At 33.3% G+C, this 144,179-nt stretch overlaps 2 protein-coding genes across 2 annotated transcripts; both read right to left on the bottom strand.

Moving 5' to 3' along the window:
• Window positions 1–9,707: 9,707 nt before the first annotated feature.
• LOC134267584 (uncharacterized) lies at window positions 9,708–13,099 on the bottom strand. Its single transcript, XM_062749792.1, has 6 exons — window positions 12,901–13,099; window positions 12,712–12,819; window positions 12,022–12,091; window positions 11,170–11,312; window positions 10,744–10,803; window positions 9,708–9,802 (listed from the first exon to the last, which is right to left on the bottom strand). Exons 1-6 carry the CDS (start codon window positions 13,097–13,099, stop codon window positions 9,708–9,710), a joined length of 675 nt encoding a protein of 224 aa, XP_062605776.1.
• Window positions 13,100–47,121: 34,022 nt separating this feature from the next.
• On the bottom strand, window positions 47,122–106,873 carry LOC134267574 (uncharacterized; the record flags this gene model as incomplete). The annotated part of the gene is made up of 7 exons (XM_062749782.1): window positions 47,122–49,677; window positions 51,465–51,586; window positions 53,644–53,877; window positions 54,356–54,610; window positions 60,552–61,046; window positions 99,979–100,218; window positions 106,376–106,873. Coding segments are annotated over 7 exons (3,173 nt in total), but the record flags the coding sequence as incomplete, so codon positions are not given.
• Window positions 106,874–144,179: the final 37,306 nt, after the last annotated feature.

Below are 144,179 nucleotides of genomic sequence, written 5' to 3'. Positions count from 1 at the left end.
AAATTTCCAATTTCCTGGCAACCTAAATTCTTCCTTGAAAATTCACTTAACCTTCATTTAAATATCTTAACTGGTCTTAATTTCTTAGTTTTCAATAATATTAATTAAAAAAAGAATTTTTTTGTTGCAACTTCCACTAATTCAGTGTCCCTGCACTATTTAATCTTAAAAAAAAAAAACCAAATTATTGGTATTCTGAGGGGCCCAAATATAGGATTTGTGTTACCATGGCAACCGAATTGAAAAGTTGGACTTATACATCATTTTTATAAAAGATATGCCAATTGTAGTAAATGTTGTGAAAATCAGACAAATCGGAAACATGTCATGTCCACGACCCTATTTAATTTTTTGATTTTTATAGAGAATTGATATTACATGTAATGAGAAATATTTAAACTTAAATCCAGAAAAATCATTTTATTCATAGTAGAAATGTTAGAAAGCAAACTCCTTCACAAGTATCGGCATTTCGTTCTGAACAAAGTTAAGCAAATCGAGCACACTCGTGTTATGTACACATTTTTGTAAACAGGGCGCAAGCTCTGTTATTGTTTGGTGCTTACCATTCACCTGGTGCGTTCAATCGCCAAAGTCTGCTTACCACAACTGCACGGACTGACAATATATTGTGTGTTTGTCTTGCTTTCGAACATGTCTACTCTGAATTTTCTGGATCATAGTATTGATTTTTTTCATTAATACACAACAAGATTGCCACTTTTCCTAGAGATTAAAAATAGATTAAAATTTGTGAAAGTGCAAGGATGTGTCAAACCCGCCAAAAAATAAAAATTTTAATAACTTTTAAGAGCCAGTCCGCGAGAAAACCACGCAAAATTCAATAAATCGTCGAAATGGAAGGTTGCAACTTGAGAATTTTAAGTGGCTTAAAATTTTCTACTTAAAGGTAGAAGTCAGATTATCCACCAAAAAATGTCGACCCTGCATCTATTTTTAGTAACAGCTCATTTGCATATTTGTCGAAAATCACACAAAAGAGCCATAGCGCATTTGATAGTCACTTTCGCCTACACTAGAAGTGATATTTTAAATATGTTGTTTAACCAAAATTGTGTCATACAATGTTAGTTTATACATGCCTTAAAGCAACTCACCAAAAAATAATACTCAATTATTAATATTTTCCACTTATGATAGTTATAAAAATTGTTCAGTTTATATGGAGAATATAGTAAATACTGAGGTACCCAACTAAACAATGACAAACTGTAGGAAAAGACCACCCTTAACCAGAAAAACAACTTCTGAATAATTTTATTTGGATATGACTGAACTTCATTACGTTTAGATAATTTTGGTTAAAGGTGGTCTTCATATTGAAAATGTTGAAAATACGTATTTAATTTTTCTTCTAAAATAATTTCAAAATTCAACAATCTGTCTTAATTTTATCAATATGAATACTAAGACTTCGTGGCATGGTGGTATGATTGGTGGAATGAAGACATAATGATCATGAGTTCAAGTCTCACAATGCGTGTTACGATTTTTTTTTCTCTGTGTGGATTTTCCTGTGTTTTCTTTAATTATTTTAAAATACATACATGTGTAAATAATTTTTAAAAGAGATATATATTATATACAACACTACACATTGAAAGTATCTTAAGAAAAAAACAGTCTTAAACTATTTTAATGAACCAAAGTCATAGCTGATAGACTGTTTTATTTTTAAAATTTTCAATCAATCTCGTTTAGAATAAGAGTATTGAACAAGTAAAATTATTGTCATGCAACAAACTTGCAACAATGAAAATATAACACTGGTTCACAAATGATTAGATACATGTGGATAGATTTTGATTTGAAAAGGTACATGTATCTATAAATAGTAACAGGTGATTTCCTTTTAAATACTTGTGTAGGCCGAGTCGTCGGTAAGGCAGCTATGGCTCTTTAATGGAAAATGTATACAAATTGATCAATTCAAAAAGTTACCATTTGTCATCAGTTTACTCTCAAATTTTGTTTGCTTTATTTTTAAAGTCATGGTCCAGTTAACACAATTAATGAGGAAAAACTTAATTCAAATAAATAATTTATTTTTGGCACATCTATTTATAGATCCTAAATAAATGAGCATGATTTTCAAGCCGTTTTTAGATGCTCATTTCTTTCAAGACCAAGGCTGAAAATAAATTAAATTAATTGTTACTTTAAGAATGATCTAAGGTCTACTCTGTATTAAAATATTGAGATTGGGAAGTAATATCTACATGATGTAAATTAACTTTGAAATACCATATTTTGCTACAATTTCACATATTTTAAATAACAGACTTTTACCATATTTTTGGATTATTTCTATGATATTTGAATGAAAAAAAGAAGATTCTTAATCTAATATAATTTTTAGAAGAGGAATAACTGAATTGAATACTCCATATAACTTTCTTTTGCTTATTTTAGCCCCTTGTTACCAATTTGCTGGGGTTAAATTGTTATCTCCCCTTGTATGAACTCTTTTGTATTATTCGGTAAAAAGTGACAGGTATGTCAATATGGAAAGAAGTCATGTATGAGCATTTTTTCTTCACCTAGGAAGTTGTTGTGGAGCATTATTGCACTATGAAAGAGGAAAACATTATTTTAAGATATTTGAATGTAAGAAAGAAACAACAACTTAGCTTGAATAAACAAATATACAGGCCCGGAGGAAGCAATTTCAGTGTGGGGGAGGGGGACAACCTAGATTATCAACTACCAAGATTTCCATAGAAATTAAAAAAAAAATAAAAGGTCATCTAAGTTTTTTTTTATTTTGGGCATTATACATGTAGTAGCTATGTTTTCTATAGGGTTCTGTCCTCGGGGAATCTACATGTATTTCATGGTAATTATAGGAAATTAAATCAAACAGAAACACATTTTTAATCAAAATATACATTTGACAGTTTGTTTAAGGCACCTGGAGCCGTTCAAGTTTGAGATCATTTTATTCACTCAAACCATTTCAGGTCAATGAGGACAATGAAGAATATACTTACAACATTTAAAGTCAGGTCAGAGGTACAAGTATATGATATACATAATCAAAATATGAAAAGGAAAAGAAAACAAAACACATATGAAACATGTAATAATGAAATAAGTGAGGGGAAAATAATGGAGGACTCACTAATTAAAATCATATATTTTCAATATAAACGTATATATTTTTCTTAGTGTCTTACCAACTTGTTTTGTCATCAATTGAGAAAATATAAGAATACAAACAGGTACCAGTATTTGATTGCATACTCTCAACAAATTCAAAAATAATTGGTAATTTCAATCTACATGTAAATTGTTTACGTTTCATAAATTTAGTGTATTTTTGAATTAAAGCCACATATGGCGTATGCACAATGAACATTATAAGACTAAACTTATGAGAACTTATTATTTGTATCATTACTTTATATAAAGATAAAACTTTTCCGTAAATTACGAAATCTAAGTCATTTGCGTTATAAAGATATTATAATTTAATTTGGATTCTCGGAATTTTCTACGACTCGGAAGAAAATACAAAAGATTTAAATAACACAATACATAGAAGATAAAATCGTATTATCAGATGTAACGAGGTATTGTCCGCGTTCAGAATTGTATGAAAAGCTTTAATTTAAATGTACGACTATATTTCTTTACTTAATTTGCATTTTTCAAAAATATATTTTTTTCGATCAGTTACGCCATATATGGCTTTAACCAAACACCGTCATTCCTCGGCATATTTTTAATTTTGCATTACATGTGTTACGTAACATTCGTATACTATTGTTTGCAGCGAACTGTAAAGTTTCACATTACTTCACGATCTTTGTCAGATGCATCCATCGTAAACAATTCACGTGATTGATCGACTCAGATTATCAACAGTGACAAGGATATAGTCTATTGCACGAGCAACCAATCAGGGATAGGAAGAGAGTTCCAGTCGTAAAGCTTGCGGTTAGGAGGCGTGTACAATTTACCTTGAGAGCAGCTGTAAACTAGATCGTGACGTAATGTAAAACTTTTCCGTAGACTGCAAACAATAGTGTTGATAAAGTCAGATCTCCCATAAAAATCATCAGCTCAAAAGGATATACCACCGATTTAGGTACCTCATCGATATAGGACTCTTCACAATAAATATTGGCAAAATTATTCGGGGGAGGGTACTATCCCCCCTCCCCCAAGAAAACATGAGTCGTTACTGCAGCCAAAACTTTGCTAGTTTGCAGTAAAAAAGTTAAAACTGGCGACAAACATGATAAAAGACTGAATTCATATTCAGTCATTTAGGGTATTTCGAATCACCCCGCAATTCGCGTCACTCGGTAGTTTACCGTAATTAATTCGTTAATTTGCTATCCTTCTCGTGGAAAATTTCCGTGTTTAAACGTTGAAGAATATTTTTCATCGATGTTGTGGCGTTGTTGGTGGATGAAATCTAGCATAATATAGGGATTGATAGAAAGGCAATTTTATGAGCTTTCGTGAGCAATAATAATTCTTTATTACATCTCAAAAATGTACATGTTACAACTGCATTTGTAGCCCTCTTCAGTTTAGGGTTTTTTGAATCACGTACATGTATCATGTTCATGACCGCAACTGAAAAAATTGCACACTTGCATACTTGTTATATGCCCGATATTTTTTTTTTATAAAATCGGTTTTCTTTTCATGCAAGTGACATATGATAATTATGAAATGGAAAAGCTGTGAAGAGTTAATGAGTAGCTTGACCAGTGTTGATCCTTTTATCATACATGTGTTAATATGGACTTGCACGCATATATACATGTACACATATATTTACACTGTGCACGCATGCAGTGATTTATGTTATATTTAATAATTGTGATACATATATCTAAACAGGAGCTAGTTATTATTCCTTTTCACACATTTCTTTAATTATCATCATAATTACATGTATATGATTTTTTTTTTGGTAGCCGATTCGTAGAATTATGATATTTTCAATGTTAATTGTTTTGCAGCGAAAAAAAAATCACAGGGGCAAAAAGTGACATAATTATATTTACAGATTAACAATTTACAGTTATGTAATTTCTAAAAACCCCTTTTGTCTTGGTAATAATTGCTTTTCTGCATGATCCGCTTTTGAAAAGATGTTTTATAGTGCGAATAAAGAGGGGGGTATTGATAACTTTTAAATAAACAAGAGCAATAAAGAAAATTTTAATTCTTTTTATTCTTGGAGCATTTTATAAACAATACTTACTAGTTCATCAATTATGATGATGTTTTCTGACCGTTTTCATCACCCATTTACCTGGTGATTCAAAATACCCGGAAGTGATTCGAAGTACTCTAAAAAGGTGATCCAAATATAACCACCGTCAAGGTTGCTGTATCGATTGATTGATTGTATGTTATTTAACGTCCCTCTCGAGTATTTTTCGCTCATATGGAGACGCCACCACTTGCTGATGGAAGGCTATAAATTTTGTCCTATGCTCGGCACTCTGGGGCATTGAGCAGTGAGGGATCTTTTTCGTGCCAGCACCTACTGCAACACGGGGCCTCAGTTTATTCGGTCTCATCCGAAGGACTGGTCTCCATGTCCCACAGTGGGATTCGAACACTCGACGTGAGGGTTGACTCCTTACTTCGCGACTCTAGAGCAGACGCTCTAACCACTGCGCAACGCGGGCGACCGCTGTATCGAAGATGGACTCGTTCTATAAAGTAGATGTGATTTTTCACTAATTGTTTCTTTTTATACCAAACAACCATGTGAAAAATTTTTAATAAACTCATCTGCAGTCAAAATGTAAAAGGTGATTCAGAATACCCTGAATGATTGTTCATTCAAATTGGGGGGTATCAACTTCTGTTGAGTGTATCTAGTACCCAATCTTTAATCCCATTCATATCCCCACAATTTACATGGATTAAATAACGAAAAATGATAAGGGTTCTGGAGGGGTGTTGCTAAACCGATGATCGGAAAACGGAAAGAAAAACATTTTTTTAATAGATTAAATCATCTTAAATACACAAATTTATAAACAATATATATTTCATAAATTCAATCCCCCGTTATTTAATTCAAGTTGATCAATACATAATCATTAAATCTCTTACATGTATGCACGAAAATCGCAGTCATAGCAGTGATGGAGAAACGATTTTGAAAGGGTTGGAGTGGTGGTTAAAATCAAACTTACCTGAAAAGAATTTACCAAGTGAAAAAAAGATAATTGTTTGATGCGGGAGGTGGGATAAAAGTAAACTCCAGCATCTTTCATTTTCTTAAACTCCTTTATGGAGTTTTTTGTATAACATCTCCTGTCAGTATTTTCATAATTTGGCAGAAAGCAAACAACTTACGGAAGGCTCATATTTTATATGTTCAAGTTTCAAAATTTATATGAATGATACTGAAATAGAGTCCGTTTGAATTTAAATACTTGTAATTTCACTTTTATTAATTAAAAAGAAAGTAACTTACAAAACGTTAGGAACATATATATATTCACATGATTGTTAAAAAAAAATGCAAGTTAGCCAATGCAAGTTATTATGCTTTGCCCTTTTTTTCATTTCTAAACAAATGGCAAAATACTAATCCTCATATAAGGGGTAATTTCTGACAATTTAGTTTTATTTAATTTTTAATTTTAATATTTTTCAATCTTAATTATTATTTCAAAGAAAATTGTCACATGTTTCAATATATAACAACAATTTCTTATAATTTAAAGTACTATATTTGACTTTGTAACCCATTTGAATTTGAGGATTTTTTTCAAAAATTGGCAATTTGTAAATCCCCATATCTCAATTATTTAATATTTCCCAAGCTCAATATTTTGCAAAGATAATGTTAAGAGTTATATTTTGACAACAAATTAAAAAAAAATAGTTTCAAAGATTGGTCTTGGAAGATTTCGGGCATTAAATTTGTTATACTTTTGGCAATTCTTGAAAATTGGCATCACGCCAATTTTCAAGAGTTGTCTGCCCTTTGATATATTGCATATTTGATAATGATAAATGTCAATTTTGGAAGAACATAGTCTTATGTTACTTAAAAATACCTTAATGGAAATGCAAGTTTAATTTTGAGTAAAATAAATCAAATGTGAATTTTACCAATTTTCTTGAATTTTTTAAGTGCATTTGCACTTAAATGTGCAAAAAGGAAGTGGCGCTGCCTACGGCTCCATTTTGAATGATGGGAATTTTTTTGTCATTTTTTAATAACATAAGGATATGGAAATAACGAACAGTATTCAATCTCAACGTCCATTAAACAAATATCATATCATAAAGTCTAACTACCCACCAAATTTCATTAAGATAGGACAACCTTCGATTTGGACAGTTCTGCATGGTTTTCTCGTGAACTGGCTCTTGAAATGAAATATGATTTTTATTTAATCTTTGTGTGAAATGCTATTAAAATAAATAAGTCGTAATATTAAAGAAAAAAATTAACTTAAAATCTGTGTCCAAGTACCTTAAAAGGAATTGACGCAAGTGATATGTCATATTCTTATACACAAAAGAATCCATTCCGTTATTTTCTTATCATGACAAAGAAAACATTGCGAGCTGTGACCGGTCGACAGAGGATGCTCATTTCTTCATGGCACCTGATCCCATCTCTAATGTTTTGGGGGTCTGTATTTGCCCTGTTCCTATTTGGTACTGTTTTATGGACTTTTGATCCTGAATACTGTTGTTATCTCCATATTTTTCATATAGTTAGTAATGGGAACCTTAAATCACAAACTGTGAAAGTCGTAAATATAGGGAACCCAAATCATTCAACTCAGATCATTCATTCCGTCGGAATTTCATAAATATTATTGATTCTGTAGAGGTTTACGCTAGGCGACAAGTCAGATATGAAAAAGGAGACGTTGACACCTTGGCAGAATGGATTAAAGATTGAGGGGCAATATGAAACCCATCTATCTATCTGTATTCGATAATCCAGACGTGAGAAAAGAATTAAATAGGGTATATGATCAGTACGTACCGGGCCCTGCTGACAAAGCAGGTAACAACAGTATTTTTGTTTCTAAAGACATTATATAAAATGTATTTTAGAAGAACTTTAGAAGGTTTCATTCTACAAGTGGTAATCTGACATATACTCACTGCCCCCTTTCTAAGGAAGAAATTCTTTAAAATTATGTAATGTATGTAAGTTTTCAACATCAAAGACAACAAGAATGAATACGAATTATAACCTATTAAATTCTAAAACTATATAATAAACCTTACGAACAAAGATATAGTGGGTTCCTGTAAATGTTGTTCATGCAAACCTCCTTAAGATATTTACATTAGTGAAGGAAAAGAACTTTATTCGGTAATAACCAATATTTGCCCCCCAAATCAAACTTTGATGGATATATATTTAATTAAGTTCTTAAACAGGGGAGTATATGCTGACTTCAAAGCACTGAATATTTTCATACGTAACGATTGCATATGTATGTATTGACGTCACAAACGTGACGTTGATTTCAGTTTTTTTTATGAATTTTTACAGAAAAATATACATATTTCGTCGATATTTTGAGTAAAAGTCACCGAGCGCATGTGTGTTCAGGATCAATATTTTGATATAATGTGTAGCATGATAATATCAATGTAATATGTCAATATTGTTCCTGAACAAAATTGTGCTCTATAAATTTTAAAGCTAAAATTGTTGAAATGTTGACCATTTTGTCCTCTTTCTGAAAAAGGATATAAATCGGACTAGTTTGTTACGTCATAAAAACAAAAATTGTGAATACACTGCTTTGACACTATAATATTTTCTGTTGATTTATATTTTTAATACAATTTATTGAATTCAGCACATTTCAGGAAGTTTTAAGAATTTGCATTTTATGGGGGCAAATATATGCAATATACCGCATAAAATTATAGATCTTTCAATTAGCACTGTACAACAATATATTAAAGAAGTGGTGTAAATCAGATTCTGATGCTAAAAAATTCCTTGGAATTTTTGAAAAATTAAAAATAAAAAATATTTACCAAAATTATTCGGTAAACTTGTTATTCACCTCTATAAGAAGAAGGTATAGTTTCAATAAAAATTAGGCCCTATATTTTTCTAAAATATGAAAATGATATAAGAATCGAAATTCATTCTTTCCGAAACACAGGAATATTACCGGCAGTAAGAATCTACAAATCGTTTTTTCTCATTTTACCTCCTAAATGCTATTTGTGACTTCAATAACTTGATCATTTTTCCCATATTCTCTTAAAAAATTGCAGAAGACATCAATATTCAGTGGAATTTTCTTTCAGAAAAACATAATCTGCCACCGTCGCCCAGAAAGATTTTGAGATATGTGATTTTCCATAGCAGTTTATATAATTTAAGTTATAAAAATTAAAGTGGGCAACAGTGGCAGACACTATTTCCTGATGTAAAATAAGCACAAAAATGGGTCATTTTGAGGTTTTTCTGGATTAAACCTAGAAATGAATCAAATTAATGACGTCATATTTCCAGAAATGTCCTCCTTTATCCCATATTCATTAATAATATATCGTATCCATCTAGTCAACTATAATTATTAAAGCCAATTTCAAAACATTTGAAGAAAATTAAATTTTAAAGACACAATAAAGCTCAAGCGGTACCTTCTTCTTTTAAAGAGTGTAATCAGTAAAGGAATGCAAAATTTGAATAATTGTATATACTACATTGTATGTGTTAGTGCGTAAAAAAACGTACCAGTATTCATTGAAATTAAACTCTGTAACTCTTCGTTGGTGCTTTCCATTTTGCTTGGATCTATAACAAATTCTAATTTTTTAGTTTCTAAATTACAATATTAAAACAAACTGAAATTAAATTAAGAGTAGTTTTTATTGTTAAACACCCCCAACCCCCAAACCCCTTACCCCAACCCCCCGACTAAAAACATATACATGTAGTCAGCGCAGGTGTATTTTGAAAATCATTAACTTGTGAATTTTCTCTTTTTTTCTTTAAAAGTTGCAGAAGACATCAATTTTCAGTAGAATTTTATTTCAGAAAACACACTCTGCCACGGTAGCACAGAAAGATTTTGAGATAAGTGATTTTTCATAGCAGTTTACATAATATAAATTACAATATTAAAACAAACTGAAATTAAATTGAAAGTAGTTTTTATTGTTTAACACCCACCACCAACACCCCCACCACCCCCGAAAAAAAAACATATTCATGTAGTTAGCCTAGGTGTTATTTGAAAATCATTAACTTGTGTATTTTCCCGTTTTTTTTCATAAAAAGTTGCAGAAGACATCAATTTTCAGTGGAATTGTATTTCAGAAAACATACTCTGCCACCGTCGCCCAGAAAGATTTTGAGATAAGTGATTTTTCATAGCAGTTTACATAATATAAATTAAACAAAAATTAAAGTGGGCTACTGTGGCAGACACTATTTCCTAATTGAAAATAAGCACAGAAATAGGTCATTTTGAGGTTTTTCCTGAATGAACCAATTTAATGACGTCATATTTCCAGAAATGTTCTCCTTAATGTCATATTCATTAATGATATATCGTATCTACATGTATCTAGTCAACTATTATCAAAGTCAATTTCAAACATTTGAAGAAAATTGAATTATAAGGGCACAATAAACCTCAAACCGTATCTTCTTCTTTAAAAAGTGTAATCAGTAAAGAAATGTAAACTTTGAATAATTGCATACACTATGTGTTAGTGCATTAACAAATGTACCAGTATTCATTGAAATTAAATTCTGTGACTCTTCGTTGGTTCCTTCCATTTTGATTGGATCTATAAAGAATTCTAATTTTTAATTTTTATCATATTTCGAACTAGTTTTCTTTATAGTTGTAAACGTTTGTGATATATGTAGTTACAATGGTCCTAGTTATATAGTTTATTAACTGTTTCTCTTGTAGATTCTGTATATATAAAGGGCTTTAGCAAGTCAACAAACAGATAACAAGATATCAAGAGATGCCTAAATTACTATTTAAAGAGTGTTTGAAAATGCTGATTTGTTTTTACACTTTGTTAATTATGTTCAAACGTAAAAAAGCAATTAAGCAGTCAAGGTACAAATAACAGAATAATGATATGTCCTAGAGGATTACTTTTATATATCTGAAGAAATGGAATTGAATTAAGAAAGATTACCTTTGCTGCCTTTTTGTCTCCTTTTTACCAACAGGAATATCACTAAAACTACAGCCAAAATGACACTAACTACTCCTATAATTATTCCTGCTACAGACGCCGTGTGTAATGTTCTATTCTCAAAGGGTTTTTTAGGGTGTTGCCTAGAAAATAGGACAAAGTGTTACAGAAAGGTTTGAAAAATTACAATATCAAAACAAACGGAAATTAAATTTATAGTTGTTTTTTTTTTTTTTTAAACCCCCCCCCCCCCGAAAAAAAACATATAGTTAGGCCAAGTGTACTTTGAAAATCAAAGATTTCCCTTACCTATAATTGTTTGATTGCATATTCTTTAACGCCCCTCTTTCGAATTTTACACTCATATGTAGACGACCTTATATATGAAAGTGTATTTTGATTTGCTAATTTTATTCCAATATTGGGTATGTTAAAAATATGTATTTTATATTAAAAAATGAGAAGCACAGTTTTAAACGTGTATAAAATAAGAACCTGCTTTTTTAAATATTTTTTTTAATATTTTTTTTTAATAAATGTAAGTCTTATTTTACTCGGATCCTATAGGCTGTAACATTCTTTAAAATGCATAAAAATCCAAGCTGATAAAATGGACTTCGAAGTTTGTTATGTTCATACCTCAAAATGTTGGAAAAATTTGAAAAGTGCAGAAGATATGAAATGAAATTAGTGATTTGTCAATTTACATTCGAACTAAAGCTTTTCTTGTGTGAATGCTTTTACTCTCTCTCTCTCTCTCTCTCTCTCTCTCTCTCTCTCTCTCTCTCTCTCTCTCTCTCTCTCTCTCTCTCTCTCTCTCTCTCTCTCTCTCTCTCGTCAATGTTCGCTTACGTGATGTTGGGACATGTAGGTTCTGCAAAAAAGCACCTTTCCAAAGGATTTATTCTGTGACAATGTGGGACTGTAAAAACAATATACAAATGCACCATTTTTTTCATATCCATTATTTATAATCTATGCGACAGAAACAAATATCTCCATTGTTTTTCTTTTTATCTTTTATTAGTCAGTTCCCAGCAATACCCACTTACAACTAAAAGTTAACCCGTGTAGTTAGAATAAACAGCATCAAAACGACATAGAAAATGAAAAGGTATAAAATATGGCATTATAACAAATCTGTCAAAAGTTTAACTTCGTCTCAAATGTTTTTGATTTGTTGGGTATCTAGCTAGACCTTACTTTTATTTAAAAATAATTTGATGCAATTCTATATGCATATATAATGGAGAATAGCACTTCACATATCATCTTGAATCAGTCAGAAAATATAGCACCACATGGTACACATTTACAACAAATAAACTAATAATTATTAAAAAGAAAATGAAAAGTTAAAAGTATTTAACTCCCTAAATCCCCCCCCCGGCCAATATTTTCAAGAATTTCATTTTAATTTTTGAACATTAATTATCTATATTTTGAAATACATTGTATGGATTACAAACATATAAGCTAGTAGCTCTGTGAGTAAGGGTGTATATTAATCATTTGTTTAATAGTGATTAATTTGAAACTTACATCTGTACAGGTCTGAGAGAAAGAAATGGTTATCAGGGCATCCATCTGTGAAATTATGACAGTTTGTTTGATCCAAGTTCCCACTTTCATATACCTCTATACAATTTTCTATGGAGAAAAATACATAAAAAATGAATGCACATTTAGCATATTTCTAAATTTCGAAACTACATACATCGAGGTAAATACCTTTTTGATAAAATGGAACTGTTGACTTATAACAGAACTCCACCAGACTTGACCTCTGGTGATTGGGAACACAGACGTACTGAATCCGACCATTCTCATCCACACCACACCCCAGTCTGGTAGCCGAGGTCGTGTACTCTGTCTTGTTACCGGGACAGGAGTCCACAGTGTAACCAAATAAACCAAACGTCTTTGCCATTGCTCTTAAATAAAAATTCTATTGAAGATTAAAGGAAGTATTTATTGTTAGGTCAATATTTCTCTGAAAAAAATATGAACTACTTGTCTCTTGTTATAAGAATGCTCAAAATAGATTCCATGAAATTGGATTAAAGGCTTTTAGAAAGCTGATGGTTTCAATTAACAAATTCAGAAATGAATATATCAAGAGTCATTTTACACAAGACACTTTGCATGAAGGAGGGGTATTAAGCTCCCTTTTTTTTAAAAAAAAAAATGGTACACCAAAATAGTTCAGGTTATGTATTTTTATACCCTTTATCTTTTTTTCTTACATACTCTACAATACCTCATTCTTTAAACACCCTTTTTATCTCTTAATCTAATGTTTAAAAACTTTTATACATCACTGCATCCATAATATGAATTCATACACTTTATACCCGAGTCAACCAAGTACATAATGGCCTATATAGTTTGACATAGTATTGGGTTGTATTCTACCTAAGAAAACAGACTGTAATATTTTCAGTACTCTTCATTTAAAGAGAAAGAGACGTAATTTAAGAAGGCAATGTAACTTAATAATTGCTAAATTTTGTTATTTAGCTTTAAAATCTGCTCATCACACAAGGTAATAAATTTGAGATCTTCTGAGGACAATACTGCATTCTTTACTCCCCATACTGAGGAAGGAAAGAAGGGTATCAAATGTTGTAACCTTGTGAAAATATATGACTTTTAGAAGATTCTATTATGAATGATCATCCCTACCATCTAATAGTTGTAAATTTATTTGTAGCGAGAAGAAAAATGAAAAAATACTAAATGGAATTTGTCGAATTAGAATATATGAAGAATAAGATTTTGTCGAAAATAGTATTTCAAAAAAATTAAAGAATTGATATGGAATAAAAATAGATAAAAATGATCATTGCTTCTATTTTAACTATTTTAATGTAGAGGGAGGAAAAAAACGCACAGTTATCGAATTCATGACTGTAAACAAGTACAAATAGGTTGCGAGGGCAGACAGAAAACTAAAGAAATTAATTGTTTTGGTTCAGGTGCCTATGAGAAGTAAGGATTCCCTGCTTACTGGTCACTTCCGCCGTGTACCTATTGTGGTATTGATCAGGTATCCCAATTATTTCGTAAATAAACTCGGTAAAAAAAGCGGAATAATGTCATTTATATCAAACAATTAAGTAAAAATAATGTCCAGTGATAGGTTATATTTGCACACATGGTCATAGAATCTATTTAGTTTTGAATAAAGTAATCTAACAAATCCAAATAATCCCGATGGAAAAATATGGGAATCGTGACATCAGTAGTTTCCATATAGTTTCCATTTTATGGAAACCACATAGTGGTTTCCACATAGATTCCCGACACGGAAACAATAAACCTGTGGTTCCCCGTAAGTTTCCCAAGATAGGAAACCATGGAAACATACACCGGTGGTTTCCACATAGATTCCCGACATGGAAACAATCAACCTGTGGTTTCCCGTAAGTTTCCTAAGATAGGAAACCATGGAAACATGCCCCGGTGGTTTCCACGTAGATTCCCGACATGGAAACAATCAACCTGTGGTTTCCCGTAAGTTTCCCAAGATAGGAAACCATGTAAACATGCCTCGGTGGTTTCCAAACAGATTCCCGACATGGAAGCCACCAATGTGTAGTTTTCCCCATGTTTCCCAGGCAGGGAAACTTTGAAAGTATATCTCAATACTAACCACCTACCTTTTATTTTACAAAAAGTAAAATATTTAATTATGTTACCATATTTTTACCAATTATAGAAATATTTCAAACGTGTTTACATGCTGTATCAAAATAATTAACTTCAAACAGTTAAAATAACTAGATGTGTATTTCTGTGTGATTAATTTAATATTTCAGCACCGAGAATGCAATTCAATTTTAATTTAACTTATTGAACTGAATTTTATTTAATTTAATTTTTAATTTGATTTATCACATAAGTTATGGTAAACTCGTATAGAATGCGTGAAGTGGAATAGAAAAAAGTAAGTGCATGCAGTTATGTAGAAATCAATCATTTCCGTTCCCACTTTCTTGAAGCTGTCTATGATGAATGTTTCTTTGAAAAAATGGAAGAGCTAAGGAAGGGTACATTTAATGAAATTATTTACAGAAAAGGTTTAATTAAAATATCGATTAAAAAGTAAATAAAGAAATGTGTCAAGTTACGATTACTGATTAAGGACAGGTGAGACGTCACTCAATAAAATAATTAATTTTTTCCCAATATTTTGCAATTGACATTGAAGAATTATTTTTACATAATTACATGTTTTCACAAGACATCACCAGGCATTTGTGTTATATACCAGAGGTTGGCATTTCTTATATACCGGGGTAATCCGTCAGGAAAAAAAATACTTCAGTTGGTTTGTCAAAATTACTTTTTTAGTGTTTGAAGTTTTTAAATACATATGTACAAGTTTAGAAAGTTATAAAAATTTTGTTTTAATATGAATTAATATATTAATATAAACTGGTCAGATAAGAATCATTCATCGAATTGACTGGGGGTTGAGTATTAGCATACTAGTATTTTACATAAGAATGATTCATCGAATTGGCTGGGGGTTGAGTATTAGCATACTAGTATTTTACTATTTATAGTGAATAATGTTTTTTTTAAATATATTAAATTATCATTTTTATTATTGGGGGTGGGTGCTTTTCATTTTTTCCTTGAGAAGCCACCCCCCCCCCAAAAAAACGCTTTTAAAAAGTCACTATGGTCGCCCTGTGTAATTAGGGACACCTGTCATCACGTGCCATTCCAGGTGGAGACACGTGCCGCGAAGACACCTGTCACTGTGTATTTTTTGTATATTCTATGTGAATTGAGACGGTTTTGTACCTAAAGGGAACAATAGGCTGTTGTCGAGCATGTACACACACAGTCTCCGTCCGAAAATTCTTTTGAATTAAGATGATGATTCGTGTTTCTTTTATCATTTAAAAAATTGTATATTCCATAAATAAAGTTATACAAGAGAACATATTTATAAAATAACCTTCATTTAAGAAGTTCAATGAAAGAACAAACTATTTAGAATTTTTATTTCAATTTTCATTACTGATTTAAAATAAAACTATCCTCTTTAGAAATTAAATAATTTTCTATAGGTATTGAAAAGATCTTAATTCTCGTCGTGTATAATTATATTAAATCAGAATGACGTTAATAGATCAATGTGAAATCAAAACTGTATTTAATATTGTTGATGAGTTTTTGTGTGAAATCTGTAATCTAACGTACTAGAAAGACATTTATTAGATAAATGTTTATAATATAATTCATCACATAACTTTTTCTATATCCTTTTTTTTGTTTAAATATGTACGCATATCCCCGTGTAGTAAACGCCTGCACTTTTCGCATGAAATTACAATGTAGGGTCCTAAATGCACATACATTATATTTAACAAATTTAAAATTTTCAGCCATTTTTTTTTCTCCAAAGGCCATTGCTTTAGATAAAGGAAAGTCTATAATATTTTGCATGATTTTGTTTTCCTTAAGAACAATGGCTTTTAAAGTAGTACATGCTAAGGCAATCTATTAAAAGAATTAATTGTTTAATTAATTCATTGTATAATTGTCACAATTGTATTTTTGTTCAGTTTTTGTTTATTTCATTCTATAAAGGTATGAAGTTTTTCAATACTTCAACAAACATTTCTTTTTCTATGTTGTACACTACTTTATTTTTATTTGCCGACATGCTACTCTTTTAAAAAAAAAACTTGGGTGACTAAATAAACTCGATCTTCAGGCCTGTAGGAAAGTAATTCCCGTTAGAGTAATAAACTAACCGGGGTTTTATTCTTACTAACATACCTTACCATATTTCTTAACGAAAAAAAAAACATTAAAGAAACACAGGGCGGGACCAGCTAAAGCTGTATGCATAAGTACAGTCCTGCACATCAACGAGTATAGAAGACTTTCGACATAATCTTTTCCATGACTACTCCTATACCAATCACGACTAAATTACTGAATTAAAATACTGTTATATTTTCCTGCCTTTGATAAGATGTTAGTTTTGTTCCACCTAGAGATATAACTCTCCTAAGAAAAAGGTTTTCAACATTCTGATTCATTTATCAATTTTGCGTGTTAAAATGATGTGGGAATTTTTTAAAAGCTTTTTTTACGTGTTAAAATGATGTGGGATTTTTTTTTAGCTTAAGGCCAATGAGTTTAAAGTACAATGTACATTTGGCAATTAGAGAAAAGTCTAGCAGGTCCAACAGTAATATTGATAGCAGGCGCAAAATCTAATTAAACCCCGAAAAGGAGGGAGTTCAATTAGTAATTTAACCCCCCCCCCCCAAAAAAAAACCCAACAATTTATTAGCAATGAATTATTAATCACCGAACTTTTCAATCATCACTATTGAAAAAAAAATTGTTCTTAATAATCATATTATAATTGTAGCTCATTGTCATGCCTTTTAGGATTCCTGTGGAAAGTTCACAATAAAAAAAAAATGAGCTATAAAAGAATTTTTTAAAGTTTTTTTACGTGTTAAAATGATGTGGGATTTTTTCTTTTTAGCTTAAAGCCAATGAGTTTAAAGTACAATGTACATATAGCAATTAGAGAAAAGTCTAGCAGGTCCACCAGTAATATTGATAGCAGGCGCAAAATTTAATTAAACCCCGAAAAGCGAAAAGGAGGGAGTTCAATTAGTAATTTACCCCACCCCCCAAAAAAATTATTAGCAATGAATTATTTATCACAAAGCTTTTCAATCATCACTATTGAAATAAAAAAAATTGTTCTTGATAATCATATAATTGTAGCTCATTTTCATGCCTTCGACACGATATATCCTGGTGAGCTTGAGATAAAAGATACCACAGAGTCCGACACTTCTGCTTCATACTTGGATATTTAACTTGAAAAAGACACTAATGGTAATCTAACAACAAAGCTATATGATAAACGTGATGACTTTATTAGGCAACTAGAATAAAAAATTTTATTAAAATTTGAAATGCATTTGTTTATAAAGCAAAATGTAATATGAATTCAACGTGATTTCAACCAAATATCAACGTTTGTACATCCGAAAAATTTCAACCAAATATCCACCTAATTCCAACCAATGTTCACTTTTGTTCAATGTTGATATTTGACGTTGAAACAACGTTGAAGCTTCAACGTTGCCTCAACTTTCATTTGCAACCAAAATTCAACCATAAATCAACCAAAAATTCAACCCATTTTCAACGTTTATTCAACGTTGAAGATTGACGTTGAAACAACATTATGTCTCAACGTTGCCCCAACTTTCATATGCAACCAAAATTCAACGTTGATTACACGTTGAAGTGCAACGTTGATTCAACGTTGAATCAACGTTGAAATGCCTGCTGGGAATTTTCTCTTTTTCCGGAGCGTGTTTATCTAAAATTTTTCTGAGTTCTGAATTGTAAAACTTTGATGTATCTTCTAAATTTTCATATTTGGTGGCACTTTCGTTGAATTGCGTTTCATCTATGTCCTTTAGTTTTCTAACTATTTCTAACCCTTGTTACCTTAGGCTGAGGAAGAGATATATATGCATGAATGAAACAGTGGTCACTTATCTGAAAATTTGCACTCGGTTCGCACAACACCATTTTATCGTTATTTCGGATCATGATCAGATCAAGAATGTTTCCAGATCGATGCGTTTGGTAGTTGACAAGTTGCACTAAACCCATGTCATTGCACATTTCATTTAAAGCGATCGTGCATAAGTCATTACTTGTATTATAATGAATGTTAAAGTCTCAAGTCCTGTAATTATAACCGTATGATGGGTTGACAATATTTCTTCAAGAAAGGGTGTAAATTCGTCAAAGAATTTCTCCGTAGACACTGGATTAGATTTCGAGTATGGGGGACGATATACAACCTAAATGTGTATAGTCGTGGAATTAAAAGCTAGTTCAAACAAAGAGGGTTTGAATGAATGTTTTTGACAAGAGTCAGTTACTTTGATTTGAAGTGTGTCTTTAAATAGAATTCCAGTTCCGCCACCAGATCGGGATTTTCGGAGTACATCAATAAAAGTATATCCAGTTATATTTAGATCGGATCTCACAATTTTGTGTTTCGGATTACTGTCGTTTGAGGGGGATGTACAAGCCATATTGGATCTAGTGTGGTGTAAACTAAGAAATACCAAGAATGCGCTTGATACTCTTCTAAAGTAGCCCAAAGTTACTCAAAGTGCTAATGCACTAATTACCTACTGTTAGAGACCAAAATCAGTAAACAGTTAAGTTTATTTTGTCTTAATTAGAAGAAAATTAATCATGTTAGAACTGCGCAGCTATAGCATTCACGGGATGAAAAATGCATTGAAAATGGAGTTAGTTTGCTTCATTGATAATATGGCTACAACCATTTGTTTGGTTTTTTTTTTCTTGTCATTATCCATAATTCTTGAAAATTTGATTTTTTATATGGGTGTCTTGCTGAGGCCATGATTTATTTTGGTCCGCCATTCCTCTGCCACACAGAGTTTGAATAACAATGATTTTAGAATAAATATGACCATAATAACATCAAGACAAGAAATTACTAAGTAATTATCATTAGGTTACATGTATATTACTTACTACTTTTATTGTTGCATTGCATCGTCTGATTAATGAAAACATGCGATTTTAACCTCACTCCAGCAAATCGGGAAAAACTGTTCTGTTTTCAACTCGAAATTCCTTGTTAATATTGTTCCACTAAGCACATGGTTGGCATGTGCATATATCTTCTGTGGATAAATCCGTTGATTACCATGAGTATATTTAATTTTTATGCAACAAGTCTTGATAATTTGTTGGTTTCTTTAAAACTGAAGAAAAAAAGAGAAAATTGTCCTAAACATATGTGTTTTCGGTGGGTCTTTTTTCTGTGGTGATAGAAGTTATTTTCAAATGGGGCACTGCAAGGAGGATGCTCAGCATTTAATTTGAAAATGTTAAACAATATGCAGTGCATGAAAAATAAATTGTAATTACATGTCTTACATTCGAAAAGTTGGTACATATGTCTATTTTGTTTAGAAGTTAGATAGAAAAAAATAGGCAGTTATAGGATATCCTTCAGGCACCTCACATAAATAGCTAGAATGTTTGCAATGACCCGCACATTGTATGGAGTAATGTTTGGACACAAAAACGCATCATGTCTCATTATGTTGACAACGTTGTTAGCTCTCGCTCATTGAACATATACGAAGCTTGAAAAAATATAATGAGTTGGTTCTATGAAATTTAGAAGCGAGCACAATGTTTGCAAAGAAAGGTCTATTGCATATATGCTATGTCTATCGTCGCAAAAAAGTGAGTGCTAACCCCCCCCCCCAACCCCTCCCCCGAAAATCCTATGTTTGTTTTTCAAAATAGTGTCAAAGATTTAAAAAAAATTGCATTACTAAGTATGTGATGGAACATGTACTAGCCTTATAATACCACTTGTTATAAAAATATTTGGTTGCCCTCTCTCACGATCTACTGCCTAGAAATGGCTCGACTCATTTTTTTTAACATTCCATTACACGATATTTTTTTCTTTTTCTTCCGTCAACAATTCTGTTTAAATTTTAAAGATTTTTTTCTCACCTATAAATACGGACCCAATTATTTTTCCCTGAGTTGGGAGGACCACCAAACATTATTTTAAAGATGTTTATAGGTTGATTTTTTTCTCTTTACTTTGTACAATTGAAATTTTGAAAATATGGGCAAATAGAAAAAAAATATTCATTAAATCTCCTAACCCACTCTGAATGATTTCATGCCTTTTCAACTGTTGCTCCTTTGTGATGAAAATTATAGATGCATGTTTATTTGACACAGTATACGAGAGGTGAAAATTAAACATTCAATATCTTAGGTATTTGATATTTATATTATTGTTGAAATGTTCAAGTATTTTTCAAAGTGTAAAATTTTTATTGAAGGTCTTTGATAGCATATTGCTTTATTAAGAACACATCACTTTTCAAAGTTGCTTTCACCGGGCAACATATTTAACCATCTGCCTTCCTTCACTAAAATGAACAAATTCTTATACGCTACTTCAAAGGCATTTCAAAGATATAAATGTGACACGAGTTCCACTGAGACAACCATTTTTCATCAAAAGTACCTGAATAATGACGTCATTTTCAGATTGTGACATCACAAACAAGGATCAAAACTTCAGCATATGCTATTTATAGAACTTGTGTTTGGCTATCTAATCTGAACTGTTGTTTTGTAGATATAGAGATATTTCGCGAAATTTTTGAAAACGCTTCGTACTAGTAGGTACTTAAACAAGGTCATTTGTATCAATTTCATGTGTCTCATTTCTTTGTGTTTTATTGTAGATAATTAAATTTTAATAGATAATATAATTTATCTGTGGCAAACTTACAAACTCTTAATTTTTAACTTTGATGGTGCTCATTTTCCTTGCCTGGAATCAATTAGTTTGAATATTTTTTATATCAATACGTAAACTATATAACAGCTATTCCATGCCAAGAAATCTCCGATTTCGACAGCGATGGAGTCAATAAAAGTGTAATTGATGCAAATCAGCCATATTCCCAAAACGCCAGCAAGACAATTTTACGTCAGCAAACTTTTTTTTTTGGGGGGGGGGGGGGTGGATCAGAGGTTTTAAGCTTTCTTAGTTAAAGAAAAAATAAACTTCTACCCCAGGAAGTAGTACAAATACCCTAAAAAGTTATTGTCAAATATCTTTATTTTCAAAAAACCTCTATTTAAAAAAAATATTGGACTGAAAAAATAAGAGAAAAAAATCAATCAAAAGAAAAAATTCACTTTTAAATGAAAATTTACACATAGCCAATCGGGTAACGTCTACCCATTTAGTACTCGTCTCCATCTTGTTCAACCAGGAAATGATGTAAACTTCCGGAAATTTGGTACTCATTTATCTGTATTTCGACGCGGTACTTTTATTTGTACTGAGAAAAAATATTTTGAAATTGAATTACGTAAAAAAAATTAAAAGGCAGCTTATTTATTTAAGAATTACTTTACTATAATTATTTTCACCCCCACCCGAAAAAGACAGAGGGGGGCAAAGGCTTCTAAATAACTAATATTCTACTTATAATTTTAACCCAGTAAATTTTAAGATCCTTTCCTCAAACCTGCAGACATTAATTGTTACCGCGCGTCTCCCAGGAGAAGAATCACAGATTAATGTTAATTCAGCTTTTATTGAGTTTGCTATACGGAGACAATGCTAAGGTTTTCTTGGCATGGATAATAATACTAAATAAATTACTTCAAGCCACACTTTAACACTTTTCCTCTTTTAAAAGTGTTCATATTATTTGAAATATTTTGCAACTGTAATTCTCTTCTTCATTTAAAGATTGTTATGCCCCTCCATATTAAGAAGAGGTCTGGAAAAAAGATTATGTGCTAAAAATAGACCACGTGCTGCTTTCCATGAACTACTTTCATGGTTCTTTACACTCTTTTTGAAGACAATGGTACCTTGTTTTGAACTTGAAATTATCATTTTAAAGTGCAAAATTTAGACATTTTCTTAACAAATGGTTGTAGAGAGAATATTGATGCACAGTTGGCATATTTTTTTGGATTTTTTAAGGCTCTGCTGAATTCTGTAGCTGCGCAGTTCTAAGGAGCATATCAAAAGCATTTTTCTTCAAAAGTATAGATTATATATGCACAACATGCATTCTGTTATGCATATTTAATTGTATATTTATTAAAAAGACTTAAAATTGATCAAAATATAATGTATTTTAGCCATTTGAAGAAATGTTTACATTTTGCTCTCACTGCACTAAAAGTGGCCGTACACCCCCCTTAACCAAGTTTCAGTAACACAACAAATATTTAGTTTGTTTTTTATAATGTGATGAATGAATTTCTTCGACTTTATTACATATTGATTGTGTGTTCACAACCGCGAATGAGAGATTTCTGTCTATTGAGTAATCAATTAGCATTGTTAAAGCTGAACATGACTCGTAAATAGGCATACGCCATTTTTGATAGCATTATCTACGATATATCAATACTAGGGTATACTCGTCGCTTTCGTTACACCTGAATGCTTTATTGTCACAGGTATCGGCGTGGAATGGCGATCCGTGTTCGTGCTGGTTATCTTGCATTACCTTTGTTTATATTTTATTGCAGTTACGTTTATCTATGTTGTTTGTATACTGCACTGACGTATGTATCTATAATTGTAAATTTATTTGGTATCTTACTTTCCTGCATTAGACGAAGTATTACGTTATAATTCCCGTGACCAAGTCCTGTATAGCATATGTCCGTCTACACCGATGTCCAGTGATTAAACTGAACAGTCTCTAATTCTTGCCCTATTTATATGGGTCTTCAGGGTAGCGAGTCTCGGGAACAAAAATGGTGGATACATTTCTTTAATGAATCGTGTTCAGCTTTAAGAGGTCTTAACAAATCTAAATGAACTCCCGTACTCCAGTCTTTTTGTTTCGGTTTCCTTTGTCTTGATCTGTGACCACGGTAGCGCCGTTTAATTCCAAATAGTTTTATTTTATGCATTACATTTTCATTAAGTCTGACAGACGACATGGTATTGTTATACCTGAGGGACTTTAGCTCGGCAGGGGTGTAAACAATAGGAGTTACGGTCAGCACCTTCCATGATTTCAACTCATCCTGGTTCACCGAAAAAAGTTTGAATATAAATCCATAAAATATGCACCAGAATGCTAAAATATCTGCAAACGAACAATTGAATCATGTTCTTGAAATCTCAACCAACATGCTGATATCAAAATCCACAGAATTGCACGCAGAAATATCACCAAAACAAAAACACAAAAAGAGCAAAAATATGCGTCCATTCACGTGGCGCACTATTGCTACTTTTTAAATTAAGAGTGTCATGAAAACATTTATTGCCAGATAAAAATTTTATAAACATTTACTGGATCCATATCACCAGTTTACTTCAAATCAGTGGTATCATTGGTAACAAGTTGCAAGCGCGGATCCAGAAATTCTCCAAATAGGGGGAAGGGGGAGTTAAGAAGAAAAAAAAAGTTGTAAAAAGAAAAAAAAAATAAATTTAATCAAATGGAAATCCTAATCTGTAAGGGATACCGGTGCATTTTCTTTTAAAGGACAATTGCATTTCTTCATTTTTACTACATGTAGCTTTCACAAGCATTTTCTATAATAACATTACCACAGAAACCTGGGGCTCTATTTAATCTCTCTTTTAAAAATCCATTTTTTTTGGACAACCCCCGTAATATGGCTTCCTAGATCCGCTACTTATTCATCTGACATAATACAGGTACTTATGAAAGAAAAGCTAATTGCATTTTAAAAGCGGAAGTATTAGACAGTCTTTTAGTAAAGAAAATCGTTTTTAAACTTACCCAATTAACTAGTTTATCACTGTTTCATGTTCCTGAATTCCATGAATATTCACTTTAAGGGAATTGTCTACAATCATAACTTGAAAGTGCACACCGCCAAGACAACGCCTATCTAGCAAACGAAGCGGATAGAAACACCTATAGTAAGCAACTAATTAGACCATGACTGAATTCTTATTCGGGTTTCTTGAGGATTTATTATACTTGAAAAAAAAATAACTTAACAAGAGGCCCTTGTTTCACATCGTCACCTGAGCAATGTTGCTAGGGGAATAAAAAGCAGAAATCAGTTCATTGAAAATTTAAACCCAATAGTGGTCCCCATCAACCCTTTAAGAGGAGAGAGTACAATTTGAAAGAACTTGAATATACACTAAGGATGCTTGAATATTTCTTTGACTACCTGTGGCTTTATTGCACTTTACATTTGAACTTACATTGGCCCCTCCCTACCCCAAAGGGTCATGATTTGAACAAACTTAAATCTACACTTCCTGATGATATGACATCAATTTGTATTTCTGTGTAAAACTTTGATCAGCCATTGTGGCGCTACCCTTCGCCAAGAGGTCATGATTTGAATAAATCTGAATCTTAACTACCTGAGAATTACTTCTATATAGATATGATCATTCTTGCCATTGCTATTCCTGAAAAGAAGTCTTTAAGGAATTCCCCTATATATTTACATGTATATTTGAGAAGGATATGGAAATAACGAACAGTATTCAATCTCAACGTCCATTAAACAATATACAAAATGAGAGCAGAGCAAACACGGACCTCCGAAACATCAGAGGTGGGACCATGTAAAATTTGATCTGTCATTTTGGTCCTGCCATACCCCTCGAGGGTCATGATTTGAACCAACTTTAATCTGCACTATCTGAGGAATAATCGGATGCTTTCGTATAAATTTCATTTTTTTTGGCCAAGTGGTTCTTAAAAAGATTTTTAAATAATGTTCCTATATAATTCTATGTTAAACTTTTATCGGCCATGTTGACACTAACTTTACCCAGGGGACATGATTTGAACAAACTTGTTACCTGAAGATGCTTTCAAATAGAGTTCATCACTTTTCCTGAGATTTTTATAACAAACCACAGGCTCGGTCGCTATCACTTTCTGTGTCTTCGGTCAATATCAATTGTCATGATTCTTTATAACCACATATCGACCTACACTGAAGTCCATATTTGTATAATATATTGACGCTTTATTGAACACTAACTGTGTATTACGAATAATTATGAGTATGTCCGAAACACTCCGAATACGAGCGTTCAATATTGAACGCCCCGTTGTAAACAAAAAAGCCGTCTTGTCAAATTTTCAGAGCTTAATTAAAGAAAGGATTTGGCATCTAGAAAAGATGTGTTTATTTTTCACACAAAAATGAAATTATTTATTAAAATATAGTACGTATAAGTCCAATTAAAATCTAAATAAGCAAATCATATCGCTCGGTATGGTTAATTATCGGAATGATGCGATATTGAACGCTAACAGGACAGGCGTTAATTTAAGAAACCTCTCTACACTGCACACAAAAGAGTTCTGATTCTAAGGTATTTTTCTGCAGTTAGAGTGATCTGCCCTTAGAACTAAATTCTAAAAAATATACATTTACACAATATTAATCGATTTGTAATCAGTTCAAGTATTCTCAACATTTCAAAAGGCCAGGATAAATTAACTGAACATGTTATTTACATGTATTTTCTCCATTGAAGTAATTAACAACGATATCTATTCACTGATACTGTGTTGTCTTTGAACATTTTTCCCGGGGGTAAATGCCACGCTCCATACATTGAAAACTAGATAGATAAGCACAATATTAGCTTCTTTATGCAATTAATTTTTTTCAATGTCCAAAAAATATTGAGAACTGGTGTAGAGAGGGTCCTTAAATACCGATACTATAAAAGATAATTTGAGGTTTTTTATTTGGAATAATTGTTATAAATTATCTTGAATTTTTTAACTATATAATAAAGGAGTTATTGAACTTATATTGGTGAATATTGACACGAGTTGGGTGTTCAATTGTACGAGCTTGCGATATACAATAAATCACAATACTGCTAGGAGCGTTATGAGCATTTCACATTATTTTGTGCATTATTCGTATCTTAAATTTTACATCTTGTGTGGTAGTGAATTAAAATCTAAATGAAATATTTTCACTCATGTATATAATTAACTCAGTTTTGACTAACGTAAAATATTTTTTTTAATCTTTTAAGTAAGTAATGTTAGTACATATACATGTACTAACATGCTGTTCTCATTATGATACATTGTTAATTCTTATAATTAACTTAACCAGCTTTTAAAAGATTTGTTAAAGGTGATGAATAAAAAACTTAATTTTTTACGTCCCTAATACTGATGGAAAGGTATCCTTTATGTTTAACTGTTCCGTCCGGAAATAGCGATCTTAATGCTAGCTGTATCTGTGGATATCTGATCATATATCCTCAGTAGAGGGTTTTTTTCATTATTTTGTAAAGGTATACTGAGACGGCATAAGAAAATTTAATCTTTTTGAAACGCATTGAAATGCACTGTTTTTGAAGAATCTGATCATTGGACTCTTTTTTGATATGTTTTAAATTACATTGTATATATTCAAATACTGGCTTGTATCACGTTTTATTGACATGTTTGTAAAACTAAATGTAGACAAACATTCCTGAAGATTATCTTAAGTCCTCTGTGAAGACTGATGGTAAGGTTTCATTTACCTTACCATCAGTCTTCACAGAGGACTTAAGATAATCTTCAGGAATGTTTGTCTGCCATTTAGTTTTACAAACATGTCAATAAAACGTGATACAAGCCAGTATTAAATGAAGGAAATTCCTGCATATTTGTATATTACGTTTATTTGCAGTGAATACACATAAAGCGTAAATTACCTGTACTCTAATAAATTATCTGGGTCAAGAGATAAAGAGTACACGGGAGAAAATGCAATATAATACGCCAAAAAGAAAAAAAAAGGTGCATCAGCATTTCTGTATTGAAATCATTTGCCTTGGGAATTTCAAATATTTTTGTGTCGCCTGCAAAACAAAGCGACAGGGATATCATTTTACCCTACGTCTATCTGTCCGTCAGTTCTTTTGTTTGCCCACCTCCTCGAGAACTGTTAGAAGTATGGATTTGATATTTTGCACATATATAGCATTGCCGAATGGTTTCTTTATTTTACCACATTAGAAGGATTGTTAAAAATCACGTATTCACAATAAATTGATTAATTCATATATGCTTGTTATAATTTAAACTTTATTAAAATCACTTTTATCTCTGAGGTGTGGGGATTTTTCAGATGCACCCTCTGGAAACAAGATGGTACAATTTTGTGTTCTTGTATATGATGTACATTATTGTATTACTCATATATATTATAATTTGACCAGAAAGTCGTGGTATATGAATTTTTGCTTTAAAGTGTAAATGAATGTCACTTTTCTATGTAACCATAATTATAGTACGAGGGTTCCATTAAATAGTTGTTTCATTTTTTACATATGCAAATTTTCAGCAAACACAAAGCACAGATAGTTAAATTTTATCAGATACGAAAAAAGAAACACCCTCATACCCGGAGCACTAAAACGAAAATCGTTGACCTTTCCCGACGTCAAAAGCTAAAATACATGTATTTTTTCTCAACACGTTCACCGTTAAACTCAATTTCTCATGTCGATATAAGGTCAGATGTCATGTTCCTAAATATATCTAATTTTTCTTAAGAATTTATTATTGATGTAAAGGAATTTAAACAAGTTTCCACACAAAAAATTAGGGTATATTACCAGGCATTAGGCCTAGATACCATATGGTCATATTTCTTATATAACCCTTACGGATAATCTTCTTGGTGTACTTATATTTAAAAACATTTTTAAAACAGTGTAGAGATCAGAAGAAAATGACAAATATGAATAATTTTGATATAATACCAAGAGATAAAAAACATATATTTGAGGAACGTGTCGTCTGACCTTAAGCAGTCATCGACAATGTGTACAGACTGTTAAGATTTCAAATGTAAAATACTTTACACTTCTTGTCTCACATCCTGCAAATGAACAAACCTTTGTCAGCGTAATAAGGACTAATTTACGGAAATACGATAAAGTCACGTCACGAAATTCATTTTTACAGCACTAAAATCTCGGAATGATGGTCTTCTTTTACGCATGTGCATGTCATCCTGTAAACTGTTCCTTCCGTCCGAATATTTTATATTCCAGTTTAATACTCAAAAATGGATTCTTTTACTATATCTAACGATTGTTTACGGCATTCATGAGTGTCTATTGGTGTTTTTCTGATGTCTACGCAGAATTTCAACACTGTTGCTCTCTGTTCCGCCTTTTCCGAAAACGTCCCTTTTTTGATGAATAGCCTTTTTTGGTTAAAATTTTGCGGTGCTCTGGGTCATCATCCAAAGCCCTTTGATGAAGCCATAATTGTAATAATATATTTTAAGGGGATGAAGGATGTATGGTCACGTGACTCAGTTGATTTACGTCATAATCTCTGATAAAACATGTACAAAACGAGATTGAAACCACAGTACTTGTATAATTTATTTGACTGTTTGTTTGCGTTCACTATCTAGTATAAAAATATCTGAAAACATTCAAAATTTCTTGCAAATATTATCAAATTACGGAATAGATTAATCCACTCTGCCGTTTCCCTAATCTGCGCGTCCAGTGCGTCTTTGACGTCATAGTGGAACTCTTATGCCTAGGTCACATTTAAGCCGATGGTCGGGCAACTAAATATTTCTGGTCTTGTCGGCTAAAAGTACAGGATCGGCCGACACAGTATCGGGCGACACGGAGCAGTCACATTATTTCCTAGGGACACCGATGAATTGGATGGATAACACAAAAAATCTTTTTTCCTTAGAAATCAGCAATATTTTTTCATAGATCTATATTCAAATAGGTGACGTGACTAATGTTTGCAATGCAAAGTTGCAGAATCTTATAAAATTATGACTCAATGTTGAAAATTTGTGTAAAATTTGTATGGAATTGCATAAAAACGACAAATGGTGTATATCTAAGCAGCGAAGAATACTTAGATTTCTTTATACCTTACTGATTAACTATTTATGTTATTTCTGTTCAAAACAATTATATCAATCTATGCATCAAAATTTTGTTTGTGTTGTGTATCCTCAATAGTTTAAATATTCACAAGTCGGCCAATCGTCGACTGATCATCGAGCTCTGGGCTACAGTTTGATTTTAACCGTCGGCCGAAATTTTCAACACCCTTATTGTCCAACGACAGACGACCGACTTAATAAAGTGACAGCCGATGGTCGGACGATTATCGAAGGTTGGTCGACGGATAACTGCACTTGAAGAATCGGCCACCGACGCATGAAATATTATAACTTGGACCGATGGACACAAAATTGGTCGGCCGACGAAAAATTAGGTCAAAATCGGCCAAGACAACGGCCGATGAACTGACGACTGTCACCCGAAGAATCCCATTTTTGCTCCAAAACCCGTCGGCCGTTGATCGTTTTTTGAAATGTGACTGGGGTTTTAGTTCAGTAAGATCATACACGGTAAAAAAGGGTAGTGTAAAATCATAAAAACGGGCCATAATATGTACATGGTAGGGTATTTTGTAAATTTCAGAACACAAAAAATATTTTTACATGGTTGTTGACGGAAAAGTTTTGTGGGTTTGTCTTATTTCGCTTATTTCAGGAATGTGTGACGTCATAGTTGAGTTTTCCCATTCTCGAGAAATGTAAACATGACACGTTTTTCTCATGATCATGACTCGTTTAACTTTGCCCCGTGCAATATTGAGCTCAGCTTCACCAATCGATATTTTTACAGTTAATCAATACAATGACGACCTTGAACTTCGACGTAAATATTCAAATATTGAATGATAGGATTTTTTGCAAATTAATTTTTTTATGGTTTAAGTTGTCCTAAAAAAGTCGTAGATTTCCGTCTCCAGATGTGGGGTTACAAAAGAATCTTGCTTTTTCGAATTTTTAACCCTATTCATACTCTAAAATATTTTAAAAGACACATTTCCGCTGGTATATTTTTTATCTATGGTGAAAAATTTCAATTCTCGACCGAGTAATGGACCCAGAAAAACGGAGAATAGAAGCTCCGCTCAGACACTGTGGGGTATGGTATTTGTCACTCAATATCTCAGAAATAAGTCTAAAAACCTATTGATATGTCTGCTTTATAGTATGTAGGACATGCTAAATAAGATATATACAAAATATGAAAAAAAATAAATGACAGGTATTTTTTCAGCTAAAGGTCCGCGGCCTTCATCCCCTTAAATTGAATATGATTTTAAATATTGTAATTCAAATCTTATTATTATTTATGGGTTAATGGTAAATATCAATGACACAATTGACACAATTTATATTCAAATTTTATCTTGACTACGAACTTCACGGACAACTCTCGTAAATGTATCTTTATTTTGCGACGGTCCCTTAAAAAACCAGGACAGTATAATTTCTCCAAGACTGTATTTATATTCTACTGCTATTTATTTGGGAAAAAGGAAAATTAGACTGCGATTGAATTTAGCAATCAAATAGAAATACAAGAAATACAAATCCTCAGCTCTTCAAAGGTAAAAATGATCTTAACAATAATTGAAAATTTCTTCTTTAGATGTTTAACAAGTTCTGACCCGAAATAGCCTTTTAAATGCTAGCTGTATCTGTGGATATATGATCCATGTTTCCAGTAAATGGTATTCTAGGCAATGACAATGTTTTAAATTATATTTTATATCCATTAAAATCAAAACAAATCTATAATTGGAAGATATGAAACGAAGAGTGAGTGGAAAAATAAACTTCTTTTGCTTTATAGTCTAATTGCAGACAAAATGATTATTCATTCTTTGAACTAACTTACATGTATGTACATATAATTTTGTCGTTGCTATATGTACATATATGTCGTTTTTTAAATATTGCACTCTTTTTAGTTGAAGGAGTCTGTCTCACAATATTATTTTGAAAATGTCCTTTGAAGCTGCATATAAATGTTTTATCTTTTAAATATTACATATCATGTAAAAAAAGACCCTGATCATTTGTGTTTCTTTTAGATCTCTCTCAAATAATTCTTTAATGTCTATATCATCAGTCTTCACAGAAAAACGTATTACTACCTACGAGATTGTTTTTCGCCAATTTAATTAAAAAAAAAATGTCCTTAAGTTGTCCTTCAAAATGACACTCGCAAGCAACAGAATAAAAAACCTACAGATTTGGATATAAAGTTTCATTATTGTAGATGCAACTGAAGTTAAATCGGTCGTACAATAATCTAGGTCAGCAGTTTTACAACATACAGATGACAATTTAATATTATACACCAAGTAAAAGATATGTGTCGGTTTTCATAAAATTTACCTCGGGAATTTTAAATATATAGTTTTATGTATCTCAGAATGATAAGATATTTTTTTTCGCAGATGATGGGCATGTGTCAAAACAGTGCATAAAAGATCGTTTTAAATCATTTATTAAATGTCCATAAAATATGCATGCCTTATAAACTATACAATTTTCGTCCTTTACATTCTAAAACAAGTATGAAATATTGCGACTAAGACAATTACATCTTAGAATGTTCTATGTCATGCAATGTTACAATGTATTAAAATAATCTTTGTGAAAGAAGTATTTAGAGATCTTAACCATTTCAAACTTTGGACTCTTGATGTCTTCTTTTCATTTCTGAAATGCAAGAAAATCTTCTCTGAAAGATGACATTATATAAATGGTGCCTGTTTTGGAGGTGCTGAACCGTACGCGCATAATTTCCACGCATGTGGCATTACCGTTGTGTTACCCGTTGTCACGTGTGTTGATAAGGCTGAAGGTAATAGGACAGATTAAACCAATCAGATTTTAGTATTTAATATGAAAGTATAAAAAGATTAAATATGCATCAACGAGTATACTAGTATAAAGCACATTCCTTAAAAACGGAAGATATTCTATCTGTGTTGTTCGTAATTGTTTTAACTTTTATATTTATTTGTTTGTTTGTATTTTGCTTTGGGTCATTCTTGAGAATTTTTCATTCTTATGTAGACTCCACCATTTGCCGATGGAGAGCTACAAAATTTTGTCCTGTCTTCGGTACTTAATTCAATTAAACAGTGAGGGATCTTCCCTGTGTCATCATCTACTGCAACACGGTACCTCGGTTTCTAGGTCTCATTTTAGGGCACAGTCTCCAAGTCTCACAGTGGTATTTGAACCCGCAACCTAAGGATAAACTCCTTACTTTGCGACTCTAGCAAATACGCTCCAACCACTCTAATATTTGAGATATTTGGTTAGATAAATTGCAAAGTTATTATTGTGTTGTTCAAATTAACTTTTCATATCATCTTGTCTGTAATATATATCGCTTGTCAGTTGTTGTTTGTTTGTTTATAAATACTTTACAGAATCAGAACTTTTTCTATTTTCTTTGGTTTATGTAGTAATATCCTGCTTTCACCTGAGTATGAATTTCCCACAACTAATTCAATACAATGTACCCAAAAGCATATTCCATATAGGTTCTAAAACGAAGCAGGCTACTGGTATTCATATATCCCAACAAGCCCGATAAAACGTTTTTTTTTACTTGTACGGTCGTTAATATAATAACATTTAAATTAGAATATATTATTAACTTTGGATCATATTTTAACAGAAGTTTTAAAACAATTTTCTCATACTGAATTTTATTACTTAATAGCCCATGATTAATGAATAGGCGTGATCGGTCGGTAAGGATTCTTACTCCTTTTAGACAACTGGTTCCCCCTTTGGAAAATCAAGGGGTCGGTTTTATGCTTTCCTTTTTCACAGGTTTGTTATGTTTTTATTATATCTATTTGTGTTTTACATATTACTCACTTTGTTAAAAAGTGTTAACCAATGGCAAGACATGTAAATTTTTAATTCGTCTTCAAAACTTACCTTGTTTTGGTATTTATATTCAAAATGTCTCCAATAACTGCCATTTTTGCCGCAGCTTGGCTGCTACATTTTGCTATAAAACGGTCTATTATATAACCGGAATCTGAAGAGACCGAGGTAACATAAGATCATTTTGATAATTATATCTGAGATGAAAAAGGTCTATTGTTACGTGTGAAATTCTGAAAATCGTAATTTCACATTTGAAATGATAATTCAAATATTGGGACAGAATAATACTTGTTTATTATTAAAAGCTCTAAGTTACAGGTGAACATTGACATTAAGAAAATTTCACCTTTATGTCATTTTACTCATACGATTAATACTATACATGTATCATTGGTGAATTAAGCTATGCTATGGTTGAACATTATCATAATTCAAAAACTATAAAATGGAGAATGAAACTGGGGATGAGATACATATGTTTTGATAAGGAACAGTACTGTAGATTCCTTATTTTTCGCGAGTACTTTTTATCGCTATCTTGCTCTTAAACGTCAAATCGCGAGAATTATAATTCGCGAATAGACGGTTCATCAATAGATTGTACATAGATTTCAGCACTATAAAATAAAAGCGAGTAACATGTTTTCGCGAGTGATCCTTCTCGCGAAATTACAAGGAAATTCATTCCTCGCGTTTAATTAGGTATCTACATGTACAGTATTTGAGCTCAAAGGCAAACATGAACCTCCAAAGCAGCAGAGGTAGCATTAGGTTCTATGATACCCGTTTACGTGTAAAATAAGGAACACAATTTTATATTAGATCTTTTTAAAGTCCTCGGTATCACTTATCATTCATAATTTTGAATTAAAATAAAGTAAAAATTTGTAAATAAAACTATTGTATTCATCTATATTTTTACTCTTTTACCTTAAGTTTATTTTTTTTTTAAGTATATATAATTGTATTGCATTGAAAACAATAAATCAATAGTTTTACTTTTACGAACACATCAAAATTGATCCAAAACACAAACAGCGGAGAACATAACATGGATAAATGAAATTCGAAACCCTAATTTTCTTTACATAAAATTATAAAAGTCGACTTTAATGATATAATCTTCCCTATGTAAGTGTAGCAAAGAGTAATACATAGACATTCTTTATTTCCTCTGGATTTCTATCAACACGTGCAGTTTATGCAAATTACTTCTATTTTGAGGGGGGGAGGGGGCAATTATTTTTAAGTTACTGAAAAAATATATATAAAGTATTAAAGACCCTAATCAAAACAACATATCACACACGCATCTTAACAAAAATTTATTCAAATGGAATGATGTCTGTTATACAAGGTGACTTGTAAACAAGTTATAATTTAACTTTATATTTAAGAACATTGAAGAAATATTTATTCCTTTATTTTAATTAGAATATATTTTATAGGACCTAATTTTTTTTTATAAATCAATAAAAAAAATCTATAGAAAGAATTAAGATTTTTTTAGATATACAATATATCACTCACCTACATACAAATACTGACCAAATGATTTTTAAATGAGTACTATGTAGATGTTTATGAGAGGTGCGTTACAGATTTTCCACCAATTGAGTAAAGCGTCTTCCTAACAAGAAGTAAATTATAATTGTGATTGTTAAACCTTTAAAGGTCTGTTCTTATATAAATCTATACGAATAAAGTTTTACATTTCTAATGTTTTACTGAGCAGGTATAAAAAATGATATTTGACCGCTGAGTAAGATGTTGGACTGGTCGATGAAACGTAGGATCGCTTGCGTCAGAGAATGGGCGGAGCCTTATATCATTTTCAATCAATGGTGTTCAACAGTGATTGACCTGAAGATAATTCACAGAAGACAACCTACAAAATAAATGTATCAGGTATGTCAAGAAAAGAAGAATTAGAATGAGAGGTATAAGAAACATCTACTGAATATGTTCCCGAACAAAACGCATATTGCCCTCGAAGTCAGTCAATAAATGTATTTTATTATACCTCATTATAAATATTCTACACAACGCGTTATCTGATTGGTTCTACGTTATCACGTGATCGGGCCGTAAAACTTCATATTTCCCGTCGTCGGCACGCTTTTCATCATATTCCACCCCTTCGGAACACCTAGTGAATTTTCCCGCAATATAGTTCTCGTTCGTTGAAGGAAAACTCCTGAGAGTAGTAGACGTCACAATAGCCTGATTTACGTCACAAAACTTTACGTTATAAATGAAAGTGGATTTGAGAGCGGTGCCGAATTTGAAAGTTTATGTTTATTTCAAAGGTTTTGCTTGTTTCGGTATAATAAACAATTCATTGCATGAATGTTCGGGAAACATGAAGACTTATTCAGCCAAGAAATATCATATTCCCCTCGGGCAAAGCCCTCGGGGAATATGATTTTTCTTGGCTGAATAAGTCTTCATATTTCCCTCACTATCATGCAATAAATGTATATTATTGCATTGTTCTATACTTATGCTTTTGTGTACATTTTGTATTTGTGTATATATGTCTATATACATGACTATAGATATTATAAAAACATTGATGAAGATATAACTTTACTGGGTTAAAAAAAATTGATAAAGTTGTATTTGTATTTTCCGAGAGCCCGGTTACTCGATGGAAAAAACGACCGAGTAACCGATTATGAAATATTTACTGTTTTTAACATCCCGAGTAATCTTACGACTTGTTAATGATTTGATGCAAACTTTGTTTATAGCATTTCATTACTATATTCCCAATGATTTTTGATTTTTGTACCGTTTAACTGCATGTTAAACGTCCCTTAAATGTATCGAATCACACATTCAGAAATCTATAAAAGTTAATGAAAACACAAAAGTAGCCACACCATTTTTCTGTTAGAAGTGGGTCCTAATTTATTTTTACATTAAGAAGATGTTGAAAGCCTATCCCGCCGAGAATTAGATAATATTGCACTTACGTTCAAAAGAAACTAACGGAAGGTCGAATCGATGGTCCAAGGGAATTTCTAGAGCACTGCCGAAAAACAAAATCAACGTTTGCTCAACAGTTTCCGACTGATTGATTCGATGGTGGTTCTAATGGCTCTTCTCCGCGGCAGGTTAATTTTCCATGGTTAAACATCTTAATGAATCGTGCTTCAATTTATTTCCCCCTGCCATTGTTGAATTAACATCAATAATTCACCCTCGTGTGGAAACTGTTGAAGACGTTTTTTATTCTGTTGTGGGATTATGTTCTGATTTGATTTAATTGACACTATAAAGAACATTTCAACGTATTGTCTTATATAAATTGGTAAGTGTAAATCTGAAACCTTTTTAAATTATTTTTTTTTTATTTTTTAAAGACCATTTTTGTTGTTTCTATTTTTTTTAAATGGCTAAGTGTTATTTTTACAATTTTTGGAGAATTTAGGAAAAATATCTCTATCTCAAAATTTTACTACATAAGTATTTATAATATTATTTTAACTTTTTTTCAATAATAACTAAGTGATTTTTATTAATCACACATTTTAACTTTGTTCAAACATTTATTAAGGATGTATTTATATGCACATTGCATCTATATGTATATGTACGATGTAGTTTGGATAGAAAAGTAAAATTGTTAAAACTGTAAAGAATATAAAGTTCATCTAAATATGTATGAGTTCATGCAATAAAATTACTAAAATATATAATGTATTCACTGAGTTAAGAATCTAATTATAGTTGAAATAAAAAGTTATTTTGATATTATTTCCAAGCAAAATTTTCAATAATTTTAAAGCTATTAATGGACATTATTTTTTGAAAAAGAAAAAGCGTATTTTTCAATCAATCAATTTATTTTCATCAAGATTCTAATTCAGTTTAAATGTCTTAATTTCTTGAATTTCGTTTTTTATGAGAGAGAAAAAAAATGGTCAAGAGAATAGCTCAGACATTCAAACCAGTTCAAACAAGAACAGAAAAGAAAATTTATGAAATTCATTCAATACATTTCTATAGATAGACAATATTTATATTGTATAATACGCTATCGTCTATGCTTTTATTAAAACTAACACCTTTTTATTAATATCATCTCTTAAAAACACACGAATTACTAATTAATACTTTTTTTATCTAATCATCAAAATCCCAGTATAATATATAACAGTATTCAATTAAAGTGCACCATACAAATACACAAAATACATCAAAGCTTGCAAGATGTAATTTATCAAGAAGATAATTCTGAAATTTCCCTACTTTCACTTTCATTTTTAGAGGTCCCCGCAGACAGACGCATTTTGCCGGAAAACGAATCTGACATGCCACCTCCTCGAGATTTTAACCAAGGAAAGACAAGTTGATGTGCTTTGATTTGAGGGGTCACTCACTTCTTAACGAAAATTAGGGACATGGCTATGAGAAGAAACGTTAACATTGTCGCCTAAGGGAAAACAATTAGTGGACTGTACCTATATAGATAGTTACCAATTGCTTGTAACTGTGATCTCTGAAATTATTTATACGATGGGTGATCAAAATATCTCAATATTTACAATACCAAAATACAGATCAGAATGAAACTTGGCACACCTATAGTCATGCTCATGTTCTATAAATAATATATGAAAAGTACTTATTTTCTCCATCATTGTGACGTTACAATGTGAAAATGACGTCAATATGTAGGTGACTCGTGAAGAAAAATGGTTGCCCAACTTTGACTCGATTGATTGATTGATTGTATATTGTTTTACGTCCCTTTTGAGAATTTTTCACTAATATGGAGACGTCACCGTATGCCGGTGAAGGGCTTCAAATTTAGACCTATACTCGGTACTTAGGGCCATTGAGCAGTGAGGGTTCTTTATCGTGCCAACACCTACTGTGACACGGGACCTACGTTTTTAAGGTCATATCCGAAAGACTCGTGACTTTCACTTCTGATGCCGAGCGCTTGGCGAAGGAACAGTCGCTACCTATTTTTACGTCTTAGGTATGACGCAGCACCGGGAACGAGAATCGAACCCGGGCCTCCCGATCACGAAGCGAACGCTCTACCACAAGGCTACCGTGAACGGTAACTTTTACTCGAGGAAAAAACGGCTGTAAAGTTTAAAGTATAACTTACAAATTCATTTCATGTACTTGGTAATTTATAATGATTTGTACAAGGTTTATGAAGACAATTTACTTTCTAGACGTTCATTTTAAATTTGAGTGATTGTTTAAGTGGAGGGTGGGAGATGGTTTAAAATTTAGAACTGAATTAACGAAGGATTTCTCCGTTATTTCCTGATCATGATAAGAAGCACACGGCAGGTGTGACCGCTCAGCAGGGGATGCTTACTCCTACATGGCACCAGATCCCACCTCTGATGTTTCTGAGCTAGGTACGTGTTTTCTCTGTCCCTATTTCGTATTGTTTATGGACTTTGAGATTGATTACTGTTCATTATCTCGATTTCCTTCATCCCTAGAATATTGTGCTCTTAAGACTTTAAATATATATTAAAAATGATTTTTTTTTTAAAAAAAACGCCCCCATGCTATACTGTGTTCAGGGTTATTTTCGCCCCGTGTAATTTTCGCCCTTTCACACATGCAAACAAATTTGCTTCGTTTTAAATTCGCCCACTCATTATTTTATATAAGAAATTATGCTGTATTCATTTAATTCGCCTCGTTTACAATTCGCCCAAATGAGTATAGGGCGAAAGATGTAAAAATAAAACGGGGGCGAAGATGTTGGGGTTTATTGTTGTTTTGTCGTGTCTGCTGTCCTTCTTTCTGTCTGTATGTCTGTCTGTTTGTCCGCAAGAATTTGAACCTTGCCCGTAACTTTTTATTTAGTGGAGATATGACTTTCTTATTTTATATGTGTATTCTTTGGGACAGGTCCTTCTTTAGTTACCACCAAATTTGATCCTGACCTTTGAGTTTTACCCATTTTTACAAAAAATCCAAATAATTACTTTGTATCTCTTATGATAACATCTTATATTGGATATCAACAACTTTGACCTTTCGTATCGAATCAATTGATGTACACTGTATATAAACTCCGTATGCAGGTGATGAAGGTATATTGCTGCATAAGTAAGGGAAATTGACGATAAAAAAGTTAAAGTCCTCATGTTTATCATGGAGGCTGGTGACAAGATTGCATGTACCAGTAACATTTTTTTTTCAAGTAAAATTTCAAATTTGAAAAAGAGCTAGATTTGTCAGTCTAGAAAAGTTTTATCTTCTCTATGTTTGCATTCGGCGGCATTAGAGTGTTTCACAAATACATACATTGTTTAAATGTTGAATTGATACAATTTAACAGAAAACTCTTTACATTTACGGCCTGAAACTGTGTACTTTTGCAGTAAAATGATACTTTCATGATGCTAGATTTCTGAAAGTAATTCAAATTTTTCACAAGGAAAGCAGTCGATTGTTATTATCTTGCGCTTAAGGGTCATGATGAGAAATGACAGAAGTGACATCAACTACAATGTTACTGTGTCTAAGCAAATGCACAGGACTGCTTTAAAAAGAACGGATACAGAGACGATGATCTATTGGACTTATTTTAAAAATTCCGTTTTGGAGCCAATTTTGTTCCTTGGAGCCTCTACCTTTTTGGCAGAAAATATTACATAGATTTTCATCCTGATCTCAGTCATTGTAGGATATATTCCTTATCCAACACGCACAAAACGGTCAAAGGATGACTGTACACTTCAGATATATCACAGGAAGTCTTATTTTAACATTTTTGGGGATTTCTAAGACGGGTTTTCTTGTCATGGGTACAAAGACCTGTGACATGTGTAAATACTAGTATTTTGAGGGATTGACACGATTAAAAATCTGTTGTTTTTTAATGAATTTTGCTTTATTCATTGTGCATCAATGAAAGACCCTCATATAATATAGAGTTTGTTTATTCATTATTGAAATTATTATGCAAAATATACTTTCTTTGCCTTTAAAACATGCTAAAAATGCGTGTCATTTACTCAATTTACAGATACACGTTTTAAACTAATTTTAAAAACCTTTACCTTATGGCTTTCAACAAAATCTGATAATGCAAGACGATTTTAATAACCTTACTCCGGATATAGAAATTTAATTTATTCACACGCAAAACGTTTGAAAATCATTTAAAACTAATGAAACAGTTGACCATTTAGTTCTGAAAATTATTTTCCGTCTGGACGAATCTTTTCCCACTTTAATGACCAATATCTCTTGAACTCAATGGTAACGATGATATGTCGATAATTGACTGAATACAAGGGGCAAATCATTTTGCAATCTTCATTCGGAATCCTTGTTTCCGATAAAAAAATGATTTTCGATATCAATTGGCCCGCTTGGCGCAGTGGTTAGAGCGTCAGCTCTAGAGTCGTGAAGTAAAGAGTCAATCCTTACGTCGCGGGTTCGAATCCCACTGTGGGACGTGGAGACCGGTCCTTCGGATGGGACCGTATAAACCGAGGTCCCGTGTAGCAGTAGGTGGTGGCACGAAAAGATCCCTCACTGCACAATGGCCCTAAGTGCCAAGTATAGGAAAAAAATTGCTATATTCCACCGGCAAGTGGTGGCGTGTCCATATGAGTGAAAAATTCTCGAGAGGGACGTTAAACAATATACAATCAATCAATAAATCGATATCAATTGCAATTGTTTCTACTTTTCCATTTAACATATGAATTAAAACCTCTAACAGCCTGTATTTTTCCGTCAAATGTTCCAGCTATATTAATAGTCACATATCGTTGAAACCGGAGGGGACTATAGTTTTCCTCTGTGTCTGTCCGTTCGTCCGTCTGTTTGTCCCCGTCTCTCTGTCCCGGTCTGTCTGTCAGTCTGTCCCACTTGGTTTTCCGCACCTTTTTTCACAACGCTGGTAGATGTTGAGCTGAGTTTTGGTATGTGGCTGTATCTTGATTAGTTACAGATCAACTTTGAATATCGTTCCGATTCAATGATATTTTACAGAATTGCGGCCTTTCCAATTTTTCAGGGTTTTCCACACTTTTCTCCTAAACGCTTGCAGAGATTGAGCTGGTTTTTAGTATTAGAATTACCTTAATTGTTATTGATCAAGTTTGCATTTCGTTCTGCTTAATTTATTTTTGAAAGAATTATGGTATTTTAATTTTTTTTAATTTTATAATTGGGTTGAATATTGGGTTCGTGATACATACATTTATTTAGTGATGCACTCAATTTATGTTCTACACGAGATTAATTGTCATGAGTTGAAACTTCCTGGATAGCTTTTATAAATTGATTAGTTATAGATCAACTTTGCATTTCGTTCTATTTCATTGATTTCTGAGTGGTATATATTTTTTTTCATCATAATTGGGTTCACATTAGGGTTTTTGATGCACTAAATTAATGTCTTGATGCAATACTGGATTAATGTTCTAAACGAGATTATCATGATTTGAAACTTGCTTAATACCTTTATAGCGACAAATATTGATCAAGTTTTGGGGTATGAAATTGTTGTTGTTCAACCATGTAAAAAAAAAAGCTGTAACAGTTCTGATCAAAGCATTTGTGTGTGTCAAATGACATTCAAAGACGTCACCAGGTCACGAGTCTTTTTTTGTAAGGAATATCCAATACATTTCATTCATCTTCAAGTAATAACTGAAGTTCCATATTTAAGTATCAATTTTTCATACACAGGATCTGATAAAATGACAACCCAAAGGGGAACCCAGTAGGGGACTTGTATTGCTAATGCAATACTCTCAGAATCTCTTCTATCCTTCCTTGAATTCTGCATGTGTGTGCTCTTTCCCTAAGTATCCTGCAATTAATCGGATGAAATACATGGGGTTGTATAGAATTTTATTGACGAATAAAACGATATTGTACTCACTTTACATATAAAATCAGCATTTCTGTAGAGGCAACGTGTGCTATTGGAGTTTTATGAAGACACTTACTTTAACAATCGACGACTGACTTTTACAATTTATACATAGACCAACTCCATTACTTATAATGTAAAAGTCAGCTGTCGAATGTAAAAGAAAGTCTCTTCATGAAACTTCATTATTTCCAGTTCTTTCCAACCTTATTCTTCCATAAACGCAAGAACAAGGCAAAAAAAAAATTAAAAAAATTTTTAAAAAAATGCGGAAAACAAGTACAGATGATGTACTTTTTGATTTGTTTATGAGACCGAATAGTTCTATATATAAATCCACTGACAATAGTTTTACTCTGATTGATACGAAGAAACAAAAATAAGATTATTTCAATTAAAAATTGCCATTTATTTACATTATAAATGACTATATGAAAAACACAAAATGTCATGCATATAAACATATAATGCAGAATTAGAAAAATTGAACAATTGAGAGATATAATAATATTTTGTTTCAATAGATAGATATCAAAGGTTGGGTACAAATACAATAAATATTGCATGCAGTTGAGCGTCAAATTGAAAATTTTCACCCCCAAAAAACCAGTGTCAACCTATACATTGACAGAAAGGCTGCGCTCGGGATGTTTTTCTTGGGGGGGGGGACATTTGCAATGTTACAACCAACAGCATGCAGTATTTATTTAATGTCAGAGAAACTGCCAAATTTTTAAATTTATGGTTTTCACTAAAACAAAAATATTTTTATCAGACAAATAAACGTCGATCATGCCTGCTATCTTTAAATGATTATGAAATAATATACATTGTTAAAGTGACATGAAAGTCCATTGGGCCGAGTGAAATGTATATACGTACTTTTTTATTGTATTTATTAGTCGTGGAAAAGTATACACATGTCTTTATGATGCATTTTTTACGTATTTACCTATTAGTGTCTTTTGGAATCCCTAAAGATGAGTAGCTTAGGATTTCTTGTCACGGGTTCAAAAACGAAAGGAGTGTGTGAAGGGTAACATGGGATACTAATAGAATCATACTATGAGGGATTACAGTAAATATTTTATATGTATATTTTTTAATCAAAAGACCTTAAGCACATTTATTGAACTTTTTTTATATAATATATCGTATGTGTATCTATCATATAGCTTATATATGATCTATAAAAAAAACAACTACATAAAATCTAGAGAATTTTAGAGTTTCATATTCCTGTTTGTATTACGTATTTCTTTTTTTATTTATGCAAATGTTTTACACAAGTAAAAGTGAATGGGATTTGGCAGAAGGTAAATCCCATTAAAGCCCTCTCACTTATGCTAGTGTATTACATGTATGTAATGTCTTTCGAATACTCAATTATTACGTATATGTGTATGCCCGAAACATTCCCAAAACGAGGTAATATTAAACGCCCCATTTTAAACCCAAAAAATATTTGTCTGTTCAACTCCTCTTAAGTACATATATGATAGGTTGTAGCAGCAAAGGTTTATTTTTTTTTTACACAAATTGAAAGTAAAAAAAAAACCTCTATAACAAAACATTGCGCTACCTAGTGTAATTAGAGTTGTGCTATGTTGAACGCATACAGGACAGAGATAAATGAAGACATCAATAATAAAAAGTTCCTCTTAATTTGAGTTATTGAATTAAAATAATTAATATTAATCATTGGGATATTTTTCAGACATATAAAAGAGAAGTATTTTAATAAATATTAGTAATTATTGCCACTCTTTGACTTGCTTTTTAAAATAGTTCAAAATACAAAAAATGTGTCATTAAATCGAATGAAAAAAAAAAACATTGTGAACCAGTCCTTATAAGCGTATCCTCGTGTCTTTAAAAATATTAATCATTAAAGCCCCAGTTATTTAAGACCTTACTGCAGATAGAAATTTTTTTATTCATTCAAGTGTTTAACATTTATTTAGATAATTTCAATCAAATTCAACTTCTCAAAATTTTCTAGCAATTTTTTCTAGCAAATGATGGATTTTATTTGCTGTCTGTAGGATTTGTTTCCTTGTTTAATACCCAATATCTAGTTAACTCGGTGATATCGATGATATGACGATCAGTTACGGAATGTAAAGGGCAATTCATTTTGCAATCCTCTTTCGGAATTTTTGTTTTGGGATCGTCTTTCGGAATCTTTGATTCAGGTAGGAAATGCTTTTCGATATCAATTGCAATTGCTTTTGTGTCGTCTGTTCGACATCTAAAACCTTTAACAAACTGTATTCTTTTGTAAATTGATCCTGACAGATTTCCCAGTATTTCTTCTATTCTTTTTTGGATTGTGCATACTTGATCTCTTTCCAACACGTATCCTGCCATCGGATGAAATAATTGAAGTTGTATGGAATCTTTAGTGACAGATAAAACGATATTATAATCACCATTCAAAAACAAAGCAGCATTTTTGTAGAGGCAAGATGTACCATCATTTTCGAGTACTGTCCAGCCAACTTCTTGCATACAAGCAACAACAAGACGATATAATCTTCAATAACCAATATCTCTTGAACTCAATGGTAACGATGATATGTCGATAATTGACTGAATACAAGGGGCAAATCATTTTGCAATCTTCATTCGGAATCTATGTTTCCGATTAAAAAAATTATTTTCGATATCAATTGGCCCGTTTGGATCAGTGGTTAGAGCGTATGTTTGTCCCCGTCTGTCTGTCCCGGTCTGTCCGTCAGTCGGTCCCATTTGGTTTTCCGCACCTTGGTAGATGTTGAGCTGAGTTTTGGTATGTGGCTGTATCTTGATTAGTTACAGATTAACTTTGAATATCGTTCCGATTCAATGATTTTGTACAGAATTGCGGCCTTTTCAATTTTCAGGGTTTTCCACACTTTTCTCCTAATCGCTTGCAGAGATTGAGCTGGTTTTTAGTATTACATATTACCTTAATTGTTATAGATCAAGTTTGCATTTCGTTCTGCTTAATTTATTTTTGAAAAAACTATGGTATTTTAATTTCTTTTAATTTTATAATTGGGTTGAATATTGGGTTCGTGATGCATACATTTATTTCGTGATGCACGCAATTTATGTTCTAATTGTCATGAGTTGAAACTTGCTGGATAGCTTTTATAAATTGATTAGTTATAGATCAACCTTGCATTTCGTTTTATTTCATTGATTTCTGAGTGGTATTTTTTTTTTCATCATGATTGGGTTCACATTAGGGTTTTTGATGCACTAAATTAATGTCTTGATGCAATACTGGATTAATGTTCTAAACGAGATTATCATGAATTGAAACTTGCTTGATACCCTTTTAGCGACAAATAAAAGTTTGATTTTTTTGGGGGGGTATGAAATTGTTGTTGTTCAACCATGTAAAAAAAAAGCTGTAACAGTTCTGATCAAAGCATTTGTGTGTGTCAAATGGCATTCAAAGACGTCATCAGGTCACGAATCTTTTTTTGTAAGGAATATCCAATAAATTTCATTCATCTTCAAGTAATTATAACTAAAGTTCCATATTTAAGTATCAATTTTTCATACACAGGATCTGGTAAAATGACAACCCAAAGGGGAACCCAGTAGGGGACTTGTATTGCTTATGCAATACTCTCGGAATCTCTTCTATCCTTCCTTGAATTCTGCATGTGTGTGCTCTTTCCCTAAGTATCCTGCAATTAATCGGATGAAATACATGGCGTTGTATAGAATTTTATTGACGAATAAAACGATATTGTACTGACTTTACATATAAAATCAGCATGTGCTATTGGAGTTTATGAAGACACTTACTTGAACAATCGACGACTGATTTTTACAATTTATTCATCAAGATCGTCAAGATCTATATAGCCGTCCCCCTCCCATTAACATCTATCCTAAGCGCAACATGACGTATACATTTTTCAAATATCATTAAGATTTCGTAATAGTATAATCGGGTTTGTCTGTAGATATAATTATGAAAAACAATTTATTCATAGACCAACTCCATTACTTATAATGTAAAAGTCAGCTGTCGAATGTAAAAGAAAGTCTCTTCATGAAACTTCATTATTTCCAGTTCTTTCCAACCTTATTCTTCCATAAGCGCAAGAACAAGACAAAAAAAAAATAAATAAATAAAAAAATTTTAAAAGGGCGGAAAACAAGTATAGATGATGTACTTTTTGATTTGTTTATGAGACCGAATAGTTCTATATATAAATCCAATGACAATAGTTTTATTCTGATTGATACGAAGAAACAAAAATAAGATTATGTCAATTAAAAATGCCATTTATTTACATTATAAATGACTATATGAAAAACATAAAATGTCATGCATATAAACATATAATGCAGAATTAGAAAAATTGAACAATTGAGAGATATAATAATATTTTGTTTCAATAGATAGATATTAGATAGATATCAAAGGTTGGGTACAAATACAATAAATATTGCATGTAGTTGAGCGTCAAATTGAAAATTTTCACCCCCCAAAAACTAGTGTCAACCTATATATTGACAGAAAGGCTGCGCTCGGGATGTTTTTCTTAGGGGGGAAACATTTGCAATGTAACAACCAACAGCATGCAGTATTTATTTAATGTCAGAGAAACTGCCAAATTTTTTTAATTTATGGTTTTCACTAAATCATATTTTTATCAGACAAATAAACGTTGATCATGCCTGCTATCTTTAAATGATTATGAAATAATATACATTGTTAAAGTGACATGAAAGTCCATTGGGCCCAGTGAAATGTATATACGTACTTTTATATTGTATTTATTAGTCGTGGAAAAGTATACACATTTCTTTATGATGCATTTTTTTACGTATTTACCTACTAGTGTCTTTTGGAATCTTTAAAGATGAGTAGCTTAGGATTTCTTGTCACGGGTTAAAAAACAAAAGGCGTGTGTGAAGGGTAACATGGGATACTAATAGAATCATACTATGAGGGATTACAGTAAATATTTTGTATGTATATTTTTTAATAAAAGACCTTAAGCACATTTATTGAACTTTTCTTATATTATATATCGTATGTGTATCTATCATATAGCTTATATATGATCTATATAATAAAAAAAACAACTACATAAAATCTGGAGAATATTAGGGTTTCATATTCCTGTTTGTATTACGTATTTTTTTATTTATGCAAATGTTTTACACAAGTAAAAGTGAATGGGATTTGGCAGAAGGTAAATCCTATTAAAGCCCTCTCACTTATGCTAGTGTATTACATGTATGTAATGTCTTTCGAATACTCAATTATTACGTATATGTGTATGCCCGAAACTTTCCCAAAACGAGGTAATATTAAACGCCCCATTTTAAACCAAAAAATGATTTGTCTGTTCAACTCCTCTTAATTACATTTATGATAGGTTGTAGCAGCAAAGGTTTATTTTTTTTTTACACAAATTGAAAGTAAAATAAAACCTCTATAACAAAACATTGCGCTACCTAGTGTAATTAGAGTTGTGCTATGTTGAACGCATACAGGACAGAGATAATTGAAGACATCGATAATGAAAAATTCCTCTTAATTTGAGTTATTGAATTAAAATAATTAATATAAATCATTGGGATATTTTTTAGACATATGAAAGAGAAGTATTTGAATAAATATTAGTAATTATTGCCACTCTTTGACTTGCTTTTTAAAATAGTTCAAAATACAAAAAAATGTGTCATTAAATCGATTTTTAAAAAAAAAAACATTGTGAACCAGTCCTTATAAGCGTATCCTCGTGTCTTTAAAAATATTAATCATTAAAGTCCCAGTTATTTAAGACCTTACTGCAGATAGAAATTTTTGATTCATTCAAGTGTTAAACATTTATTTAGATAATTTCAAACAAAATCAACATCTCAAAATTTTTCTAGCAAATTTTTCTAGCAAATGGTGAATTTTATTTGCTGTCTGTAGGATTTGTTTCCTTCTTCAATACCCAATATCTAGTTAACTCGGTGATATCGATGATATGACGATCAGTTACGGAATGTAAAGGGCATATCATTTTGCAATCCTCTTTCGGATTTTTTGTTTTGCGATCGTCTTTCGGAATCTTTGATTCTGGTAAGAAATGCTTCTCGATATCAAGTGCAATTGCTTTTGTGTCGTCTGTTCGACATCTAAAACCTTTAACAAACTGTATTCTTTTGTAAATTGATCCTGACAGATTTTCCAATATTTCTTCTATTCTTTTTTGGATTGTGCATACTTGATCTCTTTCCAACACGTATCCTGCTATCGGATGAAATAATTGAAGTTGTATGGAATCTTTAGTGACAGATAAAACGATATTATATTTACCATTCGAAAACAAAGCAGTGTTTTTGTAGAGGCAAGATGTACCATCATTTTCGAGTACTGTCCAGCCATCTTCTTGCATACAAGCAACAACAAGACGGTAAAACAAGAAAAATGGCAGAAACTCAAATTGATAAACAAGCACAGATGATTTACTCTCCGATTTTGTGATGATATCTAGAAGTTCATTTTCTATTTCTTTACGATTCATGCACGGAACATAGTGAGATATCGAACCAACAGCCAATAAACCGAGTCTTTGCATAAAATTGATGAGTGATTCTTTATGACATTGAAGATATTGTCCATCTTCCTCATACGATCCACCTCTAATTTGGTAGTTCTTGTCCTTTTCCTTTAGCTTGTCAAATAGCTCTTTATCTTTATGTCTCCAGATCTCTACTAGAAGCCGGTCTCGCAAATTTCCAGTTTTATAATATTCTTGCCAGTCCCCTTGGCTGACAGGAATACCTTTGAAATGAAGCTTGTCTGTGATAATATGCTTGAAGGCGTCAATAAACCATTGGACGTCTATAATCACTTCTTTATTGAGACCATTTTCATTGAAATATAAGACTTTTCCGGCATCATGATAATACCGCAGCATATCTTGGATTCCCTTTTCAGCTTTAACTGAATCCTCTTGTTCTTTGGTATTAGTCTCTGGTACTTCTGTTGTTATTTCTGTAATCTTCAAGATCCGCTTTGAGTGTTTTTTCTGGTTGATTTCTAATCCAAAGAAAGACCATTCTTTTGGAATGCTTTCTCTCCATCGTTGATTGGAAGCTATTTCGAAGAAGCAAGTTTCCAGATCATGAAGAGGTAAAGTAAAATCTGCACAATACACGTTATCATTTCTGATGTACTGTGATAAATTAGATGTCTTTGGAAATTGATGATACAAGCTCTCAATCAGTTCCTGTGTATCCTACATTGATATAAAATATTATCAAAATAAATTATGGGTGGTGATATAATTCTGACATTTTTCCTTTTCTGTTAAGACATTAACTGACACTGTTTCTAGTCATGTTCCCTATAAATCTTTCCCAACTTACACAAAAAGATCCTTAAGTTGTTGATTTGAAAGTCTTCATAATATGTAACTTGGAGGGGAATCTAAATTCATGAAAATGATTTTAGCATTGACTTTCTAATAATTATCATCATCATTTGCAAATAATCCAAACATGCATGCAAACGTGCATGTACATAACATCGATATTATCTGTATCATGATGGGTAGTATTTTTTTTAATAAAGACTATTACTTTTTTCTGTATTGTTCGAACTATCTAATAGGCTCCAACTAGATCACATGATCAAGTACAAAAGTGGTATGGACTGGATGTTTCTATTTTAAAAAATTATAAACCTGCTGTTTCTAAAATTGGAAACGTTCTTCTGTGAAGCAACAATAGTGCTGACGTCACAATAGTATTTATAAACTTATGTTTCTAAATACAGAAACGCATATGACATAACAATGCCTTATATGAGAAGGTACTGAAAAGAATTTTAAGACAGTTCTTATTAACTGATAAAAAAATAATAAAAAAAAAATTAGCCTTTTGATTCAGTACAATCCCTAAATATGTAGACCATAGAGAAAGCATATCGACCGAGCACTAGGGATTGACCTCATCAAAAGACTATAATTGTTTTATTATTTTTTATCAAAAGGCTACAATTGTAAAGTACAGATCACTAAAGATTATAGCGAGCGCAGCGAGCTAAATAGACTAACGTATACGAACGGAGGAAATTCGTGTTGAAATCTGCACATTGTTCCAAGAAATTTTTAACTCACCGCGTGATAAAATTCCAAACTCCCAATAATTCTTTGCGGTGCATAGCAACATGGTGGCTAAAACATAGCAACAACGTACTTGAAAAAAAATACAAACAACAATTTAATGCAATCTCCATGCCACAAACTATCGTTTGCGTTCAGAGTCAACAAGGACTTTTTATTTGACGTCATACATTCATCACTGAAACGGCTCGGGTATTTCCGATTTTGTCGGAAACTTCCGAAAGTTCGGAATCTCGATCCCGATGTCTAGGAAGTGATTTCTTTTAATTCTCTTCTTCTTTTTAATGAACTGAGGATAGGCAGTGCAAGTAAAAGCTTTGTAAAGGTTTTTGATAGTAAATAACTGCGCTCGCCCCAACGGTCGCACCGTCGAACATATAGCTATATGTTTAAGATTTAAGAATTAAAAACAAGATGTGTTTGTAAAACACTATGCACCCGGCGGCAAAAAAGTTCTTAAAAGTACTTTTAGCATATAGGTCACAGACAAAGTCAAACTATCATTGACCTTGGTGTTATTTGAAGGCACTTAATTAGCGTAGTATGCTTACCAAATATAAAGTGTCTCTCTCCTATGGTTCAAAAGTTATGACAAAAGTTCGAAAAAGTTATTTTTAGCATAGGGGTCGCAGTTAAGGTCACAAGTTCATTGACCTTGGTGTCAGTTGAAAGTGCTTGATAAGTAGAGTATGCATACTAAATATGAAGTCTACCCCTCACGGTTGAAAAGTCATGGCGAAGGTTAAAGTTGACAACAGACAGACAAGGGATAATCAGACAGATAAACGGATAAACAGACAGAAAAACGGATAAACAGACATACAGGACAAATAAATTTGGGCGCATAAAAACTGGTATTAGCGTGTATATGAAAAGTTCATTAGATAAAAATAGCTCACCCTAAACTGTCTGCTTCCTTCTTTCCAGTGTGTTGCAACAATTAGAACTACAGGTTTTGGATCTTTTTCGTTGTCAGAACCACAGTAGGTATGTATAGACTTTATCCAGAACACAAAGTATTCTGCAATAAAGAGATGAAAATGTTCCTTTTTAAAATCATATAAGGAGAAAAATATTTTTCAAAAATCAATTTTGCGGCTTTATCAGAAGTTTTCAGGTAGGAAAAACTTTTTTAACCCATTTCTTAAAAAGTACTGGGGAGAAAAAAGAATAATATTACTATATTGACAACAATGGATGATCCCGGAAAGAAAAACTGTAGGTTTTGGCAGGTTAGCGTCATATTTTTTCTTGGAATGAGTTAACGCTATCTAAGTGCAATGAACAAGCATAAAATGCCGTGTTACTTTTGTTCAATAAATAGTAGAGGACTGATAATTTGACACATATATATAAAGAGTCTCCATTTATGTACTACAAAGGTCAAGGTCATACCAAGAGGTTAAAGGTCAAATATTGTGACGTCATCCACTGAATCTTTTAGTTTTGTTGCCATTGATTTTTTTAATCGCCAAATTATCTGAAACCACTGGTTCAATGTTCTTTATTTTTACACATTTAGTTCTAGGACTCATTTGAATCATTCTGATGATTTTTTGTTAAAATTAAATTTTACATTTAAAATAACTTTACCTGCCGGATATCAACATTTGAATTTTCAATTCCAACGCTACGTATGTTCTTTTTTTACTTTTACTGTTTGCCGGTGGAGATTGATTGTATATTGTTTAACGTCCCTCACCAGGAAATATCACTGATATGGAGACGTCACCAATGCCGGTGAAGGGCTTCAAATTTAGGCCTATGCTCTGCACTTACGGCCTTTGAGCAGGGAGAGATCTTTATCGTGCCACAACTGCTGTGACACGGGGCCTCGGTTTATACACTCTCATCCGAAGGACCGCCCTATTTAATCGCCTTTTACGACAAGCAAGGGGGTACTGAGGACTTATTCTAACCCGGATCCCAACGGGGCTAGCCGGTGGAGACGTACGTTAAACCGCTGCAAAGCCGATTGTTGTACACTAAATGCAGTTGTAACACGTTAGCGGTGTTTTTCTTTTGAGTTTACTATTCTGTATTAGAAGTACAGAACGGGACAGTGGTGGGCGGAGCTACTTTCAAAGGTAGAACACAAGAATATGAAAACAAAGAATGAATGCATTTAAGGATATGCGAAAAATGCGTCAAAATAAATCTTCAAAACAGATATTTTTCTTTTAAATACTGGAATGATCAATACCGGAATCTAATTTACAACTTTACTTAATTACAATAAGTGTATATTTACGATGTACGAGTCTGTTTTTAAGGCGATGGTCATCACAATTTCTTCAATCTTCTTCGATAATAAGAAGGCCCATTTATTTACTTGCTTTATACACAGTCAGCGCATTATAGTCTATTACAGTACAAATGTAGGTGTATATTTGCATTAGAAATGTTGTATTAAAAGGAGATTAATAGACAGATATGAGCTCATGGTTAAAGAAGAAAAAAAAACTGCTTCTCCTTTTATGTACACTCGCGCTCTTTGTTGTAAACAAGGGCTGTTACACGCGTTGAACAGGTCGACATGTTGTATAGATGGGCTCATACGTTTTAAAACTTTGTAAAAACAATGTACATTTACGATACAGAATAAATAGAAAGATAGAAAATAGTGATCTCCTATTTTTTCATGCCATTGTTATTCATCCAGCCTTTAGATCCATTCTGACGATGTTAGCTCCTCCTCCCATACATACATTATGTTTTATCAAGGGCAGGTAAGTGTAAATACTATATATAAAAAAACTTAAGGACAAAAACATGAAACCAATTATTGCATTATAGTTTAAACTCAAATTTGATATTATAAATTAAATAGACACACTTCTGTATTAAATATATAAAAATGTGAAATTAGTTTAAGATCTATAATCAATAAAAGCGACTGAAAAAGACCCAAAACACAACGTAAAGTGCAGTCATCATTAATGAACTGATCTGTCATATAAGTGCATGGCCAATCGTAAATACAACTCTCCAGGTTTTTGTCCGGTGCACATAGACATTAGAACAAAAGAATAAAAAAAAAAATAAAACATCTTCAATGAGGACAGAATTTTCTTATACCTCCATAGGTCCATCCAGAGAACACACTACCATCTTGATCACACACTGCCTTATCCACCTTTTGGTCCAGACGTTTAGAAGCGTCCACCACCACAACATAGAAAGCTCTCCTGGTCAGGTAAATCTGGTGACAGGCGTAGTACGCACACTGCCCTCCAAAGTCAAAGAAAGTCAGAGTCTTAGAGTCCACATTTGAAGTTTTTACTTTCTCATGATTCTCCTGGCTTTTTCTTGCTAAAAAGAGTCATCAGATATCTAACATTCTATTTTTTTTTTCAAAATATAATACATGATAGAAGCAATAAAATGGTATTTTTTGACATGTTTTTTTTTAATTCATAGCATTAAAGACTAATTTATGTTTTTTTTTAATTTACCAAAAGTGCTAAAATTACAATGCTGAAAGTAATTTATGTGTATGATTACGCACAAAGCATCATTTCAGCTGTCGACAAAACTGTCCACTTAGATTAAAAATGTAATTCTAGTTGTTTAAAAATCAGTTTTACATTGATTTGCAATGTCTTTAAAACAAAACATATTGCACAAATAAAAAGAGAAGTTTAAGTTGTTTTTTTAAGACAATCATGGGTGTTTAGTTTTATTACAAAAAATTGAGGGAGAAAGTAAGTAAAAGGAATGTCATATTTTTTGTGTGCAAGAAATATTTTTCTCACTTTCCTCTCACTTTAGCATATCTTATATTTATTACCTTTCAATGATCTTGTTTTATCACATATATCAAATATTTCCTCATGCACCTCCAATCCTTCAGTAGATTTTACTTCATAAATCTCTTCTTCACTACACCCGAGAAGACGTTGAAGTAGCGTGGTTTTCCCCGCCCCAGCACATCCTACAATCATCCCCCGGGCGTGGTGGACTGTCTGTGTTCCTCTCTTAGCGTACTCCACATACCGCTCTCTGGCCTCCTGGTCCCACCTTAGTATTTCTCCAGGGACTCCCACTATATCATGTTAAAGAAAAACAATTCACAACAAGAAAGCTACGCATTTCTTTTTACTTTAGTTTCATGGGAAAAAACTGAATTTTGACAGACCTGTACCTTCTAAATGGAGGTGGTCCTTCGGATGAGACCGTATAAACCGAGGCCCCGTGTCGCAGTAAGTGCTGGCACGAAAAAGACCCCCCTGTTAAAGGCCCCAAGTGTCAAGTATAGGAGAAAATTTGCAGCTCTCCACCGGCAAATGGTGGCGTCTCCATATGAGTGAAAATTCTCGAGAGGGGCATTAAATAATATACAATCAATCAATTATTAAATGTAAATGGAGGTAATATTATTAGAACCTCGAAAAAATAATATACCAGGGATGGGGTAATCGTAATCAGTAATCGTAATCAGCTGTAATCGATTACAGTTTGCCAAGTAATCATGAGTAATCAGTAATCACCAATTTTTCTGATTACAAGTAATCGTAATTTAATCAATTACTCTGAAAAAAGTCCTGTAATCATGATTACTTTTTGATTACTTTATGATTACAATTATTAAAACAAATTTCATTTATTAATGATTTTTGATGATATTCAGTGAGCAAAAGTTGTTATAAAATTATAAGCTATTTTAATTAGGTGTCTTCTTCTAATGCATCTAGAAATGCTTATAATCAGGTCCATTGTCTAGTCAATTAGTAAATTCTATCAGTTCCTAGCTTTATTCAGTAGTAATTTCAAAATACTTATTCTATATTTTGACTTGATATATATATAATTAAAATGGAAGAAAATTACTTTAGGATCATTTTAAAAGTTTATTTTTTTATTTTTGGTTTCAATCTATTTACAAATATGTGAAATGCAGCATTTTGTTTTCCCTATAAAATATTTTTGAATAAACATGTTTTTTTTTCAAATATTCCTTTATTGTATTCTAAAAATCACTTCGTTTGATTTTCTGTGTACATAAAAAGATATGTGAATTAATTACCGGTAGTAATAAAACACTGGTATACTAAAGTTTGGTCAGCTTGGGTTATAACAATTATTGAACTATCCATGCTTGTCCAGTCAAAGTGTTAATTCTTGTAAAAACATCTAGTAATTGGCAGCTTAATTGAAAAGCTCATCACTCATCAAGAAGGTCAATTACCGGGGTACTTGTGTAACAGTTCTCTATCGAATCCCTTTATGCATAACTATAATTATGTCAAGTTTGATAAATAAATTCTTTTTATTTCTATCTCAAAAATAACACAGATATTGCTTGTACTTAAGATAGAAAACATGAACTTGAAAAATTTTATGCATCTATATTAAGAAATGTACCACCAAGAATTTCTGGATTCTACTTTATATATACCTAAAATATTAATAATACTTAAAAAGTAAATACTGAATTAAAACATCCTGTTGTTTTTGAACATTAAACAAACAAAAACTAAATGTAATCTAAAGTAATCATAAGTAATCACGATTACATGAATGAAAAGTAATCAGATGTAATTGATTACTTCAAAAAATGTCTGTAATCAGCTTGTAATCGATTACATTTAAAATCCAAAGTAATTGTAATTTAATCGATTACTTTTGAAAGTAATCGACCCCATCCCTGTAATATACAGGTATTGACTTCCTTTAACATTCTTGATAACTTCATTTTTATTGTGTTCTGATCGATTCATTTACATCTACATGAATTCAACTAAATTGTAACATCATTTTACTAAAACTTATACATAGATACGCATTGCTTTCAGTAGTGTTTTATATATACAATACATGGTTACTGTCTTGCAATATATGCGATATTTGGGTGAGGGTAAGAAAACGTGATAAAGGGCGAGGCTTGTCGACCCCTCTTATGTTTTCGACCCGAGGCCAAATATCGCTTATTCTTCAAGACAGTTATCATGCATTTTGTTTATCCTGCAACAAAATTTAATATTTGAACGTCCAAAACAAGCTATTTCCGACAGTCTTAGGCACATCTCTGCAGTTGAAACTATGATGCCATGGCGTAAACATAGCAATATTCATGAACACGTCTGTGTTTTTTAAAATCAAGTTTTCAATTTCATTTTATAAGGCCTACTGTTAAACGCCTGTAGTTATCCGTAAACTCTTTAATTTGACGTTTTACATAATTTTATACACCATGTACTGGTTTGCTAAATGAAAAAAAATTAACAATGACACATAAAGTGAGACAAAATAAAAAAATAACTATAACAAATAAATTGAGACAAAAAAATTGTTTAACATTTAAAAAAAAATTATGTCAGTCGAGAAAAGCTAGACGACCGTCGTGTTATAAAATAATCCAATTTTACCTGATGGATATTAATTTATCTAATAATCTATATATTTTTATACTAAACATAATAAGTGAAAACGCCATAATGTTGTTTATCTGATTTAAAGTACAATTCACATTGACCTATTTATACATATGAACAGCTCACCTCTTGAGAAAATCATTTTATGCATTTAAGAAAGAAATAATAAAAAAGAAAAACATGACATAGTTTCATGTATTTTAAAACTTTTGAGTAGGAAAAATTAAACAAATTCTTATTATCTTAGAGTGTGCTGCAATTTTAAACATGATTATCGTTTTATGAAATGATTCAACACGTATGTTAAATCACTTAGGAAAATAAAAAAAAAGGGAAGTTTAGCCGTGCATGAGCATTAAACAGACTTGGTGCATGTTCTTCAAACCAGTCCTTGCTTTACGAAAAACATCTTTAACCTTTAAAAATAATGAATTAATAATATCACATAGGAATAAGTTTTAAAATAAATACACATGTATAAGTAACTTAAAACTTCAACCGCGTTTCTCTCAAAGGAATCAAAAAAAAAAAAATGGAGGAAATTGAAGTAATTTCAATTTTAATTCATAAGGTCTAGATTTATCGTAATACCGGTATAATATAAGCGTCGGGAGCAATTAACCTGATATTGAAAAGGAAAAAAGGCAGTGGAAGTTGACACTTTAAATATATCAATGATTTTCTTGATCAAACTTTAATAATATTGTAATCATGTGCATGTATCCCTTTAGAAATTTAGACAAAAAATATTCACAATGACAGATGTAGACGTGTGGGGCCTGGAAGAGATTTTGTCGTCATTCATAAATTGTGTTTAACGCCCATTGCACAAAGATGTTTTTTTATGTGAAAAAATAGGAAAAGGGATAAGTTGTATGTTTCACTTATAATAAAAGGGGAGGATTAGTTGTCAACTCGACCCTTTTAAAAATATTCTGTAGTTGTTCGTTGCCAATACCGCAGGAGGACACATGTATAATTCCTTATACATGTATTTACATTTCCAATAAATTTCCATTGAGATTCTTTACAATTTAAAATGCAGATCATTTTCTCGATACGCAAGAGCATGCTCTACGTATGAACAATTTCTTAAACGAGGTAAATTATTGACAAGCAAGTTGATGAAACAAGAATATCAACAGTCTCGTTAAAAGTCATCATTTCGTAAATATATGGTCGATACAATGACCTTGTCAGCAAATACAATTTATCAATGAATGAAATGCTGACTGACGTTTTTCATACCAATTGTTAGTCCATTATTTATACACTGAATTGACCACGAATTTTTTCCGTTAGTTCCTGATTATGACAACGAGCACACGGCGGGTGTGACCGGTCGGCAGGGGATGCTCACTCCTCCATGGCACCTGATCTCACCTCTGATGTTTCGGAGGTCCGCGTTTGCTCTGCTCTTATTTTGTATATTTGTTTAATGGACGTTGAGATTGAATACTGTTCGTTATTTCCATATCCTTCTTCTCAGGAATTACATAACGTATGTACCATGAATAAGCATGAATATCTCCATTGTTATGTCATATTACCGCTCTTGACGTTAAAAAAAAATAGTGCACACAGATTTGCTATAAAAATGGCCATTGAATGGCGTAAATTTAAGGCAAGTCTTCAAAAAAAAAATAATGCAAATGAAGGATATGGAGATAACGAACAGTATTCAATCTCAAAGTCCATTAAACAATATACAAAATAAGAGCAGAGCAAACACGGACCTCCGAAACATCAGAGGTGGGATCAGGTGCCATGGAGGTGTGAGCATTCCCTGCCGACTATAGTCACACCTGCCATGTGTTCGTTGTCATGATCAAGAAATAACTGAAAAAAATCCGTCGTCAATTTAAGAAATATTACGCTCTTCGTGAAATATGCCGGCCTGAAGCATCGTTATTCATAACCTCATGAATCTTCAAAAATTAAATTCATTTCTTAAATATATCACCTATAACGTATTAATGAACTTAGTGGAAAAAAATCATTTCAAAAATTGAAACATGAATTGTAAAGGTTTAAGTCGTACATTTGTTTGTATTTGTAAGCTAATATCTATTTTCCAAAACGGCTTTACAAATCTCTCTGAGTCTCTCTCACTGTGTAAAAGATATGACATTCTTACTTATATACGTTTTGCCTTTTAATCTTGCTAAAATCTATTTCAAAGAAAATCCAGCGTGATATTTATCAAACCTCCGAAATAAGGATGAAATATAAGCATCTGGGCCTTAAACAATAACAATAAATGCCTCTGTGTTAAAAATAGAAATATGTAATACAATAACTACTAATAAAATAAAAAGGGGCGGGTGACAATGAGAAGGGTTAGAGAGGTCCAAGGGAGTTTTGGTATAAAATTACATTACAAAAGCTCAAAATCTTCTTGAAATATCGTCCGGAAACGATAGTGTTACACACACAGACAGAATATATAAATTTACGACCTTTGAACTTTCATCTTCTTTTGCCCTCAAAATCTATAGGGGTCTTCCTTAGGACAAAGGGTGTTGTTTAAATGTAAAATTTCATTACAAAACCTCAATGGGTTCTCGAGATATTGCGCGGAAACGAAAGTGTTATTACAGACATAATATGCAAATTTATGACCTTGACCTTTGACCTTTTGACTTCAAAATCAATAAGCTTCTTTTTTAGTCCATAGGGATTTGCTTTGTAAAATTTCATTGCAAAAGCTCCAAGGGTTTTCGGAATATCGTGTGGAAACGAAAGCGTTACATGCAGACAGAAAGACGGAAGGAAGAAAAGACCAAAAATAATATCCCCCGATTTTCAAACGGGGGACAAATAAAATTTAGTCTATGGTTTATTATTTACAGCATTATGTTACAAACAAGAAAACGATTATAAGAGATTTTTTGAAACTTATATTACAATTATGGATTTTCAAGGAACAAAACGTGATGGATAATACAAATAATTTACAATCACAAAATAATACAGAAACTTTCTGTATTCCAGTGGCTGAGTGACACCCATTTTTTTTTTTAAAAGCTAACATTGTGATCTGTAGCTCTCTACTTGAGAAAATTCGGACAGATAATGCAGAGAGCTACAGATCCAAGCGTTGTAAAAACCTTCGATTTTCGCCGACGATTTTTCGTCGCTATGTTAGGTATTTATTTCGTGTAGTTTAAGCTTTCTCTGACTTTTAGAATGGTATCCTATAATTATTCAGATATTTAACACTGATATTTCATACTTTATTTGCCTTTTAACGGTTCAAAACAGTCCTGTATAGAGTTTTTTAATGTCGGTTTAAAACAGTTCCCTTTCGACGTCCGTGACCACAAACAGTCATTTGTTAGCATTTAGAGGTAAGTAAATTAACAGGAATTGAGGTTTAATGTATGATTAATTATTAAGTACAATTTATAATTAATTTCAAAGCTATGGAAAGTATAAAATACAAGATAAAATAACTGTAGTGAGCGACGAAAAATCGTCGGCGTAAATCGAAGGTTTTTACAACGCTTGGATCTGTAGCTCTCTGCTTTATCTGTCCGAATTTTCTCAATCAGAGAGCTACATGTACAGTTCTGCAGCTAATTTAAGGTTTAATACAGAAATAATACTCACAACGTTTACTGATGCTGTCATGAATACCCCCGTCAGACACGGTACAGTGTGTGATGATGTCCAGCTGTAGTTTGTCTATGAAGAAGTCGTACATCTTCTTTGGATAGTCAGATACATACAGACATCTCTCTCCCTCACTCCTCTCATAATACCAGGACCTGCAGTATTCTGATATCACGTCACGTGACGCCGTGGTCAGGAAAAACTCCAGATCACTGTCCTGCACCAGACACTCCGTAACAAAGGCGTACATGACGTCATGTCGTGTGTCGTCTGATATAAACGTTACCTCACCATACTGGGTTTCCTTAACTTCATCTTGAAGGGATGTCACATCAACATCATCAGACGGAGAAATCCTTTGAAAATACCGTTCTCGTACCTTTATTAATATTGACTTGAAAGCCACCCCATTTACAGCACTCGTGTACTTGTCACACAAGAGTAAACTGTAAAGAATACTTCTGTCCAATTCTGAATATTTATGATGTTCACCTAAAATGAACGAAATCAAAGAGTTAAAAAGGATTACATGTATAACCGATTACAGGTCTGCGTATTCATAGATTTATCAAAGTATACTTTTCTTAAACAGTTCTATTAGATACGTTTTTGATTTTTAGACGAAAAGCACAATTTTAATAAAACAGAGTCTTTCTGGGATTGCCTTCATCAAAATATTATTTTATACGTACAGAAATGATAACTGATATTTTTTGTTTATGTAAAAAGAGTTTAAATAGATTCTCCCCAGCCTGGGAGTATGTAAGATATGAAAGGAAATTGTCACGACCCTCTGGATAATGATGACGTGGTAATAGTGCATTGTCAAAAAAGAAACGTTTTTCAACTATTAAAAATTGTTTTTAATATGTTCTACAGCTGCAAATGACACAAATATATATTTTGTACATTCTGAACCGCGGCTTGCAGCATAGCCTATTCTACCATTGGCATTATTACGTGACCAAGATGGAGGGTATAAGCAGGTGGTTCATTTCGACAGTCCTACATCTTCATTTTAATGACAATTAATTCTTATCATTCATTAATGATCATGGGTATTTTTTTGGTACATCGACGAATCTATTAAGGAGCAAATACAGTTAATGTTTATTTTAATTCTTTAAAATTATTTGTTTTGCCTTGAAGACTGAAATAAATGATTCAACTATTTTACCTTTTAATATCTTAACGTACTTTTCTTGCATGGACGCTTTTAAAAATTGTAAAAGATTTTTTTAATGCTTAATTTTGTTTGCATCTGATGTGATGCTTTGCATCAATTTAACTTGTATGGGTCTGAATTGAACCAAAGTACTGCAAACATTAATTTTCATGATTCATCAATGGTATCATGTATTCTCGGACAATCCGTACTAGTATGCCTTTTTGACTTTACCGGTCAATAAATCTTCAAATAATTTAATATGTGGATAGGGACCATAAATCTGGGCATTCTTAAATTTGCATTGAAAAAGTAGAATTAATTATAACTTTTAATACAACTTGGTTAGTAACACAAACAGTGCAGTGCTACTATACTAGTCAAAGAATGACAACTCACTCGTGGATGACAACAACTCGTACATGTAGATTTTGTCTTTCATTTGTTGTATTTTTACCTTTGTTAAAAATGCTCTTTGTATGATCCGATAAATCCTTTCTTTATTTATTTCCTTGTGAATTTTCCATTTTAAAAGGATCAGACCTTTCTCATTATGAGATAACTGAGTCTGGTCAATAAAGATAAAGACATATCTTTCATCAATAAGTTCATCGATGCAAATTGGTTTCAGACTTTTAATTTGGATGATAAACCTCTTACTATTAAAAAATCTGTTACGTACTTCACATATCAGACTATTTAACCCCACATTGCAAGGATTAAGGTTTTAATTAAATGAGAAGGATGAGAAATTTCTTTTTCTTTTACAAATGGCGGGTAAGGTGCACGCCTCTCTAACATACTATCCGTTTATCCTTGAAAATCAAATGTCAATGTTTTTTTTTTTCCTTTCGAGTCTTGATTTCTGCCATCAAATCTAATAAATGTAAGTTATTATACATCTAACAGGTGCACAGGATATTTCAAATGAAGAATAATCAAACTTCTCTTCGTTGATTTTCACTTTAAAGGTATCACAACTCACGGAATATAGAAGTAATCTTAGTGACGTAGCATCCTTTTTGATGGGAGGTATTGGGGGGGGGGGCATTGCATGATAGTGAGGGAAATATGAAGACTTATTCAGCCAAGAAAAATCATATATTGATATGGAATATGATATTTCTTGGCTGAATAAGTCTTCATGTTTCCCGAACATTCATGCAATGAATTGTTTATTATAAGAAGTATAAACCGTCTGGATGGGGGGTCAACTGAGTGCAGTTTGGGGGCTGGGGGATAGGGGGTTCAACTGAGTGCACTTTTGGAGCTGTTTGGGAGATAGCCAGGTCAAGCGAGTGCAGCCCCTGGGGGGATAGCTGGGTAAATATTTAGGACATGGCCCCTGGGGGATAGCCGGGTCAAGAGAGTGCAGCCCCTGGGGGGATAAGTGGGTCAATGCAGTACATAGAGCCCCCTAAATACTGGGGGTGTGTTTACATTGGTACACTGCTACTACCATTCATAACCTTGCTACTACGCTTTTTGGCAACGATTCAAGATTATGACGTCACGCATTCATTCACAGTCTAGGCGGTCTAGCCAGCCAGCCTGTTCAAACTGGATTTCCTCAAAAACAATAACAAATAACACACAAGACAGATGAGAACAAGGCAATTTCATTCAAGTGAAAAAATACATCCAATTACATTTTCTTTTGCTTTTTTCCCTTTTCTGTCATCAGGGGTAGTTTCCACTTGGGTTCCTGAGGCTTTTTCTCCAGTTTTTGTATTTCTTTGACGAATTGTTGATCCTCCTCAACCTCTGTACACTGATTAGCCCAATGACCAGATTTACCGCACTTGTAGCACGAATCCTGTTTTTTTCGGGGACAATCTGGGGCCCAATGCAATAACTCTTTGCAGATGTAGCATGGATCCGTCTGTCTAGTTTTCTTAGTCTCTCCAGACCCCCCTTGTTTTTTCTGGTAAGTGCTTCCTCCTTTCATTTTAGTGATGTAAATTTTCAGATGATTCAGCTGGTTTTGCACATCACTCACCTTGTTGTTCATATCATTCATCTTGTTGTCAAGACCAGACAGCATGTTAACAATTCCATCCAGAGATGTATTCAAGATCCCCATATCGTCTTTATTCGCATATTCTGGAAGATTATACATGCCCAAATCTAATCCCACTGCATCCGGTGACTCTGGCATGGGGGCTCCTACATACCCTTGAGGTGTCACATAGCTGGGGTTGTCTGGAGTATTCATCATTGCTTCTGCCATAATATTTTTTCACGTCTGTCAAGTTCGAAATGTCAAGCAAGACTGATCCTCAAATCCCAGCTCCCCTTTATATACCTGCTGTGTGCCGTGTGCAAAAATACCTGGGCTTTTATACCTGTTGCATCATCTTTTTATATCTGTTGCATCATCTTTTTGATACCTGTTGCATCATCTTTTTTTATACCTGTTGCATTACCTGTAAGGGGGTCTTGTGCAAAAAAAAAAAATACCTTTCACCTACGTTTTATACGGAGGGGTATAAATGAGAAGAAAAGTCTGATCCTTTCTTCACAATCGACTATCATGTCAACCCTGATACACACTCACTCTCTGATTTTAGATGGGTATGATTGTTTAGTACGATGGGCACAAAACCACCAAGAATCTCTACCCCCGGAGACAGAACAAGTATTTCAGGAAGCGAGCACTATCATGGAAACCCTTCAGGATTTGTGGTTACAATGCCTAACCTTATCACATCATGCGACGACCATGGGGAGACTAGCTACCATACATTTTCTATGTCGACATATGAAAACAATTCTGCCCCAGAAATGGTACGGACTGAACCTGACCCGTTATTTCGGAAAGCCTTACAGTTTCCTGACCCATTCCCAACCGGCCAAAGTGATTTTACTATGGCAGAACATAGATGCGATGGAGAAAGTATGTATTCAATACGGAATGAAATACCCAGAAATTTCACACAGGCTAGGAAATCCGTGACTTTTAATACCAGCCTCAATCAAATCTACGAATTACCCCCCGAGGACCGGAGAAGTCCCTGGATGACCCTAGTAGCGGATCGAATACGATTTCGGAGGAGAATTCTACAGTTAGAAGCTTTGTTAGTTTTTAAGAAATAAAATAAAAAAATCATGTAATACTATATCAGTGTTATGTTATTGTATGACGTCATAGATACACTCGGGTTCGGGATCGGGTTCCCTGAATTCCCCTTTGTCACTGTTAATGTAGTCGATAAATTTAGCATCGAATGTTGATGATTTGATATGGTCTATAATTGGATAAAACATTGTGTATGATTGAAATTAATGATTGAAAGTTGTTTAATATATATAGTATTCGATGTTTTAACTGTTATCTTATTTTATATTGTACGTTTTCTTGTTTTACACGTTAGGTGGCGCTATTTTCAAAAGCATTTTTTTGTGTTAGCCTATCACATGTCAAGATTTTTAATCACATGATTGATTATCGATGTTGCCACCATATTGAACTGTCGTTTGCTTTTTGCAAAAGCGATTTTTTTGTGATAGCCTATCACAGGTCAGGATTTTTAATCACATGATGGATTATCGATGTTTGCCGCGATATTGGACTATCGTCTGCAATTGTCAATAAATACAGACCCTCCGTGTATTCAGTATCATTCCTTCGTAGCTGATATCACAGTACGGAAAGAAAAAAGAAGATGAGTGGAACCTTTTACTATGAGGAATTATACCTCATCCCTGGTGTGGTTGTCGAGTTTCAAATGGTGGTCAGAAGGCAAGATAATGGGCAGGAGCTCATGAGATGCAACATGTCCAGGGTTCAAGTTAACAACGGTGGAGGGAGGAGAGCCCACCCCTATCGGAGGGAAGCACCCCGCTCACCACCACCGCCGCCACCCCGATCCCCCAGAGACAAGCCAGGAACGAGGGAAGAGTACCGTCCTGGGGGTTTGCCGTTTCCACCCGAGACATCTTCTGCACCCTCTGCATGGCGGACGCGGAAGCAAGTAATTTTTTATGTAGTCGCTGCCTGCAGCGCCCAGTCTGTATTCTGTGTGCTGCTCGCATAATAGAGCGGGGACTCCCTTGTCCTCTTTACCGGAATTCGCAGCCCGTGATCAACCCGGTGATTCATCCAGTGAGCAGAAGATCAGACGGAGACGGGGGGATAGTGATTCCGATGAGGATCCCGTCTGCTGGCACAGTAAGAACCTACCGGGGGGAGCCAACCAGAAAACAAAATCATAAAAAACCACAAAAAAATTACTAAACAACAAAAATAACAAAAAAGCCCTTTTAAGGGCTGCCCAATTGTTTCGAAAAGATGCTTACTTAAACAGTCGATTAAATAAGAAACGTTCTGTGTGTGTCTCTTAGAAAAAAAGATTTTCTTTTTTTTCCAAAATACAGTCAAAGAAACGATTGTATCTTAGGAAAAAAACATGATCTTTTTTAAAAATACAGTCAAAGAAACGAAACGTTTGTGTGTGTTCAAAAAAAGAAAAAGAGTACCTTATACAGTCAAAACAAGAAACATTGTGTGTGTTTCTCTCAAGTTATAACACCAGGTCACTTTTTAAAAAAAAAAATTATGTGTTAAAGTACGACTTAATTTTCTATGTAAATTAGGCGGCCATGATGAATCTCGGCAAAGATTTTACCTCAGTGAAAAAGGCTTGTAATCCACCTTGTAGGACTTTTAAAGTTGTTTCACATTGTTTATGAATGTGAATATTATGTTATCCCTCACCTATATGTTTAATGTCAGCTTTGCTAAATAACCCAGTTCTGTATAATTTGAAGGAATGTTTTTGTCATGTGCTTAAAGTATGGCCTGCTATTCATGTCATCATTTAAAAGTAGATCCTAAATAAATCTTTCTTTTAAAAAAAATACATTTTACAAATGACATTTAATATGATTAGAGTATATATATATATATATATATATATATATATATATATATATATATATATATATATATATATATATATATATATATAACACATACACATACACATATATATATATATATATATATATATATATATATATATATATATATATATATATAACACACACATAATCTAATCTAATCCTACAATAAGAGATATAATTTTGTATTACATTTATAAGAGGCATTGTCTCATGTAATTTAAAAACAAAAATGGGTTTTATTTTTCTATACAGTCTCAAACCTGGAAGATATGTTTTGTTCCTTACCATCTCTATGAAGTGAAGCCTGGGTGCTGGTCTTCCTTGGAAATACACAGTGAATCAATTATGATAAAAACAAAACTTGAATCTAAAAAAGTTTTCAATGAGATATCAGTTTAATTTATTTCATTATTATTAAGATAATTATTTAAATGTTTATATTTTAAAATGGAAAAAAAATAAATCTGATAATTGAAATCAGTACTATAAAGATAACAAGTTTTGACTCCAATTACTGATGAATTTCTGAATTTTCCATTAAATATTGACATTATATCACAGGGGAAAGAAAAAAACTACTTGAGTGTTTCTACTGACCCCCCAGAGATCTGCTTATGAGTGCATGGAGACTGCGGTGGACCTTCTCTCCTGTTTAAAACAGACTTTAGAGTATGACAGATAAAAAGGTACTTTTTTTTCTTCTTTATTTTACATCACAAGAAAACACACGATTAATGATTAATGATGATGAAGAATGTACACATGTTTTTCATAAGTGTGTACAAATTGTTCAATATAATGTCTATAATGAATCCAATTTCCATGGGCTAGTCCACAGCCAATCTTGTAAGGAAAAGCATGAGTCTGGTAAGGTAAACTACCCATTTCTTGTAAACAAGCTTGAAACCATTGCTCTTTGTTTTGTGGGGTATCCTGATAAGTGGAAATTCTTTTAGGTCGGTGACTTGCTTTTCCATAATCCCATTGAGCTAGTAAACAAATGACCACAGGGGTTTGTGAGGGAAACACTTTAATAGTGCCTGGAATTCCTCTATCTTCTTTTACGGCTAAATTTCTAGACCCTAAAGGTCTGCGAGTGGCATAGAGATTAGCTTGTGGGAATTTCTCTGCAATACTTTGATTCAATCCATGAGCTTTTACAGTTAAACAATTACATTGATGAACATTTGCTTCTACCTCACAGTTGAGTAAATCACCTTGTATCTTCTGGAGACTCATGATGTAAAATGGATCTATTTTTAAAATCAACCTTGTTTTTATAGAACAACAACTACAACACAATAAAAACAAGGTTTTCTTTATTATTCAGGTAAATCTACAATCTCTTGGAACTAATTCTTTGTTTCTCACATCAGGTTTTAGAACTCCATATTCGTCATAGTCAGCTTGTCTATAAAAGGTTCTTTCCAATTCTGGGGTGCTGTAAGACATCTCAAAACAGGTTAATTCATGAATCTTTCTGTACATGTATCTCCCTTGAACTTTGTTTTTCATTTGTATGAATCCTCTCACATGATGAAGTTTTCCAGTTTCTGGATGCCTTTCTTTTTGTAAGATCAAGTATTGATAATCACCTCAAATGATTTGATCTACATCTTCCTGTCGGCACCCAGTTAAATTAAATAGCCAATTGTTGGCTAATTTACCTCTGTCTTGTTTTAAGTAAGCAATATATCCATTGCCTGTATCTTCTTTCTGTTTGTTTTGATAATGAGCCTTAATATCCTCCAAGAGTTTGTTTGGTCTTTTGTTTTCTTTTTCCTCCTGAGGTATAGATTCTACAGGATGTTCTTCCATCAAGGGAGGTGGTATAAATACTGCAGGATGTTCTACCATCAAGGGAGGTGGTATGATATCTTTTCCTCCCTCCTATATAAGTAACCCTTCAGTTTCCTTTAATCTAGTGTTCTGACTCATTTCTTTACTGGAGGTGTTACCCATAATGAAACCAGTCCACAACTGAGGTGTGTTCTGTACCATCTTTACTATTTATACTTTTTTTTAATTGTATCTATTTTTTCCCCCAATCTTTAAAAGAACCCTCAACATTTTTTTTTGTTTTGTGTTTTTGAAAAAAATCTATGGTTAAAGGGAGATAACCTACAGTACCGACCAGACCCAACCTGACACAAAGCAGTCCCAGAGCAGTCCCGGGAAATGCTTTCTGGGACTGCTAAAGCAGTCCCACAGCGGTCCCAGAGCAGTCCCACAGCGGTCCCAGAGCAGTCCCACAGCAGTCCCAGAGCGGTCCCAGCAGTCCCAGCGGTCCCAGAGAGCAGTCCGAGCAGTCCCAGAAAGCAGTCCCAGCAGTCCCAGTGGGCGGGGTTTATTAATTTGAGGGGCGGAGCTAACTCAGAAATGAGATTTCCAATAAACAATGGGACAAAGGCAGTAGAAATTGATTCTGGGTAGTATGCCAGGAATCCTTACATGTACGCGAAGGTCATTTATGAACAGAACATGTACGCGCATGAAAATTGAAATAATTATTAATATTTATTGGGGGAAGAAGGCTTTCACACTTACATGTACATATATGAATTACACTGAACATGAATATTTAATCACAATTCTTTGGTATATTGATAATTTTATTTTGTTTGATACTGGTTCCCATATTTATTTTTATACAGAAAATAAATATTTTCCACCAGAAGAAGCTTTAAATAGATCTTATCATTATATGGCTAATTAAGACTATCGGGATACTCTAAAGTTAGAGTTTTCTTAAGTATTGGGGCTTTTAAAAAAATTTTTTGTTAATTTTGCCAAGTATTATTTTTCAATCATGATTATTTTTTCTGACTTGTCAATTTAATTATCATTAATGCCTAGTTCTATAAAACTCAGTTTTAAGTGTTTTATTTGTAAATGTTAGAGTGTACATCAGTAAATCACCAGAATGGAAGCTTCAGATTATGTTCAAAATTAATTAATCCCGAAAGAAATTTATACACATTTCATTCATTACTTTTTTTTCCCATTAAATAAATTGAAATTAGAGTCATTATTTACCAGCATGTTCAATGATGTGTAACACTGATACAAATACCCAAATAACATGTATCGATTTTTCTGCCCAAAGGCGATTGAAAGTCAAACAATGAGTGTTGATACCATCTTATAAACATTAATCGGCCAGGTAAACACTACCAAAACAAAAAAGAAATAAATCATAATTCCCGGTATTTTCATTTTTTAAAAATAAATATACATGTACTCTTTTAATAACTTATTTATCAATTAAAAGCTACCGGTAATTCATTAATCCCCCAGTGATTCACGTAGTTTATGTTACGGGAGAATAGTAGAATAGTAGAATAATTTTATTTCATGGTACGTCATTTAATAAATTGTTGGGTTTTATTTGAGGGTTACACGGAATACTCTTTTTTAGCGTGGTCTTTATAAAATGTGTAGCATTTTTAATAAAAAAAAATCTTATATCTAACTGTAATGATTATTTTTAAATAGTACCAATGCAAATTCCGAGTACAAATTAAAATTTAACATTAAATAATTAAAAAAGGCCCACATGTTGCTATTTTTTTCTCATAATCTTGTAGTTTATTTTTAGGGAAAAATTTTCTCATGAATTCCTTATTTATCAACTTTAGTTTTTTAATTTATTCTAAATACACATTAATTTGTGTAAATATACAGTTCCTGAAAAAATCAATTAACTATAAAAATCTCTACTTATTAAAAGAATGTAAGAAATCCTTGCTTATTAAACAGTTTAAACTCCTCTCTGCTGTAAGTAAACAAAACAACAGGGAGCTTGCAAATTCAGAATACACAAGGGGCGGAGCTATCATGTCACTCAGAACCTTTTTCACACATGAGTGAACAAAGCAGTCCCAGAAAGCAGTCCCAGGGGCAGCTGGGACTGCTGGGACTGTTTTTCATAGCAGTCCCAGAGCAGTCCCATAGCGGTCCCAGAGCAGTCCCACAGCGGTCCCAGAGCAGTCCCACAGCAGTCCCAGAGCGGTCCCAGAGCAGTCCCACAGCAGTCCCAGAGCGGTCCCAAAGCAGTCCCCGGGACTGCTTTCTGGGACTGCTTGGGTGTCAGGTTGGGTCTGGTCGGTACTGTATTTTGTTCAAAATGACAAAAACATACAATTTTTTTTCTTTAATTTTATTTGTAACAACAACAAACAACAAACAACTCATTTACATTACATTTTGATAAGAATATTGACACTTTTGTCCATGACCCGTAGGTAATTTATGATAAGTGTTTTTAAACCAATTCGCCACATATCTGTCCCTTTGTAAAGCCGTACTCTGTTCAAAGGGGAATAGCCACTCGTCGGTTTTCTTTCTTTTCTTGTCTCTTTGATGTAAATAATACACACAATATTGTCCACACACATCGGTATTCCAGTCTTGATAGCGATACGGATTATAAATCCATTGCTGAGCATGACGCTGGATAAAATCTTGAATTTCTTTTTGTAAGGGAGAAAATCCATAAGAATCAAAATATTCCACCACGGGATTGCTCACATACAGACACACCGAATGTTCTCAGGTCGTTCTTGAGGATCCATATTGACCACGACAGCTATTTCTCCAGGTCTTAATTGATCCGGTAATAAATCTACAGGATACACGCCTCCAAAAGAACTCTTGAATTCTCCGGATAAGACTTCTCTCAATTTTCCCGTATCCATTTTTTTTAGTAATCAGTGCTCACTTCTCTCTGTTTGTTAATTTCTAATAAGTTATCAAATTCTGCATACACCACACAATTGATAGTGGTAGCCGTATTGTTGGTAAACTGCACTTCTACTCTCAGATTTCCTGTTTCTATGATGTGGAATTTATCCGATTGCGCCTCTTGATCTTTAGTGAAATCCCATTCCCATAGAGTGTAGCCGATTTTATACTCTTCTAGGATAATGTCCGGAGCCCAATCTTCTCCCAATTTCCCTAGTGCTTGATACAGACTGAGATAAGATCTCAGATATATATCGTCGTTGAAATTAGGCTCAAAACAACGAGTACTCGTGGTCTCTCCGTTGATACTGACATCTAATTTCTTGATCCCAAAGTTTTGGAAATGAAAGGGATTTTTAGTTTGATCTCCGTTAAAGGCCGCATTCTCCACAAAGCCTTTAATGAGACGTTTAGGCATCTAGCCTTGAAACAGATGATCCGTAATCTTAGACTGAGTTCCTGTAGGGATGGTAAAGGTTTTCACTTCCACTCTTCTCAAGGGATATTTAGCTCTGTGAGTATTCAGATTTTGATTAATGGCATTCATCATGACTGCTGTGGGTTTGACTTTTCTCACCCACAAGATCATACTCAATATTTTCACTTTTCCTGTACTTCCTCTTTTGATCATCATGTAGAAAGCAGGTCTAGCTCGATTAAATCGCAAACGGACGTCCACTCTATTAGGTAGAAATCGATCTTGTTGAAACAAATCCAAATGTAAAGTATCCAGCAAACTGATTTTCTTACTGTCAGCAATAGCTTGGTGTCTTTTTCGGAATCCTTTGTTTTTAGAATTGGCCGGTAACGCTGTGAGGATGGGTTCGTCAATGGTCACCGTGTCTTTATTTGAACCTTTAGTTACATCAAAGGTCTTACTTTGAGCTACACCAAGAGCCTCTAACCCCACTTCGTCCATGTGTCCTGCCGTATCTTTTTCCCACAGACTACAGGCCCTTGTCTGTGTCTTTAAAGTTCTGGGTCGGTAAAACAATAAATTCTCCAGATAAGCTTTGTAAGGATAAGTATCCGCCCCCGGAGTCACTATTTTCCCATTCAGACTGACATCGATTTCCGTAAACATGGAATGTAAGATATTATTCACGGGACTAGAAGTGCTGTTCGCCCCAGTTAGATTACTTCCATCGTCTTTGGTAAATTTACATAACATTTGAACATAGGTTTGAGGTTTGAGATAAATCCAGATAGTGATCTCCTTGTCCTTTGATTTCAATTTCGATGGGAGCGGTGTCAGAATCTAAAGTACTGGAAATGGGGTAATATTCTTCCCATTTCGAGTCTTCTAAAGCAATATTAGTCGGAGGGACTTGAAACAATTGTAAATTGTTCATCCCACACGCACAGGAATCGGGTTGTAACATGATGTGTCTACTAGGATTCAGTTTTCACAAATGAACCTTTTGTTCCCTGGACTGGCCTATTTATACTCTCTCTCTCTCTCAGTCAAACACATCTAAAGGACGTTTTCTTTTAGGAATTCCTCCTTGTTTTTTCCTTTTTCTCTTAGGACCTCTTCGGGCTAACATAGGGGTCTTTTTCTTCTGTGGTTAGTACCTCCTAGATTCATTCTTTGTTTAGCCATTCCCGAAGTATTTTTTAGAGCTTGTACTCCGTGAGTTTTGACTGCGTCTTTTAAAGATCTCTTATTTTCTAATACGTCTAACCCCGTTCTAGCAGCAGCAGTCAAGGCGTGTTTAGCTCCGGTTTTCAGTAAATCAGTAAAAAATCCTCGGCCTCTCTGTCGTCTTCTTTTTTTTCTTGTTATTTTAATCACCATTCCCGATCCCCTCTGTTTTTTCATTTCTTTTCTTCTTCTGTTCTTAGTACCTCCTAGATTCATTCTTTGTTTAGCCATTCCCGAAGTATTTTTTAGAGCTTGTACTCCGTGAGTTTTGACTGCGTCTTTAAAAGATCTCTTATTTTCTAATAGGTCTAATCCCGTTCTAGCAGCAGCAGTCAAGGCGTGTTTAGCTCCAGTTTTCAGTAAATCAGTAAAAAATCCTTAACCTCTTTGATAGTTTTTGGGTGGATAATAGGCTGGTGGTGGTGGGGGTTGCTGTTGACCCAATAATCCTCATACTAGATTGCTGACTAAAAGAGCTGCTACTTTAAATAGGGATCCTAAAAACCGTGTCCTTTTTGACGTAATAATCCTTTATGATAGACAAACTGTCCGTGTCCTCTTTGGAACACAATAACGGTAACTCATCTCAGTAGACTTTTCTGAAATGAAGTTTCACCACCGATTTACCACGTACAAAGGGCATGGGCTGTCCTAAAGGAGTCATGATGTGAATCTCAATGGTGTCGAAATGTTTTTTACTTGGTTTCAAATATTCCACTCGAATGGGTTCCCATTTGGCTTGTTTTGAATCCTCCAAATGAAATGTACAAGGCACCACTCTTAATAATTTCAAGGCATTGGATCCTACCGTCTGGGGTTGAATCAAGTCACAATAGACATACATGGATTTCAGATTTTCATATAAATCCACAGTACTGTTTCACAAGTAACTAATGTTGATTCATTTGATCATGTTTTCTGTATCCTTCTGAAGAATGACTTTCTGACTGTCCATGCCTAGCTTATAAGCTAGGGATGTGGGGAAACGAATGCATAAGGGAGTAAGCATTTTTTCATTGATTTCATACATCACTCGATCATAGGTTTCGTAATATACTAATTTCATAGATTTTTCTTCATCTCCATCACTAAGGGTTTTCCATATTTTTTTTCATTGATCTCTGTAGTCCTAGACTTATTTCCTCTGTTAAAGCCTTTAGGTGAACATAGGGCCCGGGTCTGAAGTGAATTCTTCTAATTTCCATCTTGCTATCTAGTTCAACGAGTTTAGGCCGTTTAGCATGGGCCCAATCGAGCAGTACAGGACATTGACGTAATGGCATTGGGTCTAAAGTTTTCATTTTAAATCTGCCATAAACATTGGGGTTTTTGATATAGCGAGCAAAAGCCTCAGGAACCAGTATGTCAAAATAAGCTTCCTCTTCTGTAATGTTTTTCAATGAATTGGGATACATCATTTCTGTTAAAGCCACTTCCCATTCTCCGTCGGTTAAATCCACTGTTTGTGGTAATAAGGTTTTAAATTGAGCGGTCGTATTGCTAGAAAAAGAGGTCATAGACCCATCACTGGTTAAAGTCATGTAAAAACCCACTGCTCTCGGCCATGTTCAATCTAAGACTGAGACCCTAGACCTTAAGACCTTTGTATTTATAACAACACTTTTTTTTTTAAATTAAAAAAAAAATTATTCAAAAAATTTACACATCTATTTCTTCTTCTTCATCTGATGATCGGTCTTCAATCACTCGAGTCAACAAAAGTCCTTTCTTTTCCATCGAGTCTTTAATCTGGGAAAAGGGGATGCGACAATACAAGTACTCTGTAGGACAATAATGAGGTGGAAACGTCAGTCCTTTTTTCTCCATCTTGAAATAATATTTCAGACAATTTCCAATGTCCGAGTACCATGAACTTTCATTCTGAATGGTGTTGATGGGTGTCAGACGATTCCTTTGAGTACAAGTGACCCATTTGTATTGCTGATAATGTTGGTTGATTTTCACCCTCACTCTAGATCCTGTTAGAGGATAGGGGATTTTCATTCTTTTTTCCAACAACACATTCTCCAGGGAATAGCCTGGATGATTTTCATAGAAATCCATGATGGCTCCTATTTTAGTTTTCATCCACCCTCCTTGCATGTACATACACTGACTAATGGGACTCTCACAATACCAACGATACTGCATCTTTTGAAACAAAAACACGTCTGACTTGTTCAGTGTCCTTTTTCAGAATGAGAGAGGGTTTGTTATATACTTCTTGATAAAACCTTTCATTTTTTTAGAGAGCACTTAGTTGTATGTGTATATAGGGAAAAATAACTAACAACACTAGAATTTTTTGGGTTTTTTTTCTGTTTATTTTATTGATTCATAACATCAACAACAACAAGAACATTATAATAACAAACATGCAAAACTTCTGTTCAGTTCTTTTTGTATGGGAAAAAGTCTCCTCATGTACAGATAGTCTGTTTCACAAGCACAGTCCATGATATCGTATCCTTTTACGACCACTTCTATCAAATAGTCTTCTATACAATCTCTGGCTTTTTTCATCCATTTTCCATAAATCCAAGTCTTCTCGGGTCCCTGTGTTCGGTGAGCCAAGACGTAATTGACTTTCCATTTGAATTCTCCATATTTAGGTGATCTGGCCCCTATTAAGAGCATATGTTTGCTTCTTTTGCGGTGCGGTAACTTGAATCTCTTATACAGGTAGATTTCATTGAGACCTGTTTGTCCTGGATTCTGATCAAAGAAATCTTGAATACATGTCTCTTTGTTTTTCATCCATTCTCCTTTGTGACTAGTCCCTTCAGGTTCTACTATTTTCCAACGATACTCTGAGCTTAAAAATTCCATGATGTGTGCTCTGTCCCTCACTCAGATCAGAAATGATCCTCTTGGGCTTTAGGTTTCTCCTTTTTATATAGATTTGTATAGATTGTGTATCTATTTTTAGATTCCGGGACTTGGTGAATTCGTCTTCTTGACCCTAGGGGTATGATGCATCATAGTAGGACTAGGCATGATGTAACCGACCGAAGAACTCACACAGACCATCCAATATTCTCGATTAGAATCGTGTAAAGCTAACATGACCACACTGGTGATGATGAGGGAAATACAAATGAATAATTGGGCAAAATACACAATTTCTTCTCAAGGAATATTCTCTCCACAACATTTCCAATGAGGTGTTATTTGATGAGATCCGTTTGGGGAATCCATGAATCGAAACTAGGGGGATATCCTTTCCACCGGACTTTGACTTCTTGAATGATTTTCTTCCCGACTTGTCGCTTTTTATACCCCAAGATTTCCTCCACTTCGTACACGTCGTCTTTTTTAATGATCTGTTGTAATTCTTTCTCGTAAAAAGTCCCTTCTAATTCCTCTTGGTTATAATATTGTACTCGATACACGTAAGGATACCGACCGGGGACTCGTTGAGCAATGGTAAATATTTCCGTGGTCCAGGTCGGTAAATATCCTTTTTCAAAAGTGCGTTTAGCTTAACAGATTCGCACTTTATCTCCTGTTTTAAACTTGGGGTTTTTTTTTGGTTTTAGGTGATGGTTCCCCATATAAAGTTTTCCAGACTTTTAACACATTCGAGGGTTTCACTTGAGCTGGAGCTCTTTGGATACTGCGATGATACGTATGATTGTAAGCATACACTAAATCCGGTAAGACCTCTAAATACCGTCTGGTCTTATTCCGAGTGAAATAACGCCACATGCGTGCTTTGAGGGTTCTCTGAATCGTTCCACGATACTGGCTTTGGTGTCCGTATTGCGAGTGGTAAAGAAATGAATGGATTTAAATGCCTGTAAGAATTCTCGATTGGTAAATTCTTTGCCTTGATCCGATTGAATGCGGACGGGGCGTCGACCGTCTTGTTGGAAAATCTCTTGTAATCCTCGAATCATTTCTTTTCCCGTTTTCTGTTTTAAAGGCACCACCCATGCATATTTAGATAAGACGTCAATGGCACACAATAAAAAAGTATAGCCGTCATTGTATTTCTTTAAACTGGACACATCGGCTAAATCTAATTGCCATTGTTCGTCCATGTCCGTCACTCTCGTCTGTTGTCTCAAGAATTTTCTATGAATGGGTTTATGTAAGGTATAGGTATCTTGCTCTTTTAACCATTCTCGTATGGTGTTTAAGGAAATCTTATGCCCTAGATTTTTGACCTGACGATACAAAGTCTGTATGCCTCCACTGTATGCCTCCATACCCTCACTAGATCGTAATAAATATCTGTTAAAATGTCCCCCACTTCCTTCTTCTTCTGCTTCTTCTTCTTCATGTCTTAGACAAAGGAAGCCAATTTTCCTCGATTTGTTGTAATCTCTTTTGAAATGGATCTGCTCTGGCTTTCTTTTTCTTCTGGAGGGCCCCCTCTAACCTTAAAATAGGGGAAGGCTTGGATTTTATAGATCGTCTAATAGGGGTCAAAAAAGAAGAGAAAGCATCATGAAATCCGCTCTCTTCCTCTTCGTCGTCGTCACTCAAAGCCCCTTTAGGTGTACTGATTTTTCCTGGTTTCTGCATGGCTTTTATAAGGTCTCGATTTTGCAAGTAAACCATGGGAGTACGGGTCTCTTTTAAAGCTTGAGCAAATTGTTCTATTCCTTTAGGCACCGGTTGACTTTTGAGAGGTTTAGATCTCATGCTATCAGCCATTAAATCCACAATGTTAGAATCGGGCACTTTTTGACCTCGATAACTGATTTCTCCGTCTTTATCCCAAGTCAAGACTTTGGTTGTCTTTAAATGATTTAATAATAATTCAGCTTTTCTTTGCATGGGTTTATTCACGCTTTGAATGATTTGTTGATCGATCTCGGACTCTGGAACTGCTGCTGCTGCTACTGCTGGAGCTGCTGCTGCTGCTGGGGCTAAGGGTGCAGGGGTTTTTTTTGGTAGTCGTTGACTCTCTCGCTTGTTGTAAATAATTCCAATACCGATGAAGTTCTTGACCGTATAAAGCCACTTTTTCTTCTGGAGTTAAATCTTCACGTCTGGTAATCTGGTCCAATTCTTGACCTATACTCAGCGTACAGACACTGAGACGTGCTACTACCCCACACGCTCGCTGCACGAACGGTACACGAACGCTACACGGTTTGCATGAAACGCTGCACGGTTTACACGAAACGCTACACGGTTTGCACGAAACGCTACACGGTTTACACGAAACGCTTTGCACGAAAGGCTGCACGGTTTACACGAAAGGCTGCACGAAACGCTCTGTACACGTTTCTCACACGCTATGTACACGATTCTCGCACGTTTTGGCCTCGGTTTGGATTTTCTTCTCGGAATATCTTGGACATTATTAGGTTTAATCATTAATTAAATGGAAATATTTCACAAAGCCACATTTAGCGGTCGTTTAAATTAAAATTTAGTACATTAGTATCATATAAACCAATAGAAATATTTAATATTCTGACAGTTGTAATTATTTAATAAATAATTGTCGGTTCGTATTTATTTATTTATTTATCCAAATGTTTAAAAACGAAATGCCGATATCATGAATGACTGTTTCATAAAATACATTTTTATATATATATATATATTAATCATTCATTACAATGTATTTCTTGCATTTAAATGTGTTTACGAGTATAGTTTGATAAATTAAACAATACTTCGATTTCTTACTGCAGAAATATGAACTCATTGATTTTAAATAATATTGATTATATTGTGTTTGATTTCCGTAGGCGGATTATTTTTCTTGATTTTGATTTAGTAATTAAATGTGCCTTTATACTCTACTAACGATTATTGATTTATTTTAAAAGAGTTCTTTTTATCTTACGCAAGCATTATCTATAGGAGGGAAACCGGTAGGAGGGGGGGGGGGGGGGGTTAAATGTGATGTCTTTATCTAATATTATTTTCTTTCTCTTTTTACATGAAGCTTATCAAATAACACCAGTATGTCCATCATACTGTAAAATCCTTCATTTCAAAACCTGACTAGACGTATGTAAATATGTCTACATTAATTAATAGTCGCGGCATTTGACTATACATTGTGCATGCAAAGTAGATCGATCTTTACACGGCATTCAAGTATATTCTGTACTAGAAAACTGAAATATCTTAGATAAAAAAGTACGTGATTATAAAACAAATAATATACAATTATTCAAGATTTACTCCTAAACTTTTCTTTCATAATATCCATGAAAGGACTACCAAATCAGTTCTGTTTATTTTACTATTTACGGCTAGAAATTTGGATTTACAAATAAAAGATAATTATATAAGTTGTACCCATATATATTTATAGAATTATTTTATTTCAAAAAATGTAATCCAGTCGTAATTTTCAGGTGTCATTAAGCCGTGAACTCAACATGTATATATGTCAAAACAGGTTTTCAGTTGCATGCACTTGGAGCCAGTGATCACTGTTGTAAACGATCTTGATCACAGTTGAATGAACGACGGAAAGAAGATTCCAATATATTTTAAGGGGTGTATATGTGCACACATTTAACAAAGGGTTTTAAAAAGAATAAAAAATGAACAATTATTCAAATACTTAAAAGTTACAACAACAAAAAAATGAAAGACTCTATTAGTAATTTAATTTAACAGCCCTCCCCCCCCCCCGTTTCTAAACATGTCGTTGTCATGGCATGTGAATTACAATTATAATCCATTTATTTGACAATAATGAGCAATAAATTTTATGTATTAAAAGGTATTGAATTACACATCGTTTCAAATCTTTCATTCACGTACTTTAAGTGTAAAGACAAGAGCGGAGTCCTGATATATTTGTGCTTTAAATTAAAGAATTTAAGTACAAATTTAAGAATTTGAGAAAAAAAATATTTAAGAGTCTATGATCGCTTTGATAGTATATTGAATTCAATGTCCTTCAAATTGTTGTACAAAGTTGATTAATTTGGACACATTTTCCTTAGAAAGACAAGAAAACAAACAAATATATATTATACATTACCGTGTAATTTCGTTTTGTTGTTCCATTTTATTTTTAATCCAAAAATATCACAATCATAACTAATTCAATAATAAAATACTAATACAGTTTGACATTATGACCCATCGATAGCCAGATTTAAAATGAAATGACTTCCGAATGAATCTTACACGATTCTTGCACGAAAGTCACACGTTTCTCACACGATTCTTACACGGAAGTCGCACGTTTCTCACACGGTTGTCGCACGCTCGCAACACGGTTTGCACGAAACGCTTTGGAGCTTACACGAAACGCTGCACGGTTTACACGAAACACTACACGGTTTGCACGAAATGCTGCACGGTTTACACGAAACGCTACACGGTTTGCACGAAACGCTACACGGTTTGCACGAAACGGAAAGCGCACGAAAGTTACACGCTTTTTTGGGGTAGTAGCACGTCTCAGGGTCTGTAGATTGAAATTCCGGAGGTTTGGGGAGTTTACCTTTGAGTTCATTCAACAGAACTTCAGGTACTAACACCATTTTACGACTCATTTTAGAAGGTCCAACAGTAAAGGAGCGGCTGCTGCGAATAAAAAAGGAAAAAATACCTCCTTTTTGTTGTACTAATAAATCTCGTCTTTTCTGGACTGATTGAGGTTGAACCAGTCTCCTTAAGATGTGATTCTTAGGAGCTAATTTTCGTTTCTGACCCAAATGGAGAGGTAACACTCCTTTTAATAGGTTGTAGACGATCCCACAAATTTTCAGAATACAATCTCCAGAACAATGTTTTAAAATCCCCGTTTTTAAAGACGAAGAATAGTGAGGATCCGATAACACTCTTAAAAGAGGAGCATGCGCTCTTAATCGCGTACAACATCCCTTTTTCTTCTTGTTCATCTTTGAAAACAATGAAGAGAAGTCTCTCATGTCACTCCCTTTCATACTTTCTCTAGAACATAAATTTTTCCACAATATCGGCATTTATATCTCAGACCTTTAGGAAGTTGAGGGGTGGAGGCTGTCAAGGGTTGAAAGCGTGTGATTTTAGGGACATGAATGGGAACTTCAATTCCAGGGGAGGGCATGCCCACATTCACTCGAGGAAACACTTCTAAATCGCTAGCTCTTTGACTCCCTATGGGTCCCATAGTACGATCCATTCTCAGTTCTGCTTGTTTCTTGAGTAACTCTCCTATGGTCTGTTGTCTTTGTTCCTTATAATACTGATTGATTTCGTTTTTTAAACTTTCGGGCATGGCTTTACGTTGAGCTAGAGTTTGAGGAGCAGATTTTCGCCTTTTTGCCGCCGCTGTTGTTTTCTTCTTGGGTGGGGCTGTTTTCTTCTTAGGAGGGGCTTTTTTCTTCTTGGGTGGGGCTTTTTTCTTCTTCTTTTTACTACTCTTTTGAGCTGCTCCTCCGACACGGACCATCCAATCTGGAAACACTCTTTGTTTCTTATTATCGACTCTTACCACTACACTCTTTAAACGAGGAACCCGGCGTTTTTTAGGACTATTCCATTTGAATAAATGACGAATGATGACTCCACCTAGAAATCCAGCTCATCTGCGTTTTAAAATAGCTGTTTTTCTGTCTTCATCACTGGCCGATTGATCGGCAATGATTCTTAGATCTTGACGATGATTATTAATAAACTTTTGGGTCTGTTTATTGATAGGTAAGACCCCTTTCCGCTGTAAACGTCGTAAGGTTCTCACTTATTTACTCTTGGCTGATAGAGCCATGATGAGATGGAAATGAACAATGACCCAGAAGAGTGTGAAACACTTTTATTTATACTCTTGAGGCATATGTATAGTCAACAATTCAAACATTCGACTTCTCAATCGGTATTGGCCTGGGGTATGGGGACTCAAGTCTACGAGAAGATATCCGTGAGGTACCTGGGTGGCTTCTTGAAAAGCAGACATCAAATGAGGTAAAACTAGCTGACGACTCAACACATTGATCTGAGATTTGTCTCTGGAATTTTTAAATAAAACTAAATAATGAGCATTCAAACTAATGGTGCTATAAGAGGCAGCTCGATCAAATAAATTCTGACTGATGAAAATCACACTGGTATTCCGATGATGCGCTTTGCGGGTAAACCAATCCACAATAGAATCGATGGCTTTTCCTCCCATCATGTCGTCAAAAATGAGTAAATAGGGTACACTCAAATTGGCTACTAATTTCTCGTCGTCTTCTGGAATATTTCGGATGAAAGATACCTTCTCTTTTAAAGAAGTGTAAGCAGGTTGCCATTCCCGATAACACCAGACGATTTTTTCGGGCATGGGGGTGATCCAGTCTAAATTGTTATCTAATGTCTTGACGAATTCTGTTTTGCCCGATTTCGAGGGTCCAGCAACCACCATGGTAAACTCGTGTTTCAATTGAAAAGAAGGGAGGGGTGTCTCCTCGGAATACATGTTGATCAATGAAAGAAAAGTTGGGTTCAGGATCTTATTTATACTTAACACAGAAATAGGCGTTCGGACTGTTGAATCTCGCCTCGACAGATGGGGCAAAACTGAAAGGAAGGAGCACACAAAGCACAGCAGCATACGTGTCTGCAAGGTAGAAAAACGATTTGTAATTCCTCGTCTAAACAAATGTGACATTTTCCTCGACCCTGGACGTCTGGTTGTGGGTTCAGTAGAGGTTTAATCTCAGGTGAAGGTTTATATCCCTGCTGATCTAAACCCACAATAAACACATTCATCACCCATCCTCGTCCCTTATATTCCTGTTTGTCTTGATAATTCACTAGAATCTTGTCCTTATTGGAATCCTCTTTATTGTCTAAGAACTGTATGCCCTTGACGTCGAGAGTCGAATCTTGTAAGAGTTGTTGTAATTCTTCTTCTTCGTCCAAGTATCTGGTTTTGGGTAATAACAAGCGTTGAGCAAATTTTCCCCACAGACAATTTAAAAAGAGTTAAGCAATGGTTCTTCTCACTGGATTCTTCTCGATACTGAGAATGTCCATCATGAATCCTTCTTTGTATAACACTTGTCGAATGTAATCTTGTTCTTGTTCTGAGGTCTTACAGTCGGGGGGAAATCCGGACGCTTCCTGTTTGATCTTGAAGAATTATCGATGTAAGATCTGAATAAATCTTGACTGCTTTCTTTAAAATGCCACACTTCGTAGATTCGATCTAAGGTATATCCCATGTCTAGGGCTTTATGTTATCCGGTCGTCACCCAAGTACCCGTGAGACTACGTTCCTGGGCGGTGTGTTGACATCGATCTTGAGACGTATAGAGTCCTGTTCTTTGGCACACGTTCGACATAAGGGAAATAATAACTTGCCTCCGTCCGATAAGGTAATACGGGGTGATAGAGGTCTCGGGGAGGTAAGACCCGACAGTGAATGAGACCGAAATAATTTCTCACGTCCTGGAACTCGTCTGTGATGATCTCGGGATGCCCTACAGGAAAAGGTCTGTGTTTCAACACGTAAGGGTATAGGGAACAGACGTCCACGTATCTCATGTCCCCTTCCTCACAATATAATCGGGTGGCATTGGTCCGACACTACTAAGTCAGAAACGTACTGACATTCCCATTTTTTACTGACAAACTTAGAAAATTACTGACAATGTGCTGTCTTTACTGAAAAACTTAGACAATTACTGACCTTTTTACTGCCGGTACTGATAAACATAGGAAAGTGCTGACAATCTTAGTCGGTGCTGATAAACTTAGACAATTACTGACCCGTTTACTGTCCCTGCTGAAAAACTTAGACAAGTGCTGACATTTACTGATAATTACTGTCCCTATTGTTCTCGCTCTCGGGGAGGCTGCAGTGGTGTGAAAATGACTGTGTGTTATACTTTGCATTTAAAAACAGTCTTATTTTAATTTTTGATAAAAAAAAAAATCCCAGGCAGTTATCATTTTGTTTTTATCTAAATATTATTGATATCTGTAAAATAATTCAGAATAACTATGAGTAAATCAAGTTTAAATCTATGTGTTGAATATAGCTATCCCTGTTCAAAGAATTAAAATTAATTAATCATCAAGTTAGTTTTCATCTATTTATTTCTTTTCAGACAGATATCTGACTTTAATGTTGAGCCCCCCCCCCTTTTCACGATCGGAAAGTTGTATCAATTTTCTTTTCACAAACAGGACATATGTCTCTTGTTAGAAAAGGAAATCTTCTAAATATTGATAATTACTGATTTTTATTAGGTAATTCAGTTCCCTAATGTTCTCGGACATCTGTGCAAGTCATATAATTATATACCCCTGTTTACGATTTCCGGTTTCATTTGCTCATACGGGAGTTCCCCTATTGAACAGTACAGTGTTCCATATATAAACTTGTACTATGCCTTGTTAATTTTGTCATTTAAAACATTATTTCTAAATGAATGGTTGGATGGTCGCTTACACAAGATTCATAAGTACCCAATGTCTGTAAGTCCGAGACTAATAAATAATTACCAGACTAGCAATAAAAATTTATGTAATAGCAATTATAGTAATCTTACGGAAAATATTTAAATTTACTAGGTCAGCGGTAAGACTAATATTAGCAGAAGCACCATTCTCAAATATTTTTCTTCTCTCTCTCCCTCCCTCTCTCACTCTCTCTTAAAGATACAAACAGTATTGACACTTTAAGTTACTAAAATCCTTGACAAGTGTTCCGTTTATTCACATTGCGAGGGGTTATATCAGTATTTAGTTTTTAAACTTAATCTTAAAGTATTTTTTAATCATGATTCAATTTTAACAAAAATATTACATGTTTCGTACGTTCCATTCTTCCCCTGTAGCTATCGGTGAATTGGAATTAATTTAATTGTATGTGCCAAAATTAAATTTCATCTCATTAAAATAGGTAGGCATAGGGTGTTATGATGTTAATATAACCAGTTAGAGATTTTGGTCATAAGTTGTGAAGGTAATTCCTGGGCTAAATCCGTTCTTGAGCATAAACGGGGAAGAAGGAATGTTGGCGAGTATAACAAAGTTGTGGCGCTGTGGGCCGTAATAGGGGTAAAGATTCCGTATTCCTTATGGTCTTCCAATATAAAGTCAAAGAATTGGCAAACCAGGTTTCCGAATTTATTAAAGACGATGGTGAATAACAATCAACATGAATTTTAACTAGAGGTACTGTGAGCAATGAGCTCACTAAATGATACCCCCCTCCTCCCATATGAATATATTGGCAGTATTCATGTTTTGCTCTGGAAAATCCAAAATATATGTCAGATCAAAAAGTAAAATAGGAGGTGCACAATGGCAATATGTAATAAAGATTCTGTGAAAGTTTCATTAAATTTCCTTCAGTGGTATGAGAGGAGTTGCGGATAAGAGATGGGTACCCCAAAGCGTAACAGACGGACGGACGGACGTGCAGCTAGACGGACGGACGGACGGACAGGCGGACGGACGGAAATACCGATTACTATATACCCTCCCGCTTTTCAAGCGGGGGGTATAACAATATCTTACGAAACTTGATCGAGTTGGATGTGGCCGGTAGAGCGTCGGGCCTCCAAACTGAAGAGATTAAAATGGACACAGATATTTGTAAGACTAAGAGTATACAATAATTGACTTTTGACACTAGTTGAGTTAATTGATGGACAGGTGTGTTTCTTTGATAGAATAAACATGAAAGAGGTTATAAAGTAATTATACAAATAAAGTTATTGGTAAAGGATTAACAAATCCCGAGGCATTAACACCTAACGAGCAACAGTAATTTCGACAGAGACACAGATTGTCAATTGGAATGTCTTAATCCTATTTCAAAGGGAATGAGATAAATAAGACACAATTAATTACAATTAAGCACATATTAAAAACATATTAAGAATTTCACAGATAAACGTCCGAATTTAGTATAAAATATAATTATTAAAAAGTTATTTTAATTCAAAAATGTTAATTTTTCTCGGTGATATTAACATAATAATAAGGTAGAATGCGGACTTGTCTAGTAAAATATTTTACGAAGTAGTGAAAATTGGAAGTCATTAGTCCGTCGAACCAGTGCTCACAAATATTTATTTCGAACCCTCTACCCCCCCCCCCCCCCCCCCCCCCCCCCCCCCCTCTATGCACACACGTTACATGAAAAAAAAAAAAATCTAGTATACCGGTACTTGAATATGATTTATAAAAATGTGTAAGTTTTTCGAATGATGCAAATTTCTTTGTCAATTTGATCAATATTTACCCGTCCCGTAATCATTATTTATTTGATTCAGGTTTTATTCTTTTCAAAAGATTAAGATTATTCGCTAACTGTAGGTTCCCACTATCTTCCGTGACGAGTTACAATTCATCTCTCTCTCTTTCTCTCTCTCTCTCTCTCTCTCTCTCCCTCCTCTCTCTCTCCAAAAAATCAATGTATCGACCCAGGCAAAGTTTAAAATACATGTATAGTTAAACTCCGGCTGATTTTTTTACTGTCATTATACTGCTGCATATAAATTGTGTTTGATTTTTAATTATTCTTAATTACTGAGAAAAAGTTAAGGAAATATATTATGAACTATTTTTATTTTGATTGATAATCAAACAAATTCCTCACTCAACTGTCCCACACACACACTAACACGACTTAACAAAAAATATTAGGAACCAGTAACTTTTACAAAACTTTGGATGTAATGTACCCTTTCTCATATATTTACTTTTGCTTAAATCTTTAATCAATTTGTGCCTTTCCCCGGTTGGTTTTTACATCAATCTTCTTTTTCATTAATCGTAAATTTATCTTACGTCGGTATATTAAAAAAAATATTTATTTAATCCAAGAAGAGGTTGAAGGATTGTACATTGCATATTTGTATTACGTATGTGTTGGTGTTGAATTACTCAAATTCAAACTGTCTTAAAGAAGAGTCTACCTGTCGCGTAATGTTGCGTAACTAACTTCCAGTGAAAACCGGCGAGTGTTCTTCTGTATAATTCAGCAGTGACACCTATTGTCTTCTTTACCCGCTACCGTACACACTCGGATCGCCTCAGACGATTTCTTCTATACACAGGTGCTTCACAGAGTTTCCGATTGTATGTTGAATGATTATGTAATTCGGCTGGATACCAGCTAAACGATTTGAATAATTTTGGACGAATGAAAATCACAGTGTTACCGTAAAATCATGATACTGGTTTAAATACCGAACAAAGCTATGAAACGTCGATTTATTAAGTTAATTAAATTTATTAATTTTTTGTACCTAAACAGATAAAAAGGAGTACAAACTTAAACACGAATGTATTAATTGTGTGTTCTACTTTAATAAAATAAATAATTACATGTTCATCGGTCTTAATTCAGTTCGCACGTGCCCCCCCCCCCCCCCCATTTTAATTTGAAAAGACAAAAAGAAACTAGATCCATGTGAACGTCTACCGACACTCTAATTGAAAAGAACATTGATATTAATTTCTATCAAAGTTTTGAAAATGTTTCAGGAGTATGCATAGACAAAAGATGAAAAATATAAAATGTCATAGTTTTCATGTATTTGAATTAAAGTTATGATAATAATAACACTTTCAGGTGGGGATCCAGAAAATCCAGATTCGAAAATCAGCTACAAGATGTACCTTATTTCTAAAAAATAATGCGGACAGTGACTTTATCAATGAATATCAAAGGATCAATGATCAATGCAGGCCCGTAGCCCCCTTCCCCCTGTCCAATGAATTCAATAAAAAGTCTTTTTTTTAATTTAAATCCCCCGTCTGTCTTTTAGTTTTTGTTTCTTCTTGCAAATGCTTGGATTCGGGTATGTTTGACTGCACAAAAACAAATATGGGCGGCCTCCACATAATTTAAAATTTTACATAATATGAAAACTATAAAAAAAAACGTCTTTCCTCAAAAGGGGACACCCACGGCCTCACCGCGCGCTATGAGTTTATTAAAATTATTCAAACTAATTTGAATAAATTAAATCAAAATTGAATAAAACACATCTAACCCTACAGTTTAATTCTTTAATTTAATATTAAAGAAAGTCAGGGAGTCAACGTTAATTAAGAAAATATTTATAAAATGCATGTCATGTAATAACATTGTTTAATTATGAAAAGGAGAAGACCTCTGTAAATTTTCATACCTGGTATCTAACTACTAAAGAAAGATTTTTATTTTTTTTTTAATTGCTTATCTTTTTGAAGGTTTTGAATTTTTTTATCCCTTCTCTTTTTTTACAAATCAATTTTCTATAAATAGACAAAAGAAGTATTTTTTTTCCAAAGATATCATCTAGACATAGTTAAAAATTATATGAAAAAATAAATAAATGAAATAATAATCTATGTTAATAAAAATCAATTTCACATCACTGCAGCCTCCCCGAGAGCGAGAACAATAGGGACAGTAATTATCAGTAAATGTCAGCACTTGTCTAAGTTTTTCAGCAGGGACAGTAAACGGGTCAGTAATTGTCTAAGTTTATCAGCACCGACTAAGATTGTCAGCACTTTTCTAAGTTTATCAGTACCGGCAGTAAAAAGGTCAGTAATTGTCTAAGTTTTACAGTAACGACAACACATTGTCAGTAATTTTCTAAGTTTGTCAGTAAAAAATGGGAGTGTCAGTACGTTTTTGACTTAGTAGTGCGACCTCCGTTCAGGGCTTCTCGAGGTTTCAATGGATCCGGAATGTCCAGGTTTCCTACAAATTGCTGTAAACTCTCATCTTTTTGCACTTGCTGATCGAAATCGTGCTCCCAGATACCACGGACGGTATACCCCATATCCTCCAAAGTTAAAGTCCTTCTGAGGGTTTCTTCGTGTAATTGCTGATAAGTAAACTGGGTCCGATAAGGATGAGTTTCTGTCTGTAAATTGGGATAGCAGGTGGGGCATCCGTGCCAATAGAACCCGTAAAATTCGTAGATGGTGCGAGTCGCTTCCTGGTATCCGTCGACGGTATAATTTCCAATCTGGACTTCACCCCCGTTTCTGGCATGTTGTATGTGACATCCGGTCTGTTTACTCATCCAGGTGAGCCACCGACAGGCTTTAGCCAAATATTGTCGTGCCGGTTGATACCCGAGGTTAGGAATGATGGCAATGGTGTCTTCAGGCATGAATTGTCGACGGTAGGCTAAATTAGCAGCACTGGCAAAAGTGATGGATTCCTGGAAAGGGTCCACATTGACCAAACTCTTGAGGGTGGATCTAAACTTTGCACAGCATCGGCGTAAAATGTCGACGTCCGAGACACAATACCCTACAAACTCTTTCTGGAAATCAAACACTTTCCCCCTCTGTTGTTCGTACCATTCAAAAAAAGCCCGTCGTCCACAGATAGACATTTCGTCCGGATTGTAAAAAGCTGCCGGTGGATAAGGTCCTACGTAATTCTGGTTCTGTTCCGTATTAAAAAAGTGAGGGAAATAGCCTTTCTTCAATTCGTCGAATCCGAAAGCGGAGGGCATCTTAGCCAAAGGAAATGGTAAGAAACTATAGGAGTCGATGAATTTCAGTCCGCATATTTCCATGTACAAGATCTTACTGCCGTTCATGATGACGTTAGGTTTCAGGCAAGAGGAATGCACCAGGTGATTCAAAATGAATTGTCCGTCGTAGCCTTTAAAGTTATGGGCGATGACTATGGCCTCGTCGTGTACTAAAGTGGAATTCTTAGTACCTGTAGTGGGTTGTAATAACCAGTCCATGAACTTCTTTAAGGTATCTGGCCCTTGAAATAGGTGCTGACGGGGTCCCATGTGTTGACAATAAGGACAGGGTTGGTCTATGTCTAACTGATTGCAATGTTGACAGACGCGGTGTGCCACACACAGATTAGGGATGTGAATGCCGGTTTCCTAAGTGCATTCGAAATCGAAATAGATGTAAAACTGTAAGGTGTCTTTCCCCTTCTTCTTCTTCTTCTTCTTCTTCTTCTTCTTCTTCTTCTTCTTCCGGGGCTTCTGTTGTACGTAGCACTGATGATCGGTATCGACGATTTTCTTACAGATCTTACACTGTTTCTGTACTCCGCACTTGTGACGAGGGAATAATTTCTAAGGTATCCAGGACTGACACTTCTCGCATTGTTCCATTTAATTACAGACAGTAGTGGTGGTTTTCTTACTATGAGGTCTTAAATGATTTTCGTAGCACGTCCTGTTCTTAAACATTCCATGGCATTCCCGACATTTAATCTCGATCCCTTCATCGGGACAATTAGGGTGTTTCCTAAACAATAGGTACAGCGATGAGGACACTTGGACCGATGTTCTGTGACATGAGTGTACCCCGCGTCGCAATGATCACAGTAATAGGGGTTCCCCGTTACTCCAGGCATGAATAGGATGGCATCGTAATGATGGTCGTCTAACAATATGTTCAAACAAGTTCCGTCTCCCCAGCCTTTGATGATGCGCTCTAAGGTGAGTTTAGTCGAAGTAGACTTGAACTTAAATATTTTCAGTCGATACTGGGGAGCTAATACCTGTTGTAATTTCGTCCACTCTGCATATCCACAAGCTTGAGTGATATCACTTTTGGCCTGTTCCATGAGGGCTATGGCTTCTCGTTTCTGGTCTAAGGATTCCTTATCTCCCTTCCGCATACGGCGCCATTGTTTTTCCCATTCGGGGTCTGGATGTTCGGGTTTTTGACTGTGTAATCGAGTGACGACGATGGCTCTAGGTAAACAAAATTTATCCCAGTGATTGACGATCCGAACGATGGCTCTTTTATTGTTCTTAAGAGTCTCCTTATTCACTTGTAAATGTTTGGTTTTTGGCCACCACTTCCCTCGGGATACTTGACCCGAAACATATCAAATTCCATGCCCCCGTCGCCCAGTTTGAACTCCTTTCTGGATTGTTGCACACGTTCTATTTTGTCTAAAATGACGTCCTCGTTAAAATTTTTACATTGAGTAAACTCGTACCAAACCTGTGATTCCAGAGATTTGTGGCATATGTTCAGGCGGAGGTAATCGTTAGGATTACACTGCATTTTCGATTTGAAAGTTTGTAACATGTGTCTGAATAATCGCCGAACAAATCCTCTGTTTTCTTCCTCTGGAAACTCCTTAAAAATCACAGTGTAAAAATCCTGTTGAGCTTTAAATTTTCTAGAGTGCACCCTTTCATTCACTGTGACTTGATAATACTGGGATATGGCCTTGGGTTTGGGTGGTGAATGAATAGGTAACTTTGACTCCTCATGCGCCCTAGTCGTTTGCTGTTGCTGTCGTTGTTTTTCTAGTTGAGCTCTTCTCTGTAATAGTCTGGCATTTCTTTTCCGAAGCTTTAATTGTCGCTCTTTATTTTCATCAAGAATTTGATTTAATTCTCTTTCCCTTAATTGTCGTTGTCGTTGTAGTTGTTGTTGTCGTTGTTGTTCTAATTGAGCTCTTTTCTGTAATATTTTAGCATTTTTTTCCCGGACCTTTAACTCTTGCTCTCTTTTCTCATAAAGAATTTGTTCTAATTCTCTTTCCCTTTTTTTTTCCATTATAATAATCGCTGAGCATGTAACTGTTTTTCTCTAGTAGAATCCATGACCCCCCACAGGCAGGGAGCTGGATCTGACTGTAGAATGAGCCGAAAGTAGGAGAAAAGCCGTATTTATACAGTGGATGACGTCATAATGCATAGGTAAGCATATTTTTTTGCACACGGCCCCCTTACAGATGATGCAACAGTATAAAAAGATGATGCGATAGATATAATAAGATGATGCAACAGGTATAAAAAAGATGATGCAATAAGTATAAAAAAAGATGATGCAACAGGTATAAAAAAGATGATGCAACATATGTACTGAATTGACCCACTTATCCCCCCCAGGGGCTGCACTCTCTTGACCCGGATATCCCCCAGGGGCCATGTCCTAAATATTTACCCAGCTATCCCCCCCAGGGGCTGTACTCGCTTGACCTGGCTATCTCCCAAACAGCTCCAAAAGTGCACTCAGTTGAACCCCCTATCCCCCAGCCCCCAAACTGCACTCAGTTGACCCCCCCCCCATCCAGACGGTTTATACTACTATTATACCGAAACAAGGAAAGCCTTTGAACATGCTGAAATAAACATAAACTTTCAAATTCGGCACCGCTCTCAAATTCACTTTCATTTTTTACGTAAAGTTACTATAAAACATTATCATCAGTTTTGTGATGTAAACCAGGCTATTGTGACGTCTACTTCTCTCGGGATTTTTCGTTCAACGAACGAGAACTATATTGCAGCAAAATACACTAGGTGTTCCGAAGAGGTGGAATATGATGAAAGCGTGACGACGACCGGGAAATATAAAGCTTTACGGCCCGATCACGTGAAAACTTAGAACCAATCAGATAACGCGTTGTCTTGAATATTTATAATGAGGTATAATAAATTGTTTAATATACCAAATAAAACACAATGCAGGAAATATGAAGAAAATGCAATGGACATTACAATATGAAAAAGCTCTATAAGTTATACTACTAGCCGCACTTAAAAAAAAAAAAACCTTCCATGTGATTTACACATCAGCAACATATAAACCGTACCCATGCACTACTGGACGAAAAAAGTGCTGAGAATCCCAAATTTTACTTATAATGTTTGATAATTACTGATACTGTGCTGTTCTTGCTGATAATTACTGATATTTACTGTTATTATTACTGTTGTTGCTGATAATTTTAGTTGTTACTGATAATTACTGTTGCCTTTTACTGTGGAGTCTGATAAATACTGATAAATACTGTTGAGGTACTGTCGCTGCTGAGAATTTCTGATAATTACTGTTGATGTGCTGTGGATGCTGAGATTTACTGATAATTGCTGTAGTCATTGTTTTTAACCTAGTAATTGGTTTAAAATAAAACAGAGGGCTATAAAAACCTTTAATTATTACTTTCTTTTACTTGAATTATCATGAAAAAATTTTCATATTTCCTTAAATGTTCTGCTTGTGACAAAATTACATGTATGTATGCTGATATCAATTTCTATATTAACTTTGTAAAACTTTTGAAAATAATCAAATGAATTTTTGATAGAATGAATATATAAAATAGAATTAATAAAATAAATAATAACTACAGCAAAAAAAAAAATGGAATTTTACTTTTGCATAAGATCTTATTGATAATAATAAACTGTAAATAAAAAGAAAATTATGCTATCTTAAAAAAAGATCCACCACCGCCTTTCCCGACTCCAAGAAATTGATATAGGGAGATCGGTGATCTTTTTTTATCAATTTATAAGAAAAAAGTTCTTAATGAATGGAAAAAAAATCAGGATAAAAATGTTTCCTGCAGGTTAGAAAAGTTGGATTCGTACCTTTTTTACAAGGTCAACTGGTCAGGTTTGGACAACATTTTCTTTTTGAAGGCCTTTTTTTCTCGAAAACAAAATATCTTGTTAAATGTTGTTTTCTGGTCTCATTTCGGGAAATATTTGAAAATTTGCTCGAAAATTAGAAATTTTATCCCTTTTAGAAAGTAACTAAGAGAGGAAAACAGGGTTGAATATGTTTAATCTGTGAGCACTGATTTTAATTAATAATTTATTTATTTATTCGTTTATTTAAATGTTATAGACGTTTGTAGATCGTCCAAGAATTAAACTCCGTCACATGTACATACGTACAAGTACACACTTTATGCATGTGCAACCGGCAAATGGGGCGAGCTGATTAAAAATTAGAGGTTAAGAATCCCTAGAGCAAAGGTACATTGTTTAGTTTTTCTCTTAAAATTTCAATACAAAATACATTTTTTATTAAATCATTTTTGAAAACTCATTAATTTTTTTTTATTTGATTTTATGGAATGGAAAATAAGAACTCAAATGAGACTTAATTTTATATGTTACTACATGTATAAGTACGAGGGTTGTCCAAAAAGTTCGTGGACAATGACGTTTTTGTTAAAATAAATGGTTCTATATGCATCTATTGTATATCAAAATATTTCTCATGAAAAAAAAAGTCAGAATGATTTGATTTATATTGATGAAACTTAATATATTTGTAAAAATCGGGGTCTTTAAAGATCGCAGATTGTGCGCACGGACCAGTATGACGTTACGCTAATTTCATTATAAAGTCAAACATTTGGATTTTGATTTAACACATGTTCATGGACACACACTACATTTCTTTTTTTAAGGCGCAACGCACTTCGAAGTGCTAGCAATAATCTTTTAGATTATAATTTATTTAATTTTTAAAATTCAAAACAATGCACACAAATTTACGAGCGTCATCAAAATTAACAGTTTGTACAGCCCAGTCCGACGCTGCGCTAAATTTATAACAACGTCATGAATATAAATCTCCATTTACAGTTGATTACACGTGTTTTTAAATTCTTGTAGTGTCTTTGAATTTGTACACACTGTAGACAAATCGTATATACGAATCCCAAATCGATACATTCAAAATAATTCAATAACTTTGAGTTGTTTTAACAAATATTGTGTCTCTTACATCGTTTCAACCGTTATAAAACTTATTTTTTTGACCGGGCGCTGCCCCGTGCCGACGGACGACGTCACGTTTTCTGTTGAGTTTTGACACGTACTTGTTAAGGTTTTCTTTGTGTATTTTCGTTGTCTATGTAGTAAGCGATATTCAAGATATCAAAATGATAATAACCTCTTTGTTTGTGTTACATAAAATTTTTATTAATTTTTTACGTGTTTTATGTAGAAAATAATCATTTTTATCCGAACTCTTTATATCAGAGTTTACATAATTTTAACCTTGGTCCGTGCGCACTATCCACGACCTCTAAAGACCCCGATTTTAACAAAAATATTACGTTCCTTCAATAAAAACTAAATCATTCTGACTTCTTTTTTTTCATAAGAAATATTTTGACATACAACAGATTTATATAGAACCATTTATTTTCACAAAAACGTCATTGTCCACGAACTTTTTGGACAATCCTCGTATATGATCAAATTGATCGATTTTGATTTTGCATGCTACATGTAAAAAGTTTTAAGGAAAACACCTTTAAATTGATTTCAATTGATCAGAAATCGGTGATCGACCTGTGATTTGGCTGAATTGTGTACATGTCTTCAACCCCGGGGTAGATCAGGGTACAACTTGTATATTCCATGCAAATTGTAGTGGTCAGCGTAACAATGGGCACTAATTACCTATTGTTCTTCGTCTGCGGCTACCGGTGTTATCAATAAACAAACTACCTGCACTGTACATGTACTCGCTACTTTGGAACAATTTTAAAGTTAACAGACGCACGAAAAAAAATCTGTAATATTGAATTTGATGACGAATAAAATTGATAGAAAAAATATTTAGAATATAACACTGTGGTACTAAAATAAAAATAGAAGATATATACATGTACATCTTGTACTTTGTACAGATTTATTCAAATTATTAATTCACAAACATCTATCTTTCTTCAGTATTTAATTTCATCTTTTAGTTTTACGCATATTTCTTCAATCAATCATTTATTTGAATCTTTTTACTATTTTACAATAGTATACAAAGAACACAAAAACATATAGGGTAGGATGGTGTAATTTCGACCACCTGGTTAATTTCGACCGTTCATAAATACATTAATATATTTTCTTTATGGCGTAAAACTGTGTATGTATATTTATATTATGCAGAATGAAAACGTATTTTTAATATATTGTGTCCATAATAATTTTCTTTACATTAGCGTTATTAAGATAGTTATTGGAAAATTACATCAAAGAAAAGGCTCTATCATCCGAAAAATTACAGACGAGTATATTTTTGGCCACTGCGGCGAACTATCACCTCATAAAAATCCTTTATGGAAAGACAATCAGTGGATATCCCTGACGTGACATTTATCAAATATTAATTTGAAAATGAAATTTATACCCTTTTAATTTATAGTATTAAGTTTTTACAAATTAAATTGCAATCAGCTAAACAGAAATCGGTCGAAGTTATCCCTACATGAAAACGGCGTCAGTGGGTAACTTCGACCAATGTAAAATGACGCAATTTACTATCTGTCATCAGAGAGAATTCATGACCGTCCGGTAAAATATTAGGATATTAAGTATTATGTACATTAATACCTGGTAGAAACTAGTACTACAATAGTAAAAAATCATTTGTTTTATTTACATGCGGTTTAGATGCCTGTACATGTACATTTGTAGCATGCCCTAACCATGTTGGCAAATCGGCGTCAAAGACATCTGGTGCACTCGATGTCTTCGAATAAGGTAACATTTAGAAAATTGTCATTTTTTGTCAGTAATTTTACTTGATCTTTTATGCTGTTCAGCAGAAAAATTTGAATACCCTTTTTTTACTATAATATTAGAGATGACGCAAATTATTTCCTTTGTATTGTCCAATTGGTCGAAAATACCCCGTGTGCGGTCGAAGTTACCCAACGTACATATCTTGTAAATCGAACGCATTTATTTCATTTTATGACTAAAAATATATACAAAATCAATGTAATCTGAAAGATAAAAGGTATTTCGAAGGTAAAAGGATCCAGTAAAAGTCGTAGCATAACACAACAGTGACATGTTTTCACAAATTTTAGGGAACAAAAAAAATAATCGGTCGAAATTACTCCACCCTACCCTAAAATGTAGGTGATTTTATACATAACAGTAGATCTTAAAGGCATGCTTGAATAAGAAACTAAACAAAAAAAAAATGAAGGTTGCTATAAATGCGAAATAAAAGAATTTAGGCCGGGGAGTATATTTCGTTTATCAGATAAAAGAATATCCCGGGGGAGGTGGTCACATGTATTTTCAATTCTGAATTTCTGTTAACGATGGTTTGGGACCGGTAAATACGTAGTCGAGAAAATGACTTCACTTTTTAATTTAAAAAAAAAAAAGTGTGCAAAATAAACATGTACAATCATATAAATATAAAGAGAAAGATGGTTTAGTGAAAGCACTTTTTTGAAATAATACTAGCATTTATTGTTCACAATTCAGATGCAGGGAAACTCCACTTCGCTTAATCCGAGAAAAAAAAAAACCCTGAAATGTATTGATTTTGAATGTAGAAACATGACGTTGTTTATCGAACTCATGAATAAATGTTAATTACTTCAGTTCTAAATTTTGTATTGTTCATTGCAATTGATTCTCTACAATATTTTTATTCATGTATTTAAAAAATTCGATAAGTATAATATCATAACTTGCATGGCTTATAAAACACACAACTAAAGAACAGACCTTGCCCTGCCAGCTAAACAGTATTTACCCCCCCCTTCCTTTTTGTGCTACAATCAAGTTAAATCATATAAATAAGCACCCAGTCTGTACCATTCGTTTATACAAAGGTCTCGGACAAAAACGGAATTTCAAAAAAAATTATAATCTCTGCACAAAATTCTAATTTAAACAAGCCGTAGCGATATCCCTATGGCAGAATGTACTAATAATTGACCCGATTCTAAAACGAAAGTAGAACTTTTACACGTGGTTGACTTGTATGTTCCAGAACAACAAGCAAAATTGCATTAATGGAAAAAGTTAATTCAAGTTTTGATTTATTTTATTTTTGATTTTAACTGACTGACCGCATATAAAATGTTTAAGGTGTGGCGCATAATATAAGAAGCAATATGCCCATAGACTTAAAACTGTATGTACAATATACAATGAAAAAAAAATTAGCTTAAAGAAAGACGTGAAAATCACACTGCATAAGATTTATGTCATGAAGTGTTGTATACTAAAGCCTTAACAAATAATTTTAAAAAGAGAGAGAGAGAGAGAGAGAGAGAGCTAGAAAGCGACACAATGATATAAAATTCGCAGGGAACACATCGAAGAACTTGAGCGCGCTGTCTACATAATATATATAAAAAAATTAATCAAATATGCTTCAATTTAATTATTTAATCCTGTCACATTCTTCTATAAAATAACAAAGTGTACGCTTCAAGACTAGATTTTATGACAAATATTTAATACTGTCTTGTTAAAATGAGAGCTTAATTTAAAAGTAAATGGAAAAGGGGGGGGGGTTGTTTTCAACTAAATGTGCTCATTCATTTTCAGTTCTCCACACGGTAAAATAAATTGATATTTACAACCATTGACTGTGTTGAAGTATTAAAGATACCCACAAAAAGCTTTTGATGACATGTGAGAAAAAATATGAGATGAGATTTTTTTAACCTTTATAAATAAAAATTAAACTTAAAAAAAAGAAAAACTACTTGGGAAGAAAAAACACTGCAAATACAACAGAATAGTTTTCCTCAGGTAATGTCATCTACATTTAAAGAAAAAACATAGACATTTATGAAAGCTTATGTTAGCATTATGATCTAAAAATGATTATGATAAAATTAATAGCTGAAAACTGAAAACAAATTAATAGAACGTGACTTTTTTTTATTTAGAATATTTTATTTTGTAATTTACTGTAATGGATTTGTAAAAATACTTTTTTTAAAAAACAAATAATCATTTCTCAGGCTATTTTAATCCATTCCCAGGTTAAAAACAATGACCACAGCAATTATCAGTAAATCTCAGCATCGACAGTACCTCAACAGTAATTATCAGTAATTCTCAGCAGCGACAGTACCTCAACAGTAATTATCAGTATTTATCAGACTCTAGAGTAAAAGACGACAGTAACTATCAGTATTTATCAGCAACAACTAAAATTATCAGCAACAACAGTAATAATAACAGTAAATATCATTGATATACCTTTAAAATTTTGTTTCTATACAAATCTATACAGAAAAAAGTCTAACATTTTTAATGTTTTGCTGAGCGGGCATAAAAAAATCGATGTTGGACCGCTGAGTGAGATGTTGGACCGCTCGGAGAAATGTTGGACCGCTTACGTCACAGAATGGGCGGAGCTTAATCTCATATTCATTCTTTGGTGTTAAACAGTGACATATTTAATGTTACATTACGGAATATCATACAAAATACATGTATGTCAAAAATGTATATTTAAATTAAAAATGAAAGGTATAACAAAACATTTATTGACAGAGTTCTCGGGCAAAATGCGTTTTATCGGACCCTCGAACCAAACTGTCTGCCTTCGGCCTAACGGCCTCAGGCAGACAGTTTGGTTCTTCAGTCCGACAAAACGCATGTTGCCTTCGAACTCAGTCAATAAATGTATAGTATTTATCAGCAAGAACAGCACAGTATCAGTAATTATCAAACATTATCGGTAAAATTTGGGATTCTCAGCACATTTTTCGTCCAGTAGTGATGAGAACATTATTGAAAATATTTATATTTTATTACATGTTAAAATTTAACAATCTGACTCAACAGTATAACGATATCAGTCGTTGCATTTTGACATCAAAGTCGTGAAAAAGACGTTTTGCTGCATGCAGAACACGACGGACACGTGACTGCCTCGATCAATCAGATTCCTTTTTACTTATGATTATTTATATGAGATATATCAATATTGTTTAGGTTAATTTTCTTATTAAATATATATCCCATTTTATTTTATTTTTCTAATTATTTTTTTTTTTGTTTGCAAATGATAAAATGGAATGAAACTATTTGAATGAAATCGAATTTGAATTATCATTTATCATGTTTAGTTTTGAAGGAAGTGGATGCGCTTATGAAAAAAAGTTTTGTACTTCTATTTTGAAAAAAAAAATCCAAACGTAATGATAATGGTAATGGATAACTTTGCTAAAGTATACGTAATGGTAATGTAATGCATTGCTTTAAGAAAAAAGAGTAATGGTAATGCATGGTAATTTAATGCCCAAATTATTGGTTTTTTGAAAATTAAATGTAAAGTATTCTGATTATTGTAGTTTATAATGTCAAATTTTGAAATTGCTTTTTGAGAAAAGTTTTTTTTAACATTATTGAAAACTTAAATCAAGCTGATCCATTCCGTTAATTGTTTGATCCATGGAAAAAATGCGACTAATCGATTACATATACCAATAATCCTCTGATTGCCATCCTCATATATAACCGTTTGCCGTTAATACTCTCTCTATATCGGTCCGAGGTGTTCCTGATTTTGTAGTCCATACTTACTTGGTTTTCTGTAAGCTTTGTTGTCGATGATGTAAATGTCGTTGTGTTGATGTAGACCTACACAGGATCTCACGATGTCAGGTCTCGCCCAGTAACCGTATCTCCAGAGCCACGTCACGTGATTTACACTGTCCTGTGATCTTCCTCTGTAATGTACAGCGTCCCCTTGTTCTTTTAAGGTTATCAATAACTGCGTCCGTTTACTTCGAGTTCCCCTTATTTCGTTGTACGGTATGTTTACTGTAATATAAGAAAATCGAGAATATCAAATACATATTTTATTGAAAGGAAATATATATATTCCAGCTCATTAACTTTATTCATGCATGTCGTTATTTTCCCCTCTGTTTTGTAATCTTTTAAGATCTATAATTCGTCATGTTAAACAAAATAAGAGAAATGCCGAGAAACGCCAAATAAAGAAATGAGAAGAAAAGGAAAAGAAAATTTAGAATTTTTCTATCTATCTATTTAAGCACGAACAAATAAATTTTTTGAAACAGCATGTTCTACAAATTTACAATGATCCTTAGAACAATACAATCAATGGGTCCTTTTTATGTGTCATTTTACTATCGAATATAAAGCCAAATCGTTCTCTTTTGGTAAAATTTAGATACTGGTGAATGTTTCTAAAAAGCACGTTAAGCATCATATAAATCAACATGGATTTGAAACAACTGAATATTTTAGATACCCATGGATACCCTAAATCCGGAAAAATCGTACCGAACCTTCTTTGAATTTCGTTTATGTAAATCAAGAGGAAGAGATATTTAATCGACACCTGAACAATCTGATAATGAATCATAGTGGGGCGCGTTTTCTAAATCTGTTTATAAAAAAATAAATGAAATTGTGAAGTTGCCTGTAGCCATAATGATGAATCTAAGAAATTGGTACTCTTGCATTTGAAATATTACAATAATAGTGTCATTGAATTTGAAATTAAAAAAGAGTGTTAAGGTGGCTTTCAATACTTGTTTCATTGCCTTGCAGGAATGTTAAAAATAGCTGACAGTTTTATGAACGACACTAAACTCTCTTTACCCTCCTTTGTTCTAAAATATCTCAAAACGGCACGACTTTTGACTTAATGATACAAAACCTACATGTACCTATGTTTCACGGTGAGCACCTTTGAGGAATGTTTACCTGGATAGATCTCAAGAGATTATCGGAATTTTAATTAATTTATTCCACACGTGGGCCCAACATTGGTCACACAGGTAAATATCTCTCAATAATATACTTTCATGTAAATTAGATGAATTTGATTGCTCAAGAAACATTTGTTAAAAATACCATTGCCCACTGAATATTGAAGCCACGCCTTTCTAGCGTAGCAACAGTCAACATTGCTTGACGACGGGTGATAGTCCAAAAAATAGCGACTGCGCAGAATTTATGCGCGAACCACAAGAAGAAACACATCCTTTAAGTCCGGCTTAATGGTGGCTTATAGGTCCTTAATGGTGGTTTAATGGTTGTCTTTAAGTCACCATTAAGTCACCATTAAGCACCTTTAAGTAACATTTACACCACCATTAAGTTACCATTAAGACAACTGAAAGTCCTTAATGGATGCTTAAATGTAGCTTAATGGTAGTTTAATGGTGGCTTACAGGCCCTTAATGGTAACTTTTAGACCACCATTAAGTCACCATTAAGCTACCATTAAGCTAGACTTACAGGTGCTTAATGTCCAAACTCCATTAAGCTACCATTAAGCTACCATTAAGCCACCATTAAGTCAAACTACGTAGTCGATAATATTGTTTATATGGGTCAAAAATTATTTTTATAGTGATTTGTTATCAATATTATAAATGTAGAGTCCGCTTTTATCTTGATTTGGTAAAAATAATGAAAAAGAACGAAATTCAAAATCCAAAAAAAAGCCGTAGTCGTGACTCGATCCCCTGACCTTTGGATTAATAATAATTAAAAAAAACCGCCACATTCGGGGCGCGAACCCTTGACCTTGGGGTTTCAAGGCGAACGCCTTTTTTTTCTCTTTATCCATTAGGCTATCGCCTATCGCTTGATAAATATTGGAAAATATTAAATATTTAACCCTTATTTTTTCAAAATTTGTTTGGACTTGTAAAGGTTTTTACTAGATATTTGTTGAACATTTCCAAAAGATTTGAATTGATTTATTAATCAAAATATAAACAATTTTATTTGTGGATCTTAACACATTAATTTATATATTTCTACACTGAGTTCGGCTTTTAGATTGATGTAATGTGATTGAGTTCTTCGCTCTGTTAGTGTTATTCGAAAATTTTTGAAATGTAAGGATTAAATCATGATTGAAAATAAATTAATAATAGATAAAACACAAAAGTCTATCATCGAAAAAGGAAGAGGAAAAAGCAGATTCTACCATTATTTTTAATTTCCTGCGGATATTAACGGTTTCTGTGTCAACAATTTAGTGACAATCCTCGCGTAAGAGTTACCTGGTTAATTACGTTTAAAAAAAACTTTTTTTTAGAATATCATATTCAGTTTCAATTCTTTTTGTATCATAATGGGTATCAAAATAATTGACTTTTTATGATGATTCATAATTTTTAATTTGTTTTATGCTTGCGTTAAATTTAAATTTTTTTAAAATAATTGATCATTAAAATCTGTCAGTGTACGTTGTGTATGTATAGTTTCCTGTTAGTTAACCGGGAATGGGGGGGCACCTAATTAAGGTCTATTGTCTGACCAGTCGGTTTACTGAAGACTGATCATCTGTCATCTGTCTGATCAATCTTACCCCGTTTCTCAATGTGTATATACAACTGGTCGAATGTCATGTTTAATCTGATCGGCCGTTCCTCTGAAAATCGATTTTGAAATAACAATCATTGAAGACCGACTAGATTTTGACAGATACTTACCGCTGCATTATTACAAAAAAATAACACGAATCAATTAGAATTATTCATGATGTAAAAGCCATTAAAAAGTTTTTCATGGTAAAAGTCAATCTTTGAAAACTAAACATTTGTATACCAGTAGCCACCCCCCCCCCAAAAAAAGGACATAATTTTTTTTCATGAGATTATATAGTTATATTCCTGTTAATTCTGTAGCTGAATGTTTCTTTTAACACATGAAATAAAAATACCATTTTGTTTTTAAAAAGTAATATATATTTTGTGTTCATGAATATAGATAATTCTAAAAACAAAATAATTTTTGGTATAGTAAATTTAAGATATTTCACAAGGACTTGCTCACAGTGTGTAAAAATTATTTATATTTAATCATATACACTAAAAATAAAAACAACACATATAATAATGATTAATTTAAAAAACAAAAAAATAATATAAGGTTCTGATACAGGATGTCTTGTTTTATTATCACTGTAAATGATTTTAAGAAAAAATTAAACACCTCGAGCAACCCAACCTGGTTATTAGCTAACTTTGTTCCCAGTGATCAAGTTTATGCATGTTGACAAAAAACTCGTAGAAATTATGATCGAGACAGAATTATGAGTTAGAATAGATTTTGCGTAAATTATATTAAAATAACTAAAAGTTAGTTCAAAGATTCTATATAAGATGCGTTTAAAAGTTTAATGAGGGTTGACCATTAAGTCACCATTAAGCTCAGCTTAATGGTGGCTTAATGGTAGCTTAATGAAGTTTGGACATTAAGCACCTGTAAGTTTCAGCTTAATGGTTGCTTAAAGGAATTAACTTCTTTAAGCCACCATTAAGTCACCATTAAGCTACCATTAAGCGATTGCTTAAAGGTGGTCTTTCGTCTTGTGAACGGTTCACTGTTATATGTATTTGTATAAAAATTTCAGTATAATATAACTCAGCTGCGCTTCAGTTGACAATGGTTTTCTTGGGGTGAAAATTTTCAATGTTACCCTCAACTTCATGCAATATTTATATACTAGCTATTGAGAAAAACACTATTAAAAAAAATATTAAACATGTTTAATATTTTCAGTACCAGCCTAATCGTGTAATTTCCTACTCTCACACAAGTTTTATAAATGTATTCGTCATTCGCAAAAGTTTGCATAAAGTTAGGCTCAAGTAAACAAAGACTTTGAAATGAATGACCGTTCTCGATTTACTATGGAAAAGCACAAATGTTGGCTGACCATTACCACATTGTATGGTTTTGTTGTTTGTATATTCGTGAATTTCACCGGTAAAATTTGTTGAATCATATTGTTTAGATATCAATTAATGACTTGAGATGTAAAATTGTACTTAATTTGATTGTTTATTTTTACACATTTTACCGGGGCCTATAAGTTCTTTTGGTAAACTGGAATTATTAGATTTTGGATTATTTCACTTTGCGCCGGCATCAGTCAAAGCTTAAAGCACAAAATCTAATAACACCATTTTTTGGATTATTACATTTTGCTTTATTACATTTTTTGTCTTGGTCAAGGCTAAAAGTCACAAGAAAACGTCATTTTTATTTTTTATATTTGGCGTTATTTAAATTTTTGTGTTAAAGAACAAAAATGTTGAAGATTAATACGTAATAAAGAAATATAATTATTTTTTGTGTCATGGTGCGGTACTTTTTCTTTTGATGTTGGCCATACTTTAAATCAGATAGAAGACCTTTGGCTGAATTCAAACGTACTATAACTTCTAGGGGGCGGAGCTTAGCCGTACAATAACTTCCAATTTACCGTACAATAACTTCCGACCGAATTCGATGGTTTTTAAATATTTTTTTTCAATTTATGTAAGCTTATACACAATATCTAGAGGAAACATGAGAAATCTCACAGAATCTACCCCCCCCCCCCAACCTTCACTCTATAAATGCATACGTGACAGGGATGGGGTAAATGAACAAAAAAGTAACTGTACTTGACTGTAATTAATTAATTACAGTTTTTGTAAAGTAATAATAAAGCAATTAATTACATGATTTATAAAGCCTAGGCTGTAATTTAATTGAAGAGAAAGTCAAAGTAATTGTAATTTGATTAATTACTTTTTAATGTAATCGACTCCATCCCTGTATTACGTGAAAACCATTTTCAAGAGAAATACATGTAAACTCATTAGTTAACTGCTTTAAACAAAAAATAAAAACAATACACAGAATTTCACTAAAAACACGTATATTCAAATGAAAACAAGATAATGTAAATCTGACAATATTGAAAACGCGCAGTTCGATGATTTTCTTAAAAGTACCTGTTTCCTGGGTTCATTAATTGAGTTACATGCACACTGATACATGTTTGTATAATATACAAGTATGCATTCGGACTTTTTCACAATGCATTCCATAATTTTGACAATTGTGGCTACCGTACTCCATTTGGATTTCCTCCGGACATGCAACCATATCCATAGTAACAGTAATGAAGCGGATCATTTTGCGGACGGATCCAAGTTTCCAGTACCTTATGTTTTTTTGAAATATTCATACTGCTAAAATTAATCCATCAAATACAATTGTACACTCTTTTAACATCACTTGACTTTCCAATGCAACCACCTCCTTCGTACTTTCTGATTTGTTTGAACCGTCTACGATGGACCTAGGCCTGTGACGTAATGCCGTGTGCAGTTTGATGTCGAGGGAGTGACTATCCAAAGGACCATGACACAAGACATTTACAGACACTTTCTTTCGTTTGTAAGAAATTTATTATACAGAGAGGCGTGCTGTCTCGTCGCTGCGCGACTCGACTGCCACGCCTCTTTGTACAATGAATTCCTTCCAAACGAAAGAAAGTACTATAAATATAACTTGGATTATGTTTAACACAAATCATCATAAATTGATAAACACATGTAACCATGGGAAAACTCACTTTACAAAATCATTAAAACTGAGACAATCAGACCAACCTTTTACAATCCTCGTCTATTTTGTACATTAATAGTTCTTAATTATACCCCCCTCGAGAGAGAGAGAGAGAGAGAGAGAGAGAGAGAGAGAGAGAGAGAGAGAGAGAGAGAGAGAGAGAGAGAGAGAGAGAGAGAGAGAGAGAGAGAGAGAGAGAGAAAATATTTGTCGAAAAAAATAATTTGGCTTTTTTTTAATTAATTGTTTGTGCCTGCATGAAATATCAACCACACCAATAAATAAGATATTAAATAACCATACCAAACACCACCTTCTTATTGACCAAGGTCAATTTACGATGGTATAGAACATGATGATGAACAAGCTATTTTTAAATACATGTATATGTAAGTCTTCTTATATTACATCAAACCCGACTTCTTTTCTCATAAAATAAATGCATCTATTCTATATTCTAAATAGATGCTATTATTTTGCCACCAATTTAAACTAAAAGAAACAAACAGTGAATCTTAGATCATCGAAACATAATAATTGTATAATGGATAAAAATGATAAAATCAAAATTATATAAACTTACATATCCGGTGTATGTTATCATATATCCCCGTGTCCTCCATGGTGACGTGAGTCAGTATGTTCATATGTAGACGGTGTAACAGTAAGGAATCACAGTAAAGAGGACAAATGACACACTTCTCTCCAGGTTTTATGTTGTATCTCCGTGATCTCAGGTACACACTGGCTGTGTCATAACTACTGTAAATGAATGGTGTATCACGGTTTATCAATGTTATCCTATACATTGTCTCATCCTTTGTGTCCTTCTTTATCTTGTCCTTATCTTCCCAAAGGTAATCATGTGACTTCAGTCTGTCCAGAGTCTGCTGTGCTTCCTCACGTGTTACAGGATTCTGTTTACGGTACACTAAATGTCGTATCTCATTAAGCAAGTCCAGCCACTCTGTGTCAGTAAAGTCAGGAGGACCGGAGTCAGAACACAGAAAACAGAATAACACGGACGCCTCGTCACCAGTCAGTTTGGAGAACTCATCTAAAAATAAATTAATAATAAATACTCGTATAGATAAATGGATAGATTAGTTGAGATAATCACTAATTAAACGTATATTAAAGCTAAATCTATTTCTATCTGCCTTTATATAATGTTAATCATGTCATTTTGTTAATTTTTGAATTGAAACATACATGTATAATTACTCTTTTGATGAATAATATAATTCATAAAAGGTCCTCTTATGTTAAACATTTGATTTTTTTTTTTAAAGCAGTAGGTAAATCTTTGTTGACTATGATGATATGGGGAATAGGTGGAAAACAAAAACGAATATTTAAAAGTAAGATTTTTTTCTAAATAAAGATACGCATGTTTCAACTAATTATTCTCCTTACCTTTATGGTATAAACATTTAATAATTTAAAAAAAATTCATTGGTATTTGAAATTCTCAATGAATGGAAAAAATCATATTCAAGATATATTTCTCTGTTTGACAGTTTTTATGAACAAGATATACAAGTTATATAATAATTTTTGGCTTGTGCATTGTTGTTTGTCTTCTATATAGAAATACATCTTACAGAGGTACATTTTTATGATTAAATGCAATAATTCTCTTCTTTTTACAAAGAAAAAACATGCTAAAAACATTTTAAAATGAATTTTTAAATTAAATCAGGTTGAAAATAAGAAGTGTCGTGGTGTAGGGGGTCTAGATAACTGCATAAAAAATTATGCTTGATTTTAAAATGACTAGGTTTTGCTGACAGTAAAGAATCACTTACATGTCATAAGGAAATGCTGAAATATTGACACTATAAAACATCTTGCTACTAGAAGACTTTTACAATAAGCGCTGACTTTTACATCATTTGACGGCTTACTGGTACACACGGACAACGTACGTAAGCTCTATTACGATATATACAGTGGCGGATTCAGAAGGGGGGGGGTTACGGAGGTCGCAACCCCCCTCCCCCTTTGGCTTTCCAAAAAAGAAGAAAGTCCCAATGTTTTGTGTTCTTACTATAGATGGGTGTGATTTTACTATAGAAAATGTTCCGTGAAAGATTAATGTTGTAATATATAGGGAAATTCGGTTGCGAGTACAAAATGAAACCACACTCCCTTTACAAAGTAAGATTTCCGGGTTCGGATATATATTTTCCTTTCTTTTTTAAAATAAAAAACAATCAAGTAATTCATACAAATACTTTTTCCCAGGTTGATCAATTAACCTCCCACTTTTAAAAACTGTACTCCAACAGGTACATATTGAGTTATTTAACTATACATGTATGTGTAAAAATTACGTTATAACAACTGTTTTCCCCTTCAACTCCCCTTTGAAAAATCCTTCACCCCCCCTCCCTTTGAAAAAAGTTCTAGATCCGCTCCTGATATACACATTTAGCTCAACATTTAATTAAACGAAAAGGAAGGTTCTTTTCTATACACATTGAAACAAATTACGCACTTTGCAAAAAAAAATTTCAAAGAAAGATATTGACATACCAAGTTTATCTTTCAGAAAGATATGGACTGGACTCGAATTATGAAAGTTTTCTTCCAGTGTCCTTGGACTTCTCCAAATAACCTTTGTTTAAGGTTATGACACACCCTTATGTCATGAGCAATCTTTGTGTCAAATGAGAACCTACCAAGTTTATCTATAAGAAAGATATGGACCGGACACGAATTATGATATTTTCTTTCGGCGACCTTGAATTATGTACCCCCAAACTTTGTTTGCGGGGGGTATAACTATGCACTAAGTTACTTCATTTAATACCCTGGAACAGAGGAGAAGATTTTCAAAGATATAATGCATTTTCACTATATACTTATTTTGCCCCGCCCAAGCACTAGAACCCCAGACTCCAAGGCCTTGAATTTCACAATTTTGGTAGAGGAATCTATGCTAATTCGGTCATGCAAACAGTTTGAATGCTTCATGACCAAGAGTAAAGAAGAATATTTTTAAAAATTGCATAAATTCTAGTGGTTTGGGCCCCACCCCTCAGGCCCAAGGGGGCAGGGATCATAAAACTCATTATTCTTGTTCCCCTTCACCCGTAGATGCTTTTTGCCAAAGAATGATTGCATTAAGTGTACAAAAAATGGCCCCCGGTAAATTACGCAAAAATAAAGTATAGAAAGTAGCCTAATGAAGTTAATAAAATAATTCTATCTAGGTCTTAATCGCTACATTGCAAAATTACAGAAATTTAAAGTGAATAAAATTAAAGAGCGAGGCTGTGTTTTGTAAGAGGAGTCAATTCAAATCACGAATTTCCATTGTTATTCAAAGTTATTCCGATTTATACAGCTTGAATACATAGTAAACGCATGCTTGCCCAAAGAATTAAGTACGTTAGTTATTATACGGAGGCCCAGTATTTTCTGTAATTTAATAAACAGGTTTGCCAAATTATAAAAACTATGTACATGTACTAGAAGATTGGTAGTTTTAAAATATGCAAAGCAAAATTTCCACACTCCGTTATTTAAACGTATACACCACGTTTAAAGATCCGTTTTTTCCGAAATTGCTATTTTTTTCCACTTTTTTCAACAGATATTTCTAAAATTGACATACTGCACATTCCTCGAGCAAAATTAAACACATATATTTCAAAACATTTTGATGAAAGACGTCTGAAAACGGATAAGATTTTGCTCGAGGAATGTGCAGTATGTTTATTTTAACTTTATATTACTATTTCCGGTGGCGGATTGAAAGTTCACTGAAAGGTGTAATTTTATTTATGTGAAATTATGTTACCATAATTCATTTAAAAAATGTTAATAAAGAAATGTAAGTCTATTTGTCAAAAAAAAAATAGCATACAAACTGCAAAATATGCAAGGATAATAAGGCAAATCACGAGGGCCCTGTGATGTGTAGGCCCTACTTGCATCTGACAAATATTTCCGATAAGGATAGATAGGTAAAGAGCCAAAGAATACGCTAAATAAAAAAAGATCAATTGAATAATCGTATTTATTAACACAGAAGAAGAAGACGGGCTTCTTTTTTTATAGGTTTCATAGATATTCGAGATTTAAAACAATAATACATGTATATATACATTCATTTCCGGATTGGATAAAAAATATAAGATGCAGTTTAACGTCAATTTAACCCACAGAAACTTGGGAATATCAAAGTTCAAATTCATGAAAAAAATTAATTTGCACGCAGATAGCAAGTATCATCTTAATCTAACTTAATCGCGTATTTTTTTTAAACTCAGATATCCATTATATTGTTTAAAAATTTAGTTTGAATTTACATCCTGAATTAAATCAAATTAAACTTATGTTTCAAATTAGAATTATACAAAAAAGAGATTTATTTACAAGTGTTATATAACTCGGAAGAATGTATATCCCGCATTTTAATAATAAAGCACTAATGATATATCGATGTTTAATTTTTCAATCGTGCGAAGACCGCCCTTATTTGCCATCAAGGGAATCTGATTAAAATCAGATGTCATTTTTGCTCCGAATTTCGGAACATAACAAAGATCTGAAATAAAAATTAAACGCAAGTGGTTAAATTGCAAGATTAGATATACTTGCATTTTATAAACTTGCAGCTGCAGATCTGTAGCTCTCCGAAAATATATATTGATAGACCGGAGAGCTACAGTGCCACCCATCGAAAAAAAACTTTATTTATTGCGCAAAAAAGTGCGCTCGGTTCTTGATTAATTCTTCCAAATTCTTACCTCAATTGCAAAAAAAGAGAAAATTTCAAAAATTTCCCCTCTCCTCTATCAAGTTCTCTCGTAGTTGACATCTGAACGACGAATATTGGTCCGAATTATCTTTGAAACCAAAATGAAAGTATTACGTAATAAACGAAATGTTCGATGATTACAATAACAGGGTCAGGAGGACTATTAAAAACAATTATGAGGAATATTTTGTTGTGGAAAGAGTAAAAGAATATGCTAAGAACACACGGTTAGTAATATTTTGAGATTACAGTTTTAAAAACATGGAGAAATAAATCGACAACCGAGCGCACTTTTTTTGCGCAATAAATATACAGTTTTTTTAATGGGTGGCACTGTAGCTCTCCGGTCTATTAATATATATTTTTCGGAGAGCTACAGATCTGCAGTTAATAAACATGATGACTCATAAGTCTGCAATTAAAGAATGTGCATAACGTGTGATTCAATCAAGCTGAAATGTCAATGTCATATGTCATATAAAGGTTAGATTAATGATTTCACACAACTTATCAGAGGGGGAATTTACAATGCTAATTATTAAACAAAAAAGACTCTTTTGAATGTTTTGCCTACTTTTAAAGAGATCCATATAGGCGTCGGAACCGGGCGGGCCCCACTCTTTTTTCCCCCAAAGATACACTTAGTAAAGAGATCGGACACTGCTGCGTAGGTTAAGCCCCCTCCCCACTTTCCACAGACATGTTGCAGTACAGGCTTAAATAATTGGGGAAAGTGTTGGTGTTCGGGGAAAAAAATTTGGTGCTGGAGTTCTAACCTAAGCACCCCCCCCCCACACACACACACCTCACAAATAAATAAGATTTGCGTGTTTGAATATCCTGATGTTCTTTTTTATATATATAGTAAAAAAATGTTCTTGTATATATATATACATGTTTTCTCTTAAAGAAAAAAGCCGATTTGAAAATTGTCTTAGGTTTATATATTTACATGTTATAGACAAAAATTAAATTAAGATAGCCTTCTTCATTAACAAACATCAGAATAATACACAAATAATGTCGTACTGTTATACTGTACACACACACACGACAGGAGTTCGCGTACCTATGTATACCGAAATTTTCATTAAATAAAAAAAATACGTAATATGTATAATAATAATATTATTATTGGTATTACGTATTTTTTTATTTACTGACAAATTTGGGCAAAATTGATAGGTACGCCAACTCCTGTGTTATTATTGGTATTACGTATCTTTTTTATTTACAGACAAATTTGGGCAAAATTGATAGGTACGCGAACTCCTGTGCACACACACACACCTTCCTCACACACACAAAATCAAAGTGATAAAGAAAGATATATTGTTCTTCGGAACTTGAAGATTTCACCGTGAGCAAAAAATTGGAATTATAAACTTAATCAAGTTATTAATGTTCCATTGACTTTCTTGGCGAGAAAATGTAGCAAAATCAATGACCAACAATATTTCCAGTAAAGAAAATTAATTTTTACATTCAGCGATCTCGCTCCACATTTTAAGAGTAGATCATAAATGGAACAGATGAGTAAGCTATAATTATGTTCCCCAAACGAAGTTGGGGAACATATTGTTTTTACTCTGTTTCTTATTATTATGTTCCCCAAACGAAGTTTGGGAACATATTGTTTTTACTCTGTTTCTTATTATTATTATTATTATTCTTTTTTTTCTTCTTTGTTCTCCGGTACTTTTTTGTCCGCGAGTGTTCTCAGAAACTGTTCACCCAACTAAGCTAAAACCTTTTTAGGGTTAATAGGTGTGTAATGTAGGTGTGCGGAACGAAGGTCATTTTGCGCGCATACGCCTGCACGTGCGGGCGCGTGAAATGAGTGAAATGACTAATATATTTCATATAGCCATAACTTTAACATTTTTCGATGAAATGCTTTGAAACTCATTATATAAGGATATATTAATAGTGTAGATAATGTGACACTGTCAAATTAGCAAGAACTCACGCGCATCCACGTGTGCTTCGCTCTGATTGGCTGAAACAAAAATCTCAATATCTTTTCTGTTTTTTGATGAAATGGTATGAAATTTAAAATATAAGCATACTTTAGGATATCCTACAATATGATATATAACATTAGTCATGAAAGCACACGCGTGCACGTGCGCTGCAATCTGATTGGCTTAAACTTTAAATGGCTGTAACTCCCTTGTTTTTCAACCAACCAGGATGGGATTTAGAACATAGACAGACATAATAGACTCCTACAAGAAGTTATGGTCATGCATGCACGCGCGTGCACGTGCACTTTGCTCTGATTGGCTGAAACAAAAATCTCAATATCTTACTTGTTTTTTGACAAAATACTTTGAATTTTAAAATATAATCATACCTTAAGACGTCCTAAAATATGATATATAAAAATTTTCAAGAGACCACGCCCATGCACGTGTGCTGCGATCTGATTGGCTAAAACTTTAAATGCCTATAACTTGTTTGATTCTCAACCAAACAGGATGAAATTTAGAATATGAATAGATACGACAAATTCCTACATTACACTACTATCAAACTTGAATGCAAGGACATGCATGCACGTGTGCGCGCGCAATGCGTTAAATGTCCGATTTACTTGATACAGTCGTAAATTTTTGATGAAACGTTTCGAAATTCAAAGAATAGAAACACATTAAAAGTGTAGTCACGATGATATGGCTTTCATGCATTGCACCTGCGCGCGCGTGCAATGATCAAATGACTTGTATACTTGATATGGCCGTTAGTTTTATATTTCTTTATGAAATGCTTTGATGACCTTGACCTTTGACCCCTTGACCTTTGACCCCTTGACCCTAAGGTCACAATCCAGCTCAAGTTCGTAGATGTATTTACAAACTCACTTTAACAAAAGCTTAGAATAAATAAGTCACCCCCCCCCCCTTCTCCTTAAAAGAAAAAAATCAATAGCAACGTAGAAAATTTTTCTGAAACTCAATCAACACCTGGGATCGACGTAAAATTTCACTTAAGGTGCAGAAAAGACTTCATAGAAAGTCTCCTGAAAGTTTTACGGTAAGTCTCTAAAGTATATAGAAATTATGAATTTTTACGGCAAAAATTACAAATTCTGTCGTGTTTGAAATTTAAGTGCAGACGAACAAAGATATGATAAAAACCTTTTAAAGCCTATTTCTCCAGATGTCGTTAATAGCATTCAATTCTACTGATATGAATTAATATTTTAATACCAAACATTCTTCTTTTATTTTATCATTGAAATTTATCTGAATTTTTTTTAGAATTACACAATCCCCAGAAATAGCGAGTTTCGGTATATTAAAAAGCAATACACGTTTTTTTCCCGTAAAACATCATGTGTTTGAATTCATGAAAAAATATTAATGAGGGGGTGTTAAACAATACCTGTCACATTGGCTGACACCAAAAAACCAGGGTACGTACACGGCATTTTCTGATTTATTTACATCTGCAAACAGGGCTACCCTCAAATCCACGTGTTTTCAGTGTCTTTATAAACATCTCAAAAGCACCCCAGGAAGTAGCCTCCTATGCCCTGGAAAAATAGTTCCTGTCAAAAAACTTTATTTATTTACAGAGTAGATAAAATTTCCTAGGCACAGGTACCAGAGTTGTCAAAATGGCCTGGAAGGAAATAAAAAAAAAACTCTCAAAAGAAAGGAAAATCGGCTTTATATGTATGGAACTACAATTGACTAAGTTCATTTTGATTGGTTCAGTTACCGGTGTAGTACCCCTAGTTGCCTTGAACCCAGTTCAGTCTTTCTGAATAAAACCAACTCCGAGCCCGATGTAAAAATCCTAGTAGAAAAAAGAGAATTTGAATTTTGCTGTCTTATTATGTTCCCAAAACGAAGTTTGGGAACATATTGTTTTTACTCTGTTTCTTATTATGTTCCCCAAACGAAGTTGGGGAACATATTGTTTTTACTCTGTTTCTTATTATTATTATTATTATGTTCCCCAAACGAAGTTTGGGAACATATTGTTTTTACTTTTTTTCTGAATTTTCTTCTCCGGTACTTTTTTTGTCCGCGAGTGTTCTCGTAAACTACTCATCCGATCTAGGTGAAACCTTTTTAGGGTCACTAGGTATGTTATGTAGATGTGCGGAACGAAGGTCATTTTGCGCGCACGTGCGTGCATGTGCGCACACGTGTAACGCGTGAAATGACCAATATGATAGATATAGCCGTAACCTTTTAAATTTTTGATGAAATGCTTTGAAACTCATAATATAAGGATATAATAGTAGTATAGACATGAAGACATGGTCAAAATAGCCAGATCTTACGCGCATGCACGTGCGCTTCGTTCCGATTGGTTGAAACAAAAGTCTTTACATCTTTTTTGTTTTCTGACAAAATCCTTTGAAATTTTGAACATAGTCATACATTATGACGATCTACAGCATGATATATAAGAATAATCATGAACGCACGCACATGCACGTTAGCTGCAATCTGATTGGCTAAAAGTTTAAATGCCTAAAACTTTCTTAGTTCTCAATAATACAGGGTGAAATTTCGAATATGAATAGATATAATGAATGCCTACATTATTCTACCATCAAAAGTAAATGCAAGGACGTCATGCACATGCGCGCACACACAATGCGTTAAACGACAGAATACTTAAGTCTTTTGATGTTCATGCAGAATTAAGAACTTATAAATGTAAAGACATGTAACATACTGAAGCAGATCTTTTTACCCTTGACCTTGATACTTAGGTCAAGGTCACTAGTAACCTGAATAAAATGTTGATATTAGCTATTTACCAAAATGACCTTGATCTATGAACTTGAAATCGACCTTAACCTTTGACCTTAACCCAAGGGTAGAAAGAACCCCCCCCCCACACACACACACACACAAAGTAGAGAATCGCTGTAAAGCTAAAATTACACCTCGGACCCACATAACATTTCAAGGAAACTGCAGAAAAGAGCTCGAGGAAAGAGTATTAAAATATTTGATGTGAGTTTCCAAAGTATATAGAAATTATTAATTTAATTAATTACAAATCCTGCCGTGTTTGAAATTAAAGTCCAGATGAACAAAGTTGGTATATAAGCCTTGTATGTTTACATGTATTTATTCGGATGTCGTTAATAGCATTCAATTCCACAGATTTGAAACAATATTTTAATACCAAGCATCCTTTGTTTATTTAACCTTTGAAATTTAATTGATTTTTTTTTTAGAATTACGCAATCCCCAGAAATTCAAAATCAATATACATGTACGCTCCTTCGTAAAAAAAAAAAAATCAGGTATTTGCATTCATGAAAAATATATTAATAAGAAGGTCTTAAAGAATATTGGTCACATTAGCTGATACGAATGTCTTTATAAATATCTATTATAAACCCCAGAAAGTAGCCTCCTATGCATTCAATTTGGAAAAAATGAATAGTTCCGGTCAAAAACATTTACATGTATATATTTATTTACATAGTATATAAAATTTACTAGGCACAGGTACCAGAGTTGTCAAAATGACCAGAGAGGAAATATATTTAAAACAATCTGAACAGATTAAAGGAAAATCCCTTTTCTATGTATGGAACTAAAATTGAATAAAACCAACTCCGAGCCCGATCTTAAAAACACGGTAGTAGAAAATTAGAATTTTGCTGTTTTATTCATTGTTTTGCTTTGTACTTCTTTTCTTGAAGCCCAATGATATGAAAACACTCAAGAAGGTGAAAAGGCTTCATATTGTTACCTGAATTAAAATCAAAATTGTAATCTGAACAATTAGTCTCCTTATTATGTTCCCCAAACGAAGTTTGGGAACATATTGTTTTTACTTTTTTTCTGAATTTTCTTCTCCGGTACTTTTTTTGTCCGCGAGTGTTCTCGTAAACTACTCATCCGATCTAGGTGAAACCTTTTTAGGGTCACTAGGTATGTTATGTAGATGTGCGGAACGAAGATCATTTTGCGCGCACGTGCGTGCATGTGCGCACACGTGTAACGCGTGAAATGACCAATATGATAGATATAGCCGTAACCTTTTAAATTTTTGATGAAATGCTTTGAAACTCATAATATAAGGATATAATAGTAGTATAGACATGAAGACATGGTCAAAATAGCAAGATCTCACGCGCATGCACGTGCGCTTCGTTCCGATTGGTTGAAACAAAAGTCTTTATATCTTTTTTGTTTTCTGACAAAATCCTTTGAAATTTTGAACATAGTCATACATTATGACGATCTACAGCATGATATATAATAATAATCATGAACGCACGCACATGCACGTTAGCTGCAATCTGATTGGCTAAAAGTTTAAATGCCTAAAGCTTTCTTAGTTCTCAATAATACAGGGTGAAATTTCGAATATGAATAGATATGATGAATGCCTACATTATTCTACCATCAAAAGTAAATGCAAGGACGTCATGCACATGCGCGCACACACAATGCGTTAAACGACAGAATACTTAAGTCTTTTGATGTTCATGCAGAATTAAGAACTTATAAATGTAAAGACATGTAACATACTGAAGCAGATCTTTTTACCCTTGACCTTGATACTTAGGTCAAGGTCACTAGTAACCTGAATAAAATGTTGATATTAGCTATTTACCAAAATGACCTTGATCTATGAACTTGAAATCGACCTTAACCTTTGACCTTAACCCAAGGGTAGAAAGAACCCCCCCCCCCCACCCCCCCCCCACACACACACAAAGTAGAGAATCGCTGTAAAGCTAAAATTACACCTCGGACCCACATAACATTTCAAGGAAACTGCAGAAAAGAGCTTGAGGAAAGAGTATTAAAATATTTGATGTGAGTTTCCAAAGTATATAGAAATTATTAATTTAATTAATTACAAATCCTGTCGTGTTTGAAATTAAAGTCCAGATGAACAAAGTTGGTATATAAGCCTTGTATGTTTACATGTATTTATTCGGATGTCGTTAATAGCATTCAATTCCACAGATTTGAAACAATATTTTAATACCAAGCATCCTTTGTTTATTTAACCTTTGAAATTTAATTGATTTTTTTTTAGAATTACGCAATCCCCAGAAATTCAAAATCAATATACATGTACGCTCCTTCGTAAAAAAAAAAAAATCAGGTATTTGCATTCATGAAAAATATATTAATAAGAAGGTCTTAAAGAATATTGGTCACATTAGCTGATACGAATGTCTTTATAAATATCTATTATAAACCCCAGAAAGTAGCCTCCTATGCATTCAATTTGGAAAAAATGAATAGTTCCGGTCAAAAACATTTACATGTATATATTTATTTACATAGTATATAAAATTTACTAGGCACAGGTACCAGAGTTGTCAAAATGACCAGAGAGGAAATATATTTAAAACAATCTGAACAGATTAAAGGAAAATCCCTTTTCTATGTATGGAACTAAAATTGACTAAGTTCATTTTGATTGGTTAGCCATCGATGTGATATCCTCAGTTGACTTTAACACTTCCTTGTCGTAGGAATAAAACCAACTTTGAGCCAGAGGTTAAAATCAGTAGAGAATTTAAATGTGAATAGGTATTTCAAAAAATGATATATACTTGAAATGTGGTAACTTTATATCTGTATTTTTTCTATTATTCGCGGGGTAGAAAGATGTGTTAATCGCTTAACCAACATGCCATGATCATCTTGCATATGCATGTACATGTACGTGTGGGCCAATGCAAAACGTTAAATGATATATAGTTGATGTCATTGTAACTTTTATATCTTTAAATGAAATTCTTAAATACTTAGTATATTTATACAAGGTGTTACAGGAAAAGCTATGGCACGAAAAGGGACATGGGGAGCGTTTGGGGAACATCTGTAACGGTCCCCGTTACAATTAGCCCTAGTTATGTTCCCCAAACGAAGTTGGGGAACATATTGTTTACTCTGTTTCTTATTATTATTATTATTATTATTATTATTATTTTTTCTTCTTATTTCTTCTCCGGTACTTTTTTGTCCGGAAGTGTTCTCAGAAACTGTTCACCAAACTAAGTTAAAACCTTTTTAGGGTTAGTAGGCATGTTGTGTAGATGTGCTGAACGAAGGTCATTTTGCGCGCATTCGCATGCACGTGCGGGCGCGTGCAATGGGTAAAATGACTGATATATTTAATATGGTTGTAACTTTTATATTTTTTGATAAAATGTTTTGAAACTCATCATATAACGATATATAAGATGTGTAGATAAGATGACATGGTCAAATTTTCATGAACTCACGCGCATGCACGTGCGCTTTGCTCTGATTGGCTGAAACAGAAATCTTAATATCTTTTTTGTTTTATGATGAAATGCTTTGAAATTTATAACATAGACATGCATTAGGATGTACTACAATATGATATACAAAATTTTTCATCAAATCACGCGCATGCACGTGCGCTGCAATCTGATTGGCTGAAACTTTAAATGACTATAACTCCCTTCGTTTTCAACCAAACAGCAAGAGATTTAGAACATAGATAGACATAAACAACTCCTACAAGATGGTATGGTCACCATTCACATGCATGCACGTGCGTGCACGTGTGCTTTGCTCTGATTGGCTGAAACAAAAATCTCAATATCTTTTCTGTTTTTTTACAAAATGCTTTGAAATTTAAAACATAGGCATACTTTAAGATGTCCTACAATATGTTATATAATAATTGTCATGAAAACACGCGCATGCACGTGCGCTGCAATCTGATTGGCTAAAACTTTAAATGGCTATAACTCCCTTGTTTTTCAACCAAACAGGATGGGATTAAGAACATAGACAGACATAATGGACACCTACAAGACGGTATGGTCATCATGCACGTGCGTGCACGTGCAATGAGTAAAAAATTTTGACAAGATGATATCGTCATTACGCTCATGCAATCACATGCGCACGCCTGCATTGCTTAAATTTCAAATGCTTGGTATACTTTTGGGAAAACTTGTTTACGTCTTAACTGCATAGATTTTGCCTTCTTTTATGAAACTTACAGGGAATATGGCACGAGAAGGGAGTTGGGGAGCGTTTGGGGAACATCTGTAACGGTTCCCGTTACAATTAGCACTAGTTATTATTATTATTATTTTTTTTCTTATTTGTTCTCCGGTACTTTTTTGTCCGCGAGTGTTCTCAGAAACTGTTCACCCAACTGACCTAAAACCGTTTTAGGGTTAATAGGTGTGTAGTGTAGGTGTGCGGAACGAAGGTCATTTTGCGCGCATACGCCTGCACGTGCGGGCGCGTGATATGAGTGAAATGACTAATATATTTAAGATAGCCATAACTTTAACATTTTTCGATGAAATGCTTTGAAACTCATTATGTAAGGATATATTAATAGTGTAGATAATGTGACACTGTCAAATTAGCACGAACTCACGCGCATGCACGTGCGCTTCGCTCTGATTGGCTAAAACAAAAATCTCAGTATCTTCTCTGTTTTTTGACGAAATGCTTTGAAATTTAAAACATAGTCATGAATCAGGATATCCTACAATATGATATAGAAAAAATTTCATGAAATCACGCGCATGCACGTGTGCTGCAATCTGATTGGCTGACACTTTATATGACTATATCGCCTTTGTTTTTTGTCTAAATGCTTTGAAATTTGAAACATAGTCATACATTAGGATGCCCTGCAATTTGATATACAAAACATTTCAAGAAATTACGCGCATGCACGTGTGCTGCGATCTGATTGGCTGAAACTTTAAATGACTATATCTCCTTTGTTTTTTGACGAAATGCTTTGAGATTTAAAACATAATCATTCATTAGGATATCCTACAATGCGATATAGAAAAATAATCATGAAATCACGCGCATGCACGTGTGCTGCAATCTGATTGGCTGAAACTTGAAATGGCTATAACTCCCTTGTTTTTCAACCAAACAGGATGGGATTCAGAACATAAATAAATATAAGGGACTCCTACAAGAAAGTATGGTCGTCATGCACGTGCACGCACGTGCGTGCATTTGGAACGAATGAAATAAGAAACACACTTGAATGAGTGATTTTTAATACCTTTGGACTGAATGCTTTCACATATAGTATATTACAGGGAATATGGAAATAAAAGAGAGTTTGGGAGCGTTTGGGGAACATCTGTAACGGTTCCCGTTACAATTAGCACTAGTTATTAGGGTCTTCCGTCTCCAACGGAAGACCCTTCTATTATTCTATTGTTTCTTTTTCACTTTTTTTCTTATTATTATTATTACTTTTCTCCATACCAATTTTTGTGCAGACGATTTCTCAGAGACGGCTCGGTCGATTCACTTGAAATTTTCAGAGATGATTTGCAATAATGTGAACCTGATCCATTTTTCTTGATTTTTGGAAATTCACTTCCGGTCAAAAGTTATCGCCCTTTAATCGATTTTTATATGACATTTTTGTCCGGACAAAAACTCAAAAACGAGAAACGCTAGAAGGCTGAATTTTTCAGGAGTGATAGACGATATGTTATAGTTTTGTACCTATGTTTTCAAAATTTCCAGAAGTGCCTAGTATGGAAGCTCGGTAGGGGTCAAAATTTAGGACACGAATCATGACTGATTTTTTGAGACATTTTGCATCATATCTTTTAAGGTATAATTATTTTGTTAACACATACTGAGTAATATTTGTGCAGAATAACAAGATCTTTAATATGATATCAAGAAAAAGGTGCTGACTTATCACATTAGGGGCCAAGAGGGGCCAAAAGTATTTAATCGATAACTCTTTATCAGTTAATATTTTGTATTATAATGCTGAAGCAAAAATGTTTATCTCAACAATCTACAGCTACATATTATATATTTTATGACGTATGGTACATAATTAGGGGCCACAAGGGGCCAGAATGCCAAATCTTTGACGCTTTATATCTCGAGAGTGAGAAATATTTTGATAAGTAATACTGAACAAAAGATGTTCAAAATAATGTTCTGAACAATATGCAACCTTTCATTTTTCGCTTAACGTCCCCATTAGGGAGCTGAAGGGCTGGTTACCTTAATATTTCTTTTCTGAATAACTCGAAAACGAAAAAGAATCTCTGAATAGTTGTTGAACAAAAAGTGCTCAAAATCTTAAGAGCTTTAAGATGAAATCCAGAAAAAGGGGCTGGACACTCAAATTAGGGGCCAAGAGGGGCTAAAAGTATTTTTTTGATAAGTCTTTAACAGACAAAATTTTGCTATACATTACTGAAGCAAAAATGTTTATCTCAACAATCTACAACTATATATTATGATTTTTATGTCGTATATTATATAATGAGGGGCTATAAGGGGCCAGAATGCTAAATCATTGATGCTTTATATCTCGAAAGTGAGAAATATTTTGATAAGTAATATTGAACAAAAGATGTTCAAAATGATGTTCTGAACAATATGCAACCTTTCATTTTTCGCTAAACGTCCCCATTAGGGAGTTGAAGGGTTGGCCCCTAAATATTTCTTTTGCGAATAACTCAGAAACGAGAAAGAATCTCTGAATAGTTGTTGCTCAAAAATTGTTCAAAATCCTAAGAGCTTTAAGTTGAAATCAAGAAAAAGGGGCTGGACACTCAAATTCGGGGCCGAGAGGGGCCAAAAGACTTCAATTGATAACTCTTTATCAGTAAATATTTTGTAATGCATTACTGAAGTAAAGATGTTTATCTCAACAATCTGCAACTATATAATATGAATTTTATGTCGAATGGTACATAATTAGGGGCCACAAGGGGCTAGAATGCTAAATCTTTGAAGCTTAATATCTCCAAAGTGCGAAATATTTTGATTATGAATATTGAACAAAAGATGTTCAAAATCATGTTCAAAACAATATGCAACCTTTCATTTTTTGCTAAACGTCTCCATTAAGGAGTTTAAGGTTGGCCCCTAAATATTTCTTTTGCAAATAACTCAAAAACGAAAAAGAATCTCTGAATAGATGTGGCACAAAAATTGTTCAAAATCATGAAAGCTTTAAAATGAGATCAAGGAAAAGGGGCTGGGCACTCAAATTAAGGGCCGAGAGGGGCCAAAAGTCTTCAATCGATAACTTTTTACCTGTCAATATTTTGTTATACATTACTGAAGCAAAAACGTTTATCTCAACAATCTTCAACAATATATTATGATTTGAATGTCCTATGGTGCATAATAAGGGGCCACAAGGGGCAAGAATGCGTAATCTTTGACGCTTTACGTCTCAAAAGTCAGAAATATTTTAGTAATTAATATTGAACAAAAGATGTTCAAAATCATGTTCTAAACAATAAGCAACCTTTCATTTTTCGCTAAATGTGCCCATTGAGGAGTTGAAGGGTTGGCCCCTAAATATTTCTTTTTTTAATAACTTGAAAACGAAACAGAATCTCTGAATAGTTGTTGAACATAAAGTGTTCAAAATCCTGAGAGCTTCAAGATGATATGAAGAAAAAATGGCTGATCCCTAATATTAGGGGCCGTGAGGGCCAAAAGTTGAATTTTAAAGTCTTTAATGTACAATGTCTGTTTTCAGATTATGGAGGCAAAATTGTTTTTTCTTAACAATCTTTATCATTATTTAAGAATGAAATTCTCAATCAAAATCTTATCTCATCTTATCAAGAATCGGACGGAAGACCCACTCGTTGCTCGCAACGAGATCGTATCTAGTTATTATTATTATTCTTTTTTCTTCTTATTTCTTCTCCGGTACTTTTTTGTCCGGAAGTGTTCTCAGAAACTGTTCACCAAACTAAGTTAAAACCTTTTTAGAGTTAATAGGTGTGTTGTGTAGATGTGCCGAACGAAGGTCATTTTGCGCGCATACGCATGCACGTGCGGGCGCGTGAAGTGAGTGAAATGACTGATATAATTAATATGGCCGTAACTTTTACATTTTTGGATGAAATGCTTTGAAACTCATAATATAAAGATATATTAATAGTCTAAATAATATCACACTGTCAAATTAGCACGAACTCACGCGCATGCACGTGCGCTTTGTTCTGATTGGCTGAAACAAGAACCTCAATATCTTTTCTTTTGTTTGACAAAATGTTATGAAATTTAAAATATAGGCATACTTTAGGATGTACTACAAAATGATTTATAACAATTGTCATGAAAACACGCGCATGCACGTGCGCTTCAATCTGATTGGCTTAAACTTTAAATTGCTATAACTCCCTTGTTTTTCAACCAAACAAGATGGGGTTTAGAACATCGACAGACAAAATGGACTACTACAAGAAGGTATGGTCATCAAACACATGCATGTACGTGCGTGCACGTGCGCTTTGATCTGATTGGCTGAAACAAAAATCTCAATATCTTTTTCGGTTTTTGACGAAATGCTATGAAATCTTGAACATAGGCATGCATTAAGATATCCTACAATATGATATATAACAATTTTCATTAATAAATGCGCATGCACGTGCGCTGCAATCTGATTGGCTTAACCTTTTAATGACCGTAGCTCCCTTGTTTTTCAACCAAACAGGATGGGATTTAGACCATAGACAGTCATAATATACTCCTACAAAAGGGTATGGTCATCATGCACATGCATGCACGTGCGTGCACGTAAAATTGGTAAAATTAAGAATATACTTGAATGAGCGTATTTTTGAATGCTTTTGGATTAAATGCTTCAATATCTAGTATATCAAGATTTCTAAATAGTGGAGACAAGATGATATCGTCATTATGCATACACATTCACATGCGCACTCGTGCTATGCTAAAATTTGAATATACTTGGTATACCTCTAAGGAAAACGTTGTTTAAGTCTTAAATGCATAGAGTTTGCCTTATTTAATGAAGCTTACAGGGAATATGGCACAAAAAGGGAGTTGGGGAGCGTTTGGGGAACATCTGTAACGGTTCCCGTTACAATTAGCACTAGTTTTTTTTTCACTTCAAAATTATTTTCTTTTTTGGCGCTGTATCGGGATTAAAAAGTTGAAACGTTAAAACGTTGAAATTCGATAACGCCAAGTTGACGACGCCACAACATCATAGCGTTATTTTCTTACCAAAACTACCTATATTTGAAGAGGTCTCTTGAAGAAATGGTTTGAGATAATAACTTAAATTTAAATGACATAGGAAGTGGTCACTCTCGACATGTTTCTTGAACAATTTGATAAGATTTTGGGACTGGGTGGATTTTTGTTCATACCGTACTTTCTTCTTTCTCAAAAGAACAGAATGTGTAGAACTGTTGGAAATTCAACATATCTAAGGGAAAATTTTGGGCAAGCCTGCGCTCAGGGTAAACTTTTTGAAAAAAGGTACAAAACTCCGACAGCTTTTTTCACTGTTTACGGGTGTTTACATGCCATTGACCTGATTGTGACATGTTTAATATTCAAATTAACCACATGATTTGTAGACTCAGGTAACATTGTGAATACAAAAAAAAGTAAACCACGTGGTTGAAGATCTGATTGACACTCCGTCGAAAGACGTCCAACTTACACCGTTACATGTACATGTACATTTACAATTAATCAACATAGAATTATGTCTCCTTTTCTTTGTCGAGTGTTTTAATAGGGTGATGGAATATGACATTGGACAAAATGTAAAGATAGTTTATTTTTAGACCTTGGATTTAGGGGGCACGTTTGGAGGCTCAACGAGTTTCAAAGATTTAGCTCCCATCTCCGAAGTAGCATCATTCCTCAAAGTGTTTTACTGTAAAAAATAAAAGACACGGGGTAGAAGTCATAAAATTTCGAGACGACACTAATCTTTTAGAATAAATAGATGTCTTTCTTAAATATAATTTTCCCCCGTTTTCATATACAAGTAACTCAGTTTATTTAAGTGTAAAATTTCCACTTAGAAACGACCACAAAATAGGGGATCTGGATTTATAGGGATCATATACATCTCAAAGATCTCAAAGATCTTCCACAGTACCATCTTTCCTTAAAAAAAATTGGCGTAGCCCTTGAGAAATTCCAAGTGTTAATTTTTCTGTGTACAGTTTGTATTTTGTATTTAATTTCAAGAGTCCATTATAACTGGCTAAATATTACATGTTTTCAATTGATCGATGAAATGCCTCGCCTACTCCGAATAGTAATGTGACACAATTAAAACCCAACTCGGACAAGCGCAACATTCCGAAATTAACACCCAGTGTATGTTTTTTTTCATTACTATTTATAAAACTAAGGCGAAGTTTTCAGTGTGAATTTTTGCAAGTAATATACCACAAAGATAACAAAGTATGAGTTAGGTGTAAACTTATTAATATTTGAGTTAATTAATTTAAGTTAGAGGGGTCCAAAAAAGGGACCAGGGCAGTATGTTTAAGTGGAAACAGTCTTTGGTTGAAATTGGTTCATTGGTTTCAGAGAAGAAGCTGAAAATGTTCAACTGTTAACGCACGACGGACGACGCAAGACGACGGACGAAAACGGATAGCAATAGGTCACCTGAGTTAACTCAGATGACCTAAAAATGATATATTCAGAGTAAAAATGTTAGAAGGCAAAACTCCTTAACAAATGTCATTCCGAGCTAAGTGTTGCGTACAGGGTTTAGCAAATTGATCAAACCCATGAAACGGATACAGTTTTTGTAAACAGAAAACGAGCTCTTTAAATGTGGATGTTTACGATTCTCCGGGTGCTTTTAAATGTTAAAGTATGCTCACCACAACTGCACGAACTGACAATATACTGTGTGTATGTTTTGCTTTTTAAGAATTCTACTTTGAATTATCTGGATTTTTTTTTCAATATTTTTCATTTATACACAAAAAGATTGTCATTTTTCTTAAAAATTAAGACTAGGATGCATGAGCCAATCAAACCCGTGTATTTATAACTTTTAGATGAATAACATTTTTTAATCATTTTTGTGTGAAATGCTATTAAAATATGTTAATCGTAATATTATGCAGAAAATATTAATTTCAAATCTATGTCTATGCACCTTTAATTAGGGTGTACATCTACAGTCTAGAATTCACATAAAGTAAATTTGTAAAATACTTTCTGTGCATATATTATCGATGAAATCGACAAAGCTACAAACATTGAATTCCTGAGCTTTGAAATAGTTTAGAGTTGTTATTATCGACCAACATTGAAGTTTATTGCTGAGTAACTATTCATAGAGCTATAACTATTAGTAACCCTTTTTTAAAGAATCGAAACTACATGACTGTACATTCATAAGCAAAACTTTTGACTAGAAGTTTTGACTCGCAGGACGATCTGTATTTAAATGGGAAAAATGGGAAATGCATGGATAAAACGTAGCCCAAATCTGAGTTAACTCTGTTCGGAAATTGTCATTCTATGAATAATATATAATATCATTTAAAAAAGGCAGTCATTAGAAAATACAAGCCATATTGAAGCATGTTTAACAATAAGATACATTGAAAAACGGACATAAGGGCTAAATGTTTTTTGAAAGGGGTGGAGGTTAAAGATAATTAGAAATAAAATGTACCTTTCAAAGTTTGACAAGCATTAGAATGTTTTAATTAGAGAAATCATTTTTACTTTTTTCAATATCATATTTAATTCACAAAGTACCAGGTATTCCCCTTTGGCCATGCTGCAACAAAAAGGAAGAACCCAACATTCATAACAGTTCAACAATAAAGTTACATATATCAAACAAGAGGCCCAGGGACCAGATCGCTCACTTGAGCAATTGACTAGGAAAAAGCACATATCAGATCAGAACTGAGAGTTGACTGAGGTAAGAGGGGGGGGGGGTTGAATTTCAACCCCAGGGTGTCATAATTTGAGCAGAGTAGAATCTACACTACCTGAAGATGATTTTTTATAACTAAGCATGGCTGGCCCATTTTGACCCTGGGGGTCATGGTTTTAACAAAGTCGATTCTACACTATCTGAAGATGATTGCACATGTTTTTTCTCTTTCCTGGCCCAGTGGTTAGTGTGTCATGATTTGGAGAAATTTGTATCTTCACAACCAGAAGATTATTCTTTATGAATTTCATCTAAGAATATCTTTTAAGATTTTTCCTATACATACCTATGTAATAGGTTGATGAGCCATTATGACCACAACCTACCCCGGGGGTCATGATTTGAACAACCTTGAATCTACACTACCTTAGGATAAATTCTCACGCATTTCATCTCTCCTGTCTCAATGGTTCTTGAGAAGAATAATTTTTAAAAAGATTTTTTATATAAATTCCTGTTAAACTTTGATCGGCTATTTTAGCCCATCTTTCTCCTGGGGTCATGATTTGAACAAATGTGTATCTACACTACCTGAAGATGATTCCATATAAATTTTATCTTTCCTTGTCCAGTGATTGTTGAGAAAAAATATTTCAAAAGATTTTTTCTATACATTCCTATGTAAAAGTTTGATCAGCCATTATGGCCCCAACTTACCCTTGGGGGGTCATGATTTGAACAATCTTGAATCTAGACTACCTGAGGATAAATTCACACCCGTTTCATCTTTCCTGTCTCAGTGGGTCTTGAGAAGAAGAATTTTAAAGATTTTCCTATACATTCCTAGGTAAAAATTTGCTCGGCAATTTTAGCCCCACCCTTTTCCCCGGGGGTCATGATTTGAACAAACTTGAATCTACAATACCTGAGGATTATTCAACATGAGTATCATCTTTTATGTCCCAATGGGTCTTGAGAAGAAGAATTGTAAAGATTTTTCCTATATATTTTTATTTAAAACTTTGATCGGTCATTTTGGCCCCACCCTTGCCCCGGGCTTCATGATTTGAATAAATTTGAAAATACACTACCAGAGGATGAATCCACATGAGTTTCATTTTTCTTGGCCCAGTTGTTCTTGAAAAGAAGATTTTTTGAAAGTGCCATTGATTTTTCATTACCAGTAATTCATAATTATCTCCCCTTGGAAGAAATTCATTTAAAAAAATTGAATCCCGTTTACCTACGGATACGTTGTGACAAGTTTGGTTGAAATTGGCCCAGTGGTTCTTGTGAAAAGATGAAAATGTGAAAAGTTTACGACGACAACGACAACATCGACAACGACGATAGACAACGGATATATTTTGATCAGAAAAGCTCACTTGAGCCTTCGGTTCAGGTGAGCTAAACATAAGTGGAAGGAAGCAGGGCATTTATCCAGATGAGATCAGAGGCAATACAGATATAAATTGAATTTGGTTTAATAAAGTAAACTATCATTAATTGAACCACAGGAGTTGGCATTAGTTCTCTCTGACATGTATTTCAAACATGACACATTCCTTTACCATTTTCCCAAAAATTTTCAGTAACTCTTTTCTGTTCAAAAATTACGAAGATATGTATAAGTTTTTATTGGTTTTCTGTAGATACCCTTTAGAGAGGTTGTCCTATTAACCTCTCTATAGGGTTTCTAGAGAAAACCAATAAAAACTTATACGGCAAGTCACATCTGCCATAGCACTCTCAGATTTCCTAATATGGCAGGGAGATGATGTACAAGTTCCAAAAACATTTCCTAATATGGTTTGTCATCTGAAATACGTGTAATTATAGAAGCACGCGCTATGCATTGTTCATATATATTACATCTTATTGAGCATTTTTCGCACTTGCAGTCAAAACGCGAAATAGGACAATCGTGATACAATGAGCATGGATCTAGATTTTTCGTGAACTGCCACAAAATTTTGGGTGGGACAATTCTATCGAAGCTCAAGTTTTACGCTCTCACAGATAGGCCAGTTGATAGTGGACGAATAAACCGACGAAATAAACGTGTTTGAATGTATTGGGGATTTATCTCTTAATCGAACGGATTTTCATTTGACCCAAGAGCCGGTTACACCCGACAATGTTCACTGTAGGAAAGCGGCTGACAGTGGTCTATACTACGGTGATCAAAACATGTCAGCCGAGGTCACCGGTTAGAAATTTTCAGTCAAGATTTAAAACATTTGCTAGGTTATCTGTGTTAGTTCTTGAAAAATTTAAATGTACGCTAATGGGAACTTGCTATAGGTTAGTATAACTTACTTGAATTTAAAGAAATAAAGCTGTAGTAGGACCTCAAAGTTTTTGACAATGATGACCGTAACAAAATATTAAGATAACCGTAATATAGATTTTTCCCAATGAAGTAGGATGACCGTAATATATAAATATAATCTAATGTGTTTTCTTTTCTGTTGCAGAGGCAGACATATCATGTTATCTTTGTGTTAAAAAAGACAAAGATGTTAATGTAATTTTGAACTATAGCTATGGCACGCCAAATTCACAAAATGAGGTAAACAGAGTTTCACAGTCAATAAACTAGGTTTATTGCTTGTAAACTACAGTACCCGCATCGTTATTCTTTACAGGATACACGATACGATAGGATACACGCACGATACGATAGGATACACGCACGATACGATAGGATACACGCACGATAGGACAGGATACACGCACGATAGGATAAACGCAAAACACGATAAACGCAAAACACGATACACGCAAAACACGATAAACGCAAAACACGATAGACCTGATAAACGATCTTCACGATAGAATAAACGCAAAACCTGATAGGATTGTTTCAAAATGCGGAACGTTTTCTGACAAGACGAAAAGATTTTGAATTAAATTTAAAGATTATTTAAATTAAATTATATTTTTAGATCTAAATACTTGCGGAGCTTCAAATCTAAACTATAAAGTACATTTAATTATAATTAAAGGAACCTGAGATCTCTGTGGTAATTTTACAAAAGTTGTTTATTTATAAATATAAAAAAATTGACAGTGATTAAATGGATTTTTATGAAATGGAGACTGTATTTTTTTTTAAATTTCTTCTCAAGGGTGTGAATTTTGAAACTCTATTAACAAATTTATTATTTATGAAAAATATACATTTTAATTTTCTATCTAATAAATTTATCTACAAGTACGAAGTAATTTCACGGGAGAAATTTACGCTATAAATTAAATATTTGTATTTAATGTCTAAAGCTTCCAATCTGCGGTGTATCCGAAAATCGCAATTAAATATGAATATCTTAGAAAAAAAAATACAAGTAAAAGACCGGCCGAAAGAAACGTTTAAAAAAAAACGGCTTTAACAAAATTAATAAATTTAACATGATAGATCTATCAAGAACGAAACAGTTCAAGAAAATTAAATTCCCTGAATAGAAATCTAAATAATTGTTAAAATAATGGCGCTCTGCATTAATACATGTAAACCGTGTCATGAGAATATGAATCTGCTACAACTGCACTTGTACGTTTACGCTAAGCTGTAACTTATGTAAATGTAAACATTTATATATGAGATACTTAAAACCTCGTATTTATTAACCAACATTGAATGGTTAAATACTTTCTTCTTTACAATACAAAACAGAAAAATTAATTAACAAATATTAAAAGAGTAAAATGCGACTTTTCCGACTAAATAATTATAAATCATTGCTATTAAACTCGATGTGTACTGTTTCTAATAATAACAAAAAATAGGTTTACTTCGGCAAATGAATTATTAAATCATTTTACACTGACCCGGTAATCTCATATTAGGCATATTCGAAGGGCGGTATGTTGAAAGTCGGCAACCAATTTAAAATTAGATAAACAAGATCTAACCAAATAGCCAAATATAATATTGAATTCTTAAATAAAGTTATATACGTATGGAATAAAATCGATTAATACTATAAATTGATTCGGTGTATTTATTAGTCTTACATGGTCACGGCGGCTGTTTTATTTTTATAGTAAGATACCGTTAAAAAAAATATTGCGAGCTAATTTTCATGGTTTAAAATGTTAGAACTATTTCATCCGTTTCTACGATCAATGAAATTGTTTCCTAGAATTAATTTTGTCCGTATTACGTAGAAAACCTGATGACCCGAAAGTGCATGTACCATAAGTGCAGTATATTTTTTAAGTTTATTAAAAGACTTATTTACATAAACATAATGGGAACATTGTACGAAATGAAAAAAAATCAACGGAGTGAGTCTAGGGACTTCATTTCATTAAATTGATTTATTTGAATTTTTATTTAACATTCAAGCAATGAGATGCATAATTTGTACAATTATTTAATATATTTTGAATTAAATCTTTGATAAAATTGTTCAAACAAGTTAGGAACAAAATCCCGAAAATAAGTAGATGTGTTTCATTAGAACCAGGTAGTATTCGAGGTTACTAATTACCCCAGGTGAGAGATCAGTACAGGAATGTTGACGGTGATCACACACACGGGCCGAGGTGTCAGTTAGGGGAGAAGGGGGGAGGGGATGGTTGACCGCACAGGAAGACAGTGTGCTAATTAGAGAGCTACACATACGTGTCATTTTTTTTGGTAAGGAAGGTCTTTGATTTATTTTGATTTTTGGTATTCCAATGGATTATATTTTGAGTTCATTTCCACGCCGAAAAGGTAAGCTGTTAAAAAACTTCATGTTTTTCCCTGTATATATTATTTTTATGTTATCTAATGCCAGATAAAATTAATGAAAATCTTCTATTTTATACTAACAGCCATTATGTGATAAATTGGGTAGAATATTTTAATGCATTATATTTTATAATTTGGATTTTTTTTTTATTAATTTAGACATATGTCAAGGAATTTATAATTAACTTTAAAAAATAAATTTAAAATTTGAACGTATACGGAAGAAATCGTTGTTAAAATCATCTGGATCAATGTCTTATGTTTTATTATGTTTGTAACATCAAGACTTTAAATAATTTTGCGTACATGCAGATCAGAGGCGTAAACATATTATTAAAGTTATTTTCAGACGATAAACAAGGAAAAACAGAATATTGCAAGAAAAAAAGATACATATCAATATCCTGCTTATTATTTATTTATTTGCATTTGTGTACGCGAACATTGTAGCTTTCCAAAAATCTTTCTCCGGTATCTCCGATTCATTTAAGAAAATCATATTAATAGACGTACTTAATTTTGACAAAATAAATAATACAATTCGATAAATTATGTTTTAAAGAAATAGACCAGGTGATCGATGTACTTATAATTTCATTTCCAAAAAATAGAATTACTGTTTAAATTTTGACAATCACTCTCTGCTTTACCATGATAGAATTACAATAACTTTATTTGATTATTTAATTATTTATTAATAAATCAATTTTTTCATTGATGAAATACGCTATTAATTATTTTTCCTTCTACGCTTTAATATTTCTTATATTGATGAAAAAGAAAGGGATAAATCTTTATTTTCTCTTTTTCGGTTGAATTAATCTTATTTTTATTAACAAAACGAAAAAGAAACTCGGAATAGCTCAGTAGTTTCTTTATATAGTAAAGATAAAAAGCGAGGGTTTCCGAATATACACGATAAACGCAAAACACGATACACGATAGAACCTGATAAACGATCTACACGATAAACGCAAAACACGATAAACGGAAAACACGATAGAAAACGCAAAACCTGATAAACGGAAAACACGATACGATAGGATACGATAGGATACACGCACGATACGATAGGATACACGCACGATACGATAGGATACACGCACGATAGAACACGATAGAATTGTAAAGAATAACGATGCGGGTACTGTATAGTTTACTGACTATAAACTATAGTTAACAGCGATAACCTATATTTTACATCAGTAAATCATAATTAACGCGATTATCTAATCATGTTTCACAACCATAATCTATACTTAACACGGAACACAATACTGTGTAATTGCAAAACATATATTACCTGATCAATACAGTTTCAAGATTTGTAAACTAGGCTTTACAATTCTTAACTATAGTTAACGATCTGATAAATAAATTTTCACGATTTGTGAAACTATGATAAAAAATTCTTACCTATAGTTTAGGATTGTAATTTATAGTTTTCAAACGTGAATCTATGGTTTTCAACAAAATCTAATGTAAAACGCTTTATTAAAGACAGATTTAAACTTAGATTACCATTCGTAAACTATAGTTAATTAACAACCGGTAAATATAGATTTACACATGAAAACTATAGTTCACTGTATAGCTTACAGTAAAAAACCTAGTTTATCAACTGTGAAACTGTGTTTGGCTCATTTTTTGTGCTTTTGACGTGCCACACAATAAGCAAAACTTCTAAGTACTCACTTTAATCAATATATTTATTTTAAAACTATTTATTGAATGGTATGATATTTTCAAATTATTGCACAAATGAGTATTCTTAACAACTGTAGAAAGAAACTAAAGTATCACCGATGAAAACCAATGTTCCGTGACGAAGCTTAGAGGCAATAAATTAATTTGTACTTTGCGTGTTTTGTGTAATTTGCATTTTTTGTGATCGTTATCAAATTGAAAAAAAAATTGGTTTTACTAAAAACACAAAACTTTGGCAAATTGACCATTGAGATAGAAGGTAGAGTCGTTGGAATATTAATATCTGGACCATCTTTGCACAACATTTTACTCACTTTTATTTTGATGCTTAATTATGTCGTCCCGAACGAAGTTTGTGACGACATATTGCGACTGTACACAATTTTTGGTTGTCCAGGTTGTTTCTCGAAGATGGCTTGGACAATCTTTCTGAAACGTTTCTCAAAGGACGATAACTGCTAGTGGCTGTGCCATACGCAGGTCCAGTCCAAAGACTTTTTCTACCTACGTAGGTATTAATATCTACCTAGTTATTTAAAGCTACCCAAAGTACAATGTAGCTATTTTTACCTACTTTCTGCTTTACTTGCATTTTGTGGCCAAATGCAGGAACGGCACAACATGGTGAGCACAAAATTTTTTGAAACAGTCACGCTGATGATGAATATGACAAAAATCTGGCCAAAAAATGATTACTTCGTATATTGTCATTTTTGCATAGAAACTAATGTAAAATTGCCGATTCAGGAAGTAATAATTTTTGGCCAAAATTTTGTTGCATTCATCATTTGTGTGATCGTATGAAAAAAAATGGTATTAGTCATGTTGCACCGTTTAGTCCTTTGGTCGCAAAATTCAGAAATTATATAAAGTAGATAAAAATAGCTACTTTGGGTAGCTTTAAATACCTAGGTGGCTATTAATAGCTACGTAGGTAGAAATAGTCTTTTGACTGAACCTGATATGGTCATTTAGTTTAAAAATGTCTACCATTCCATGGAAACCTAAAAAATGCGACGAATTTTGTCCGGAAGGTTACTCTCTAGTCCCTTGAACATTCGTCATGAAACCTTTTCTTTAGTGATTAATAATTGTAGTTGTGCAATTCGCATTCACAATTTTCAAATAATCGATTATTGCCATGGAGACTAAAGGAAAGTGAAAAATCTTTAACTTTTATTTTTTAATCAAAGAACTGAAAGGACTTATAAGAATTGATGGTTGTCAAATCTTAGCTAATGGGTATTGTTTTATTGATACAAAAAATGAAAGTCTTGTCCGAAATTATCAATAGTTGCCATGGAATTAGGGGAACAGTTCGTGGCTACATACGCTATTGCTAGCAATAGTAAACTCTCTAGTTGTACTTGATATTACTTTTAAAAATTAACAAACAGTATCAAAACCCACTTTAGCACATATTTCTATATGTTGTGCGTCATTTTTCATCGATCACCAAAATAACACAATTTGAAAGTTTTTGACAAATTCAACCAAACCGGAATTGACCTTGATCTTCGTCTGAGGATAAAATTTCGCATCACACCGGGGTAAAAGGTTGGTAAGTTGTCCAGAAACTATCCTCGGAACATGAAAACAAACAATTTCAATCATACAAAAATGTTTAAAAAAGAACAACCAAAAAAAAATCCGTGCTCGTGACAGTCTAATATCAGTCCAAGTATTTATTATTCTGAATCGGTGCACATCCGTGCTTCATTCTCTAGGATATTAACTGCAAGGCATCTGTGTGAAGATACACTGTCAAATACCCAGGTCTTAATCCCATTGAACATAATTAGGATTTTATGAGAAAACTCAAAGCCCTCCCTTTCCACACAATTTCGACTGTTTGGAAAGAACTATACAGTAGGTGTAGCAGCAGATGGGTCAATCTCCTATTCAGTATCCAATAGTAAAAATTGTCGTGAAGTAATTAGAGCGAGTGGTGGTCATACTCCATATAGATTTTTTGTGTGAATTTTTCATTTTGAGGGTACTTTGCTTACTTTGCTTAAAATTCTGACGAGATTCTTACATAAAAGAGGCAGGTTCACAAACTCCATAAAATGGCCCTGTCAATATACCAATTAACTAACCAAGTCCTAACGCCCTATTTCAAACATCAAAATAAGTAGAGACTAAGTGCTTTCAGTTCATACAAAATTACTTCGTCCGAGAGTCAAAGTATGGAAACTCAGACGTTGTGAAACTGCAATGTTCTTGATTTTTTAAGAAAATGGGTGAAACTGAGCTGGTTAACTTTTGATAAAAATATGAGCCCACTCCGCGATCCAAAAAAAAAAATCGACTAGGATCCTCTGAAATTGTTCTTTCATTAAATATTTAAATAATTTAGATCAGAGGTTGGGGGCTATGCAAAATATTAAAAAAAACAGCTTAATTTTTTTGTCATTTTTAGAGAATTTTCCAGATTTTAGGAAAATGACGAAATTTATGACGTCATAATACATAGACAAAAGACAAAATTACCTCATTTTTATTTTATATGAAGTCACCAAGGGTCCAACTGAAATTTAACATATTTTCGACTAAAACTGAGTTTTTCTGATTTTTCAAAAATTCACACGGCCAAAAATGGACCAACGCGACTTTTCTTCTTTATGCAACATTGACCTTAATTATGCATTAATTATTAAGAATTAAAGAAATCATTTATTGTTTGCATTTGTTCTTTAAAACTTCAAAAAATGTAAAGTGAACACTTGGAAGTTTGGTTCAGTGTACATAGCATATTACACCATTTGGAAGCGAGGTAAAGGTTAGGGGTCAGCATACGTAAAATAAAACTTGATTCAGAAACTGAAAAAAGCTATATAAATCTATTCACTTTCCTATATACTTACCTGCACTTAAAGAAAAAAAATCAGTAATGGATATACAGTGTGTATAAATGTTGAGAGTAAAAAAAAATGAAGTTCATGAAAGTAAACGTCAGCAGCAATGTGAGTTTGGACAAGATGCTGAGTAAAATTCACAGTGTTCTTTCTGATGTTATCAGGAAAATGGAAGATATTGGTCGTTTGGATGACTTTTGTGCATTAATGAAAAACATCAGAACATGGCAAAAATTGCACTCCACTTGTTGCTTGATATCGGCAAGTTCTATAAACAAAGGACGGTTTATTACATGAGATATATTGATGAGTCACTGTCATTTTGGGAAACAGTTGCAATAAAAACTGTTTGAAGGGCGAGGTTTGTCTTTTTTCAGAGGAGGACTAGGACTTACAATGTAGTGATGATCGCAATATCAATATTATTCCTAAAGAATGCAAAATAAACTTAATAGTCGCTATTATTATTATTATTATTTAATTTTATATGTATAATGTATATAACATTGTATAATAATACAGAAATAATAAAATAAGGTCGAAGAAAAGTGTAAATTTTTCAAGATTTTTTCATTCATACTTTGTTTAACATTCTAAATTAACCGTGGCTTCTCTTACAGTCCTTGAAACGTTCTACTTTCCCACCTGAACGGTGTACGAACGCTGAACGAACGATGAACGAACGCTGAACGAACGCAGAGCGAACGGTGAGTGAACTATTTGCGAACGGTGAACACAACTTGGTGAACGATGTGTGAACGGTGAACGGTGAGTGAACGCGAGCGCAAAGTGAACGGTGAACGAACGGTGAACGCAAGATGAACGATTTATTCGGAATGCATCCGGTCTTTTCCTTGTATTGAAATTATTCTTTTATTCTATAATTTTAAATGTCAAAAATGAATATAAATACATAACAGATAAACAAAAGAGAAATAAATAGATAAATAAAAAAATCTCATACGTATGTTTAAATCGACATTTTAATAACATGATTTTAATCGCCGACAAACGTGTATTTGTTACCGCGTGTAGTTAAAAAATAATTTGAACTTTAGAAGATAAAACTACTACTGAGATAAACAATAGGTTAATAAATAAATGAATTAATTAATTAATAAATTAAGAAATAAAAACATTTTTCTGCACATACCTATGTTTAAATCAATATTTTAATAAGATGATTTTAATCGCTGTCAAACGTGTATTTGTTACCGCGTGTAGTTAAAAAATAATTTGGACTTTACAAGATAAAACTACTACTGAGATAAACTATAGGTAAATAGGTAAATAAATAAATTATTTAATAAAAACATTTTTCTGCACATACCTATGTTTAAATCGATATTTTAATACATGTAACATGATTTTAATCGCCTTCAAACGTGTATTTGTTACCGCGTGTACTTGATAAATGAATTAATCTACTTATATAGTAAATAATTATGCTTATTCTTTTCACTAATAAAATAATGTGGACTTCTGAAGATAAAACTGCTACTTATAGAATGAATTCATTATACATTGTACGGTGTTGAAACAACCGTATATGTATTTCCGCGCCAAAGCGATCTCTGAGTAAAATAACGGATTTTTTTTTAAATTCACAATTATCTGTTGACATTGACTGTAATCATACTGCATAAAAATTCTCGTTTTATTTCAATTCTACTGCAAAATATTCCATATTTATAAGCCTTTTTATTATTTTATGACGATTATCGTATATACTCGCCTATAAGTCGGTATTTTTGGAGTTAAATTTTAGTCCGAAAGTCTATGTCCGACTTATAGGCGAGTCATACAAAGACATGTATTTTTCTGGACGGCGAATCGTAGAATTCTATAAACATTTTCAATAGTTATCGTTGAACAAAGTATGGATACATTATATCATTTATGCATTATAAGATTATGCATAAATTATATGTATTTTATATGCACGTATTTAATAATTTTATTTTATTTTTAATTTGAGATGTCAGTATTTATCTTTTATTATCTAAAGTTTAATATCGACTTCATATCTTAAAATATTAATTAATATCAGGGTAAAACATTTGATCATTTATAAGAAATTGCCATCTGATTCTGCCTAAAAATTGCACCGACTTATAAGCGGGCCAATGGCAAATCCCTGCAAAATAAGCTCAAAAAGTACGACCGACTTATAGGCGGACCGACTTATAGGCGAGTATATACGGTATTTTAGCGCACTTCTTCATGAATCTGTAGACATTCCCCGGCCGTGATTATACTCGGTCAAGATGTTGGAAAGAGGCATTCAAATTATTTGTAATACATGTGAAGATTAAATTTTCAAAACTAAATAAGTAATGTGTTGTCATAGTTTTTATTGAACAGAAAAATGTACGAGAGAGAGAGAGAGAGAGAGAGAGAGAGAGAGAGAGAGAGAGAGAGAGAGAGAGAGATAACCCCCTCCATTCTCAGATTTATGTTGTATCAAATAAAAATTATGATTATTTTTCCTAAATATTCCAAGCAATAAAGGCAATAAAGGTTATTCTTTTTTTTAGATTAACAAATCCATTTGGCTCTTATTTTCCATCATCAAGTTCACACAGTTTACAGGAAGTCCGTGCTATATATTTGTAGTAGCGTGCTTGTGCTGTCAAACAAAATAGTGGAGGTGTGGAAATCGCGTTTCACCGAACATGCCGAAGGCAAGGAGTCACTATATTCCAAGAAATTTTAAATATTTTCCCTATCATTTCTAGATCTGATATTTGCATTCCTGCAGAAAAAAAAATAGTTCGAATATATACTTGGAAGGATTAAGTTTTAAATTGAATGTGAAACATATTCCCTGCCAATTTAAAATACTACTGTCGGCACAAGTTTATACTAAAATACTATTGTTTGATGACTGTTTGATGTTGGTTTTAAGACTGATTTTTCTTGTGTTACAATGAAAATGAAATATTAATTAAAATATACTGAAAAAAACTCAATAAGATTTTTTTTTCGGGAGAAAAGGCACAGAGGAGGGGGGTTAAATTATATTGAATAGCAAAAAAGATATTCTTAAACATGTTTAGGTACGGAGAAGGAGGGAATTTTTCTTCTCTAATAATAGACTATTTTGAACAGTTGGTCTTTTCTAAAATTTAAAACCACACCATCAATTTAATTAGCTCTAAAGATATTCAATTAACTGAATATTTGCAGCACTGTTCATAATTCTCAAACCTACATGTAGTTTAAATATGTGTTACTGTAGAAATAATTTTTTTAATGTATTCTTGTCCTGTAAAAGATTTGGATTAATTATTATACATCTATTAATATTTTGTCCTCTTTAAAATCACATCAAATTGATGCCGTGCGTGAAGCATTTATACATTGCCCGTTTTTGAATTAAATATTTTAGCATCGTTCTACATACATGTAGGTACTTAATGTATTAACAATTTTCAAGGGAACATTCATGAAATAAGTAACAGCTGAGTTATAATGATAGAAATATAAATATCATAGATAATTTTTGCAATGAAATAATTATTCTTTAAACACGATATCTAACTTATTTAATCAAAAAACGTGTAAATCCTTACCATCAAAAAGATAAGTCCTTTCACTTCGAAGTTCCGAATGACAATGAAGACTGAACTATAAGTGAACGGTGAACGCAAGGTGAACGCAAAGTAAACGGAACGAAGAGCGAACGGTGAACGTTTTGTGAACGGTGAACGCGAGCACACGGTGAACGATGAACGCAATACTGTGAACGAAGAGGGAACGGTGAACGCACGCTGAACGAACGGTGAACGAATGCGGAACGAACGGTGAGCGAACGGAAAACTGGGAAAGTAGAACGTTTCAGGGACTGTATCGATAAGTATTAAATCAATCATATTTAAAACGTTTCAATTCTTTTTTATGACCTCCATACTAATTAGTATATAGATCTTGTAAAATGAAATCTGTATTGAACATCTAGTACTGATATTAAATAAGATATTTTCGTCTAAATTGATTTTGTACAGTACCCGCATCGTTGTTCTTTACAATTCTATCGTGTTCTATCGTGCGTGTATCCTATCGTATCGTGCGTGTATTCTATCGTATCTTGCGTGTATCCTATCGTATCCTATCATATCGTGTTTTCCGTTTATCAGGTTTTGCGTTTTCTAACGTGTTTTCCGTTTATCGTGTTTTGCGTTTATCGTGTAGATCGTTTATCAGGTTCTATCGTGTATCGTGTTTTGCGTTTATCGTGTAAATTCGGAAACCCTCGCATTTTATCTTTACTATGTAAAGAAACTACTGAGCTATTCCGAGTTTCTTTTTCGTTTTGTTAATAAAAATAAGATTAATTCACCCGAAAAAGAGATAATTAAGATTTATCCCATTCTTTTTCATCAATATAAGAAATATTAAAGCGTAGAAGGAAAAAAATAATTAATAGCGTATTTCATAAATGAATAAATTGATTTATTAATAATTAATTAATTAAATAAATAAAATGATTATATCATGGTAAAGCAGAGAGTAATTGTCAAAATTTAAACAGTAACTCTATTTATCGGAAATGAAATTCGATCGATCAACTTGTTTATTTCTTTAAACACAAATTTATCGATTTGTATGATTTATTTTGTCAATATTAAATACTATTAATATGATTTTCTCAAATGAATCGGAGTTACCGGAGAAAGATATTTGGTAAGCTACGATGTTCGCGTAGACAAAAAGCAAATAAATAAATAATAAGCAGGATATTTAAATGATTTTTTTTTCATGCAATATTCTGTTTTTCCTTGTTTATCGTCTGATAACGTTAGAAAAACGCGTCTGACCTGCATGTATACACATTTATTATTTAAAGTCCTAATGTTACAAATATAATATAACATAAGACAATGATCCAGATGATTTTAACAACGATTTTGGCCGTATACGTTCAAATTTTAAATTTATTTTTTTAAAGCTTATTATAAATTCCTTGACATATGTCTAAATTAATGAAAGAAATCAAAATTATTAAATATAATCAATGAAAATATTCTACCCAATTTTATCACACCATGGCTGTAACTATAAAATAGAAGATTTTCATTTATTTTATCTAGCATTAGATAACATAAAAAAATATATACATGTACAGGAGAAAACATTAAGTTTTTTAACAGCTTACCTTTTCGGCGTGGAAATAAACTCAAAATATAATCCATCGGAATGCCAAAAATCAAAATAAATCGAAGGCCTTTCCTTACAAGAAAACTGACAAGTATGTGTAGCTCTCTAATTAGCACACTGTCTTCCTGTGCGGTCAACCGCCCCCTCCCTCTTCTCCCCTAACTGACACCTCGGCCCTTGTATGTGTGATCACCGTGAAGATACATGTACTGATTTCTCACCCGGGGTCAATTACTAACCTCGAATACTACCTGGTTCTAATGAAACGCATCTACTTATTTTCGGGATTTTGTTTCTAACTTGTTTGATCAATTTTATCAAAGCTTTAATTCAAAATACATTAAATATTTGTACGATTTATGGGTTAAAAAATCATCTTGAATGTTGAATAAAAATTCAAATAAATCAATTTAATGAAATGAAGTCCCTAAACCCACTCCGTTGATTCTTTTTCATTTCGTACAATGTTTCCATTATGTTTATGTAAATAAGTCTTTTAATAAACATAAAAAAATATCCTGCACTTATGGTAAGTGCACTTTCGGGTTATCAGGTTTTCTACGTAAAACGGACAAAATTAAATCTAGGAAACAATTTCATTGATCGTAGAAACGGATGAAAAAGTTCTATCATTCTAAACTATGAAAATTAGCTCGCAATATTTTTTAACAGTATCTTACTATAAAAATAAAACAAAAGGAGTCGACTGATCGGCCGTGACCATGCAAGAAGAGTAAATGTATTGCACCCAATCAATTTATAGTAATAATCGATTTTATTCCATACGTATATAACTTTTTTTAAGAATTCAATATTATATTTGGCTATTAGGTTACATCTTGTTTATCTAATTTTAAATTGGTTGCGGACTTTCAAATACCGCCCATCGAATATGCCTAATATGAGATTACCGGGTCAGTGTAAAATTATTTTTAAGGTTTAATAATTCATTTGCCGTATTAAACCTATTTTTCGTTATTATTAGAAACAGTACACACAGAGTTTAATAGCAATGTTTTATAATTATTTATTTGGAAAAGTCGCATTTCACTCTTTTAATATTTGTTAATTAATTTTTCTGTTTTGTATTTTAAAGAAGAAAGTGTTTAACCATTCAATGTTCGTTAATAAATACGAGTTTTGAAGTATCTATAATGTAAAATGTTTAAATGTACATAAGTCAGAGCTTAGCATAAACGTACATATGCAGTTGTAACAGATTTATATTCTCATGACACAGTTTACATGTATTAATGCAGATCGCCATTATTTTAATAATTATTTAGATTTCTATTCAGAAAATTTAATTTTCTTGAACTGTTTCGTTCTTGATAGATCTATTATGTTAAATTTATTAATTTTGTTAAAGCCGTTTTCTTTAAACCTTTCTTTCGGCCAGTCTTCTACTTGTATTATTTTCTAAGATATTAATGTTTAATTGCGATTTTTGGATACATCGCAGATTATAAACTTTAGACATTAAATACAAATATTTAATTCATTGCGTAAATTTCTTCCGTGAAATAGCTTGGTACTTGTAGATAAATTTATTAGATAGAAAATTAAAATGTATATTTTTTTTCATAAATAATAAATCTGTTTATAGGGTATCAAAAGTCACACACTTGAGAAAAAATTAAAAAAAAAATACAGTCTCCATTTAATCACTGTCAATTTTTTATATAACTTTTGTAAAATTAATACAGAGATCTCAGGTTCTTTTTATGATGATTAAATGTACTTTATAGTTTAGATTTGAAGCTCTACGAGTATTTAAATTAAAATATAATTTAATTAAAATAATCTTTAATCTTTAAATTTGATTCAAAATAATCTTTTTGTCTTGTCAAAAAACGTTCCGCATTTCGAAACAATCATATCAGGTTTTGCGTTTATCCTATCGTGTAGATCGTTTATCAGGTCTATCGTGTTTTGCGTTTATCGTGTTTTGCGTGTATCGTGTTTTGCGTTTATCGTGTTTTGCGTTTATCCTATCGTGCGTGTATCCTGTCCTATCGTGCGTGTATCCTATCGTATCGTGCGTGTATCCTATCGTATCGTGCGTGTATCCTATCGTATCGTGTATCCTGTAAAGAATAACGATGCGGGTACTGTAATTATATTATGGTCGTCATCTACTTTGTTGAGTATGATTATTACGGTCATCATTGTCAACATCTTTAAGGTCCTACTACAGCTTTATTTCTTTAAATTCAAGTAAGCTATCATAACTAATAGCAAGTTCTCATTAGTGTTCTTTTCAATTTTGCAAGAAATAACACAAATAACCTGACAAATGTTTAAAATCTTGACTGAAAAAGTCTAAGCGATGACCTCGGCCGACATGTTTTGATGACCGTAGTATATACGACGGTCAGCCACTTTCCTACAGTGATGTTATACAAAGGTGGACCGTTCTGACGATCGATTTCTGAAGTTTTACGATGACTGTGATATGGAAACCCTTCTAAAGTCTACCGAGACTAAAAAACAA

This window comes from Saccostrea cucullata, unplaced genomic scaffold, assembly GCF_032062105.1.
Source record: "Saccostrea cucullata isolate Sc308-1 unplaced genomic scaffold, CSIRO_AGI_Scuc_v1 ctg728, whole genome shotgun sequence".
Classification (NCBI taxonomy): domain Eukaryota; kingdom Metazoa; phylum Mollusca; class Bivalvia; order Ostreida; family Ostreidae; genus Saccostrea; species Saccostrea cuccullata.
This window is presented reverse-complemented; position numbering and strand designations above follow the sequence as displayed.

Coding starts and splice junctions, on each gene's coding strand:
- LOC134267584 (XM_062749792.1), bottom strand. CDS start 13,099: ATGGCAAAGACGTTTGGTTTATTTGGTTACACTGTGGACTCCTGTCCC. Junction 10,804..11,169: donor GAGACAAAAAGGCAGCAAAG/GTAATCTTTCTT, acceptor AATTCTTTATAG/ATCCAATCAAAATGGAAGGA. Junction 9,803..10,743: donor TTTAATTTCAATGAATACTG/GTACATTTGTTA, acceptor AATTTGTTATAG/ATCCAAGCAAAATGGAAAGC.